Source organism: Choloepus didactylus, chromosome 9 (assembly GCF_015220235.1).
Source record: "Choloepus didactylus isolate mChoDid1 chromosome 9, mChoDid1.pri, whole genome shotgun sequence".
Classification (NCBI taxonomy): Eukaryota; Metazoa; Chordata; class Mammalia; order Pilosa; family Megalonychidae; genus Choloepus; species Choloepus didactylus.
In genome coordinates, this window is record NC_051315.1 from 131,348,679 (window position 1) to 131,485,610 (window position 136,932).

The 136,932-nt window shown below is 45.0% G+C and overlaps 2 protein-coding genes across 5 annotated transcripts; one reads left to right on the forward strand and one right to left on the reverse strand.

The window, feature by feature from the left end:
* Positions 1 to 21,945: 21,945 nt before the first annotated feature.
* TRAF3IP1 (TRAF3 interacting protein 1) lies at positions 21,946 to 96,851 on the forward strand. 4 transcript variants are annotated; one of them, XM_037850082.1, is made up of 17 exons: positions 21,946 to 22,114; positions 25,314 to 25,382; positions 25,723 to 25,884; positions 28,672 to 28,815; positions 28,917 to 29,369; positions 30,475 to 30,546; positions 36,519 to 36,594; positions 40,507 to 40,602; positions 44,891 to 44,992; positions 48,281 to 48,301; positions 50,864 to 50,948; positions 51,426 to 51,509; positions 54,493 to 54,616; positions 54,836 to 54,872; positions 57,849 to 57,925; positions 93,339 to 93,562; positions 95,052 to 96,851. In XM_037850082.1, the coding sequence occupies exons 1-17, from the start codon at positions 21,992 to 21,994 to the stop codon at positions 95,215 to 95,217; spliced, it is 2,115 nt and encodes a 704-aa protein (XP_037706010.1). In that variant the 5' UTR covers positions 21,946 to 21,991; the 3' UTR covers positions 95,218 to 96,851. The 4 variants fall into 4 exon arrangements, with proteins under 4 accessions (XP_037706010.1, XP_037706007.1, XP_037706008.1 ...); XM_037850079.1 differs by lacking the exon at positions 40,507 to 40,602; XM_037850080.1 differs by lacking the exon at positions 40,507 to 40,602 and having other exon boundaries at positions 44,930 to 44,992.
* A 3,915-nt stretch (positions 96,852 to 100,766) lies between these two features.
* On the reverse strand, positions 100,767 to 101,317 carry LOC119544837 (mitochondrial import inner membrane translocase subunit Tim8 A-like). The gene has a single exon (XM_037850379.1). The coding sequence runs from the start codon at positions 101,315 to 101,317 to the stop codon at positions 101,027 to 101,029; it is 291 nt and encodes a 96-aa protein (XP_037706307.1). The 3' UTR covers positions 100,767 to 101,026.
* Between the last annotated feature and the right edge of the window lie 35,615 nt (positions 101,318 to 136,932).

Genomic DNA, 136,932 nt, shown 5'->3' on the forward strand with positions numbered 1-136,932 from the left:
ACCGGCACAGATGCTAAAACAAGCAAATAAACCATAAAAGACAATTGGACTAAGGAAAAAAAAAAAAAAAAAAAAGACAATTGGACTGAAGGAGACCAAACAGCTAAAATCAGAGCCAGGAGCTCTCAGAAGAGATTGCACATAGCCAATGGTTGGGGCTTTTTAGAGTCATGCCAGGACAAAATGCTACAGAAAGGTAAAAATAAAACGATGGGTATGGGTATAAGTGTGAAAGAAAAAGAAAGAAGTAACTGTGTTGGTGAAAGTTTGTGTCTTATATTTACAACCACATTGAACATTCTAGCAATGTGGTTCATCTGGGTGGAGGGAAGGAGTGTTTTCCCCCTGGGGCCCCACTCTGTTTTGCTTGTACAAACCAACCAGGGCAGGGGCTTGCTAATTCCCGTGCTCTCTTCCTCACCCAGATTTTTTTCTTTCTTTTCCCCCCCTTTTTTTTTTTAAAAAAAAAAAAAGCCAGTTTTATTCACACACCATATAATCCATCCTAAGTGTACAATTGATGGCTTCTGGTATAATCACATAATGATGCATTCACCTCCACAATCAATATGAGAACATTCCCATTTCTTCTGGAAAAAAAAAAAAATCCCATACCCCTGCCTTATATTGCCCTGTTACTGACATTTAGTTTTGCTATAGTGCCTTTGTTACAATGAATGAAAGAATATTACAGTGTTACTGTTAACTGTAGACCTTAGTTTGCATTAATTGTTATTTTTCCCATACACCACCTGTGCCAGTTTGAATGTATTATGTCCCCCAAAATGCCATTATCTTTGATGCAATCTTGTGTGGGCAGGAAATATATTGGTGTTGATTGGGTTGGAGATTTTTGATTGAATGTTTCCATGGAGGTGTGATCACTCAACTGAGGGCGAGATCTTTCATTGGATAATTTCCATGGAGGTGTGGCCCCGCCCATTCAGCCTGGGCCTTGATTAGTTCACTGGAGCCCTATAAAAGCTCAGACAGAAGGAGCAAGCTTGCTACAGCCAAGAGGGACACTTTGAAGAATGCAAAGGAGCAGAAAGAGGAACTGCAGTTTACAGAGACATTTTGGAGATGGCCTTTTGCGGTCGCAGTTGATTTATTTGGGGGGGGGCGGCCGGTTGCTGAACCCTCGGCTCTCGGCGTTGCTCGGAGGGTACCGGCGGCGGGGGCTCTTTCCCGGAGGCGAGGGCGAGGCGGGGGACTGGGCCCGGTCCCCGGCGGAGGCGTGCAAGGTGTGGAGGGCGGCGAGAAGGAACAGGCAGGACACGGTTCTTTGAGGGTGAAGAAGCCAAGAGAGTGTATTAGGGGTGAGCACAGGTTATATAGGCTGGCATAGAGGGCGGGGGTTGTTACAAGTCAATGCTGAGGGGATAAAGGCTAGGATTGGTTCTGAGAGGGTGCGGAGGTTAGGATTGGTTTTAAGAGAGCACGGAGGTTGTTTGAAAAGGGGCGGGAGTTGCTCTGGCAACGGTGTCTGGCAACAATGTATGCGCACTGGTGGTGATGGGAGTTGCACTGGCAACGGGGAGTGTCCGGGCAAGATAAGGGGGTGGGGAAAAGGCGGTTCCCTCCGGCAAGCCTCCCCTAACGGTGGTATTTTGGGTGAGGAAATGGGGCCTGCCTCCGGCCTCACTTTCCCAGGCCTGGGGGGCTGTGGAGGGCGCTGTCACCCGTGCCCACCACCCTCCCCAGGGGCGGATCCGGTCCCCTGGCCCAGGCCCGCCAAGTTGAAGCACGTAATCAGTGTCCCGCAGCCTTTGAATGCAGACTTTTGCTCCAGAGAAGCTAAGAGAGGACATAAGCCCCAGGAGCAACTGAGAGTGACATTTTGAAGAGGAGCTGCGGCCTAGAGAGGAACATCCTGGGAGAAAGTCATTTTGAAACCAGAACTCCAGAGCAGACACCAGCCATGTGCCTTCCCAGCTAACAGGTTTCCCGGACACCATTGGCCATCCTCCAGTGAAGGTACCCGATTGCTGATGCCTTACCTTGGACACTTTATGGCCTTAAGACTGTAACCTTGTAACCAATTAAAACCCCTTTATAAAAGCTTTTCCATTTCTGGTATTTTGCATTCTGGCAGCAGTAGCAAAGTATTCATTATGAGAACATTCCCATTTCTTCTGGGAAAAAAAAAAGAATCCCATACCACTCCCTTATATCACCCTATTACTGATGTTTAACTTTGCTATAGTGCCTTTGTTACAATGAATAAAAGAATATTACAATGTTACTGTTAACGTTAGACCTTAGTTTGCATTGTTATTTTTCCCATACACCATCCCATTATTAACACCTTGTAATAGTGATGTACATTTGTTCTAGTGCATGTAAAATCTTTCTTATATTTGTACAAGTAACCGCCGTCATCATTTGCTCTAGGTTTCTCTAAGTTCACAGTCCCAGATTTAATCCTCAGCTTTCCATCTGGTGACATACACAACTCTAGCCTTCCTCTTTCAATCATACTCACACTCAGCTTTGTTACTTACACTTATGGTCTTGTGCTACCACCACACAGTACCGTGCTGTCCATTTATGAACCTTTACCATCAACCTTAGTAAACATTCTGTACTCCTTAAGCATCGATTGCCCAAACTCTACCCAATTTCTCTCTCCTGATAACCTATGCTCTCTAATTTAACTCTCGGAGTTTGCTCATTAATGTTAGTTCATATTAGTGAGACCATACAGTATTTGTCCTTTTGTTTCTGGCTTATTTCACTGAACGTAACGTCCTCATGGTTCATCCACATTTTTGCACGCATGGTGACTTCATTCCTTCCTACAGCTGCACAATGGCTTTTTTTTTTTTTTTTTTTTTTTTTTTAATTTAACTAAGGTGTTTGCTTAAAGGCCAGGGATTGGAGGGATTTCAGGCAGTTGAGGTGGAGATTTGGGGTTGGAGGCTCTCCCTGGGACATGGCAGCACGGCAGGGTGGCGGTTCCTTAGGGTGGGTGGGTGGGCTCAGGCCGGCCCTGCTTCCTGCTTGCTCCCGGTGACTGAGCCCCGGCCAGGCTTTGGGGCGTTCCGCTGGCCTAAGGCTCACTCAGGGCGCTTTGCAGCCCCTTCCGCCTCTGATGCCAGCTGGCACTTGGCTTTGGAAGCAGCCCACCCTTCTCCAAAGCTCATGCTCTTTCCCAGGATTAGGCGAGGTGAGGACCCTGGGGCCCCGAAACATTCAATGGCAGTTGGTGCTGGGTGTGACTGCTAGTGGAGTCTTGACAGTCCCCCAGTGCCAGCGTGTGCACACCTTCTCCAGCTCCCACTTCCTGTTGGTGCCTGACCCGGCCGCACGGGTCTCGTTGTGCCACTTTGGTTTGCTGACGTCCATTTCCACCCCTTCAGGACTCCGGAGCTCTTGTCTTAAACTCAGCTCTGACCTTTCAGGCAAGATGGGTCCACACCTGGGATGACGGGGGTATTTTATTCTTAAGCAACACAACCCAGGATGTTCCCTGCATCAGCTCTGGACGCACTCAGGATAAGATTACCTTCCCTAGTTTGCAATGATGGTCTTCACCTCATTGTGTCCAAGGCCTGCTCTTGACTCTCTTATCCCCATTTCTCCCTGCTCCCCCCAATACCCAGGTTGTCAGGACTTGAGGCCACATTGTGTAACAACAGAGACTAACTGTTGTTTAAGAAATTCTTTGCCTGCCAACAACATGTGGTAACTTTGGCTCTCTTGCAGGTGGAGGGACTCAGTGCAGGCTTGCAGGGGAAGCTCTTACTCCTGGGGGTCGTCCCCCAGGTCTTTGGCAGGTGCTCAGGCCACAACTGTGTGACCTGGGAGAGCTGAGTTCTGTCCTGGCAGCTCAGGGCCAGGGCTGCAGCTGGGTCCAGTGTGTGTGAGCATGTGCGTGCATGTGGTGCATGCATACGAAACTGCAGTGCCTGTGCACACACATTTGCACATATATGTGCATGGTGCATGTGCCCACATGTGTGCATGCATGTTTATAAGTACATGTATGCCTGTTGTGTGCATGTGCATACATGTGTGTGTGCATGTGTGTGCACCTGTCACCAGAGACCAGCATCTTCCACGACTTTAAAAGACTGACCCATTTTCAGAAACAACCTTTTACAGTCGATGAAGCCTTTGTTTGGCTTTGTATAGGAGACCTGAGGTGTGTCTCTGGTTGAACGGAGTGTTTTAGAGGCATGGTGGGGTCTTAGCAGGTGGGAAGGAAGCCTGGCCTTTGCCAATCTCACCTCCTTTCTTCCTGGAAAATTTTCAAGGCTGTGTTTTCCTTTTTCTCAGTCCCAGTGTGAACCTCTCTTAGACACAAAGTCTGGAGCAGACAATGGGAGGACCCTGAAAGCAGGGCTGCCTTTGGTACATGAGAGCCCCCGTCCCCAGGGCTGGGGGTGCCCTGCGAGCATCAGGTCTAGCTCTGGTGCTCTGCCATGCCCTGCATTTGCAGAGAGAGCTTCCAAGCCAAGAAGAAGGGGTGCACTCAGCATTTGTCGTGGGCCTACTAAGTCTCAGCAAGTGGAAGTCTTTGTTTTTGTTTGTAAAATTTCACTGCACTTACAATATAGACAATTGCTTCAGCTCTTAAAATAAGCCATTTCTCCTGCATGTGGATCCCCAAGGGTCTCAGGGTGGGCCTGGTCTTGTTCAGCGGCTCCAGCCCCGTGTTCTCCTAGATGCTGTGTGCTCATCTAGCAATGGCTGGGCACATCTGAAATCCATCTGTTGGGATTAAACAAAGAAAATGGACAAGCCTAAAGTCCAAAGTGTTTACCAAATATCTCCTTTCTGAAGAGATGCATCAAGCCTGGGCCTAGGTCTCGGTGAGGACCCAGAAGTGGGCATATTCTCCCTCCAGTGCGGGGCCATGGATGAGGAAACGTTAAATCTGTCCAGAGTCAGTATCTCCGAGGTAGGGTGGCCTGCTCACGGAGACTGCACCGCCCAGCTCCAAGGCAAGCTCTGCCGCCAAGCAGCTGCCTGGCGCTGACGGGCCGAGCCTCAGTGCTCTCCTCTGTAAAATGGGGTGGAGTGGAAGCCCCCCGGGATTATGTGAGGAGTAAATGAGAAAGTGCATGGAATGCACTTAGTGCGGCACCTCGGACCCAGCACCTCGGACACGGCTTGTGCTCGGTTCAAATTAGTCACTGCATTATTGAGGTGTGAAACCACGACTCCCAGCAACACTGCTTGGCCGACAAGTGGAAGGAGGATATTTCTCCCAGGCGCTCTGCCCTCCTCCTTCCTCCCCATCCCCTCCACCCCGCCATGACTCCTTGCGCCTCGCCGTCATTCCAGAAAGCTGGTGCCCAGGAAAGAGAGACCAAAGGCACTGCTGCTTTCATCACAGCCATTGTGCTGATGTTCCTGGGGGGTGCTCTCTTCCCAAGATCGGGGCTCAGGGAGGGGGCAATGCTGGACCGGTCAGGAGACCGCAGGGGTCTTTCTGTCCACCCAGCCATGGCCCAACACTCCAGGCCAGGGGGCTGCTCCAGCCTGGTGCTACCTCCCTGCTTTTCGTCCCTGTTTTCTTATCCTGCTGGAGATTGAGTTATTTAAACTGTTTTAGGTTTTGTTCTGGGCTACTGCAAAATAGGAGATCACATTGCTTCTAATGGCCTTTCCAGTGGAGCCATTTTGCCTAATTTTCTCTCTGTGGTGGTCTTCAGATAGGTTCACTGGAATTGGGCATCCAGGTGGAGGTTTGGGTGCAAGTAGAGGTATGGAGAGGCTCGGGGACAGCCCAAGGGAGGGAAGGGAACAGGAATGGGTGCAGGAGGGGCTGAACGGTGGCTCCTCGGGGAGCACGGGAGCTGAGTTGGCCCTTCAGGGATCTGAGGCCAGGGAGTCGGGGCTGTGTGTCCCCACCTGATCGGGCCCTAACGGTGGGCTGCCCAAGAGGACCTTAGCTGGAAGCCCACAGGAACCAATACTCCTGGCCACTGGGGGATGAGTGCTTTGGCCCTGAAGGGGGCTTCTGATATTGATCAAAAGTGAGGGGTTCTCTGCCTGATGGGCTCAAATGACCAGTTCTTGAGACACTGGAGCTTCAGAGAGAGAGAGAGTTTATTGCTGGGTGCAAAGCAGGAGAGCAGATAGCCTATTGGCCTAAAAACCTGTCTCCCTGAAATGCAGAAACTCTGATAGTTTTATAGTTTCAAGAGATGGGCAGGTTTTAGGATAATGGGCACAATGGCTGGAGATGACAAGGTTAGAGATGATCTAATTATTGAGCATGCATAGATTGATTGCATGCTTAGCCACAGAACATATGTGAGAAAATGGCAGCCTTAATATGACGGGCATGAGTTTTAGTATTATAATGAGGTAAAAGTCACTTATAGGTTAAAGTCTAAGCTACTGTGCATGTCAGTTGGGCCAATTTTGGTGGGATCCAACTCCATCTAGCAAGATAGCTTTGGAATTGGATGGGTTAGTTCTGGGATGACTCAAGGCCTTTCACTAATAAACATTCGGGGCTGTCTGTAGGGATCATAAGACCCTAAAGTTGAAAAACAGGATAAGGGGGTATATGTGGGGCCAGTCACAAGGTTTTTACAATCTCAGGATAAAGGCTAGATAGTTATAGGATCATTATCAGAGATCAAGGCAGCTGGATTACAGTTCAGAGATTTCACATATTTCCCTCTGGCTATTCCAATATATGAGAAAGTAAAAAGAAATAGCTATATAATAATTCAGTAGTCACAATCATTTTTAAATCCTAACTTCTCGGTTACGCTTCTGGGTGGCATCCCAGAGCCTCCATCACTGTGACCAGGGTCTCTCCCAGAGAGAGGCCACTCTGCCTGAGACTCACCTGCGCCAGGCTTTCAGGGGTTCCTTCAGCCCATCTCTACCCCATGCTCCGAGGAGATAAGAAAGCAGGTCCTACCTTTGTGAAGCTTGCCTTCTAGCTGGGGAAGGAGACTGTTAACCAGTTACGCAGCTCTCCTTTAAGTACAGCTGCTGTTTGGTGGTTGTTATTTTGCATTGCATTGTTTTTCTTTGGTGGCAGCATAGTAAAATGCACAATAGTTCCCATTTTCACCACTTTCAAGTATAAGCTCAGTGGTGTTATTTACACTCACGATGTAGGAGTGTGGCTGGTTCAGGCCGGGAGGGAGCCTGACAGGGGGGCCCACAAGGTCAGGTCAGGGAAGCGGCCCCAGAGGATGTGACCAAGGAGGTCCGTGGGAGTTCGACACAGGGTTGTGGGTCAGGCAGAACTCGGTTTTTATGGACAGGCTTACTTTGTTTTATTGAGCTTCGCTTTATTGTGCTTCACAGATATTGCATTTTTTACAAACTGAAGGTTTGTGGCCACCCTGCATAGAGCAAGTTTATCGGCACCATTTTTCCAACATGTGCTCACTTTTCTTCTGTCACATTTTAGTAATTATCATATTATTTCAAACTTTTTCATTATTATTCTATCTGTTATGGTGATCTATGATCAGTCACCTTTGATGTTACTATTGTAACTGTTTGGGGCACCACAAACTGTGCCCATTTGGATAGTGAAATTAATCGATAAATGTTGTGTTCTGACTGCTTCCCCAACTGGCTGTTCCCCCATCTTTCTCCCTCCCCTTGGGCCTCCCTTTTCCCTGAGACACAACAACATTGAAATTTGGCCAATTAATAACCCTCCAATGGCCTCTCAGTGTTCAAGTGAAAGGAAGAGTTGCACGTCTCTCACTTTAAATCAAAAGCTAGACATGAGTACACTTAGGCCTCTTGTGCCAAACAGCTAGCCAAGTTGTGGATGTAAAGGAAAAATTCTTGAAGGAAATTAAAGTGCTTCTCCAGTGAACACATGAATAAGAAAGTGAAACAGCCTATTGCTCATATGGAGAAAGCGGTAGGGGTCTGTAGAGAAGATCAAACCAGCTGCAGCATTCCCTTAAGCCAAAGACTAATCCAGAGCGAGAACCAAACTCTCTTCAGTTCTATGAGGGCTGAGAGAGGAGCACTAACAGGAGTTTGGAAGAAGTGGATCCCAACCCCAGTGGATGACTTTGAGGGGTTCAAGACTTCAGTTGAGGGAGTGACTGCAGATGTGGTGGAAAGAGCAAGAGAACTAGAATTAGAAGTGGAGCCTGAAGAAAGGACTGTGTGCTGGTTTGACTCTATTATGCCCCCCATAAAAGCATGTTCTTTAATGCAATCTTGTGGGGGCATTTTGATTAGGTTGTTTCCATGGAGATGTGACCCCCCCCCCCCACAAGATCTTGGTTAGATCTTTTCCATGGTGGTGTGACCCCGCCCACTCAGGGTTGGTCTTAATTAGATTACTGGAGTCCTTTAAGAGAGACATTTTAAAGAGAAACTAAGAGCCAACACAGACCCAGATACTTGGAGATATATACAGAAAGACGTTTGGAGATGCTAAGTTAAGAGATGAAGCCCAGAGTTTGCCCTGGAGAAGCTAAGAGAACACTCCCAGATGCTGAGAAGCCCAGAGACATTTTAGAGAAAGCCATTTTGAAACCAGAACCCGTGAGCAAAGGACCAGCAGATGCCAGCTACGTGCCTTCCCAGCTGACAGAGGTGTTCCGGATGCCATTGGCCTTTCTTCAGTGAAGGTGTCCTCTTGTTGATTCCTTAGTTTGGACACTTTTATGGCCTTAGAACTGTAAATCAGTCACCTAATAAACCTCCTTTATAAAAGCCAATCCATTTCTGTATTTTGCTGTTCTAGTTTGCTAATGCTGCGGAATGCAAAACACCAGCGATGGATTGGCTTTTATAAAAAGGGGGTTTATTTGGCTACACAGTTACAGTCTTAAGGCCATAAAGTGTCCAAGGTAACACGTAGTAATCAGGTGCCTTCGCTGGAGGATGGCCAATGGTGTCCGGAAAACCTCTGTTAGCTGGGAAGGCATGTGGCTGGTGTCTGCTCCAAAGTTCTGGTTTCAAAATGGCTTTCTCCCAGGCCGTTCCTCTCTAGCAAGCTTGCTTCTCTTCAGAAGGTCACTCCCAGCTGCACTCAGTTTTCTCCCCCCGAGTCAGCTCATTTATATGGCTCCACTGATCAAGGCCCACCCTGAATGGGCGGGGCCATGCCTCCATGGGAACATCTCATCAGAGTCATCACCCACAGCTGGGTGGGGCACATTCCAAGCAAATCTAATCAGCACCAAAATGTCTGCCCCCCAAGACTACATCAAAGATAACGGTGTTTGGGGGACACAATACATTCAAACTGGCACATTTGCATAACAGCAGCTTTAGCAAACCGGAACAGACTGAATTGCTGCAATCTCATGATGTAATTTTAACAGATGAGGAGTTGCTTTTTATGGATGCACAAAGAAAGTTGTTTCTTGAGATGAAATCGACTCCTGGTGAAGATGCTGTGAACATTGTTGAAATGACAACAAAGGATTTAGAATATTACACAAACTGAGTTGGTAAAGCAGAAGCAGGGTTTGAGAGGATTGACTCCAATTTTGAAAGAATTTCTACTGTGGATAAAATACTATCAAACAGCATCGCAGGCTACAGAGAAATCTTTCATGAAAGGAAGAGTTAATCAATGCGGCAAACTTCATTATTTTAAGGAATTGCCATAGCCACTCCAGCCTTTGGCAACCACCACCTTGATTGACATCAAGTGAAAACCCTCTAGGAGCAAAAAGATTATGACTCGCTGAAGGCTCAGCTTTTTTGTTTTGTTTTGTTTTGTTTTTTAGCAGTAAAGCTAACAGGCAGTAACTATTTGCCCTTTCCAAAAATAAATGAAGTCAAGGCACAGGAGATCAGCCTGGATACATATGTGAAATTAGAGATTGCTGCCCCCAAAAAAGGTGGCAAGTGGCAGCAGGCAGGCAGGTGAGAATGAAAAGACAGACATCCAGACAGACTCCAGTCCTCAGTCATGGCAAATAGTTACTGACTCTGGGCCCTGGCTAACCGCCTCTTCTGTTAGCACCTCCTCCGGCGCTCTGCTTAACAGCGGATGTTCTGGCCCTCTATATGGGAACCGGCCCCCTCTGTAAATAGGACGAGGGCTTTGGACCCTTGCTCTGGAAGTATGCCCTGACACAAAATACTCTGCACATATTTTCATGATTTAAGGCCCCACTATCCATCAGATCCCCCATCCTAGGAGCTTCCAGCTTAAGTGGACGGTGGTAGACTCTGTGCCTGTCCTACTTCTTCCCACTGGAGTTGTTTCCAAGGGCTTGCTGTCAGGAATGGTTGTTGGAAGGGGCTTTCAAGCTTCTTTAGTTCAAACCCTTTACTTTTCTGGTGAATAACTGAGGACTGAAAAGGCCAGAATTTCCTGAAGTCCCACAGGTAGTGTTCCAGTTTGCTAATGCTGCTGTTATGCAAAACACCAGAAATAGACTGGCTTTTATAAAGCAGGTTTATTTGCTTACAGTCATAAGGCCATAAAAGTGTCTAAACTAAGGTGTCAACAATAGGGTACCTTCACTGAAGGCTGGCTGATGTCATCCGGGAAACCTCTGTCAGCTGGGAAGGCACGTGGCTGGCATCTGTTGATCCCAGGTTGTGTTCCAGCTCCTCCCTCAGCTCCTGTGTGTTCTTGGTTCTTTTTCCCAGGACATTTCTAAGTGCCTGGGGGCCCTGTCTTTGCATATCCCAGGGCAAACTCTGGGCTTCATCTCTCTTAGCTTCTCTGGAGCAAATTCTGGGCTAGCAAAAGTCTGCTGTCAAAGACCATTTCCAAAATTTCTCTCTCAGCTGCTCTGAGGTCCTTTTATTTGTGAGCTCTCTTATAGGATTCCAGTGATTAAATCAAGACCCACCCTGAATGGGCAGTGTCCACACCTCCATGGAAATAATTCAATCAAACGTTTCACCCACAATTGATCGAGTCACATCTCCATGGAAACACTCAATCAAAGGATTCCAACCCAATCAACACTAATACGTCTTCCCCCACAAGATTGCATCAAAGAACACGGCATTTTGGGTGACATAATACATCCAAACTGGTATAGGTAGTTAAGGGTAAAGGCCACCGAAGATGAGAACTAACCTGCCTGCTAGTCCAGGATACTCTCCACAGCACTGGATGTGCCCCAGTCTCATAAATGACCCGATCGGAAGCCAGTGATATCTAAATGGTCATCTGTGACCGCTCAACAAGTAACCCCAATATCGTGTTTTCCCCTAAGAGGGTTTCTCCTGTGACAACTTATTTCTTTTAACTGTTATTTCTGCTTTTAAAAGTTATAATTTACTGAGAAATAAATATAAAAGAAAGGCTGAGGGTCACTAGGAAAATGGTGGTGGGAATACATTCTAGACAAAACGATAGGTTCTAGAGTCCATGACAAATACTGGCTTTGTAAGTTCAGGAATCTTCTGTAGTAGGATGTTTTAAGATCCAGGCATCTGCCCTGGGAAGGTGGCCGAGAGAGATGCAGGTCTCTGAGTGTTTGTGTAGAATGATGTCTTCCAACCTTTGTCTTCTTGGACCCCCCAAAAAAGCCATTGCCACCATGACTTCTCGCTGGGATCATTGCAGTAGCTTCCTCACTGGTTGTCCTATTTCTCGCCCTCTGAGAGTCTGCTCTCAACAATACATGCCCTGAAAATGTCAGTCAGATCACGCCACCTCCATTGCTGAGAACACTTCAGGGGTGCCCACTCCCTCGGGAAAAGCGGCAGTCCTTTCTGAGGTCTCCATGGCCCCAAGGACTGGCCATCACCACCTCTTAGAACATCTCCTGCCACAGGGACCTCCCCGCTTCTCTCCCATCCTGGCTTCTCAACCGTGCTTTGACCTGGTTTTAACATCTTATTGGTTTCCTTATTAATTAAATGAATACACTCTTTCACATGTGTTCATTTTATGTTTGCACGAGAGTCATGGTTTTACCTTTTTGAAAATTACAGTTTAGCAATTTTGGAGTCTCCACTGGGCTGACCAAGTGAATTCACCTGCCAGAGCTGAGTAAACTGCTTTGCTGGGGAAGTGCACCTCTTGGGCAGTTTAAACCCAAGCACATCTTTTCTTGGCTCCTGGAGAGAATAAAGGCAGCAAAATGACTTTAATTTTGCTGATTCTCTCTTTTTTCCTACTGATTTTGTGTTTTTGTTTTGTTTCTGGCTTGCTCGTGACAAATACATTATTCCTCAGTGGTGGTGGCAAGGGTGGGAATTTGGCTTTACGGTCTGGCCACTGGGTGACTTCTGTCAGATGGATGCTGGAGATCTGTTCTCTGTGGGTGAGAGACGGAGAATCCAGTTTGTTGGTCTTTTTGCGTGTTTGTCTGTTTGTCCATTTGTGAATCAGGTCAATTAAGAGTCCACGTTCTCTGGGAAGGAGAACAGTGCTTTGTAGTCTGGACTGGGGAGTCTTGGTGTGACTTTTGTCCTGCAGTTGAAGTTATGAGCCCTCGATGTGCTTGTGTGTCTGTGTCTGTTCAGCAAGGCTGTTTCCCCTCATTGTGTGAGGATAAAAGAAGATACAGTATCTCTCCCTCTCTCCAGAATACCAATAAATTAGATAAATACATCTCTTAAATTCAAGGAGCTGTGTTCAATTTGATTTTTAGAGATAAATTAGAGTTTACATAAAGAGAGAATTCTCAGAGTTCACCAGAAATAAGGAATCTGAACTCTGAAGGCATTAAATGTGCTTTTATTTTAGGGAGGAAAACCCTTCTTACATTCACAACTGCCCAAAGATGGAAGCAAACCAAGTGTCCATCAGCCAACGGATGGATAAACAAAATGTGGTATTACACATAATGGGATATTATTCCGCAGTAAACAGGAATGAAATCCTGAAGCATGTGAAAATATGGATGACCCTTGAAGACGTGATGTCGAGTGAAATAAACGAGACACAAAAGGACAAATTTTGTATGATATCACTGATATGAAATAAGTAGAATAAGCAAACTCACAGAGTCAGAATCTAGAATATCGCTCACCAGGGGATGAGGAGAGGGTAGGAAATGGGGAGTTAAGGCTTAAAATGTTCAGAGTTTCTGTTTAGGACCATGGGAGAGTTTTGGTAACGGATGATGGTGACGAAAGAAAAAAAATCCTTCTTACAGAAACAGTTGGCTCAAAAGGGAGGTATCTAAAGGTACAAAGGAATTGGCCATATTTCAGTAAAATAATGCATAGCTTTCTAAGCCGAATGTGTTTGGATATGCACAATTGACGAATACACTCTGTACCTCGTAGAGCACGCGAGGTGTGACGGGGAGGAAGTTGGGGGCAGCAGCTCAGCCCTGTAGCTCACCTTCTAAGTCCCTCAGCCCCCAGACTCCCGAACCATGTGGGCTCCTGCTGGCAAAAGTTCTGTCCCTTGACTGAGACATACCGAGGGAGCTGCCTGTGGATGGACCCATGTTCCTGGGAAGAGTGAATTGTTTGCTTCTACTGAGCTAGGTCTCCAGGCAGGCCATTTGCCTCCCATCGCCCTACTGGCTTCTACAATGAGCACGTGAACTGAAGCTGCCACTTCGGAACATCATCTGTAAAATGGAAAGAGCAGTCCTTGCTCTGCCAGGCTTGGTACCTCTTACAGATAAGGCAGATGTGCTGCCCAGCAGGCAGAAAGGGCTCAGTGAATAGCAACTATTTGTTATCATGCAGCATTCATTCACTCATTCACTCATTCAGCACCCAGCAGGTATTTTTTTGAGTCCCTCTGTAAGTGCATTGAGCTGTGCATCTCGCCCTAAGCCCCTAGTTATTTAAAGGTTGTTTTCTGGTGTCGAGACCTTCAGCTCTGCTTTCGATCACTGTCCTGTCCCCGTGTCCACACTGTGCCTTTGGAGCAGACTGTTCTGTTTTCCCTGGGAGCCCGCCCTTTCCACCTCCTGCCCAGTCCAGATTAGTCCCTCCAGCCAGCTGTGGCTACAGAGCCAGTCACGGGCCTTGGTTGCAAGTATCAGAAGCGATTCTGGTAGATTACACCAGAAAGGGATAATTTGTGAGATCCCCTGTAGAGCCGGGTTTGAGCAGACAGTGCCAGGAATGGGGCTCCAAATCACGCTGCACTGGAGGTGAGCTTGCACCATTGCCATGTCTATGTCAGAAGCCCACTCCGGCTCCTGCCCCATGTGTGGGTGCAAGAGTGGCTGGAGGGACTAATCTGGACTGGGTAGTGGGTGGGAAGGGTGGGCTCCTAGGGAAAACAGGAACAATCTGCTCCAAAGGCACAGTGTGGACATGGGGACAGTACAGTGACCAAAGGCAGAGCTGAAGGTCTCGACACCAGAAAATGACCTTTAAATAATTGGGGGCTTGGGGAGAGATGCACAGCCCAATGCACCAACATGAGGACTCTTTCTGATAACTTCTGATAACATCGGCTCCCAAGGCAAAGGCAGGTGCAGGTGTGTGTGTGATTGGTGGAGCCAGGTCACATGACCAGCCCCGGCGCCCGGCCTGCTGGGAACTCAGGACTTTTCCTTCTCGGCTCCCACGGTGGGAAGCAGTGTCACCCCCTCAAGACTCATAAGACAAGAGATTGCACAGGCGCAGACCGGGCTTGAGGTCCTGCCTCTCCTGAGGCCCCGAGAGCTGAAACGACAGGGAACATTTTTCAGGTACTAACGATCTTGTTCCTTTCTTACACGATCCTCATCGTGGTAAAATCTGTGTAACCGGGCTCCAAGTGGAGAGTGTTCAGCAGGAGTATGATCGGGAGCTCCCTCCATCATCCAAAAGCCTCCACCTGCCATGGCCCCTCTCACTCCACCTGCAGAGGTGGGCTGCTCCTTGGCTCACGCGGGACCTGTGCTTTCAGGCAAACGGGAGCAGGGTCTCCAGCACTGCGTTCCTGGTGGCATTCCTACCATCAGTGAGTGATGAAAACGATTGTTGGGGACAGTGACATGAGTAGCTCAGAAGCCTTTTGGGAGGGAGGGGACCCAGACCCTGAGCCCTTCTCTTAAGGTCCAACGTAGTGGAAATCTCCCTGCAGGGCCTGGTGAGGAGGCAACCCCCAGGAGGCTGTGTGGGGTTGAGCTCCAGGTAGTATTGTCTGTTCGCTGTGTCTGCCTCTCCCACTCCTTGTGGCATCCAGAGTCCCCTCACGCCCCAGGCTGCACAAGAATAAACGGAAATGTAGCGTGAACATTTGACCTGGATTTTAGCAGGGTGGAGACCTTATTTTATACCCCAAGCTGGTGAAGCGGGATGCAGCGGTCACATCTATGGGAGAAATCTGCTTCCACTGGGGCTCCTGGGCCCAGTCCACCCTCCTTCCACTCAGTGGACAGGTATTTGGTTCCACAGCAAGGGTTGCCAGATTTACCATAGAAAAATACAGGATGCCTAGTTCAATTAGAATTTTAGACAGACAACGAATATGGCTTTTTAGTATAAGTATATCCCAGATTTACATGGGCTCTATTTATACTAAAAATTATTCATTGTTTACCTGAAATTCTAATTGAACTGGGCATCCTGTAGTTTCCCTGGCAGCCCTAGCCACCATCCCCACTGCCCCTGTGAGCCCAGGGCTGCTAAGGCTGTCCCCAGGCTCTGCGTGACATCTTCTCCTGCCAGTGCCTGCCTCTTCCCCCCCTTCGCTCAGTCTGACCCACATCCTGGGCTTTCGGCAGATGTGGAACTCAGGGTTGGGCCCTGCCAGCCTCCCAGGCCTTTGTCTCCCAGAATATTTGCCTCCCAGGCGAGGGGAGGCAGAGGCTGTGAGCCCCCCTGCTTTGTTTTTCTCCCTTTCTGGGGTGAGTCATGGCCACGTTATCTGATTCATTCATTCAGAAACTACTTATTGCAAAAGCATTTCCTGCCAAGCTTTTATTTTTCAAACACTTGCTTTGAGATATTTTTCTATGGTTATTTATGCAGTTCTCTCTTTTTATGAATGACTCTTTTTTTATGTTCTCTGCCTTTTCCCAGCAGTGCTTTCATGGCTCTTTGAGGAGTTTGGAGTAATCTAGGCTAAGCGGCCCCTGCGTCCCAGCCAGGCCCCAGCACAGGAGGCTCCATCCTGGTTCTGGGCCTTGGAGACTGAGTTCTCAGCTGCATCTTTTTGGGCCTGCTTTCCGAGGGTCTGGGCCGCCTTCCCGCCTTCCAGTGGAGGCTGTGGGTTCACAAAGGGGCAGTGTTGACGCCCGAGGTACCCGTGGCAGCCAGCTGGGCCTGGGGGAGAATCTCAGTGTCCTATGAGGTATGTCCACTCCACGGCCAAGTCCTCTAGGCCAGCTCCCTGTGGGGCTGGGCAGCTTTGCTCCCGGATCCTCTCAGAGACCCTGACGCACGGTGAGGCCTAGGCCAGGGGTCTCTGTGGCCCTGAATGGGCAGTCAGATCCCGGACCCTTGGCACACGGCAGGAGTCCACGGGCTTCCCGGGCCTAGATGACTCGCTGCTCTCCACAGGCTGCGGGGGAACCCGGAATCTGGCTTTCCCCTCATGTGGTGCTGGCCTGGGGTCCTTGGTGGGATCCCAAAGGCTGGAGGGCTCTCCATGGCCGTATCCACCTTCCCGTGTGCAGGCCGGCCGCTCGTGCCCAAGCTGGCTGCTGGGGGGGCCCCGAGATAGAGTCCACCTGGCGTGAACCCTGGGGGTGGGGCTGGGCGCGTCTTGACTAAGGGCAGTGTCCAGGGCCTCCGGGTCAGAGGCCAGGGTCAGCAACTGCTCTGAGCTCCCCTCTGCCCCTGCTCAGGCCGGCCCCAGCCAGCGTTCAGAGCTTAGGGGTGGGTCTGTCCGGCACTTGGGTTCCCAGCGTGGCCATGGTGGGCAGATCAGGGAAGATGTCCCGGCCAGTCTCCTCCAGCGAGTGAGGACATAGCAGCCTGGCAAACTAAGACACGTTGTAAGAATATGTTTAATTTTACAAGATTCTAGCATACTGTTTTCAAAGTGGCTGTGCCATTTTTCATCCCCACCAGCAATGGATAGACTCTGCAGTTACTCCCCACCTATGCCAACACCTGGTGTTGCCCATCTTTTTAACTATAGTCATCGTAGTGGGTGTCTAACAGTGTTTTATTATGGTTTAAATATGCATTTTTCTGATGGTTAGTGATTTTGAGCATTTTTTCATGTGCTTTTTGGCCATTTATACACCTTTGGTGAGAGTATTCCATACAAAGCCATCGGGCATCTGTTGCATCATGGCTTGGAGCCGATTACTGTCCAGGTACCAGGGAGATCACCAGGAACACACCTCCTAGTGAGCAACATCCACTCTGTCCACTGCTGCCCACTGCTCCAGGGGCCACCCCTCTCCATGCCGCTAGTCACGTCCTGGACCGTATGAACTTTGATCATCTGGGCAGCAGTGAGTAATGGGCCAGGGCTCATCTCCCTCTGGTGGCATCAACCTTACTTCTCTCTGTATGTCACCATGCAGGTGGGCCAGTGAGAGAGAGACAGACAACCTGCAAGGGAAAGAAGTTAACACCCCACAGTGAGTGGAACTGTCCCAGGGGCCACGGGAAAAAGCCCCCGACACATTGCACCCTCAGCTGGCTTCCCTCCTGGGGGGCCCTCTGTTTTTATCCCTGCTCCCCAGCTGCCAGGTCCACCCCTTGACCAGGGCACTTCTGACCTCTGACCCATGCCTTGTTGAATCCTCCCGACTTTCTCTACTCCTGGGAGCCGTCCTACCCCTGCATCCACCCCCTTTCCCTCAGCACGACAGTCCCGTGTCCTTGTCCAGGGCCTCAGCAGGGCAGCCCCAGGGCATTTGGCAGTTTGATCTCTTGGAACAATCCAGGCTGATGATGGACACTGTGAATGAGGCCCCCTCCAGGGCTGCCCAAACCCCCTTCTCCTGATGGTCCACACGCTCATCAGCCCACACGCATCCCACTTCCCAGGGACAAACATCTATTTTCTGACACTTCTCACCTGGACCCCACCTCAGTCCTCCTAGAAAGTTTTCTAAAAGGGCGGGGGACCCGTGAGACGAACCTCTTCATGGCTGGATTTCCTGTTCACCAAGGCTGGTCCAGCGCTCGGAATCCACCAAGCCCTTTACTGGGAGGCTCTGTCCTCCTGCCCCTCTGGGGCTCAGGGGTGGGGGTGGGATGTCTGTTTTTCACAGAGTGGCCAGAGGAAGACCCTCGGGGATACCACACCAGAGGCAGGGAGAGCCACAGTGTCCTTAAATTACAAGCATATGACTTAAATTACAAGCATTTGTTGTCTCATGGTTTAGAGGCTAGAAGAATTCCAAAATAAAGACATTGGCAAGGCTTGCTTTTTTTCTGGAGCCTGTAGCATTCTTATAATGGTTGCTGGCAAATCTTGGGGTTCCTTGGCTTGTATCTCTGCCTCCCGTCACTTGACAATGTCCTTTCCTTTCTGGCTTCTGTGACTTCTGGGTTGTCTTTATAAGGCCTCATATGGTATGGATTAAGGCCCACCCTGATTCAGCTGGCCACACCTTAACTAAAAATAACACTTTTGAAAGGTCCTATTTGCAATGGATTCAAACCCACAGCAGTGCAGATTAAAATTAAGAACATGTGTTTGTTGAGGGACATAAATCTACTTACTCTACTACACAACCCAGCAATTCCACTCCTAGTATTTATCCAAGAGAAATGAAAACTTATATCCACACAAAGATTTGTATGTGAATGTTCATAGTGGCATTATTCATAAATAATAAAAAACTGAAAGCAACTCAAATGTCCATCAACTGGTGAATACATAATGGTGGTACATAATACTATGGCATATTTGTATGTCACAAAAAAATGACACTGATACATGTAATAACATGGGTGAATCTTAAAAACTTTATGATAAGAGAAAGAATCAAACACAAAAGCTACATACTGTATGATTCCATTTATATGAAATTCTAAAAAAGGCAAAATTATAATAATGAAAGAAACAAGATCAGTGGTTGCCTGGGACTTAGGGTGGGGAGAGGGGGATGAGCTGTAAACGTGCAGGAGGAAACTTTTTAGGGTACAAGAACTGTTCCATACCTTGATTTTGGTGGTAGTTCCTTGGCTGTAAATAATTACCAGAATTTATCAAAATTTATCACTTAAAGTAGGTGGATTTTATTGCACGCAAATAATACTCTGTTCTAGTTTGCTAATGCTGCAGAACGCAAAACACCAGAGATGGATAGGCTTTTATAAAACGGGGGTTTATTTCGCTACACAGTTACAGTCTTAAGGCCACAAAACGTCCAAGGTAACACCTCAGCAATCGGGTACCTTCACCGGAGGATGGCCAATGGCGTCTGGAAAACCTCTGCTAGCTAGGAAGGCAGCTGGCGTCTGCTCCAAAGCTCTGGCCTCAAAACGGCTTTCTCCCAGGACGTTCCTCTCCAGCAAGCTTGCTCCTCTTCAAAACATCACTCCCAGCTGCACTCCGTTTCCTCTCTTTGAGTCAGCTCATTTATATAGCTCCACTGATCAAGGCCCACCCCGAATGGGCGGGGCTACGCCTCCATGGGAACATCTCATCAGAATCATCTTCCACAGCTGGGTGGGGCACATTCCAAGCAAATCCAACCAGCACCAAAAATGTCTGTCCCACAAGACCACAAAGATAATGGCATTTGGGGGACACAATACATTCAAACCGGCACATACTCAAATACAGAATTTAAAATAAAACAACACATCTAGATGCATCATAGTCAAACTTCTGAAAACCAATGACGAAAAGAATATTTCGAAGGCAGCCAAAGGAAAAAAGAAACTTTATAGACTAAACAAAGTTAGAATTGCAGATTTCTTGCCAGAAGCTATGCAAACCAGAAGCCAGTGGAGTAACAGCTTCAAAGTACTGAAAAAAACAAAAAATCATGTCAAGCCAGAATTCTATACCCAGCAAAACTATCTGTTAAATGTGAAGGTGCAATAAAGACTTTGCCAGATGTGCCAGTTTGAATGCATTATGTCCCCCAAAACTCCGTTATCTTTGATGCAGTCTTGTGTGGGCAGGAAAGGTATTGGTGTTGATTGGCTTGGAGACTTTTGATTGGATGTTTCCGTGGAGATGTGATCACTCAACTGTGGGCAAGATCTTTCATTGGATAATTTCCATGAAGGTGAGTCCCTGCCCATTCAGCATGAGCCTTGATTAGTTCACTGGAGCCCTATAAAAGCTCAGACAGAAGGAGCAAGCTTGCTACAACCAAGAGGGACACTTTGAAGAATGCACAGGAGCTGAGGAGCTGAAGCTTACAGAGACATTTTGAAGATGGCCGTTGAAAGCACACTTTTGCTCCAGAGAAGCTAAGAGAGGAACAAACGCCCCAAGAGCAACTGAGAGTGACATTTTGGAGAGAAGCTGAAGCCTAGAGAGGAGCGTCCTGGGAGAAAGCCATTTTGAAACCAGAACTCTGGAGCAGATGCCAGCCACGTGCCTTCCCAGCTAACAGAGGTTTCCCGGACACCATTGGCCATCCTCCAGTGAAGGTACCCGATTGTTGATGCGTTACCTTGGACACTTTATGACCTTAAGACTGTAACTGTTTAACCAAATAAACCCCCTTTTACAAAAGCCAATCCATCTCTGGTGTTTTGCCTTCAGGCAGCATTAGCAAACCAGAACACCAGACAAACAAATGGTGAGAGCATTCATTGCCAGCAGCTGTGCTAAAAGAAATATAAAGAGAAGTTCTTCAGACAGGAGTATGGTACTGGATGGAAACTTGGATCTATACAAAAAATGAAGAACGTTCAAAATGGTAGAAGTGAAGGTAAATAAAAAAGTTACAGAGGTATCCATTAGAAGAACTAAAAACAGCTCATGAAGGTTTCAAAGCGCTAGAAGGATTTTGCAGCATGTGAATGAGGGACGGAAGACTGGTGGGACAGACTCACAGACACCCTCAGTAGGACAATGGTGTAAGAAAGGAATAAGTTTCGTTTTCACATAGAGACAGCATGGAATAAGGGAAATGGAGGCAAAACCAGTTTAAACAAGCCCCAGACAAAGAGAAGAGAGAATCTGCCTGATGTAAAGAGACATGAGGTAGTATCAGAGGCGGGAACTCATAGCAAAAAAATAAAAATTTGGGGGGGCATTGGCTAATCAGTTCAAAATCTCAATAATGAGCTAGTTGGCTCTCTGGGATTGGCTGTACAAATTAAAATCTCAAAAGATGAATTAGTTAGTGTTCTCGGATAGGCTGTAACCTCTGTAGTACCCAGTCAATGGGGAAACAGGGGAGGGACTTGCGAATTAGGAGTAGGGGATTTAAACATCGCCATTCTCTTCCTCTGGCGCGCCAGCCTCCCGCGTGTTTGGCTGGACGCCCCATCTTGCAAGATTGTAAATAAATTCTTTTCTCCTCCAGAACCGAGAGAGCGTTTATTCCCTTACAGGCACCGCTTTATTTCCGACAAATGGCATAGCTTCCGAGGGGTTACAAAGCCACCAGACATTGCGCTGGGCGATGACACAGCCTCACTTTCCTGGGATGTAGGTAGGCTGGGCAGGTGCACTATTATCCCTAATTCAAAGGAACAGAAATGGAGCCTCAGAGAAAATAAGTCAGTTACTTGCCCAGTAAGACACAGAAAGTAACAGATGGGATAGGCGTTTCCCGGTCCTTGTCTTTCCGGATAACACTCCCCCCCCCACCCCCATGAACCAACGCCGAGGAAAACCTCTGAAATCCGTGAAACTGGCAATCCGCATCTTGGCGCCGTCTCTGTTAACCAGCCCTCGGGCGTCCCCTGTAGCCCGGGGACTGTCTGCTTCCGGGGCTGTTCCCTGGCTCAGGTGAAACGGCGCGGCGGCCGCACCGAGGACCCCCCCAGCCCCGGGCGCGGCCCCCCACCCTCCCCCTCTGCTGGCGCGGGGCGGGGCGCTGTGGGCGGGGCGCCGCGGCGCGTCCGTTGCCAAGGCCGCGCCGCCCTAGCGACAGAACGCCCTGCGGCCGCCGCGCATGCGTCGTGGCGTCCGCCGGTGCACTGTGGGATGGGAACCCGAGGCGGCCGGACCGGGCGGCGGCGCTGGGCCGGGGGCGGCCGGGGAGCGGGGCTGGGGCTGGGCCGGGCCAGCTGAGGGGCGCGGGCGGGCGAGCCCGGGCGCGGCGCCGCCATGAACGCGGCGGTGGTGAGGCGGACGCAGGAGGCTCTGGGGAAGGTGATTCGGCGGCCGCCGCTGACGGAGAAGCTGCTGAACAAGCCCCCGTTCCGCTACCTGCACGACATCATCACGGAGGTGGGCGCCGGGGAGGGCCCGGGGCTGGGGTCGGGGCCGGGGCCCAGAGTGAGGTTTGGGGCCCGGTGTGAGGCCCGCGCCGGGACAGGAGCGGGGATGTGGCCCGGAGCCCGGGCCCGGGGGTCGGGGCTGGGGTCGTGCTGGGGTCGGGGCGGGCACTGTGCGGGCCTCGCGTTACCCTGCGCGGCCCTGACCTGCAGCCCGAGGGGCGGCCGCTGGGCCCGGCCTCTGCGCAGAATCCCTCGCGCTCTCCGCTGCTCTCCCCTTCTCGCCCATCCTCCTGCGCCGCCTCCTACAGGCAGACGCCCGGGCCCCTCCGGAGCATTCTTACTTCTTTCCCGGTTATCCGTGTGTCCGGCTGGCGCGCGCCTTCCGTTCTAATGGGCAGAGCTGTTTCTGTGACTTTTCCCTCCTCCAGCCGGGGAGGGGCCCTGGTGCACTCCCCTCGCTCACCCCTCAGGGCCTTGCACGTGGAAAGTGCCTGGGAAATCCCGGGAAAATGGAATCCTTTCTTTTTCTTTCCCTCCCAGTTGCACACCCCACTGCACCACATCGTGGTCACCACATTTTGGATGCTTGTTCAACACCTGTTGGTGAATTTATTGGAGGTAGTTGTAGGACGATTTGAATGTTAGTATTTGTTGATAAACTGTTCAGCCCAATTCAGGTTGAGATTGGATGCTTGTGTAACTTTCCCCCACTGGGTTGTGAATTCCTGGATGACAGGAACTGTGATTGATTTGTTGCTGTGTCTAGGGTGACCTGCCCTAGGTAAGGTACATAGAAGCTGCACCACAAACGTTCAGTTGTTGAATGGAATATGCCGGGGCTCCTAGTAACTCTCAGGAGCGTGTGGGCAGGGGGTGGCCGCACCCATTTCCGTGGTGCACCTGAGGGAACGTGGGGTGCTCTTTGGAAATGGGAATCAGGTTGCTTCAGAGCTATGTGATCTGGCCCGGTGTTGGTCCTGCACTTTATTTTTCTCACTCTTCACTAGGTTGGTTGCTTTACTCTTCCACGCACCTTGCGTCACCTGTCCTATCTTAGCATACAATCTGGGCACCCCTGGAATGCCTCGGTAGTGAAAATCCTGCTTCTGCTGACAAACTCTCAAAACCCACCTGAATCCCAAGTGCAGTCCCGCGTGGCCTGCTCCTCCTCCAGCTGGGGTGGTACTTCCAGCCCATCCTGGACAGTGTTTGGGAAAGGGACAGAGCTGCGTGGAGAGTCCGGGCTGGGCAGTGGGCCGTGCCCTCGTGGGCTGCACCGGGACCACCCTGTGGAGTGGGCAGGTGTCATCCTCTGACTGGGGGGAGCAAGGCAGCCTGGCCAGGACGTGAGCCTGGTGGCCTCCACACTGCAGCGGGTGCCTCCAGTCTTCTCCTTTTAACTTTTATTTTCTGCAGTAGTCCTGTCTCCCCCACCGAAATGCTGGGCGGAGAACTGGAGAACTGGAGAACCGGGGTGGAGGGAGTAGGCCTTGGACTTGTCCCGCTTCTGGGGTGCTCAGCCTCTTGCTGGGGGGGCGTCTGGATGAGAAAGAGAGGAGGAACACTCAAGCAGGAATGGGCTTTGCTGGTCCCGTAGACGGGTCGTGTGGAAGAGGTTATCATTGGGAATGAATAATAGGTAAAGAGCCTCTATGATAATTCTTCAGTGTCTCTGCATATTGTATTCAAATCGCTATATTAGTATTTTAGCTACAGCTAAACGAACTCTCCCTCTTTCGTAAAGCTGTGTGTTGATCCTTTGACATGCATGTTTCTCGTAGTTCACAATTATTGCTCCCATTTTTTACTCTCAGCAAACTGGGAAAACTTCAAAAGGGGCAAGACAAAAATGTCCTGGGAATATTAAATGCAGGATACTCTTAATCAATGCAGGATACTTCTTGTCTCTCAACAAAAGCAGTAACATAGCTCTTAAGTAGTTTGGTGTGGAATGAAACTTGTAGCTTCATTAATAGTTGACAATGCAAATTAAGTATTTGTAGCTTGATCCCAGAGAAGGAGCCCGGTGTTAGAGTGGGATTGTCCTTTTTTGATTTTTTAAACATTTCTTCAAGTAGTAACTACAGTGCATGGCTGACCCAGGACGCACACGTATGCACGTTCATCCTCGCTGCTTGTGATGCAGTCTGATGTTTTCTGTTCTGTAGGTGTAACTGCCGCCTGGTAGGGTCCTCCCCTGCTTTAGAACCTTTCTGGGGCTCCTCGGGGTCGTCGGGCTGAGTTCATGTTCCTGACCAGCTTGGGGGCCATCACGGCCAGGCCCCCCGAGAGCCGCACTGGCCTCGGCCCCTGCCATCCAGACTTGTTTTGATCCTTGGACAGGCTGCCCCTGGCCCCGCGCCTGCCGGGAATTGTTTCCTCCGAGCAGCCCCTGCTTCCTAAATACCTCCTCCCCCAGTTTCCCTTCCCGCCTCACGCCTTCTGGTCTCCCTGTAGCTGTGGGTCCCCGAGGCGCCTGCCTGCCCTTTGCTTGGTTTGGATTTGGTGCTGCTCCCGTGTGCTTCCTGAGCACCTCCTTAAAGTCCACGCCTCTCAGCAGAGCAGGTGTTTGCGATGTGTCCGTCTGTCCTCCAGGGAGACTTAAGTTCCGTGAGGACCAGGCTGGGTTCTGGCAGGTACAATGCCCAGCATGCATGGACCCCAAATGCTTGTTGATTAAGTGGACGACTTAGAGTCCTGGGCAGGGGGAGTCTTGGAGCCCCGAATTGCGGGCTCCAGTGGACAAGGCTGAGGAAGAGGCCATCCCGTGGCGTGTTTGCGGTGGATCTTTTTGTGTCTGTTTCCATTTTTTTAAATTATCATGGTAACATGTATATAACATAAAATTTCCATTTTAACCACTTCCAAGCATACAGTTCAGTACCATTGATCACATTTTCAATGTTGTGCTACGATCACCACCAACCATTACCACAGCTTCTTCATCGCCCCAAATAGAAACCTTGTATCCGGTGAGCATTAACTCACTGTTTTCCCTTTCCTGCCCCCGGTAACCTGTGCTCTGCTTCCTGTCTCTATGAATTTGCATATTCTAGGCAGTTTATGTAAGCCAAGTTGCATAATATTTATCCTTTTAACATGATGTCTTCCACGTCATAGCATGTATCTCTTTATCTTTTTTTAATGGTTCCCCTCCCACTCAATTATGTTTCTTTTTATCCTTTTGTGTGATTCTTTATCTCCTGAAGGTGATTAGAATGACTGGCTTCATGAAGGGCCTCTACACGGACGCCGAGATGAAGTCCGACAACGTAAAGGTAGGCTTGAGCTGGGTTCCTCCTTCCCCAGTCCTTGTTTTACCGACTGGGAGTTTTTACTGGCTCAGAACCGCAGTGTGTATCATTTTTATGCTGATATGGTTGTAGTATGAGATTGAATTTATCAACTGACACATACCCTTTCTCACTTCATTTTCTCATTTGCTGCAACTGCATGTCACCCTAATTTTATCTGCTGAAAAATGAAATTTGCTTTAATGAATTTGTTTTGTTATAAGAAGTCAGTGTTTCTGACTTATAGCCCCAGATAACTTGTTAATATGAGCAGGAACTTTTTTGAAGTATTTTAATATTTGTGTTTTAAATTGAAACATTTCAGGATAAAGATGCAAAAATTGGCTTTCTTCAGAAGGCCATCGACGTGGTCATGATGGTTTCAGGAGAGCCACTCTCTGCAAAACCAGCCCGGATTGTGGCTGGACATGAGCCGGAAAGAACAAATGAGCTGCTGCAGCTCATTGGAAAATGCTGCATCAACAAGGTAATGACGCAGTTCGGGAATCTTAAACCGGCCAGTGCCAGGCCGAGTGACTTACTGCAGCCAGGAGTGTTTGGTGGTGTCTCTCAAACCCTGCCCTTGAATCTGACCCAGGGAAAGGTGTGCCAGAGCTGCAGGAGAGGCGATCTTAATGCTGTGTAGCAAAACAGACGTGCATACACTCTGCACCACACACGCACCTTTAGACATGAACTGGGGCTGCCTGGGGCCATCGCTCTTGGGGAAGGGGGTCCCAGATGTGCACCCCGGCCTCTAGGCCCTGCCCTCCTCCACCTCAGGGGGCTGGGGGCTGCCTCCAGCCGAGCAGGGGGCTGCAGACGCTGCTTCTCTTCTTCCCTGGGGCTCGTGGGATGTCCCGGTGTCCCTCCTGCCCCCCCACTCCTCCCTTCCTCCTCCCCTCCTCCTCCTCCCTCCTCCTTCCCCGCTCTTCCCCCCCTCCTCCTCTCCTCCTCCTTCCTTCCTCCTTTTCCTGGTTGTAGTTATGTTGCCTTCAAAGAAATATAGTTTCAACTGTACAGGGACTGGGTTTGTTACTTTCTGAGATCTTCATCTTGAGCCTGGGTCTGGGTTGCCAGGCCTCTGCCTCTCTGTAGGTCCAGCCTTGGGCCTCTCTGTAGGCCCCGCCTCAGCCGCTCTCTAGGTCCAGCCTCAGCCTCTCTGTAGGCCCGGCCTCGGCTTCTCTGTAGGTCCCGCCTCGGCCTCTCTGTAGGTCCAGCCTCAGCCTCTCTGTAGGCCCAGCCTTGGCCTCTCTCTAGGTCTGGCCTCGGCCTCTCTTTAGGTCCGGCCTCCGTCTCTCTGTAGGCCCAGCCTCAGCCTTTCTGTAGATCTGGCCTTGGCCTCTCGTTGCAGCCTCAGCCTCTCTGTAGGTCCAGCCTTGGCCACTCTGTAGGCCCAACCTCGGCCTCTCTTTAGGTCCAGCCTCGGCCTCTCTGTAGGCCCAACCTCGGCCTCTCTGTAGGTCCAGCCTCGGCCTCTCTGTAGGCCCAGCCTCGGCCTCTCTGTAGGTCCAGCCTCGGCCTCTCTGTAGGCCCAACCTCGCCCTCTCTGTAGGTCCAGCCTCGGCCTCTCTGTAGGCTCAACCTTGGCCTTTCTGTATATCTAGCCTTGGCCTCTCTGTTGTTCCAGCCTCAGCCTCTCTCTAGGTCCGGCCTCAGCCTCTCTATACTTCTGGCCTTGGGCCTCTCTGTAGGCCTGACCTCGGCCTCTTTGTAGGCCCGGCCTTAGCTTCTCTGTAGGTCCAGCCTTGGGCCTCTCTGTAGGTCCGGCCTCGGCCTCTCTGTAGGCCCGGCCTCAGCTTCTCTGTAGGTCCAGCCTTGGGCCTCTCTGTAGGTCCGGCCTCGGCCTCTCTGTAGGCCCGGCCTCAGCTTCTCTGTAGGTCCAGCCTTGGGCCTCTCTGTAGGTCCGACCTCAGCTTCTCTGTAGGTCCAGCCTTGGGCCTCTCTTTAGGCCCGGCCTCAGCTTCTCTGTAGGCCTGGCCATGGCCTCTCTGTAGGTGCAGCCTCAGCTCTCTCTAGGTCCAGGTCAGCATTGTTTGCTGGGAAGCTGAAGGAGATAATTCCCCAAACCTTCCTTCTTCATGGAAGCTGAGTATCTCCCCACCGCCACCCCTTTAGGGGAGCAGATTGGATCTTTACGGAGAGGATGGTTAATACAGTGCTTTCTGTACTTAATGGGGGTGGGGTGGACTGGGGGACTAACCTGAGCTGTGACCACGAAGAGAAAGGCCATTTTCAGCCTGCATGGCTGTGGGGAGTGGGCTGGGGAGTGGGGTCACTGCTCTACCCGGGTCCAGCTCTCAGGCTTAGGGACACGAAGCTGGTGTTGCCAGTTTGCTGGCCCTTGACCCCAGCCTCCCCATCTCCTGCCTCCTTTATGTTGCCCATCTTTTTAAAATGGAGACCTGACTGTCTTCCCTGCTGAATCCTTTGCCAGCTTCCTGATGCCTCAGTGCCCAGCTCCGAGGCAGGCCCAGAAGGCCCTGTGATTTGCGGCTACTTCTTGCCACTCCAGGTTCTTCTCTCCCGTCTGTCGCCCCATTGCCCCACTTAAGTCCCTTTACCCAGTCACCTCCTCCGCTTCGTGCCTAATGCCTTGTTGCCCCCTCGTTTCTCATGCCCGAACTGCCTCCTCCCAGCTTCATCTGGCGCCAGCGGCTTGTCGGTGTACCCTTCCCTGAGTCCTGGCCCTTTGGTCCTGCCCAGCTGGCATAGAGCCTCCAGTGCACCCACGGCCCACCATGTGTCCCCCAGTGCACCCCTGCCCTCGGCGTAGCGCCTGTTCCGAAAGTCACTCAGTGCCCGTGTGCGGAGCAGCGTGATTCCTGCCTGCAGGTGGCTGTTGGGGATGCCAGAGGAGGAATTTTTTCATTTGGTTGACCTTGAGTTAGCGCGTCTCCTAAGGCCCTCTCGGTGCCATGATTCTGTAACTGTTAGAAGTACGAAGTATTCTTAGAGCTGGATGGGTCCGCGAACCTGTCCTTGAGCAACGCACGTGTCCACACTTGAAAGTTTGGGTGGAGTTGAACCGTGATTCGTTTAGCTTGGGTGGATTCTACTGTCAGTGACCCTTGAAGTGCTGGCAAGTGATAGTTATCAGGAGATGCTGTACTTTGTGATAATAAAATTTTCTCTTAATATTTTATCCTTTGAATGTAATCAGTAGACAAGACAAAATGTAATGAACTATGTTTGAAAGTTGACTTTCTTATTTGTTACATTTGCCAATCTCATTTTCCCCCTGCATTTTATCTTGCTCCGTTTTGACAATCAGCTCTCCAGTGATGACGCAGTGAAGAGAGTTTTAGCTGGAGAGAGGGGAGGTGCTAAAGGAAGATCCTCACTGATGCCGAAATCTCAAGAGCTGGATAATAAGAATGCTAAAGAAGAAGAGTCCAGAAGTCATAGGGAAAAAGAGGTGACTTTCAAGTTGTACCTCTCAAATGAAATATGTTGTCTTTTTATAGTTCAGATAAAAATATTTATCAGTGATACTACTACTTGATTTTTTTAATTTAGGATAGAAGAAACTCTGAAATAAAAGAGAGAAGTACAAGCAGAGATCGAAAACAGAAAGAAGAATTGCAAGAAGAAAGCAAACCAAGAGAAAAGGAACGAGACAAAGAAAAGGAAAAGACCAAGGAAAATGACAGAGATAGACATAAAGATCCCGAACGAGACAAACACAGAGAAGGGGAGCGAGAGAAGAGCAAGACCAGGGCCAAGCAGGAGCGCGAGCGCGACAGAGACAGGGTCACCCGCGAGCGGGAGAAGGACCCTGAGCGCGACAAGGAGAGGGAGAGGAAGAACGAGGGAGGGAAGGACAAAGAGAAATGGAAAGACCGAGACAGGGAGCGAGGCCACGACAAGGGAAGGGACCGAGAGCGGGACAGACGGAGAGGGAAAAACGGGGAGCACTCGCGAGACCCCGACAGGGAGAAGAGCCGGGAGCACGAGAGGCTCGAGAAAAAGGTAACAGCCTCTCTGGAAAGCCTCTGCCCCTGACCAACAACGGGTTGGTGTTGCTTCTCTGAAATGATTTAGTCTTCACGATAATAGGATTAGGAAACTGTTGTTTTGTTTTTGTTTTTGTTTTTAATGCCAATTAAAAATTATGACAGTCTTGGATTCCCAGTAGAAACCCAACTTTCTTGCTGAGAGCTTTAAGATGTCTTGCTTTGCACCTCTGTGTTTGTGTCCAGGTGTTATTGTGAGGACTTTGGAGGAGTTTATATCTTAGCGTTGTAAGCAGTATTTAAAAATCAGTCCCTGGTGCATGCTGGGTCTCCTTTGGAAGGAGGAAATCACATGAGGGTGGAGATGGGAAGCTCGCGTAAAGTGCCCGACAGGCAGTGATTTGTAATTACTGCTAATACAATCTGATACTTTCATAATTAAGTTATGAGAGTATTTATCTGTTGAAATATTGAAAAGATGTTCTTTGCTTTTCAGTCATCAGAGGAGAAGATCTCTCAATGATTGTTATCTATTCTGCCCCTTAGATTGAGATATGTCTTTTAGAGAGTTGATTTAAGGCATGAGGTGGTGTTTCGCGTTGTCCTGTGATTTATGTTACACGCGTCCCTTCCCGACTTAGAGTCCGAAGCCTTTGCTTCAGGAGCCCCGCTGCACTGACGGTCACCCCACGGGCAGGGGAGCCCACCAGGAGCCCCTTCCCTGGGAGCTGGAGGTTCCTGCTGTCCCTGCTTCACTCCCGAGCCCCCAGGTTTGTTTCCTGGGGATATGTTTCCAGGAGCTTTGGCCTGGCCTAGGGATTTCACGTCGTGTCCGGAGAGGCACACGGCTTCTGACGTCCTTGTCCCCTTAGTCTGTCCTTCACGGGGAAGAGGTCTGCCTGCCACTCGCTTTGAAGACTCTGGAAATCCAAGCAGCAAGAGCAACAACGAATCGAACCCGTGGTGCTGATGTGTTGTTCTCAGGGGAATAGTGACCTTGCTGCTGGGCAGTGGTGTATAAAAGGTCTTGATGTATTTTTTGGATGCTGTAATTTTTTAGATGTTACAGATTTGAATATTCTAGAGTTTGAAGTAATTTCTTTTTTTTTTTTTTTTTGTAGTCTGCCGGCTCAGGGGAAGTATCTAAAAAGCTGTCAGATGGATCTTTTAAAGACTCCAAAGCTGAAACAGAGGTAAATGTAAAAAATAATTTTAAGAGCCATAAACAGATACCTGAGTTGAAGTGGTAAACACTGTGCTTCTTGACCTTTCCTTGTCCACTGAGATTAGGAGGAGAGCACGGGCAGGTTTACACCTAGTAGCTCCATGCTTATTTTGTTGCAAAAGTAATGATTTAAATGGTTTACCACCTGGTGAAAGAGATGGGTTGTGTTTCTTCTCCAGTTTTTGGTGGAGAATGTTGGATTTATCACACCTTTATTTGACACATATGATGTATGGTGTGCAAGCGGTCGAGCAGTCATCTGGGGAGAGGGTGGAGGGGAAAGGACCGAGTACCCAGGCAGACAAGGAGGGGAAGGACCCCTCCAAGCTCTTGTGGCCAGGAGCGGGGCTGATTCGGGACACCCCACAACGTTTCCCGTGGGTGTGTTGGACACTGGGCCCCTGTATATTCGCATGGGATGGTCGGTGGAGGTTAGACTCCCCCAGGCAGTTGGGAGCCACTGGACAGTTTACACCAACTGCCATAAATCCGGATTTCACCTCTGGAGGAGTGTCCAGGCAGCTGTGGGGAAGTGGACTCAGAACTGGGAGTAGAGGCTGGAGACCAGTTAGAGACCTCGGGGCAGCCCAAGTGGGGTCCTGGGACCAGAGCTGTGCCAGTGGCCGGAGGGATGGGATGGCCATGTGCTCCGATCTGTGTTCTGTTTAAACGCTGTGTAATTTTTCACATTCATTTAGTAATTGAATATTTAGCAAAAGAGGCTGAGTTCTCACAGGCTCGTGGTCAGACATGCTTCTCACAGTGAGGTCAGTGGGTTGCTGTGGGGTCCCCGAGATCTTTGCAGGATGCTTGTGAAGCCAAAGCCATTTCCCTGACACTGAGTGGTCCCTTGCCTTTTTCATGTGTGCCCACGTGCCCTGATAGCGGGTGTGAATCGAGGAAGCACCTTCAAACCGCTCTTGTCATATCCTTTTCATCAGCACACACGCGCAGTGAAAAACAAGGCACACCAGTTTCACTTAAGAATGTCCCTGACGGTGTAGTAAAAAGTTTTCCTTTTATTAAATCCTGACCCTTTTTACCTCTCTGTGTGGTGAAATGGGCCGTCTGCACCTGTGCTGCTGTGTCCCCAGGTGTGCTGCCTGTTGAAGGAGACGTGCTGGGGACGGAGCTGCTAGGCGAATGGGCTGCTTTTCTCACGGCACACCATTTTTATTTGAAAGAAAGAACAGCAAACTGGTTATTCAGCCTTGTGTGTTTGCCAGGTATTTTCTCAAAATCAATGAAGTGGACCTATTCACTTGAAGGAAAACACCTCACAGCATTTGTCACCAGGGATAAAATTTGAGCTTTCAAGCAAAAATTAGAAATTTGGAAAACTTGAATCTGCCACGCTGTGAGCTTGACAGTTTTCTAATACTAAAGACAGTTTTTGCTGTGGCGGTGGTGGTGGTGATGAATGGGAAGGTTTGTATGAGGCAGTGCACCTCTACTACCAGGTAGCCAAGGCATGATGCAAAATCCTGCGTGAGCAAAACAGCCTTCAGAATGCCAGACCAGATCCAAGGATTTGAATGGAACAGAGAAGGAAAATTTCATTAATACAGTTATAGATTCCACATTGTACCACCTAACCTTTAAGAATCTACCATTTGTTGAGTTTTAGTATAGTGTCTAAGAAGAACATCCGGGATTATCTGAAAGCCATTAAAATACTCCTCCCTTTATAGTTACATATCTGTGTGAAGCTAGATTTTCTTCATGTACATCAGTGAGAACAGTGTTAATACAACAGACAGATTGAATGCAGAAACAAATGTGAGAACACAGCTGTCTTCTATTTAGGCAGCCATGAAAAGGATCTACAAAAATGTAAAACAGTTCCACACATCTCACTTATTTTATTATTATTGTTTTAAATCAATTAATATTTTCAGATTTTATCAAAGAATAGATTTCACTCTGATTGCTCAGGGATGGAGATGAATTCACATTGTGATTATAGCTGTGTTGGGAGGACACAGCCTATTCCAGATGGCAGCTGGTTTTTGAATATTTAAAGAATAATAAACAAAAATTGTTTATATCTCATAGCCAGAGCTCAAAGATTCTGCCTTCCTATCTCTTAGCCCAGGCTGTTCTATTTTTATAGTTGAAAACAAGTATTTTTGCTATAGAGAATAGTTCAAAATTATTATTTTTTGTAATAAATGCTATGTGTTTTTGTTAGAGCAGTTGTAGGTTTACAGAATAATCCTGCAGGAAGTTCAGAGTTTCCTTGTGACCTTCATCCCTCTAACCCCACCATAGAGTTTTCCTTTTTATTAACATTTTACGTGAGTTTGTTACAAACGGTGGAACAATATCATTATAAGTATACTATTAATTATAGTCTGTATTTTACATTCTTTGTGTTGTACAGTTCTACAGGTTTTTTTTTAATCCTTGTAACATATATACAACCTAAAACTTCCCATTTTAACCACTTTCAAATGTACAATGAAGTGGTGTTAATTACATTCACAATGTTGTGCTGCCATCACCGTCATCCATTACCAAAATTTTCCATCACCCCAAGCAGAAAGCCTACCAATTAAGCATTAGCTCCCCATTCTCCAGCCCAACCCCAGCCCCTGGTAACCCTTATTCTTGTTTCTGACTTGGAATTTGCGTATTCTAGTTATTTCGTTTCAGTGAGATCATACAATAACTGTCCTTTGGGTCTGGCTTACTTCACTCAACATGCCTTCAGGGTTCATCCACGCCGTCACATGTATCAGAACTTCATTCCTTTATGTGGCTGAAGAATATTCCATTGTCTGTATGTACCACATTCTGTTTACCCATTTTTAGTAGAACTATTTTTTAAGTTCAACAGTATAAGAAAACATTTGGCCGCCCCTTTTCTCCTAACTATATAAGAAGACATTTGGCCGCCCCTCTTCTCCTAACTATATAAGAAGACATTTGGCCGCCCCTCTTCTCCTAACTATATAAGAAGACATTTGGCCGCCCCTCTTCTCCTCGGCGTGTCCTGCTCTGCCTGGTGAATGACACAGTCATGCTGGGAGGGCGTCTGGGGCCCGTGGCCGCTGCGAGCCCCTCTGGGCGCGGACCCTGGGGCCCGGCTGCGCCCCGCCTGCCCTCGGGTCCTCTGCTGCCTTGAAGACAGTCCCCGGGCTGCCGCTGCCGGCCGGCCCTGTCCCGAGAGGCGCTGCGGAGGCGCGAATCCGTTGCTGTCCGTGGGAAGTGTGGGCCGGTGCCCCCGGGGCTGTGCGGCCGGTCATCCGAGGACGGGAGGGGAGTGGGAGGAGTGCGCGGGGAGAAGCAGGGGGGAGAGTCCCTGGACAACCCTGCCCTGAAAACTTTGGAAAAAAAGCGTTTTGAAGGAGAGAGCCTGAGGGCAAAATCGAAGAAAATCATCAGCCCTGGCAGCGCATTGCTGACTCTTGCTGGCCATTTGCAAGCTGAGAGTGGAAGGGTTAAAAGAGTAAGGGAAATTCACCATTGCCCTCATAAGCCTTTTGATTTACTGGAAGATCCTGCTCCACGAATCGTGCCTGACCCCGGTGTGTGCTCCACCTCGGGGAGCTGGAAGGTGCCATTTCACAGAGCGGGTGGCGGGTCCCAGGGTTCTTCAGGGCCCCCCGTTCTCACGATCTGTGTGTCTCAGGAGTGGAGGCTCGGGGCAGCCGGGTTACGATTCCTTCCCCGCAGGTCTTCGTGCGGCTTTGAACCCGTCTCGTGTCCTTTCCTTTCCGTCTGAAGAGCCCCCTTTAGCACTGCTGATAGGGCGGGTGACGAACTCCCCCAACTTCTGCTCGTCTGTGAATATCTTTTTTTTTTTTTAAAGCAACTTTATTGCTGTATATTCACATACCAGATAATCATCCAAAGTGTATAATCAGTGGTTCACGGTATCATCACATAGTTACACATTCATCACCACAATCAATTTTAGAACATTCTCATTACTCCAAAAAATAACAAAGAACCCCGAACATCCCGTACCCTCCCCCCCCCATTGTTTATTTATTGTCTTACTCATCTGTCCATACACTGGATAAAGGGAGTGTCGGTCACAAAGTTTTCACAGTTACAATCTGTGAGTGTCTTAATTTCTCCCTCATTTTTGAAAGAGAGCCTCTCCAGACATGAAATTCTTGGCTGGCAGTTGTTTTCCTTTAGCATTTCAACCCACTGCCTTCTTGCCTCCGTGGTTTCTGATGAGAAACAGGCATTCAATGTAACTGAGACTGTCTTGTGTATAACACGTTGCTTTTCTCTGGCAGCTTTCAGAACTGTCTCTTTGTCCTCTGCATTTGATAGTGTAATCAGTATATGGCGGGCTGTATTTTCCTTCATGTTTATCCTGTTTGGTGTCCTCTGAGCTTCTTGGATGTGCATATTCACACCTTTGGCTAAGCTTGGGAGGTTCTCTGTCACTGTTTCTTTGGCTGTTCCTTCTGCCCTTTTCTTTCCTTCTTGTCCTTCTGGGACTCCCATAATGGAGATGTTGTGCTTGACGGTGCCCCACAGCTGGCTTTACCTTTACCAGCCTCTTCCTCTGCTCTTCCTTGGATGCTGTACCTTGTTCTTTCTGCCTCTGGAGTTTCCAAATAGTTGTTTCCGACAGTTCCAGCTGTTTTGGTGGGAGGACTGAGTCTTGGAGCTCCCCACTCTGCCATCTTCCCCGAAGTCCCTAAAAGTCTTTTTTTAAATCCTGTGAACTCTATGACTCTTATCCATGTATATCCCACATTTGAAATTTATAATAATTTTTATAGCTGGAGAAAAATAAAATTTATTTAATATTCTTGAACTTTAAAAAACTTTAAAGGTGGTTATATTAAGTATGTTTCAAATTTTGCTGAAATTTTTTAAGAGTTTCTGGCAGATAATCTGGTAACATTTGTTTAATTTTTTTTTCTGTGTTTTAAAGGTATACATGTTCATTGTAGAAAACTTTTATAGTTCTTGCACCAAAATGTGCCTCCAGCCCATTTCTGTTTAATTACAGGCATATATTATTTCATTTTAAAAAGGTGGTCCGTTCTATTTTATAATCTGCTCTTTAATCACTTGATAGAGCATATACCTTTTTTATATGTATGCATTTACACGTATTTTTAGCTTGAATTTTAATGGTTGTAGTATATTCAAGAATATGGACGTAACATAAATTATTTAATCTGGTAAATTTTGATTCTTTAGGAGATTAAATGGGAACATTTATCATTAGTAGATAAAATTTTATTGTGGATTTTTTGATGTATTACAAGATACTTTTTGGTAGTGGTTGCACAATGTTTATAATTTATTTGTTTACTATACTAAATACTGCAGCCTCCAAATTGCCAATGATAATGGCAAGAATAATGTGAATGGCTAAAAATGTATTTTATGTATTTCTCTTTGCATAAAAGAGCTTTTTACAATGTTTCTCTTTGCTATTCTTTAAGAAATTTTAAAAATCAAGATTAGAATTGTACAATACGATTTTTAACTGCACAACACAGTAAGCCCTAAGTTAAACCATGGAATGTAGTTAATAGTAGAATTATAAAAATGTGCTTTCATCAGTTGTAGTAAATGTACTACACCAATGCAAGGTGTTAGTAATAGGATGGTGTGTGGGAAGCCTGTATTTTATGCATGACTGTTTATGAACCTGCAACTTCTCTAAAATTAAAAAAATAAATAAATAAAAAACTTTAAAAAGATTGCTGAGCAGAAAGTTCCCATTATAGGTTTAGGGTAAAAGGTTTCTGCTTCCTTCTGATTCACACTCTGGGTCGGGAGTGTGTAGTTGCGTTGAGCTGGCATCAGATCCGCTGCGAAAGCGTGTGGAGGCAGTCGTTCTTCCTGCTTGTTCTTCCTCATGAGGGACTGAGGGACTGGGGCAGGTTTATTAATCTGCTAATGGTTTTGCTGTTTAATACGTATGTTAACTTTTTTTTAAATTCTCTTTTCTTGAAGACTGAGATTTCCACAAAAGCATCCAGGTCAGTGACGACAAAAGCATCAAAACGGCGATCTAAGAATTCACTGGAAGGTACTGCAAAGCTTATTATCTCTGTAGCTGAAAGAACTGATGTTAGTTTCTTTGCCACTAATCACGATATCTAGTAGGGAACAGATCTGCCGTGGGGTGGGACGTACACAGACTGTAACCCCCACCCCACTCACACCGGGGGCAGGGTAGTTACACCCTGTGTGCTGGAGAGCTGAGTTGGAATCTAGAGTCTCTTAGAAGCTGTGATTGGATTTTAATTTTCCAGAAATTTCCGTATATCTTTGGCTCTTGTCTTTCAGCATTGGTAGGCTAAATTTAACCCTGAGGTGGAATGAACATAAAGAGCATACAGGCGGCCGATATTTACACATTTAAAAAGTCAAATAAGTTATCATTGGGAATTGAGGGTAGGACTAAAACTAACTGACATGGCCTGGGGGGTTGCCTCATTTTTTAACAGTCCAGTAAACAGGGAGAGGATGTCAGGCCAGTGCAGGGAAGTGCTGTTGGAGGCCAGGGGTGCTGGAGGCTCACTCATGTTTGAACTATTAAAGTTACTTTGAATGAGCAGTAGTAGTGTCTGAAAAATCTTCCTTTTCCTAAATTGTGTAAGTTAAAGAAGTGTAGTGAGAATGTAATAGTATGACTGTTTCATTTAGCAACTAAACTTAGATGGTAAGTTCTGCCTTTTCACAGTGATAAGTAATGCTTGAATGAACTTCTTTGTGCCAGAAGCTGTTTCTTCTGTTTCGGATGGTCTCCGTGGGTCGATTTCCAGCAGTTTAATTACTGGCACAGAGGGTGTGGCGCTGTACGATTTTAGCTGCCCTGTGCCACTAGCTGTCCCCTGTCCCCCATGCCTTCTCCAGTTTGTTTAATAGTTTTGATTTTGATAGGTGACAATGGAAAAAGTTTTCTCTTTTGACTGCCAGTGAGATTGAACATTTTTCCGTGTTTGGCAGTCTTTTGCATTTACGTGTGCGCCTTGGCTTTGCTGCTGTTTGCTTGTCTCCTTCCCACCTCTGTCAGGAGTTTCAGTAGCGATCGTTTTAATTTGCATGAGTTCCCTGCATGTGAAGGACATCTGCCAATAAAAAAAAAATCCTGTGTTTTTTTCAGTTTTATTTCTTTTAATAATGTTTGGTTTTGTTTTTGACTTGCATGAGTGTTTAATTTTTATGTACTAGAAACTGCCAGTCTTTTGTTTGTTTTGTTTTGGTGTGTGTAATTTGTTCAGAGATTTGAGAAATAAAGATTTGTGTTTTATCATGGATTTTTAAATTTAATCTTTTTAGTTATCTCTGTTTTCTTCATGGTGTGTGGCAAGGCTCTCGTTTTATTTTTCAGAATAACTCCTCAGTTGTTCAGTCCCCTTCCCTCCTTGTCAGAGAGACTCCCATACGCCTTGGTAGGCAGGAGTCTGTTTTTTTTCACTTTGCTGTCTTCTGGTTTTCTATTAGTTTCATATCATTGTTCTTTTCAGAAAGTTTTAAGCCATTTTACGTATTTATTCCTTCAGATGAATTTTAAAATCACTTCATGGTTTAAAAAATCTTCACTGCACAAAACAAAGAAACAAAATAACTCATCAGGATTCATCTGGACTAGTGTTGAATGAAGCTTTCATTCTTTGGGAAGACGGGCCACCCCTAATTTCACGTCCGTGAGGGCCTTTCCCCCTTCCCTGGGCAGATGCGGTGTGTGTTTGTGTTTGTGGCTTGACCAAGGCGATTGCTGGGTTGGTTGGTTTGTTTTGGAGTTTTCTTGGAAATGGTGTTTTTTACCCCTCATTTTTAAAACAGCTCTTGTTGGCATAGAGGTGCCTTACTGATTTTTGTAAATGTATCTTAAATCCAGCCTTGTGGCTGACTCTTAATCCAGTAATTCTTCAGTGAGGCTCTTGGGTTTTCTAGACCATCCCTTCATCTGCTTTTCTTTTCCAATAACTCTGGGTGTTTGGCACCTCTGTTTACCAGTGAGCTTGTGCTATAGGTTTTTTTTTGGACAGCCATTGAGAGGTTTTATTATCAGAGTTCAGTAAGCTTTGTGCATTAAGCTTCACTGAGTGCTCAAAAACCTGGGGACAGTCTGGTTTTCCCTGCCTGCTGGCCGAGGCACTGACTTCACTGTGGGCTCTCACACAGCCAGTTTGTCCTTTGGCTTCATACCTGGCCTCGCTGAAATGGGCAGGCATGTGGGCAAATGCCCAGGATCCAGGAGGCGCCTGAAACATAGGACCTCAGCATTGTCCTCGAGGAGTTACCCCACACTTCCTGCAGAGTGTGAGCACTCCGTCATTATCGGACTGTTTATGAGAGTCTCTGTAGAATCCACATGCACTCTGTGTGAGAATATGGTCTCCTTAAGCAGAGCATTATAGCAGAGCAGAGAGTCCTTGAGTGCATTTAAAATTTCATTTATTGGTAATTATGCAGCATTAGACGTTAATTTTAATACATATTTTCATTGTACAATTTCATGTCAGGAAGAAGGGACTCTAGAACCAATGAAAATAGTCTTTCCCTTGAAAAAGAACATAACTCTTCCTACAGTAAAGCTAAAAAGGAACATACCATGAAACAGCTCGGTAAGACCAAGTGGACCCCGGGCAGTGGCTGTGAATGAGTGCTTGAGAGTTGAAACCTTCAGCTGCTAGGCGCAGAGCTCTAGGGGTACCGCAGCAGAGCTGTGGCCCTGCTGGAGATGGGGTGTGAGCCCTGAGCACTGCCCGCTGTACCCTCCCCTGCCAAGGCCCCGGGGCTGACTCCCCCCCTGCCCCGACTGGTCCCAGCTGGGCTGTTCCTACCCTGGTTGAAATGGTCGGTTTGTGCCTTCCTTTTTATTCTGCAGACATTCATGGGACTTATAATCTAGAAGACAGATAGTAAAGAGAAAACAGGATAGATAGTGTTAGTTAGTGAGGGATCTTTTGAAGGAAAATGAAGTGGAGAGAAGTGGAGGGGGCATCTGAGCAGAGAGCTGCCTGGGAGGGATGGGGATGTGCAGAGAGCAGAGGCCCTGGGCAGGCACAGGCCTGCCGATTGGGGCCAGGAGGCCAGGCTGGCGAGGCTGGAGCAGAGGGGCAGCGGGAAGGAGACAGGGCCAGGGGGCCATGTGTTTCATGGTGAGTGTGAGCAGAAGCCCTCAGAGGGTCTCCAGTGGGACAGAGTTGTGATTCGACTTGCCTTTGGGAAGGACCATGTTGGCCGCAGTGCAGGGCAGAGGTGGAGGCCAGGGCCCGTCGAGGCCACTGTAGCATCCGAGACGACTCAGCCCTGCATCAGTGGTGAGGACACCCGGGGCTTAGATCTGTTTGACAGTAGAGATGACAGATGCGGGTGGACTGGATGTTGGTTATAGAAAGAAGAAGGATCAAAGGTCAGGTCAGCTGGGGAGGTGCCATTCATTGAGTCGGGAAGGCCTTGGGAGAAACCGGTTGGTGGGATGGGGACAGCATTGGGAGTTCTGTTTTGGACCCGTTAAATTTGAAAGGCCTGTCCCGGTAAACGACTGAGGTGAGACTAGACAGATGTGCAGGTCTGGGTTTCAGGGGAGAGTTGGGGAAACTGGAGGTGAAACCAGGGACCTGGGAGCCCTCAGCACACAGGTGATCTCTGCAGCCGTGGGCCCTGGCGTGGTAACCTGGGGGGCTCTAGGTAAAGAAGGGGGTTGGGGTGCTCCAGAGCCTGCTGAGGTTCCCAGGTTAGGAGGGGAGCAAGTTTAGAGGACAGCCTGGGGAAAGCCAGGAGGAGGATGTTTCCGGAAGGAGGGCGGTGTCTTGCCGAGGGCTTCAGGGAGGGTGAGTTGGTGAGGCTGAGATTGACCGTTGAGTCTGACAGGACAGCTTGTTGTTGGCGACTCTGACTTAAAGCCCTTAAAGAACCTAACTAAAGCAACCAAACACAAAAGCCCTTACAATATTTTAATCTGTTGTTAACTATTTTGTGTCAGGAAGAAAGGAGGATAATATTTCAGCTAAAATTTTAGACCCCGTAGTGTCTGGATTAAATAATGAACCAGATCAGGAATCTACAACTTCAGAAATAGGTAAGAAAAATACATTCTCTAGTTTAAATTCCTCATCACTTTGATATGAAATACTTACATTTCAGTGTAGTTCTACATTATTTTTTATTCTAATTAATGTTCATCAGATATTTTTACAATCAGATGACTTGATGTTTTGTTTGCTTCAATTTGCTGTTATATAATAAAAAGTAACTCAGCCGTATGTTAAACTTTACTTTTTATGTATAACTAATTTATTTTTACATCTAAACAAAATGCTTTCTTCATCACACCATTGGAATGTTATAAAATGATGTGATGATGAAATGGAGAAATTATTTTTTTTAATACCCAGCCTCTTCTGCTTTATTATATGAAGGAAATGTTCCTCATTAATGGTTTTTAAAGTGCTTATGGCACTTTGGGGAAATTGATTCCATCTTTTGCCGATTTAGATTTAAGGCTGGCAATGTTGCCTGGTGCCAAGTCCTCGCCTCTGCTAAAATGGAAGAATTAGACAAATGATTGTGGGATTTCAAAAGGGTTAATTTGTGAATACGTATCTGTAAGCTTAGTCTTCTGTGATTTCGACTAAATTCTTCAGAAACATCAGAATCCTTGAGTGATGTTTGCATCGCTCAAGGTTGAACTTATCTTGTATCTCTCTGATTTTTGTGTGTTTTTTGGTAGTTGTAGCTAGAATCTTGATGAGCATGTCTTCGTGCATTTTCCCCTTTAGAACTCTGTTTCTAAGGGGGAGCATAAGTGTAAACATCCCGCTCCATCACTGGGATAGCAGGTGGTACACAGTTATTTATTCCAAATGGGCCACAAACGTGATTCATCTAGATCTCCAGCAGTGTGGGACGATGAATAAAAGGTTACTAGACCAGAGCAGACGGAAACACTTCTCCCTGTGGACATGCACGTTGGGGCCAAACCACGTCTGTGATAGTGTGTTTTATTTTTGCCAGAGCTGGCGTGGGTGGGAAACTCCCAGGCAGTCCCTCGACTGCAGGGGAGGGAAGGGGGCAGGGCTGACAGCCTGAGGGGAGACAGTCTCCTAGAGGGCCACTGGGTGGCCGTGGTGTCCAGACAACCCGCAGATGAGACCAGCGGGCAGAATGGGGCAACCAGCCTCGAATCCCAGCCCCTCTGCTTCCCGGCTCCGGGGCCTTGAGCGGGCAGGTAGGTTTGCTGAGCCAGTTTCCTCTTTCCTATAATGGGTGTAAAATGCCTCCTGGAGGGTACATGCGGTGCCGTGTGTAATGGGGCTGGCTTGTCCCAGGCTCCCATCCAGCATCTGCTCAGGTGAACTGGGAAACAGCCCCAAATCAGGACAGGCAGAGCTCCATCTCATACAGTACAAGTGGAGTTAAAATAAATGGAAATACTTATTTAGAAATATATTGAGCTCTTTTTAGATATTATCTATAAGTCCAAAAACAATATAAGCCCAGTTGTTGAGATGCACAAAATGTAGCCAAGATGGCTTCTCACCTGAGCTTTCTGCAGTGGCTGGGCTGAAGCCTTTTGCCCCCGGCCATGAGCAGAGTCCCTGCACAGGTGTGGCCCCGGGAGGCGGGGTGGTGGGAAGCCCCCCCAGCTCCCCACCAGACCCCTCTCCCGACACGGTCCGGTCATCACAGCCAGGCCATTCGCAGATGCTGTCTTGAGCCGGCCGTCATTTTTTTGCCTCATGGACCTCAGAGTTCATCAGCAGTCGTTCCTCTCCTTAATTTCTGTCATTGAGTACGATCTCCAGACTCGGTGCTGCCAGGTCTGGGTCGTGAGCCTTTCACCCCGGGGACCCTTCACTCCTCGAGCTTCTGGGGAGACTCGTGCCCAGGCAGAGCCGACTGACCAGGCCTGGCACCCCTGCGCCCACAGCTGCTGGCTTGGCCAGCATGCCTCTGCCAGCTCGGCTTGAGGGCCTTGGTGGGTTTTGTCAGTGTTTTGCTTTTTCAGCAGGGAACTTAACCCACTTCTCTTTCAAGACATGAACTGTTTCTTCCCCTACTCTGTAACACAAGCTGTATAACGTGCTTGTTCGCTTTACAGTTGTTTAACAGTGTCAAGTTTTTCTGGAATGTAAAGCCAGATCTTTATTTTGCTTGAGTTCCCTTATTACATTTTGTTTTACTGTTTAAACTTTTTTATTATGAAAAATACAGAAAAGTACAAAGAATGGTACAATTATTCTTATATACCTCTTACCTAGATTTAGTAGTTCTAATATTTTGCCATGGTGTTTCATGTAGAGCTGTATATTTTAATGAACGATTTCAAAGTATATTAAAGATATCTTGACACTTTACCTCTACATACTTAAGCACGTAGCTCAAAAAACAAAACAAAACTAAACAAAAAGACATTTTCCTACATAGCCATAAAACCATGGTCACGCTTAACAGAAGTATTATTCTTCAAAAGCATGTAAAATCCAGACTGCATTCAAATTGTCTCAAAAATGATTTCCATGATTGTTTTTTTTTTAAACTAGGATCCAATTAAGGTGAACATTCTGTATTTTTAAAATTATTTTTCTCTCCTTGACTTCCCCCCTCTCTCACCCCTTTTTCCTGAGTACATTGACTTTTTGGAGAGATCTGCTTGCTTGTCCTGTGTAATGATCCCCTTTCTGGATCTGTCTGATCGTTGGCTTGTGGTGTCATTTAACTTGCCTCCAAGGCCCCCCACCCTGCTTTGAGCTGCAGGCCCCCCATCGGCTCAGCCTCCGCCTGCTTGCTTAGGTGCTCTGCACCTTGTGTGTGCTGAGCGCAGACCCTTGTTTTAAACGCCTGGTGTTTGATCAAATTCAGACATGCGCATATCCAGCGCCTCTGCGCAGCTGACGGCTGCCCAGCCACAGTGCGTGGCCCCAGGTGGCAGGGTGAGGCTTTCCAGCTTGGGGAGACCTAACCCCGAGGCCCAGCCTCACCCCCGGAGACCACTGGGCACCACGTAATTCCACACGGCAGATTCTGCCACTGTCTGGGGTTTTATGCTGAGTCACGGTCACTTTAATTTTTTAAATAAGTGTATTATTTATTTTTTTAAAGCTGCTGTTGGCAAACTGGTTAATCTGCCTCCATGATTAAGAGTGTTTATAGTATGATTAGTGGATGTACAGTCTGTCTGGGGGCTTTTCTGTTTGCAGAAATTTGGGGTTTAGTAAAGCTTCCCTAAGAACACTGCTAGAACTGTGAAAAGATAGAAGTGGGCAAATTGTCCTTGGTTTCCCTGAATTACGGAAACAAGATGATGCACATGTGCTCTACTTATTGTGCCAGTGGGTTTCGTCGAGTATAGAAAATGTTTGGCACTTTCAAATAAATTATAACAATTAAAAATAATTAGAGTATTTTCTTCTAAAATTGATGGTGATCAAAACCAAGTCCATATTTTTACAATTGTGTTTTAGACTCTTTGGCTGCCCTCTATAAAATATCATAAATAATAAACTATGTTATTTAACAGACTATTTAAATCAGTATCATTTTTACAGCTTGAAAAAAATTTCCTTAGAAAATTATATGTCATCCACTATGTATTTTGTAAATAAGTAAAGGAGTTCTGATAGTCAATGACAGGTTGATTCTGATGTAAACTATTTATTTGGCTAGTTTTAAGAAATTATAAAACTGTGTTTCAGGTAAGGGAACATGCTACCGATTTTATATTTGTCTTTTGGTTTCCTCGTAGTGAGTGCTGGGCCCTTTATGAATGGGTTAATTTTCCAGTTGTGGATTCGACCGTGGTGCAAAACCTGCTTCTCTGACACCCCCCACCACCTCCCACCCACAGTTTTTGCTTTTAGTAGGAAGAATATTTTATTTCTTGGGGACCTGATTTTTTTTCCTGTTTTCATAACGAGAACATCAGCTGTAACCAGTACCAAGTATTTGACAGTTCTAAACATGTCTGCACTGTGTCCAAGATGTTTTTCTTTTCTTCCTCCTTTCCCGATTCAGCCACCGCTTTGCAGCATCTCAGCCCCTGGGCCTGGGAGGCGAGCGTGGGCTGGTGGTGGTCAGACGGTTCTAGAAACAGGGAGTGGAGGGGGAGTCTGCTCCGGCTGCCGAGGGCCCTGGGCTTTCACATGGTCTGCTCACAGTCTGGGACTCCCCTCCCCCTTCTGATCCCATAGCCACAGCAGGGGGGTAAGGTTCTAGGGGGTGTCTCAGAAGCTGCCTGTGGTCAGTCCTTTGCAAACTCACAGCGCAGGGAGACGTAGATCAGCAAGCGTCCCATGAGTTAACAAAGCTTGACCACTGGCCTCCAGGTGCACGGCCTGAATGTCCAATTTTAAACTGTTCTGTGTCAGGGACAAAAGAAGCCAGTGCTAATTCAGCCAGTGTTTCAGATGATAATTCCGCTAGTCTGTGGCGTGAGACTGTTGAGGCAGACCCCGCGGTGAAACGGAAAGGTAAGACTCCCGGCTCAGACCTTTCCCAGCTGGGGGGTGGGGGCTGGAGGAGACGGCGCCCCAGAGGGAGGCCACTGTGCAGGCCCTCCTCCGAGGGTTGAGCCCTGCAGGCTTCTGGGGGCACTGAGTGTGGGCGGTGAGGCACCGAGGATTTTTAAACGCGCTGGAATCAAACGGAGGTTCTTGCCGTGCGACAGCAGACTCGTGTGTCCCACACGTGCTTCTGGGGCTGTGCGACGTGGCAGGGTCCTGTGAGCGCCACGGATGCTGCCTGGGAAGCTGTGAGGATTGCTGCCTGGAGAGGCAAGCAGGGCACACCCAGATTTCACGCTCGGAGAGCACTTTCCAAAAGTGCTTTTGAAATAACGTCAAACTTGCAGGACAGTTGCAAAAATAATTACAAAATCCATTCAGAGAACTCCAACATACCCCCCACCCAGATACCCAGATCCACCAACTTTTAATATTTTTCCACATTTGCTTCCTTCCTTCCTTCCCTCCCTCCCCCCCGTTTCTTTCATCCATCCACCCATTTATCTGTTTTCTGTACATTTGAGAGTAGGTTGTGTACACCATTAAAGAGCATTTTAAAACCCAAACACCATTGCTAGCAGCATTTTTCTCTCTGTAGTGTTCCTTCAGTGTCTTAAGTTGTCTAACGATGAAATTCTGTGCTCTGCGTAATTTTTTCTCAGCATTTGTTTTTTGGTAACCTAGAGCTCCTGCTGGGCTTGTTGGGGTGCCATGGCCTGTGCTATGGCCTGTGCTGTGGCATGCTGCAGTGGGGAACCTGGGCCTGTGCAGGCAGCGGTGGCCAGGGTGCTGTGGATGGCTGGACTGAGGGACTGTGCTTTAGGTGTGTGTCTGTATAAACAGTACATGCTGAAGTTCATGGGCCACGATCTCAGGCAGTAGGTGCTTCAGTGAGCTGAGTCGGGCTGGCTTCCAGCCTTCCTGGCATTTGCACGCGAGTGGAGTTGAGGCCGTGGAGAGAAAACGAGACCCTGGCTGGGAGAGGGAGGCTCTCTGAGGAAGGGGCCAGGGGTGTGGTGGGGAGAGCGTTTTGCAGCCGGCTGAGGGGACAGAGCTCCTGAGTGAGCAGTGTTCAGTGTGGCATCAAGTGTGGAGATGAAGGGTGTGGGGAGCTGGGGCTGCTGGGGCCAGGTCTGGGGTCCCCCTGGGTGGTCAGCGTTTGTTGCAAGAGCAGTGGGAAGCCAATGGTGTTTTTGGAGGAGTGACATATACATACTTTAGATTATGAGAAGAGCATTCGTGCTTCATTTGGGAGGCTTAGCAACTCCTCCAGAGAAGAAGTGGGCATGGCTTAGAGGTACTGGAATGATGGGTGGTGGTGGGGTAAATGATGGACAGTGGGGGTGAAATGATGGATGGTGGGGGGTGGAATGATGATGGGGTGGGGGGTGAATGATGGTGAGGGGTGGAATGATGGATGGTGGGGGGTGAAATGATGGACGGGGTGGGGGCAGGGACAGACTCGAGGGCCGTGTGAGAGGCAGAGTCGTCTGGACCTGGGCGTGGCTTGGAGGATCTGCCTCTGAGCCCCCTGATGGAGAGGCCAGGCTGGGCGCCTAGAGGAGAGGTTGGAGCTGGAGCGAGGGCTCCGGGGGCTGCTGCACAGGCTGCAGGGATGGATCATGGTGAGGGACAGGGAGGCCGGGAGAGGGCCTGCCATGCCTGCCCTGGGCGTTGGCCTGTGGGGAGGAGGCACCTGAGGGGCAGGGGCGAGCAGGAGAGGAGGAGGGGTGTCAGCGTGTGGGGGCTGCCGGGGGTCCAGGAGGATGCGCCTGCGGGTGCCTGTTGGGTCAGGGACCCAGGATCTCTGTTCATTTGCCATCTGTGTGTCTGGTCTCCCACCTCTTGACTCTCTGTGAGCTCACAGTCTGTCCCCAGCACCCCGAAGGCCCGAGCTTTGCATTAGGAGGTGGGTGTTTGGAGTCAGGGGTGCGGGCTCTGTTTCTCAGCCCAAGGCCACACGGTAATAACCGACCTGGCCTCTCCAGAGCATGCCCTCTCCTGCACCCCCCTCACCCCAAAGCATCAGCCTTGGGGACCCCAACGCTGCTTGTTTTCACACAGCCCTTCTGGGGGTGTAGTCTGGAACCCATGTTCTCTGCGCCCTCCTAACTGGCTCCTTGCCTCCGTTGGGCCTGGTAGGGGGCTCTGTGGGTCCCAGGCCTGTCCTCTGTCTGTCTGATTTGTGTGGGCATCTCTCCCTCTGGGGTGTTCCCAGCCCTCTCCTGGGGTTCCCCTGGCCGCCTTCTCCTTTGTGCCACACGCTGGTGTCCAGCTCCCACGGCCCCTGAGCTTGGCCTCCTCCCTGAGAGCACCGTCTTCAGGCCGAGGGGCTGGCGGCCTGGCTCTCCGTGGGCGACGGGAAGCTGCTAGACCCTCCTGTAGCACAAACGAGGGGTGTCTGGGCAGTTGGCTGGCTGACCCTTGGAAGGACTTGGGGCGGCTTCTCATGAGCACACGAGGCAGCACTCTCGAGGGGAGCCCTCTGAAATGAGGCGGGGGCTGCCTCTAGAAAAGGCAGGCGTGTCCTTGGCTCTTATGAATACGTGTAGTTTGGGCTCTTCCACAGATGTGCTCGTGTATTTCGAGTGTAACATGAAGATTATCCCCCTACGGGACTGAACCCACCCCTGCGGTCCTACCGCTCGTTTCATTTGTGACCTCAGGAGCTTGAGCTCCTTGTGTGACAGCTTAGCCTTGGTCGCATTTGTCCCCCAAAAGCAGCGCAGGAGGAAGGGGGTCCTGGGCGGAAGGGGGAGGAAGGCATTTTGAGCTGGAGCAATTTTCTTCTCTTGATTTTGAAGCTGCTGGGAAGGTGCTCCCTGAGCAGTTCTGCAGGATGAGCTGATGTTTGCTTTCACCCAGAGTCTCCAGATTGGTTCGATGATTTGGTTTTGGCAGGTTCAGCACCGTCCTGTCCCCTCACACCCGGGATTCGACCTGCTCTTGGCTTCCTGGTGTTATCAGTGTTGTCTAATATATTTGGTTGATGTTATTTCTGTGTTACTCTTTCCTCATTACATTTTCATGTAATTTCATTTTATGAGTCATAGCTTTGTTTGCTCTTTTTTCTATCTTTGAAAGTAAAATGACGGCAATAGGAACTAGAAAATCAGCTAAGAGGAAAAGGTCACTTTTTTCCTAGTACATATTCACAATTACTTATGATGTGTTTTTCTCTAATTCTGTGATGCTCATTTAATATTTCAAGATTTACTGACACAAATATTAATTTTCTGATATGCTTTTTTTTAGGTGACTCTACCAGTGACGTAGGTAAGAAATGGCCTTAAATAAATATATTTTAGTATAAATTGTGTACATGTTAATAGAAGTATGTAATTGCAGATTTTTTTTATGAGTTATGGTACCATAGTTTCAGTTGTTTCCTTATTATGAAATATAATGTATATACAGAAAGATGATAGTTTTCAAATTATAATTTAACAAATAACTATAGAACAAATTTCAAAGGATGCTATGGATTACAGTTCCACCATTTCAATTCTTTCCTTTTAGCTATTCTAATACCCTAGCAACCAAGAAAAAGAAAATTATATAGAGATTCAGTATTTATAATCTTTTATTAAATTCCATCTTGTCTGTTACTACGCCTTCCTCTAATTTAATCACTTTTCCGATCTTTGGGAATGTCTAGGCAGTGACCACCCTAACCTGTTCATGTTGAAAAGGGGTGTTGACTTCATGAGAAAAGGGGACACATCTGGTTGATGTTCTTGAAGAGGCTGTTGCCTCTGGGTTTTGGAACTTAGCTGGCGTAGGAGTTCTCTGAAGGGTTTAAGTTTCTGAAGAATAAACTTAATGAGTAAAACTTTTATAGAGTCTCAGACAGGGATCTGGGTATTCTTTAAGGTTTTCGGGACTGTTGACTTGTGCTTATCATACTGTGGCCATTTGGCATATCTAGATGAAGCTTACATAGGAGTAACCTCCAGGACAGCCTCTTTGAATTCTCTTAGTCTTATTTTGAAATCTTATTTTGTTGCCTTTCTTTTCCCCCTTTTGGCCAAAAAGGCATTTCAATCCCTTGATGCCAGGGTCAGGCTCATTCTCAGAATCCATGTCCCATGTTGCCAGGAAAGCTCATTCACCTGGGGGTTCCTGTCCCACGTCAGGGGGAGGGTGATGGATTTATTTGCAGAGTTGGGCTTAGAGAAAGTCCACATTTGAGCAACAAAAAAGGTTTTCTGGAGGTGACTCTTAGGCATAATTATAGGTGGGCTTAGCCCTCCCTTTACAACCATAAGTTTCACCTGAGCAAGCTTAAGATCGAGGGCTTGGCTTATAGAGTAGGGGGTTCCTAAGTTCACATAGCGTATGTTATGTCCATGATAATCCATCCATATCATCACTTAGTTGTACAATCCTCGGATTTATATTTTGCATAATTAAATTGCATTAGCAAAAGTAATTTAAGGAAACATCTTTTTTTTTTTGAATTAGAGGAGTTGTAGGTATACAGAAAAATCATGCAGAAAGTACAGAGTTCCTATATATCCCCTCCCCCCAACACTTTTCCCTGTTAATAACACTTCCCCTGTTAGTAACACTTTGGCACCTTTGTTACAACTGATAAGATGATGATATAATTATACTATTAATTATAGTCCATAGTTTACATTAGGGTTCACTGTGTTGTATAGTCCTATGGTTGTTTAGGATTTTTGTTCTGGTGACATATATAGAACCCAAAACATTCAGCTACCATCACCAACCATCCACTGCCAAAACATTTCCATCACCCCAAACCAAAACTCAGTACCAATTAAACATTAACCCCCCATTCCCTACCCCCACCTTGGCCCCTGGTAACCTGTCCTCTAGTTTCTGACTATGAATTTGCATATCCTACTTATTTCATATAAGTAAGATCATACATATTTGTCCTTTTGCATCTGGCTTATTTCACTCAACCTGATATCTTAGGAAACATAACTATACCAATTTAAGATTTAATTTACGTGTTTTAAGTTTCAAAATAATGCTTTTCAGGATTTTTTTCCTAGAGTATAACTTATATTTGCATTGCTCAAGTTCTGATTTATTTTTACTACTCTGTAAAGCATAAATCTCTTTTACTTTAAATAGTGAAGCAGATGTAATTGCCTTAATAGTTTGGCTTGTTATTTATTGATTAGATTCTTTTTATCAAAATGAGGAAAACTTTTATCAGATTATAAGAAGAATATGGTAAATACCCAAAGTAAATGCAGAAAAACACGAAGAAGAAAATAAAAAAGCGCTGGCAGTTCCGCTGCTCCCTCTTTAGTGACTGTCCTTCTAGCCCCATGCGTGTGTGCGTAATGACCAGCCGTGTGGCCGTGCTGCCCTGCTCGGAAGGCGCTTGCTGAGGCCGCAGTGGGCACGCTCTTCCCGGGCCAGTGACTGTCCCCCTCGTCATTTCTCACGGCTCGTGAGCCAGAGGGTGGTCGTTGCGTCCTCACCTGACGGTTGCCTTCTGTTTGTCAGTGGTCACGACGGCAGGGTGGACACCTTGACACGGGTGCAGCTGCATTTATGTCCACTTCTTGTAGGCTGCATTTCCTCCCATTTAAATTGCTGAATTAATTGACCTGCCTTTTGAATTTTGACTTTTTGAAAATTGAACCAGTTTGCATTTCCAGGGCTTGAGGGTGCCCTTTCTTTAAATCCTCACCAAATTTAGACATCAAAAGTCTGTTTTATCTTTATCAAAGTGATAGGTGAAAAACATAGCTCCTTTATCTTTACAATTACAGATTGCTGTGTTTTCAAATATTTATTGGTTGTTTGTGTTTCTGCCTTTGTGAACTGCTGAATTAATTGTCCTGTGTTCAGAAGGAGAAGTTGGACCTGCTGGCCAAGATAAGTCAGAGGTGTCAGAGAATTCAGAAATCCCCAATGAGCTTTCATCCAGTGGCAGGTGAGTGTGTCTTTTGCTTCCCTCACTTTGGAAGAGAATCCACCTGGGACACAGCTGTAACACTTTTTTCCTTTTTCTATACCTTTTGCTGTTTAATGCTTGAGCTTAATTATGAGGCAGTATTTGTACAAAGAAAGAAAAAACCGTTTATGTAATTTTTCTGTAGTTGATGTATGAATGACTATATATAGAACATTCTAGAGATTTAGGGACATCCATAATTTATGGCTTAATCACATCATGTTTTTTTACTGATAGTTATGCTAAATAAGATTATTTTTTGTACCTGAGATCACCAAAAATATAAGATTAAAAAATGGCCATTTTTTTAACCTGTCGGTTTGGTGAAATGTTCTGAATATTCTGTAGACTATAGATGCTGGCTGAAGGTCAGTGTTGGCGTTAACCTGGGTTTTCTTTTGTCTCCTTTGACATGTGTGACTGTCTCCTCTCTGGTGTCTGCACCTGCGGCTTTAGACGAATACCCCGGCCTGGTAGCGCCAGACCAGCCCCTCCGCGGGTCAAGCGCCAGGAAAGCGCAGAGTCGCTGGCTGTGGACCGGTGAGGTGGGGGGCTCGGAGCCGCGCTGCCGGGTGGGGGTGGCGGAGGCAGGGGCCTCCCAGGTGCGCGGGGATGTGGGGCCGACAGACGGGGCGGAGAGCGCAGAGGAAAAGGAAAAGCAGGTCTGCTGTCGTCTCACACCGCATGCCACAGTCCACACAGATGAACAGATAACATTAAATCATTAAAACATGCCAGGAAGAGTTGGGTGCATTTCTCTGATGTCTAGACATAAAAACATGGAGAGAAAACAGAGGAAAAGGATTTACAGACTTAATTGCACAAAAATGAAAAAACTAAAGGTTGTCAGAAAGTCATCAACAATAGAAAGACAAGCCTCAGAGAGGGCTGGCTGTGGAGACAATGTGATCGTCAGTGTAAATTATAAAAAACCAAGACAAAATAGTAAAAAAATAAAACCTGGGAGCAGATTTCCGGTAGAAGGGGCAGCGAGGAACTGGAAAGTGCAGGGACAGGCGCGTCTTTCAGGGGGTTTTGCTGCAAGGGAAGCGAAAGTGTAAGGTGGTAGCTGGTGGGGAAGGTGGCACCGCGGGAAGTTGCTTTGTTTTGTTTTGTTAAGATGGAGAAATGGCAACATGTTTCCAGTAGTGGAGTGACCCAGGGGAGGGGCATTGGTGGCGGGTCAGGGCGGCCGCTGGGGCTAAGTCTGTGAGCAGTGGGGGGCGGGGGTGCGGCTTTAGAGGAGACCCTGGAGGGTGGCGGGGGGCGCCAGCTCGGAAGGTGCGTCGATGGCAGGGGCTGTGGACATGCCCTCTGGAGCTTCGTTTTTCTCATGAGCAAGAGCGGGAGAAGAGCAGGGTCTGAGTGGAGAGAAGGATGGACTGGTTCTCCGGAAGAGTGGGCTAGTGACTGGAGAGCAGAATTTTTCTCCCAGGAAAGGGGCGCCTTAGTCTCCCAGCTGCAAAAACAAATACCACACAAGGGGTCGGCTTAAACCAAGGGAACGCACTGGCCCGCTGTTCTGAGGCTGGAAGGCCCAAACCGAGGTGTCCTCGGGGCGATGCTGCCCCCTGAAGACTGGCGATCTGGGGCGGCTGCCGGCGACCCTTTGTCCTTGGCTTTTCTGTCACTTGGTGACGCACGTGGCGGCCTCTTCTCCTTTCTCTTCCGGGCCTGTTGACTTCCAGCTTCTGCTGCTCGTTGGCTTTCCTCTGAGGCCTTCTCTAGAAGGGTTAAGACCCATCCTGACTGGGTCAGGCCACACCTTAGGCTTAACCCAACTCCATCAAAACGTCCCATTGACAAGGGCTCACACCCACAGGACTGGGTTAAGTTTAAGAACCTGTTTTTCTGGGGTTCACGGCTCCAAGCCACCCAAGGGGACCCTGGGCCACATTTTGGGACATTTTTATTGTGACAGGGGAGGGGGTGGAGGAATAAAGGGTCTTGGCATCTAGTAAGCAGAGGCCGGGGATGCAGCCAGGCCCCACCCCAAAGAATGCTCTGGCCCAGATGCCCCTGATGCCGGGCTGCACTGGGGACTTCCCTTGAGTTCGGGCTGGGGTAGGGCTCAGCAGATGTGCGGCGACAGGGGCACATTCAGTGTCCAGTGCACTGCGGGTTGGGCATGGAGCACCCACAAGTGCAACAGGGTGAGGGCCCAAGGTGCATGCAGTGGAGAGATGGTAATTGCTGGTCATGGACCGTGAGCTGGCTCGGGGGGGAGGGGAAGCACCAAAGGTGAAGGACAAGGACAATGGTGGGATGGAGAGCTGGAGGTCCTGGTGGCCTGGGGTGCTGGGGGGCGTGCTGGTGGCCAGGAGTGGGGTCCCTGGCTTTGAGGATTGGGGCTTTCGTGGAGGTAACCTGTGTTGGCATGGGTGTTGGAGTGCGGGATCTCAGGGCGCTGAGGCCTGAGGGGCCAGGGTGAGGGAGTGGTTGTTTCTCAGTCCTTTGAGATCACAGGATTGAGGCAGGGGTTGCGGAGGAGGACAAGGCTCAGAGCCAGGACCTGTGGGGGGTGCAGGGCAGGGCGGGGCAGAGGATGCTGGCGATGGAGTGGGGCCATACAGCCTGCCCGCACAAGGCTCAGGGTTGGCCGTCCACGGGAGGAGGATCTGGAAGCAACAATAAGTGCAAGGAAACCCCTGACCGCCCCTTAGGCTGGTGAAGGAGGGCCATGGGGGGAAAGGCAGTGGAGACCCCAGGGAGAGCTGGCGTCCGTTCAGAGGGGTGAGGTGGAGGGGCAGCCGAGGATGGAGAGGGGTCCAGCGGGACACGGCGCGGTGTCAGCGTGGCGTGCAGCATGTACGGGGATGTGTGTGAAGGGGCCGGGCCCCAGGCCTTCCTGTGGTTACAGCGTGGATGGGGACGGAGGCTGTGGTGCCGGAGGTGCAAGGGGACCCTGCTGATGGAGCTGAGGCATTTGGGGAAGAGGGCGCTCCTCCAGGAACTCACAGCCAAGTGCAGGGGCTCCCTCTTGACCCCCATGCCTCAGGTGGGAGCAGGGGACAGGTTTGGGGTATGTGTGTGTGTGTGGTTGTGTGTGTCTGTGTGTGCACGTGTGTATGTGTGTGTGGGGGGGTGGTGGGAGGAGGGAGGCTGGTGAGGACAGGGAGGGGGTTACGGGAGGCCGGTGTGGATGGAGACGGGTTTATGGGAGGCTGGTGTAGACGGGGAGAGGGTTACAAAGGCCGGTGTGGACGGGGAGGGGGTTATGAAGGCCGGTGTGGGTGGGGAGGCTGTTATGGGAGGCCAGTGTGGACGGGGAGGGGCAGCACAGCAGGGAGGCCTGGCCAGAGCAGCGGGGGTCCTGGCGGAGTTTGAGACCCCCCCGGGGACCGGCCGAGGTCTCTGCCGAGTGTCCCCAGAGAAGGCATCCGGGCCGCGCTTTCCCTCGGTGTTGTCCTGGAGGGGCCACGTCGCGTCCCTTCAGACACCTCGACAGTTCCCGATGCCTGCGATTCGTGGAAACTCACGGCTGATGTGCACTTCCTAATTTACTTTGCTTTCTTTTGTTTAGGTTGGGGAGCGGTAAAACCGTCTCAAATGTGATTGTAGAGTCACAGAATTCCGGCAGCGAGGAGGATGACCAGTTTGTGGTGGAAGCCGCCCCTCAGATCTCTGAAATGTCAGAAATTGAAATGGTCAGTTAACCCAAGTGTAGGGTTTTGGGTGATTGTATTTAAACCACATTGGAATTAATAGTCTAGCTTTTAAAATTATGTAGACTAAGTGTTCCTCTGATTTTTTGGTTAGTTATTTACCCTCTTTAATTTTGTCATTCACTTTTGAAATCCACAAAAACATGATTTTCAGAATTCCACAAACCGGAATCTTCTTTTCCTCCTTCCTCTCCTGCTCAGGTGCCAGCAGTGGAAGTGGAAGATGGCGAGAAGCACGGTGGGTCCTGGGTGTGAGCACACGCGTGTGTTTGTGTGTGTAGCGTGTCTGTGTGTGCATTTTGAAAGGATCTGGTGCAAACGCATTTTGTATCTGTTCTGTCCGTTTTCTGGTCAGGGATCGGGGTAGCAGTAGATAGGAGACCTGCGTCCCTCCTGTGTTGATGGTTTGTGTTCTAGGCAGTTGTGGGTGCTGTAAGCCTACCCTGGGGGACAGGGACAGCCGCCCCAGGACCCCGGCATGTAGCTGGGAGCTCCTGCTGGGCGGCTCTTCTCCATCCCAAAGACTGGATGGTAGAAGTGGACGAGCTACGGTCCTGTGAGGCCACTCGTTCTCTTCTCTCGTTCTTTTCCTGAGCATGGTCGCTTCTGTAGCCTTCACCCCTCTTCAACAGGGGGCACCTCGAGGCAGCCAGTGGTACCTGCACCTCCACACTCACCCCCAGCCCCCAGCCCCTCGCCCCTCAGGTGGTTTTGAAATCCCAGGTAACATCCCTGTATCGGAAGACGTGTTGTGTGTATCTCTAATAGATAAGGACACTTAAAAAAACCCAAAAGACCAAACCACAATTCCATTGGTGCATATAAAACAAATTTAATGGTCATTCTTTAATATCACCAAACACCCAGTTTTTCCAGTTGTCTCATATTTTTTTTTATAGTTTGAGTGAGGATCCAAATAAGGCCCTGACGCAGTTGAAGGCTCTAACTTTAATCTGCAGGTTCCGCCTCCTGCCCTCCTTCCCCCTCATAATTAATTTGCTGAAGGAGCCAGGTTTGTCCTTTAGAGTTTCTTGTGGTCAGATATTGCTCATTATACCCCCGTAGTATGTTATAGTTTAGTCTTTGATTTCCCGTATGTCCTGTAAATTGATTCTAGAGGTTTGATGGGATGCAGGTTTGATAACTGGGCAAGAATGTTTGGTAGGTGGTGCTCATTCTTCATAATGTCTGGGTGTTTCTGCTTGGGATAGACTTTTTTTTTTTTAAATTCAGTTTTATTGAGATATATTCACATACCATACAGTCATCCATGGTGTGCAATCAGTTGTTCACGGTACCATCATATAGTTCTGCATTCATCACTCCAGCCTATTTTTTGAACATTTTCGTTGTACCAGAAAAAGTGAAAATAAGAATGAAAAATAAAAAAGAACACCCAAATCATCCCCCCGCTCCCACCCTATTTTTCACTTAGTTTTTTGTCCCTATTTTTCTACTCATCCATCCATACACTGGATAAAGGGAGTGCAATCCACAAGGTTTTCACAATCACACTGTCACCCCTTGTAAGCTACATTGTTATACAATCATCTTCAAGAGTCAAGGCTACTGGGTTGGAGTTTGATAGTTTCAGGTATTTATTTCTAGCTATTCCAATACACTAAAACTTAAGAGGTGTTATCTATATAGTGCATGAGAATGTTCACCAGAGTGATCTCTCGACTCCATTTGGAATCTCTCAGCCACTGAAACTTTATTTCGTTTCATTTTGCATCTCCCTTTTGGTCAAGAAGATGTTCTCAATCCCATGATGTCAGGTTCAGATTCATCCCTGGGAGTCACATCCTGCATTGCCAGGGAGATTTACACCCCTGGGGGTCAGTCCCACGTAGGGGGAGGGCAGTGAGTTCACCTGCCGAGTTGGCTTAGCTAGAGGGAGAGAGAGGGCCACATCTGAGCAACAAAGAGGTACTCTCCCAGAGGGAGACTGGGATAAGCCTTTTATTTCAACATTCAGGATTGCAAAATGGTGATTTTTCTTGAACTATTATTCTTTCCTCATTTTTTGGCTGGAGGTCTCTGTGGTGCAAAGATTTCCCTCTCTGGCCGTGTCCGATTACCCTCCGATTCCATCCCTGGAAGAGGCAGGCTGAATGCTCCATACTTGCCTTTTATTCACCAGTTGTCATAATAGTGAGTTTGTTTCCTGCCATCCATAAAAGGTGACTAATGAAGGTTTGGGTTTTTTTTTGTTTTTTTTTGGTGTTTATGTGAAATCAAGGAATTTTAACATACTTAATATGCTTCAATCTGGCTCGGTTTTCTTAGTGAAGTTCAAGTTGCCCAGTCTTTGGCCAGTGGGACCTTCTGACACCATCAGGAGATGTTGATTGCTTCTTTATTTTATGATATGACGACAGGTTTCAGGCTCATTTTGTGTATCTCTGGCCCCATATCTGGAACCTGCTGTTTCTGCAAGGAACCTGGGGGCGGTGGCTTCTGGGCTGGTTGTGGTTTTTTAGGTGTTTTCACTGGACAGAGTAGAGCATTTTTAAAATAAGAAAATCTATCCTGAGTTCATGCTGTTATTTCCAATCCAAATTTAGGGTTGCTGGGTTGAACCCAAGTTCTTTGATTTCATGCATCTCTCTGTCTCGGGTCCCCAGTCAGGCCCCAGCATCACCGCCTGCTTGTTTTGCCTGATCCTGTGATTTGCACATTGCGATTTTAGATCAGCAGCGTCAGTGTCAGTTTACAACTGTGTGATGACCGAAAACACTTTGGGATTTTATTTTGTATAGGTTTGTCTTTTTGTCCTTAAAGTATGTCCCATTAGGGTTTACAGTCAGTTCCTGTTTTTTAAAGTTGTGAAATAATTCTTCTCCATTAGTTTAGGTTGCTAATTTGATATGGTAAATTCATTGGTTTCATTTTGCTTTCAGTTTGTAGGCATTGAAAATTTTGTTTTTTTTCTTTGTGTAAAATATTCAGATGGTTCCAAGGTTATTGTACAAAACCAGGTCTATTCAGAGACACGGGGCCCCCTTGGAACTCCCTGACATTTTAGTTAATTTCAACTGCCAGCTGTTGAATTAATCTAGCGACTTTTATCAAATGAAGTTTATTTGAGGCTCTTTTCAGTGTGGAGTAGGAAGTAAGAACAACTCTGTATTCCCGTTATCCCTCTATCCATTCGGAATAGTTTCTTGAGGTGGAGAATAAATGTTAACATAAAACCGTGGCTTTTCAACAGGTGGACTGGTGAAAAAGATTCTGGAGACCAAGAAAGATTATGAGAAGCTGCAGCAGTCACCGAAATCTGGAGAGAAGGTAATGGAACGGCTGATGTAAACACTGAGATTTTAGCTGTTTCACACACTCGTATTTAAAAGTCAGAGGCATATCAGTGGCTTTTATGATCCCCAGTGATGTCTCCTCACGTCTTTGAACATCATTCCCCTGCCCGCCTCATTGTGGGGATAGCCGATGTGGGGTTCTTTCTGCGTGGGTTGTTTCCCGGGCCCAGCTCTGTTGGGGTCAGGAGCCCCAGGCTTGTCCTACCCCGACCCTGGGCTCTCTGTAGGAGGCGGACCCCTTCCCCTTCCCGCCTGGCCCACCCCACTGTGCTCTGCTTGCAGGGAGAGGCTGGCCGCCTGGCCCTGACTGCAAAATCAGGCTGGTGCAGGCCAGAGTTCCAGCCGGGCTTTTAAACATGCGTGTGACTGTGTCTGGCTCCCCAGTGGTCCTCACAGACCTCACTTTCCCTGGGCCTGCGGTGTTGGGGTGAACACCTGTGGGGTCAGATGATGTACCTCAGGTGCCACGGACAGGTTTCTGCTGCAGTCATTTTAAAATGTCGCAATAAATATTCACTTTTTTTTTTTTTTTTTTTTAAAAGCAGAAGGCACTTTGGTAGTTACCTTTATCAACCAACAATGTTGTAAGTTATATATTTCTTTTTTCGCAGCTGAATTAATGGTTCTTTTAGATAATCCCACTTAAAATGTCTGGTTTGTTGTGAAGATACAGCCTGAAATGGCAGTGGGGACTGCTGTGCAGCCGAGGCTGGCAGCTGTCATCTTGAGTGTGCAGGGTGGAGTCCTTTGGGGCGTTGGAGTGAACCTCTTTAAAATAACACTTGGGGAGCCGTGCCCCTGAGGCTTTCCTGGCAGCCCCACCGTTTGTCCATTTGAAAGGAAAGTACCTTTCTGCATCTGTTGTCTCTTGCCGTGGAATGTTAGCGTGTCATGGTCCTTTTCGTACCCATGAGGGCTTGTCCTGGTGTTCCTGGCGACACTCCTGAGACTGGCTCCCCCAAAACCTTGAGCGGAGCCCTCCAGGCTGTGCACGTGGGGAAGCTTGGAGCCTCAAGTCGGTTTAAATTTTACAGCTGTGCTTTTTTATGCAGTGCGCACCAGGCTTGTGTTTCAAAGTTTCCTCTGAAGAGTAAATTTCAGATTCATAAACCTTTTGACTTCAGAAGATAAAGGGGGAAAAAAGGGTCCTTGTTTATTAGTGAACATTTACTGCTCTGGAAAAGCACAGCTAGTAAGTGTTTCAGCGTCAGGGGTGACGGGCACTGTAATTTGGTGGGGAAGAGTCAGCGAGCCTGTACTCTGCTTTCATTAGGATGTTGATGAACATCAGATTTGTTCTGCTTGTTGGTCTTCCAAATACTTTTAATTAGATTTCCGTAGTTAAAAGAAATACCAATATACAGGTAAAGGTGAAGGCCCATTTGTCCCTGCCCCCTCCATTCTTTCGAGGACAACCCCTAAGGTGAATTTGGTATGTATCCTCCTAAATTTTTATATTCCTGTCACCAGTATTCTTATATGTTTACTATTATATGTATATAGTATTGTTCTTTGAGTTTTTAATGCTCTCCTGTTGTTGAGATTGTTAAGCAGCTTGTTTTCTTTCTTCAGGCAGCAAATTTCTGAGCCCCTCCACGTTCTGATACCTGTAGGTCTAGTTTATTCATTTTAATTGATGATTAAGTATTCCATCATTTGTTCATCCCTTCCCTTGCTAATGGACATTTAGGTTTTCCCAGCTTTTTGCTGTTAGTCCCTCTTGCAACTGCTGGGCTCTGCCTTGTTGCACAAGGGCAGTATGTAAACAAACAGCGGGGTCGTGTTCCAGTGACACTTCATTTACAAAAGCAGGACTGGCGTGCTGGCTGTGGATTGCTGACCCAGACTCAGAATGGCTGTGCCGTAGCATATGCAGGCCCCTCACCCTTACCAGAAATTGCCAGGTTACTCCTCTAAGTCCCCATCCCAAGTTGCTGTCCCGCTGGAACGGAAGTCTGCCTGCACACATCTGTGCCAGCCATTGGCAAGGCCACGACCATCTCCGTCATCCCTAGATGTTTCCTGGAGCCCCTGGCAGTCCCTTCTTCTGGCCCCTCCCTGCCCCCCCCCCCCCAATGACTGATGAGGTTGAACCTCTTTTCATGTGCTTATTTGCCATCCTTGTGTCTTCTTTGGTAAAGTGTCCAGAGTTTTTGTCCATTTTTTAAACTTGGTTGCTCTTTTTCTTATTCTATATATTCTGGATACAAGTCCTTTATCAAAAATGATTTAAAAATATTTTCTTCTGGTTTCTGGCTTGTCTGAAGTTTTAAATTTTGATGAAGTCCAATTTTATCAGTTTGTTCTTTGACAGATGATGCTTTTGATGTCATAGCTAAGAAATATTTGCCTAAACTACAGTCACAAATGTCGTCTTGTATGTTTTCTTCTAGAACTTCTAGAGTTTTACCTTTTGAGTTAATTTTTTTATGGAGTGGAGGTATGGGTCCAAGTTTGCTTGTTTGTTTGCATGTGGTATCTGTGATGTCAGATGTATAGGCATTGTTTGTTGAATTGTCATACTTAAAAAATTTTTTGCCAACCTGATGGATATGAAGTTGCATATTTCTGGTTTTCTTCATGTTAATGATAACTCACATTTGTTACCTGCTTCTCTCTGCTTTGTGTTTATTATCTCAGTTTGCATGAAGTCCTCATAAGACAGGCGCAGGTTCACAGTCCTTTATGCAGAGCCCTTGTGCTGCAGATGGCTTGGAGTTTAGAAATGTAATGAGATGTGCATTCCATACAGCATCTAATGCCCCAGTGAGCTCAGGTGATCAGACACTTTGTAGTTCTCCAGCAGAGAGGGTGAGCAGTCACACTAAGTGGGAGGACAAAATGCAAAAAATAGCCTCAAATGAGTTTTGGTGTCAAGTTTATGAAAAGTCTTTACGTTTTCAGAGCTCCTAGGAGTTTGGAATTGGCCATTGTTGTTTCCTCTAGTGTATTGCTTGCTCGCGTCTTAGCCCATGTTTCTTTGGTGGTGTTTGTCATTTTGTTCTTGGGTTGTAGGCATTCTTTATATATTATAGAATCAAACCTCTCATTTCTCATACACTGTAAATAGCTTCTCAATCTGTTTGTCTAACTTTGTCTTCTTATGTATAAATATTTTAAATTTTGATATAAAATTTTATCATTCAATTCTCTGAAAGTTGTTTTTGCTCTTGTTGTAAAAATTCTGTGCTATTCTGATTATAAAGGTAGTCTCAATACTTCCTAATTCCTTTGGTTTCCCTTTTCACATTAGGTCTCTAATCTGCCGGGGGTGCTTGGCTGGGAGGTAGCCATCTGCTGTCCCCCTGTGAGCTCCGGCTCTCTGGGAGGGGTCCGGCCCTTGTCCCTTCTAGGGTGTGCCTGGGGCCCCCTCTCGTGCTCCTCCTGGTTTAGAGCACTATGTTTTGAGTTAGGGAGAGACTTTCTAATTGTTCCTCTCTTTTCACCGCAGGGTCTTGGCTATTGTTCTTAGCTCTTGATTTTTCACCTTTATTTTACAATCAGCCCATCTGATTCCTTCAAAAGTCCTGTTGTGATTTTGCCTGGAATTGGATTAATCTCCCCTTGCCATTGCCCTGCCCCTCTCTGTAGCTGCCTCCTTGGAAGGATCCCCCCACTCACCACCCACGCTGCCCCCTGCCCCTTCTCTCCTGACATCCCAGTGAGGCCTTTGGCCCCAGTTCTCGCCGGCATTGCGCTTGTCCAGGCCCCATGACCTCCTTGTTGCTGATGCCTGTGTTTGAGTCTCCATCCTCCCCTTACTGAAACGATCGGCAGCACTGGGCACGGTGGGCCGCTCCCTCCTTCCGGTGCTCCTCCTCCATCGGGCTCCCAGGACGTCGCGTCCTGGGCTTCTCCTGCCCACGGGCTGCTCTTTCTCCATCCCCCTGCTGGACCCTCCTCTTTTCATTCTGCTCTTGGCATTTGAGTCTTAATGCTGGCAGCTCTTCTGTTCTCACAAACAGACCCTCCCCTCTTCCTCTTCCTCTTCCCCTCCCCCCTCCTCCTCTCCCCCTCTTCCTCCTCCTCCTTTTTGCCAATTCAGTTTCTTTAATGATACTTTCAGTTTTTCTGTTTCTTCTTGAGTTTGTTTTGGTAATTAACGTTTCAATCAGGATTAGGTTCATCTGCAAGTGAAGGGAACTCTAAAATAGTAGTGACCTAAATGAAATATAAGTCTTTTCTCTCACGAGCTCAGGTCTGGAGGTGGCAGTCCAGTGCCAGTGAGCCACATACCTTCTGCCTCTTTCCTCCGTTCCTCAGATCTCCTCCTGGGACAAGGTGGCTGCCCCAGCTCCAGCCTTCATGACTGCTTTCCAGCCAGCAGGAATGAGGAAAGGGGAGGAAGGAGATGGGCATGTCCTTATTTTTAAGGATATTTATTGGAAGCTGAGGATGCCTCTTCTACATTGGCCAGAACCTTATCACAAAGGAGACCACAAAGTGACATCTTTATTCCAGGCATCCATTTGTTTAGGTTTTGTTGCTGTAGACTAGAATTTGCCAGATTTTCTCACTGCATCACACATGTGGAAAATGATATTTGCAAGGCACATGGGTAGGTGGAGGAGGCTGCCTGTCTGGCAGGGGCCTGAGGGTTTCTGGAATCAGCATATCTGTTACTTGGGGGCTGCATGGTGGCCGGAAGCTTTGCTGTGAGAAAGGGAGGTCAGAAACCGGGGTCAACGAGCACACTCATCTATAGCGAATCTCTAAAAAATTATTTCATTTATCTTTTCCAGCATAATGGCATAAAGACATCTGAAGTATACTTTTATGATTAAAAAATTTTTATCAGTTATTATAGTTTCTCCTCTCTTCCTAAAATTTGTCTTCTTTTTTTTCTCTTGATGAGACTTTGGAAAAATTATTAAAATTGACATCCTCTAGCTACAAATCAACTTTTGGTTTTATAGATATTCCCCTTTGTTTTGTTTTCATTTCATTAATTTATACTCTGGTTTTTTCTTTTAGTTCGTTTGGGTGTTTGCTTTTTCTAGCCTCTGTAGCAAAATACTCATTTATTTATTTATTTAAATTTTATTTTGAAATAAATTCAGACTTACAGGAACAGATGCAAAAACAATACAAACCCCATACACAGAACTCCAGCATACCCCTCCCCCCTCCACCGATACTGCAATCCACCATCTTTAACATCCTGTCACACCACCATTTCTTTCTTTCCCTCCCTCCCTCCCTCCCTCCCTATCATCCATCATCTATTGCTCTGTCTTCTGAACATATGAGAGCAAGCTGCACACATCCTTGAACAAACAATATAATTCACATATACATTTCCCATGAATAAGAACATTCTTTTATGCAATCCCATTAAGCGCAGCTAAGTTCAAGAAATTCAACATTGATACAAAGCTTAGATTCTATATTTCCTTTTTTTTTTTCCTTATGTCCCAACTGTATCCCTTTGAGCCTCCTCTCGTCCATCCTCAGATCCCATCCAGGATAATCCTTGGCATTTAATTGTCATTATCTGTTTAGACTGTCTTTTTTTTTTTTTTTTTTTTAATCCATTGTGGAAACATATGTACAGCCTAAATCTTCCCATTCCAACCCCTCCCTAGCATTCCATTAGTGGAATTAATCACATTTAGAATGTTGTAATGCTATCACCTTCCCACCATCCATTACTAGAAATTTCTCTTCACCCCAACAGAAACCCTACAGTCATTTCTTAACTCCCCATTGCCCCTTCTCCCACTTCTTGGAACCCATACTCTACTTTTCATCTCTATGGTCATATTCTCTGATACTTTCTTTGTGTTTACTGTGGGGCTTAAATTGAACCTCTTAAATCTTTAACAATCTTATTTTTCTTTGATACCAACTTAACTTCAGTAAGACATGTAAACTATGTTCCTATACACCTCCATTCCCCCATCTTTATGTAGTTCTTGACAAAAATTACATATTTTACATTGAGTCCAAAACCACTGATTTATCATTATAGTTTATGTATTTTAGATCCTGTAGAAAGTAAATAGTGGAGTTACAAATAAAAAATACAGTAGTATTGGTATTTATATTTACCATGTGATCTTTACTGGAAATCTTTATTTCTTCATGTGGTTTCAGTCAGTTGTTTAGTGTCCCTTCCTTTCAGCCTGCTCAATTCCCTTTAGCATTTCTTATAGGACTGATCTACTGGTGATGAAGTCCCTCAGCTTTTGATTATCCGGGAGTGTTTTCATCTCCCCTTCATTTTTACCCTCCAGTTGTTTGTGAATTTTCTAAGTCTCTGATGGATATTGACTTCTATTTGTATTCCACTGTGGTCAGAGAATGTGCTTTAAATATATTCAAATTTTTTTTTTTTTTTTTTATTGAGGCTTGTTTTATGTCCCGACATATGGTCTATTCTGGAGAAAGATCCGTGATCACTAGAGAAGAATGTGTGTCCTGGTGATTTGGGATGTAATGTTCTATATATGTCTGTTAAATTTCTCTCTATCTCTCTCTCCTTTCTTTGTTTCTCTGTTGGTAGGGCTCCCTTTAGTATCTGAAGTAGGGCAGGTCTTTTATTAGCAAAATCTCTCAGCATTTGTTTGTCTGTGAAAAATTTAAGCTCTCCCTCAAATTTGAAGGAGAGTTTTGCTGGATAAAGTATTCTTGGTTGGAAATTTTTCTCTCTCAGAATTTTAAATATGTCGTGCCACTGCCTTCTCGCCTCCATGGTGGCCGCTGAGTAGTCACTGCTTAGTCTTATGTTGTTTGCTTTGTATGTGGTGAATTGCTTTTCTCTTGCCGCTTTCAGAACTTGCTCCTTCTCTTCAGTATTTGTCAGTCTGCTCAGAATATGTGTTGGAGTGGGTTTATTTGGATTTATTCTATTTGGAGTTCACTGGACATTTATGCTTTGTGTATTTATATTGTGTAGAAGGTTTGGGAAGTTTTCCCCAACAATTTCTTTGAATACTCTTTCTAGACCTTTACCCTTCTCTTCCCCTTCTGGGACACCAATGAGTCTTAAATTTGGACATTTTATTTTATCTATCATATCCCCGAGTTCCATTTCGGTTTTTTCAATTTTTTTCCCCATTCTTTCTTTTGTTCTTTCATTTTCTGTTCTGTGGTCCTCAAGGACACTGAGTTGTTGTTCAGCTTCCTCTAATCTTGTATTATGAGTATCCAGAGTTTTTTTAATTTGGCCTACAGTTTCTTTTATTTCCATAAGATCTTCTATTTTTTTATTTACTCTTGCAATTTCTTCTTTATGCTCTTCTAGGGTCTTCTTCATGTCCTTTATATCCTGTGCCATGCTCTCATTGTTTGACTTTAGTTCTTTGATTAATTGCACCCAGTACTGTGTGTCTTCTGATCTTTTGATTTGGGTGTTTGGGTTTGGGTTCTCCATATCATCTGGTTTTATCATGTGCTTTAAAATTTTCTGTTGTTTTTGGCCTCTTGGCATTTGCTTTACTTGATGGGGTTCTTTCTGGATATAAAAAATACTGATCTCTAATTTGTCAGATCTACAGCTTGGTGGCATACACTTTCTTTAACTAGCCAGCAGATGGTGTCCATGAGTCACCTATTCCCCTAAAGTCAGTTCTCCCCAACTTTGTCTTTGTGGTGTGTGGGGATCTGATTCTTGTGGGGTTCAATTGGTGCACTAAGTTTGGGTGTGTTGTTGGTTCTGTTGCCCTGAATGTGGGACGTGTGTCTGGGTGGTTAGGGAGGCAGGGCAGCTTTAATAATCAAACCTCCCAGGTGTTCCTGGAGATTTAAGGCTGTTGCAAGAGTCTAAACCTTCATTTCAGTCTCGCCACGGATTGTCTCTGCTGCTGACCCAGAAGTCCTTGGTATTGGCGTAGGATCCCTGGGATTTCCGAGCGGGTTCCTCTTCTCAGCCGTGCTCTTCCAGGACCTCTGCTGAGGGAAGGCTGCGTCACGTCACAAGTGCGTGCCGGCCCTCCAGGGAAGCCCTGGGCTGTCGGGCCATGCAGGGGCGCTTCCAGCCTGCTGTAAAGATGGCTGAATGGGGCTTGTTAATTTCTCCCTTTTTGCACAGCTCCACCTTCCCAGCTCCAGGACAGTTAGCTGTGGGTGCACTAAAGGCCACTGTCCATGGCCGATATTGTGGTGTGTGCACAGTGCTGTGGGAAACACTCCTTGTCACAGTGGGTTTCTTGGCACGGCTCTGGGCTATAGCTCTGGCCCCAGGCAGGAGCATTCCCAGCCTGCCAGGGAGATGGCTGCAAGGGGCACGGTTTCTTTCTCCTTTTGGCTCCCCTCTGCCCCCCTGGCCCTGAGACAATCAGCAGCAGGCTATCCTCCACGCCAGACACCGAGAAGTTGGCACAGCCCACTCCTGCCATGCTTCACTGCGTGGTTCTCACTGTTGTAACCACAGCTGCTCCCAGGTTTGTTTGTTTTTTTAAAAGAACTAGTCAATCTCCAAACGCCAACCCACAGTTTCCCTGCACTGCAGTGTGGCCGCCAGACTTTCAGCCGGCTCACTCAGTCGTTTCAGAATGCAGACTCCTGGTTTCACCAAATGCACGGTCCCTGTGGATTTAGCAGTTTTTATAAGTGTTCCGAAGAGCTTGCGAGTATGTCTGCTTTCTGTTTTTTAGGTCGAGGCTTCAGTGTTGATTTCAGGGAGAGGCGATTGTAGGAATGTTCTCAAAGCGTCTAGACCTTTTCTACCTGTCATCATTATTGATTTGTAAATGTTGGTCACAGTATTAATCGGTTATCTTCTCTCTGCCTCATTTAGAAGTTCAAATCGTAGATGTTTTCTCTGCTTTTCATATAAATTGCAGTGTGCCCTTAGTCTCTGTACTCTTTAATTTTTTGGAGGGAGCATTTATTTCAGTGCTAAGGAAATACACATATGTGATCTGGGCATCTCTCCAGCCCTTCTTTGAAGTTGCATCAGAAGAAAAACCATTTCTTATTGTCCTAATGCACTTGAACAATACATTATAGAATAAATATGTGAATCACATTGCTTTGGGCATTTTCTTCATTATCTGGACTTATTTGCTCTCTTTTCAAGAGGAAATATAAACTTTATTAATAATAAAATGTTAGCTCATGCCAGCATTTTTTCTTTCTTCAGGTTTATGAAGTTTTTTTTAAAAAACAACCAAAAAAGCAGTTATATTATAATGATTCTTGTGCTTTCTAAAGCTTTATAAATGGAAATGCTTTAGAGTAATGGCCAGCAATTTCAAAAACTTTTCATTTACTTTACAGTACCGTTTAAATGTCTCGTTCTTAGTTTTTCATCCTCCTCTTACATTATTTTCCCTCAGTTTTCATTTTCTTTTTATATTTGTTCTAATTGAATGTGGCAGATGCTTTTTTTTTTGGTTTTAAATTCTTTATTTTGCAGTAGGTGCTTTTGTAGTGTTTCTCTTTGTAGATTTCTTTCTCCTTTAGTTCATTTAAAGTTTTTGTGATTTTTCTCTCTTCCCCACTTCCTGGTCTGTGAAGCCTTGTTCTGGGGGCACGGGAGGGGATGCCACATCTTCTGCAGATGGGGACTTGGTGTGGGTTGACTTTGACTCACATTCTGAGAGGAAGCTGTACTGAGGGCCTGACGGAGCAGCCATGCAGTAGAGATTATGGACAACCACCTTAAGGAAGCATTTTTTTGGGGAATATAAGAAGCTGTTGTGTCTTGATATGCTTCTTGAATGGATGAAGTGACCGTGTCAGGAACATGTTGTATCTTATTTACAATAACTAAATATATTATAGTGACTATGTACAGGTGAATTCTTATATGAAAGTCAGGGATTTCAGTCTTCATCTATTTTCCTTTGGTGGTCTGAGTAGATCTTAAAATTATTTCCTGTTGTGTAGCCAGGTGGTATGGTTTCCTCACAAATACTTTAGCCCTGTTAGAAAATACTATCCCAAACCCCTCAACTGGGGGTCTGTTCCTGATAGAAGTATTTTTACTTTGGATGTTTTTGGTTCTGGTATTATTGGATGTTTTCTTTTGTTAGGTATAGTGTTTCCTTTGGAATGGCTGTGAAATAAATAAAAGGGGACATATGATATCATCTTTCTTCACTGATGGGACTTTTTTTTTTTTTTAAGTTAATTTTATTGAGATTGTTCACATACCATACAATTATCCAAAGATCCAAAGTGCACAATCAGTTGCCCACAGCACCATCATACAGCTGTGCATCCATCACCACAATTATTTTTTTTCAATTTTTAGAACATTTTCATTACTCCAGAAAAGATATGAAGACAAAAAAAGAAGACTCAAATCCTCCCATATCCCTAACCACCTCTGCCCCATTATTGACTCAAAGCATTGGTATAGTACATTTGTTGCTATTGATGAAAGAATGTTAAAATTCTACTAACTGTAGTACATAATTTGCAATAGGCATATATTTTTTCACTATATACCCCTCTATTATTAACTTCCAGTTATAGTGTCATACATTTGTTCTAGTTCATGAAGGAGATTTCTAATATTTGTACAGTTAATCACAGAGATTGTCCACCACAAGATTCACTGTTTTGTACATTCCCATCTTTTAACCTCCAACTTTCCTTCTGGTGACATACATGACTCTAAGCTTCCCCTTTCCACCACATTCACACACCATTCAGCACTGTTAGTTCTTCTCACAATAACATGCTACTATCACCTCTGTCAATCTCCAAACACTTAAGTTCACCCTAGTTGAACATCCTGCTCATAATAAGCAACTGCTCCCCATTCTTTAGCCTCGTTCTATGTCCTGGTAACTTATATTTCATGTCTATGAGTTTACATATTATAATTAGTTCATATCAGTGAGACCATGCAATATTTGTCCTTATGTGTCTGATTTATTTCACTCAATGTAGTGCCCTCAAGATTTCTTCATCAATCCATTTTTTTTAAGATGGTTTTGTCTACCCACCATGCTTTCCATCCTAAGTAAACAATTGATGGTTCCCTGTATAGTCATGTATTTATGTATTCACCACCATCACCACTATCTATATAAGGACATCTCCATTTCTTCCACAAAGAAGGAGGAAGAGTCAAAGAAGGTAGAAAGACAAAAGAGAAAGAAAAAGAAAGAAAAAAAAACATGACAGCTAAAAAGCATCACAAGGAAAGATAGAGTTAACTTAAAGTAGAGTAAAAGAGTCGGACAACATCACCAATGCCAAGAGTCCCATACCCCTTCCTGTTTGTTTTCAGGCCTCCCCTTAAAGGCATTTAGCCTTGGTATATTGCCCTTGTCACACTAAAGGAAGCATAATACAATGTTTCTGTTAACTGTAGTCTCTAGTTTGATTGTATTTTTTCCCCAATATCACCCCATCTTTAGCACCCTGCAAGGTTGACATTCATCTGTTCTCCCTCATGTAAAAACATATTTGTACATTTTATCACAATTGTTGTGCACTCTAGTAGGTTTCACTGAGTTATACAGTCATGGTTGTCTCCCAGCAGTTATTTCAAATTATTTACTAGTTGTTCCTGGTTGTTCATTAGTTGTTCCAGGGGACTAAATTCACTCCTCTCTATGCCACCATATTGCCCACCCCTCCATTTGTTTTAAACTACATCCTTTATACTGGCAATTCTGAATTCCTTATCTCCAACCTCTAGAATTGTATGTCCAAGCGTCTGTTGGACATCTCCACTTGTATATCCCACAAACACCTCAAAATTATTGTATAAAATTGAAACTCAGCATATCTCTCCCAACTCATTCTAAATACTGTTTCTACTCCTGAGTTCCTTATTTCATTTAATGGCCTGGTGACCAAGCCACAAACTTGGAATTATTCTAGATTCTTCATCCTTTCTTTCTCATTCAATTACCAAGTCCTATAGATTTTACTTCCTGTATATTCGTTGAATCTGTTACTCTCATTCCTTCTACCATTGCCCTAGTTGAGTCCCTGAAATATCTCTAGTTTGAACCATTGCAAGAGCTTTCTAACTTTCATCTAGCTTCCTTCTACGATACCTACAGTCATCTTTCTAAAATGCAAAACCTGTTATCACTTCCTGGCTTAAAACCCTCCAGTGCCTTATTTCTGACTTCACCATAAAGTCCATGTTCCTTCCCATGACATGGCCTGTGACTGTTTTCCCATCTTCATCTTCTTTTGCTTTCTGCTCCACGATTCGTATTCCATTTCCCTCCTACAAGCTGTTGCAAATTCTATTTATCTCCTTTGCCTGGTTACTCTTCTACTATCTTTGCTTTAAATTCTTCAAGACTCATCTCCATCACTACACTGATATCTCCTTTATTTTTTAACTGCTTTATTGAGATATAATTCATATACCATGCAATTCACCCATTTAAAATGTACAAGTCAATGGCTTTAAGTATATTCACAATGTTGTGTAACCATCACCACAATTTTAGAACATATTCCCTCACTGCCTTCATATCTGACCACCCTGTATAAAAAAGAACTCTCCATCTTCCAGATTCCTCTTATTCAGCTTTATTTTTTATATAGCATTTACTACCACCTCGCTTATAATACATTTATTGTCTGATTCTCTCCTTCAGTGTTCAAGGGCAGAAACTGTTTGGATGACTGTTTGGTCATCAGTACCAAGAACCATGCTTGGCACGCAGCATGCACTTGAAACTCTGAATGACCACTGTATCTTTGATTAGCTTAAAATGGGAGGAGGGGTCAAATTATAGGATTTTTTTTTTTTAACTGAAAGTTACAGCTCTGTCCCACTTTTCTCTAGGCCCCAGCTTTAGGCTAATAGGTAATGGCTTGGATATAGAGGAATGAAAAGCTTTCTTCTTATGGAAGCCCCAAATTAAGAATGAAACCCTGTACATTCTCAAGTTATCAATTGTTTAATCACTTTAAAAAATTATACAAGTAATTCACATTCATTGTGGAGGAAAAAAAATAGCAAAAAGGAAAGTCACCCTATGTCATTCCTTAGATAATCACTGTTAAGTTCTTCAGAACTTATATTTACATGTACCACATATTTTGTATTGTAACCTGTCATTAGATATTATTACCCATGAGTCATAGTTTAATCTTCTAAGTTCAAGCAAGATAAATGACTTCATGACCAATGGACAGGTATGGGTGCTAAAGAATCAAGTGTTTCAGATCAAGGAACCACAGTGAAAACCATTTCAGCCAGCACTGGCTATTTCATATCTGTAGATGAAATGAAGATAAGCCAGTTCTCTGGGAGAATTCTACATCCACAGAGAGGCCTGAAATAGGACATCTCTTCCTATATGCCATCTATATGTATTATCATAGTGAACTATCATTCCTTTTGATTTCTAACTTACACTTCCCTTTTTTGTTGGATTGCTTAATATAAGGTATACATACTTTTTTTTTTTTTTCATTTTTATTGAGATTGTTCAGATACCATACAATTATCCAAAGATCCAAAGTGTACAATCACTTGCCCCTGGGTACCCTCATACAGCTGTGCGTCCATCACACTTAATTTTTGTTCAATTTTTAGAAACTTTTCATTACTCCAGACAAGAAATAAAGTGAAAGATGAAAAAAGAAAAAAAGAAAAGGAAACTCTTAATCCTCCCCTATCCCTAACCAACCCCCCTCAATTGTTGACTGGTAGTATTGATATAGTATATTTGTTACTATTTATGAAAAAATGTTGAAATACTAACTGTAGTATATATTTTGTAATAGGTATATAGTTCTTCCCTATATGTCCCTCTCTAATTAACTTCTAATTGTATTGTCATACATTTGTTCTGATTCATGGAAGAGATTTCTAATATTTGTACAGTTAATCATGGACATTTGTCACCATAGGATTCAGTTTCATACATTCCCATCTTTTGACCTCCAGCTTTCCTTCTGGTGACATATATGACTCTGAGCTTCCCCTTTCCACCTCATTCACACACCATTCGGCGCTGTTAGTTATTCTCACATCTTGCTACCAACACCCCTGTTCATTTTCAAACATTTAAGTTCATCCTAATTGAAGATTCTGCTCATACTAAGCAACCACTCGCCATTCTTAAGCCTCGTCCTATATCTTGGGACCTTATATTTCATGTCTATGAGTTTACATATTATAATTAGTTCCTGTCAGTGAGAGCCTGCAATAATTGTGCTAATGTGTCTGGCTTATTTCACTCAGTATATTGCCCTTGAGGTTTTGTCATCAACCCATTTTTTTTTAATATGGTTTTGTTCACTCACCATACATTCCATCCCAAGTAAATAATCGATGGTTTTCTGCATGGTCATACATTTATGTGTTCACCACCTTCACCATTATCTATATAAGAGCATTTACATTTCTTCCGCAAAGCAGGAGGGAGAGTCAAAGAAGGTAGAGAGGCAAAAGAAAGAGGAAAAAAAAATGACAGCTAGGAAGCAGCAAAAGGAAAAATAACCTTAAATCAAAGTAGAATAAAGAATCAGACAATACCACCAATGTCAAGTGTCTAACATGCCTCCCCTATCCCCCCCTCTTATCTGCATTCACCTTGGTATATCACCTTTGTTACATTAAAGGAAGCATAATACAATGATTCTATTAGTTACAGTCTCTAGTTTATGCTGATTGCATCCCTCCCCCAGTGCCTCCCCATTTTTAACACCTTGCAAGGTTGACATTTGCTTGTTCTCCCTCGTAAAAGAACATATTTGTACATTTTATCACAATTGTTGAATACTCTAAATTACACCAAGTTACACAGTCCCAGTCTTTATCTTTCCTCCTTTCTTGTAGTGTCTCACATGCTCCCCACCTTCCTCTCTCAACCGTATTCATAGTTACCTTTGTTCAGTGTACTTACATTGTTGTGCTACCATCTCCCAAAATTGTGTTCCAAACCACACACTCCTGACTTCTATCACCCTGTAGTGCTCCCTTTAGTATTTCCTGTAGGACAGGTGTCTTGTTCACAAAGTCTCTCATTGTCTGTTTGTCAGAAAATATTTTGAGCTCTCCCTCATATTTGAAGGACAGCTTTGCTGGATACAGGATTCTTGGTTGGCGGATTTTCTCTTTCAGTATCTTAAATATATCACACCACTTCCTTCTTGCCTCCATGGTTTCTGCTGAGAGATCTGCACATAGTCTTATTAAGCTTCCTTTGTATGTAATGGATTGCTTTTCTCTTGCTGCTTTTTGGATTCTCTCTTTGTCTTTGACATTTGATAATCTGATTATTAAGTGTCTTGGTGTAGGCCTATTCATATCTCTTCTGTTTGGAGTACGCTGCGCTTCTTGGATCTGTAATTTTATGTCGAGAGATGGGAAATTTTCATTAATTATTTCCTCTATTATTGCTTATGCCCCCTTTCCCTTCTCTTCTCCTTCTGGGACACCAGTGATATGTACATTATTGTACTTTGTTTCATCCTTGAGTTCCCAGAGACATTGCTCATATTTTTTCATTCTTTTCTCCATCTGCTCCTTTGCGTGTAGGCTCTCAGGTGTTTTGTTCTCCAGTTCCTGAGTGTTTTCTTCTGCCTCTTGAGATCTGCTGTTGTATGTTTCCATTGTGTCTTTCATCTCTTGTGTTGTGCCTTTCATTTCCATAGATTCTACTAGTAGGTTTTTTGAACTTTTGATTTCTGCCGTATACATGTCCAGTGCTTCCTTTACAGCCTCTATCTCTTTTGCAATATCTTCTCTAAAGTTTTTTATTTGATTTAGCATTAGTACAAATTCCTGTATCTCAGTTGAAGTGTAGATTTGTTCCTTTGACTGGGCTATAACTTTGTTTTTCTTAGTGTAGGCTGTAATTTTCTGTTGTCTAGGCATGGTTTCCTTGGTTATCCAAATCAGGTTTTCCCAGACCAGAACAGGCTCAGGTCCCAGAGGGAAGAAATATTCAGTATCTGGTTTCCCTGCGGGTATGTCTTAGAAAATTGCTCCACCCTGTGATGCCTCAGGTCACTGTGCTTTTCTGCCCAGCAGGTGATCCTGTTAGCCTATAATTCTTGACTGGTGTGAGGAGGTATGGCCGTGTTCCCCCAGGCTCTGGGGTCTGGTTCCGAATGGAAAGGGCCCCACCCCTTTCCTCCTAGAGAAGACAGGCCCCCCAGGTGGAGGTCATTAGCATTTTAGTGGTCTCTCTCTCTGCTTGTGCTGTCTCCATCCTTCCCCGAGTCACAGCCCTGGAAACTGAAAATGACTGGGGCTTTCTCCACTGAGCCAAAAAAGAAACAGATAGTCCCCTTCAGACGCAGTCCAAGGCGACCCTCCAGCTCTCCCAGGTCAGTCGTCACCCAAAGCCTCTGTCTGTTTTTTGGGGCTGCGTACCTGTAGTGAGCAGTTCACACTCGCTAATTAAAACCCCAGTTGGAGCTCAGCTGAGCTGTATTCGCTTGCTGGGAGAGAGCTTCTCTCTGGCACCACGCGGCTCTGCAGCTCGGGCTATGGGGGAGGGGGTCTCATGACTTGGTTCCGCAGGTTTTACTTACAGATTTTATGCTGTGTTCTTGGGCATTCCTCCCAATTCAGGTTGGTGTATGATGAGTGGATGGTCTCGTTTGTCCCCCCGCAGTTTTTCTGGATTATTTACTAGTTGTTTCTGGTTTTTTGTAGTTGTTCCAGGGGGACTACTTAGCTTCCACTCCTCTCTATGCTGCCATCTTGCCCGAGTCACTAATGGAACTTTAGTTGCTAAACTGGAGAAGCACTCAAATTGATTTTTATCATGTCTGTTATGTACTGTCTTTTTTTCTTTTTTTTTTTTTTAAAGAAATAAGATGATAGTTTTAGCCTTCCAAGTCTAAAGTCCAAATGCAATGTCTTCCAATATACAGGCTGGGCATTTTAGGTTTTGAATATAAAATCAAATTGTCACCACCAAATTGTCTTATAAAATTTAAAAAATCTACAGGTAAGTGCTGTGGATATTACATACCACAGAAATGGTCCATAAACCATCAAATTATTGCATGTAGATGAAACTTTTGGAGATAATTATGAGGAAATAGCCTTCTCTGTATAGTCAATTAAGGATCAGTGATTTGGATAAGACATCAGAGGGTATTTTACCTGAAATATGTATGACTTAAGAAAACTGGATTATAAAAACGTAAGTAACTATAGTCCCACAAACCTTTCCCAGTTGAATGCTCAGTATCTTTTGTGTATTATGTTTACTCAGCGAATAATAATGTGATGGTTAAATATTTTATTTGTACTCAGAACATTAATTTAAAATTCATATCAGGTCATATCCATCACTTTTCTAGAAATTAGCCGGTTGTGGCCTGGTAGGATCTTTCTGGCCTTGTTTCCAGACTGTTCTGGGCTTTGCATGAGAAGTATGTTTAGTTTGATTTAGTTTTGATTTAGATCTGTGGGTTTAATTTCAGTTAGTAAGCAGTGTGCACTCACTGTAAGGAATGCACGAGGAAATACTGTCATGTAAGCCAGGCGATGGAAACCAGTTGCAAGGACTGGATTCAGATTGCACTTCAGCAGACTGTAAAGAAAAACTGGATGAAGCTCAGTGGAGAGCAGTAAGTAAGCAGGGAGATAAAAAAGGCTTTGGTACAAGTTAGAGATTCTTCTGCGAGTCTGGGGTCCACTGATAGGAAGAGACTGATGACTAAAGACTGGTTCTAACTCTTTGAAGAGGTATGAAGATTTTAGAAAGTATCCAGGAAGACATCATGAAATTGTTTTTTAAAAATAATGTAGAAATTAGGCCTTAAAGGGAGTGGCTTAGTGAACAGTTTGGCAGTTCTTCAAAAGGTTAAACATAGAATCACCAGCAGCACATCTCCCAGGTGTGCACCCAGGAGAACTGAAAGTGGGGGCTCACACAGATACCTGTACCCAGTGCTCATCACAGCATTGTTCTCAGCAACTGAAGTGGGAACAGGCCGAGTGTCCGTCGAGAGGTGAATGGACAAACAGAAGGTCGTATGCTCATACAATGCAGTATCACTCAGCCCTAGGAAAGAATGAAATTCTGATAAGTTCAACGACGTTAATGAACCTGGAAGACATTATACCAAGTGAAATAAGCCAAACACAAAAGGACAAATATTGTATAGTTCCACTCAGATGAAATATCTAAAATAGGCAAACTCCTGGAGAGAGGAAGTAGATGAGAGGCCACCAGGGGCCTGGGCGGGGGGTTATTACTTTAGGTACAGTTTCTTTGGGGGTGACAAAAAGGTTGTGGTGAGGCAGCAAGGTGATGGTAGCAGAACATTGTGAATGAACTGTACACTTAGAAATGGCTAAAATGACAATTTCATGTTATATATAGTTTACCATGATAAAAATTGAAAACAAGACCCAAACCAAAAAGGAATGGCTCAGAAGCGCTGTACCTGAGCCACCGGCCTCCCAGCTGGCCCTGCGGCTTTGGACTTTGCTGGTCTTTGTTCTCCTGGCCTGGTTCGGCCGTCGCTGGACACAGCCCATGTTTCTCTGCACAATTGACCTTTTCCAGGCAGCTTGTAATGGGGTGGTGGGAGCGGATGGCCAGCGTCCCCATGCGCTTTCTCGTGCTGCCTTCCATGGGCTGCTCTCTCTTCTTTAGTCCTCAGCGCAGCTCTCTGAGGTCCACCCCGGTCACCACGGATGGCGGAGGACATTGAGGCTTAGGGGATCTTCTGGCCTGGCCCCGGCTCTCTCCCTCCACGAGGAGCTGATGGAGCCTGGGTCCAAACCCTGGTCTGGCTCCGAGTACAGGGTCTTAATCGCAGGGGGTGTGGGTCACCTGGAGCAGCAGGCACGGTGGCAACACCCCCAGACCCCAGTGCGTTTACATGAGCAGGTGCACTGGGGACACCTTTGGCTTGGGGAACAGCGGCTTGTTGCCAGAATCCTGAAGTTCTGTCATCCTTTGGCTCCACTATCTTGAGTGAGAAAGACTTATTTTGTTTTCCTAGTTCCCATCTCTTATTATTCCTGTATGTCTGTGTCTGACTTGGAAAGCAGATTCCAGTGGTGAGCTATTGCAGGAAGAAAGGGACTTGACTGAATAAATGAGGTTTTTATTGAGTTTTTAATTTAATATGGGTAAAACAGGTCCAGGAGAAACTGAGGTGGACACAACAATGGCACAACTTTATTACTTTTCTCTGGGGTGGGGATTATAAGGCATATTTTATTAGAGTAAAGAAAAACCAAAATGCTTGGCATAAAATACTTTGATTTCCTATTTGTAGCAGCAATGCACATGTAGCTTTTCATAGTGGAACATTGCCAAGATTTTCTGATCGAAATCTCCAAACCGTTCCTTCTGGCTCCTTCCCAGAAGACCCTGCCCCTGGCGGCCCTTAAATGACCACTCTCGCTGGAGGCCAGGACGGACCCCCACTCCATGAGGGTCTTGTGTATTACCACAGCTTTACTCCATGTGAACATTCCCAAATCCCTTAAAGGAAACAACAACAATAAAAAAGTAGAAAATGTTAACATGAAGTCAAAATGTGTTTCTTTTAGACATTGTTATTTATGAATAAAATATATTGTATCTTAATACTCTTCTTACATGTATCCTTAATGTTGCACGGAAAGAAGGTGTATTCTAAAAGGTCTACTTGTTAGTTTTTGAAACTACAGTCATTTCCCTATTTTAATATTTTTGGTACTGATTAAGTTTCTAGGTAGATTAGAAAGCTTTATTTAATGTACTATAAATGCAGGCCATTTATAATGAAAAATGATAGAAAATGATTCTGCAATCTTAACAAAGCAAATAAAGTGAATACTTTCCAAAAATTTTAAAATCTACTTCTTAAGAAAAGCAGATTTAGAAGCAGGTAAACCATTTAGAGGTGTGAAGGGCCCTTTTGGGAACTTTCAGACACTTCAGAGATTAATGATACTGATGTAAAATGTCCAATTTAACCTGAAGATGCAGAGTTTCTCGTGATCCTCAATACAGGGTTTTCCTGCTCTGCTCCTGTGTGGTCTTGATCAGGATGAGCGTCCAGCACTGAGCGGGTAAAGGCGGCTCGGGTCCCAGGAGAGGAAAGCCTTCGCAGATGACCCCGGGGCTCCGTGGCAGCCCCGAGTGAGCAGGCCCCGTGCTGCACACTTGGTGTGTCACTGTGGTGGCTTCTTACATAATCTTGGATGGGCAGAGCGGCTGCAAGCACAGTACAAAGAATCCCCTTCCTCCAAACTATCTGAGAACAAGTTGCTGACGTCACTCCTTAATATTTTTACTGAGGGATTCCTACAAACCAGGACATTCTACGTAACCACAACCCGAAGACCCAGATTAGGAAATGCATGTGGATACATTGTTACCGTCCCATCCTCAGGCCCCAGTTTAAGCTTTGCCAGTCCCAGGGCACGTCCGTTACAGCAGAAAGATCTGGTCCGGAGTCACGCCTGGCCACGCTGCCTCTCCTTCAGTCTGAAACAGTTTGCCAGTCTTTCTGTAACTTCCACCACCTTGACAATTTTGAAGATTGTTACAAGCTAGTTACTTTGTAGGCTGTCCCCCATCTTGTTTCCTCCAGGTGAGACTTGGGTAATCAGGAATCTCAAGAGCCACTCACGACATCCTCTCCCGTGGCACGTGGTTGGGTTTGCCCCCGGCTGCTGGCACTGGCTGACACCGTCCCTGGGCCAGGCGGCGTCGGCCCGGCTTCTGCACTGGCCAGTCGCTCTGCTCCCCTTGTGGGTGCTAGGTATTCGGGGGAAGGATCGGAGACAATGTAAGTAGCCTGTCACTAGCTTCCGCCTAGCTCACTTGTTTATATCAGAATGAGCCCCGTTTTCCCGTTTTATCCAGTGGGTTATAATATCCCACTGTTACTGTTTTCTGCTCAGATTCCCTCAGATTTGGCCCTGGGGCTGCCTGGAGCTGGCTGCTTCAGCAACTTTCAAACAAGGCCTCTGAAAACAAGTTTAAGCAAGTTTATTCACAAAATGCATTGGGGGGCCGGTAGTTGAGCTCATTAGTAAGGTGCGGGTTCATTAACGTGGAGCTCAGGCTGACAGGGCTGTGAACGGACGCGGCTGCTCCCACACCCGCGCTTTCCCCCAAGGCCCCGCAGCCCTCTTGTGCTTGAGAGCATGTGGCAGCACTGCAGGGCCACTTCAGACAGCGAAGCCGCCGCCGAAAGCACCGCCGTGTGGAAAACGTGGCACTAGTAGACCGTGACGAGCACGGGAGTGCCGTGTGAGAGGCACGGGCGAGGCGGGCACTGCCGGCTCCACCACACCTGGTGCGTGGGGCGCGTGCGTACCGGTGACCCCAGCGTCCCCACTGTGCAGGTCCCCCAAGGCTGGTGAGAGCACTGGCTCTGAGTGGATTTGGGGTTACAGATAAGTGTTAGGGAGTAGGCGATTTGCACACATGGAATCCATGACCAGTGAGGCTCGACTGCATGTGTGTGTGTGTATGTGTGTAACACGCACAGACACACGTACATCTGTGTTTCTGTATCCGTGTGTTAACGTGAGCTCACAGTATGTGCCTCCAGGGGCAGTGAGCGCCACAGGGCTGGTCCTCGTTCTCCCCCTTCCTGTGTTTGTAACCCGGCTTGCGTTCTTGCTGTCTTTCCTGATTTGATGACCCCCTGTGCCTGGTCTGACCCCCGCCCTGGGCTCTGCGCCCCCACGGGGTCTGTAGGAGGAGCCCCTGCCTCTCGTGGCCCTCTCTGGCTGCCCTGCCTGTGCCACCGTAGCTGTCGAGAGGGTGGGTTTCATAGAAAGGGGAGAGTGGAAGGCGATGAATGACGAAATACGAGGACACAGTGGCCGGAGAGGAAATAAAGGGGGTGACGGAGGAGAGGGGGCGTTGGCGGCGGTGCGGTGGCCGCGCTGGCCTCCAGGTGGCGCCCCAGGCCCACGGACGCGGCGCTGCTGGCTGCGGGCGGGACCTGCAGGGGCCGGGGGCGGGCACGCTCTCTCCACCTGGTTTTCTGCGGCGATTTGGACCTCTGTAGCCTGGACAGCAAGCCGGATTTCCACGGAAATTGTGGTTCATTTCAGTAGCTCTCCTGACAACGATAATGTTACAGCAAACGTAAAAGTGGGCTTGTTTAGACGTACTTTGATACTTCTAATGAAGAGCAAGCTCACCCTGCTGTGAGTTGGCACTTAGGAAGGGTAAGTCCTTGAAAGGACTCATGGCGAGCTATCCTGGTAAATAGTATTGAGGTCCAGGGTCACAAAACCAACAGGTATACTGTAAGGTGAGAAAAAAAATCAGTTCTTCTCAGAGGAACTCAAGTTGGATTTGCTTCCGTCTTCTCCGTAACGCTGACTGCCAGGAGCAAGTGGAGCCGAGCTGCAGCTTTTGGAAAGACACTTCTGACCAGGGATACTTTCTGTTTAAGTAGGTTGTCATTTCACACTCAAAAGCAATAGGAAAACATGCCCAGATATTTCAGAGGCTCAAAAAATATATTGCTCTTGAGTTCTTGAGAAAAATTGCTTGAAAAATGTAGTCTATCTAGATAACTAAGAAACCAAAAATCAAACATCAGAAAAGTGCCCCAGCCCCATCTGTGAATGCAAAGTCCAGGCCTGAGCTGGGCAGCACAGTGAAACGAGACCAGTCCGAAACGCAGTGCATCGTGAGTGTGAAACACGCACTGGATTCGAAGACTTGGCATGAAAAAAAAAAGAATGTAGAATATCTCCTTAATGTTATTTGTACTGATTATATGTTGAAATGATATTTTGGATATATTGGCTTAAATACAATTTATTGATGAATTTCACCATTTCTTTTTAATTTTCTAATGCACCTAGTAGAAAATGTTAAATTACTTATGTGGCTCATGTAAATGGATTACAATTGGTTAAACATAGAATTAAGTATAAATATCCTTTACAGCACTGAGTGCAAAAGCTCTAAATCAGCTGTTGAAAAATTAGTTTTATGGAAAAACAGCAGGCTAATAGTGGATGGGGGTGTATGGGTAGGGGAAGTAAAATCACATTAGAATCATTTATTCAGCATTTTTCTCTTCACTTTATGGTGTCTTTTGTGTTTTATTTTGTTTCTTTGTTATACAGTATCTTTTGATGACTGAAGTTCTTAATTTTGATTTGGCCAACATTTCTCATGCTTTTTTCTTTTTATGGTTAGTGCTTTCTGTCTTAGTTAAGAAATCCTTCTCTACTCCAAGTCAGAATGATGTTTATTTTTCTTTAAAGTTAAAGCTTTGCTTTTGACATTTAAATCTCAGCACCCCCCGAGTTGATTTTCCCATCTTCTGTGAGCAGAGGTCCGCTTTCCCTCGTCCGGACGGACACCCGTGTTTCCCCCTTTTGCTCCAGCCGTGTTTGAAAGCTGCGTGTGTGGGCCTCTTTCTGGTGGCAAAGTTTCTGCAAGGGCTCAGAGAGTGAATGTTTTCCGCTGTGAGAGCTGTGGGGCCCCTGTCGTACATACTCAGCCTTGCCCTCGTGCACAAGCTGCCACAGACACCAAGGAAATAAATGAACCTGGCTGGGTTCCGATAAAACGTCATTCATGGACACAGAAGTGTGAACTTCATGTGTCACAAAATATTATTCTTTAAACCCTTGTTTCAGCTACTTAAAAATGTCACAACCTATTTTAGCTTGTAGGCCACAGAAAAAGCAGGCTGGAGCCGGTCAGCCCCTGCACTGCCATTTCCGTGGCCCTCTCCCGGGCCACCCACCTTAGTGACCGCAGCGCCCGAGAGGCCCTGTGTCTGTCTGGTAGTCCCCCCACTCCCCGGCTTTCAGCTTTGTTTTGGCTGTTCTTGGTCCTTTCAAGTTCCATGTAAATATCACAGCCAGCTTATTGAGAGCCATGAAAAACCCTCTTGGGATTTTGGTTGGTGGATTCAGGAATAAGAGCTCTTTCTCCACATATTTAAACCTTCTTCAATGTTTTTCGGTAAACTATTACAATAGTTTCTGTAGAGGTTATGCACATCTTTTCCTAGATTTCTGTCTGGGTGGTACTCTGTAGATTATCCTATTCTTGCAAATGCTGTCTGCTTTTTAACTGTTTTCTAATTGTTTGTAACTGGTAGGTAGAAATGCATTTTAACTTACAACCAACTTCCTTGCTAAACTCAGGTGGTTTTTAAAAAAGCGGTTTCTTGATTCCCTTGTGTTTTCCAAGTGCATTAGCTGCAGACACTTCTGTAGCACCGTGCGCCAGGCCCTGATCTAAGAGCTTGCATGGGTGGTGACATAGGCAGTGGTGCGGGGTCCCCGTTGTGAAGCCGGGGCGTCAGGAGGCTGAGGCCCTCGTCGAGGACATCGTGGCCCCTGCGGCGCTGGGACTGTCCTCGCCCTGCACTGCGGCGTCGGCGCGTCTGTGAGGCCTGAGGGCTCCCAGGGCCGGTGCTTCCCACTTCCCCCCGCCGGCGCCTTGCTCTGGGCAGGCCTCTGGGACCGCAGGGAGGGCACGTGCTAGAGGGCCCCCTTGACTCGGCCTGCGCTTTAGTGGGAGTGTTTCTAGAATTTACTCTTTTGTGATGACGTATGTTAGTTAGCCTTTATTGTTAGCCTTTGCTAATGCAACAGTTGAGAAAGTTCCATTTTTCCCCCAGTGTAGGGCTTTATCATGAACAGGAATTGAATTTTATTGAGTGCTTTTTTTGCATTGATTGTGGTGATTCTATCATATTTCTTTTTTAAACCATCAAATCCCATTTGTGGCTTTTCTAATATTAAACTGTCTTTACTTTCCTGGGATAACCCAGCATCACTATGGTGTATTATTTTTTAAATCCATTGTTAGATTCTAGATGCTAATTAGTATTTTTCCATTATATTCATGAATGAAAGGGGCCTGTGATTTTATTTTCTTCATGTGGTCCTTGTCTTGTTTCTTACCAAAGTTAAGAGTGAATTGGGGAATATTCTCTTTCTCTTTTCTGGAAGCGATTATCTACAATCAGAATGATATGTTTCTTGACAGTTTGGTGAGACTCACCTGTAAATCATCTGAACTTGGCGTTCCCTGTGTGGGGAAAATTTAAACTACTGCTTTTGTTTCTATATTAATTATGGGAGTGTTCAGGCTTTTTATTTCTTTGTGAGTCAGTTTTTATAAATTTCTTTTAAATTTTCAAAATTATTAGAAAAAGTTCTTGTCTTAGTTTGCTAATGCTGGAGAATGCAAAACACCAGAGATGGATAGGCTTTTATAAAACGGGGGTTTATTTCACTAAACAATTACAGTCTTAAGGCCACAAAGCATCCAAGGTAACACCTCAGCAATCGGGTACCTTCACGAGAGGACGGCCAGTGGTGTCCGGAAAACCTCTGTTAGCTAGGAAGGCAGCTGGCATCTGCTCCAAAGCTCCGGCCTCAAAACGGCTTTCTCCCAGGACGTTCCTTTCTAGCAAGCTTGCTTCTCTTCAAAACATCACTCCCAGTTGCACTCTCTTTCTTCCCCCCGAATCAGCTCATTTATATAGCTCCACCGATAAGGGCCCACCCTGAATGGGCGGGGCCACGCCTCCATGAGAACATCTCATCAGAATCATTGCCCACAGCTGGGTGGGGCACACCCCAAGCAAATCTAACCATCACCAAAACGCCTGCCCCACACAAAACCACAAAGATAATGGCATTTGGGGGACACAATACACTCAAACCGGCACAGTTCTTTTTCCTTTTTTCTTATCAGTTTTTCTAGAAATTTGTCTATTAATCTTTTAAAACCATCAGCTTTTGACTATGGTGATCCTCTGTATCTTTGTTTTTCTTTTTATAGATGTCTCTTTTTCTTTATTTTCTTTCTGCTACTCTCTGTGCTTATTCTGTTGTTCTTTTTTTAACTTCTTAAGTTGGACACTAAGCTTACTAGTTTTTATTTATCCTTTTTTTTACTTCTATAAATATAAAGTTGTTTTATGACTATATTATTGTGTTTTATAATTCCATATTCATTCATTCATCGCCTGTCACCTACCATGTGCTAGGCACTGTTCTAGGCATTTAATCAGAGATGGAGGATAAATGTTGTCAAATATCTTATTTGGCATCTGTTGAGGTTATCATTATGTTAATAGAATTCTTAATGTTGTGCAATTCTCACATTCCTAAAATAACCTTGACTTGGTCACAGTCTATCATTTATCTAATGCAAAACTGCGTTCAATATGTTAATATTTTTAAATAGACATTTATGTCTATATTCAAGTGAACTTGGCCTGGAGTTTGTATGTGTGTGTGTGTTTTGTTAAGTTTTAGAATCAAGGCTATGTAAGTTTTGTAAAATTAATTTAGGTCTGTGGTGGTTTGAAGCTATATTTACCCCAGAGAAACATATTCTTAAATTGAATCCATTCCTGTGGTGTAAAACCATTGTAACTAGGACCTTTTGATGAGATTACTTCACTTCAGGTTGGCCCACCTCATTCAGGATGGGTCTGAATCCTATTATTGGAGTCCTTTATAAATGGAACGAATACAGAGAGAGAGAGAGAGAAAGCCACGGAAGCAAGAAGCTGACTGGCATTGAAACCCGAGAGATGGAGGAAACAAGCAGATGCCGCCATGTGGCAGAGGAGCCCAGGATCTCCAGCAGCCAGTCTTCAGGAAGAAAGCGTCACCTTGATGATGCCTTGACTGGGACATTTTCCTGGTCTCTAACCGTGAACAAATAAATTCCTTGTTTAAGCTGAATTATTTCACGGTGTTTGCTTAAGCAGCCTAGGAAACTAAAGCAGATTTTGGCATTGGGGGAGTGGGGTGTTGCTACTGCAAATACCAAAAATGTGGAAATGGCTTTGGAATTGGGAAATGGATAGAAGCTAGAAGAACCATGAGGAGCTTGATAGAAAAGGCCTAGATGGCTTTGAAGAGCCTGTTAGTGGAAATACGGACACTAAAGGTACTTCCGATGAGGCTTTGTATGGGAATGATGAATGTGCTATTGTGAACTGGAGGAAAGCTGACCCTTGTTTTAAAGTGGCAGAGAACTTGGTGAAATTGAGTCCTGATGTTGGATGGAAGGCAGAATTTGAAAGTGACAAACTCGGACATCCAGCTGAGGAGATATCCAAACTAAATGTGGAAAGTGCAGTCTGGCTTCTCCTTGTAGCTTATAGTAAAAACAAGAGGAAAGGGATAAACCGAGAACTGAACTCCTGCATAAAAAGAAACCTGAAATTGATGGTTCAGAAAATTCTGAGTTTCTGGAAAGAGAGTCTCCAGAGAATAGAGCCCTGCGTGAGGGTTTAACTGAACGTGGAACCAGTCGGCCGTTTCAGTGCAAGCCAGGATTGGAGATGCAGTTATCCGGGAAGGATCTGTGGGAAGGGACCCCTGCGTGCTGCAAGCCAAACCAACATATCCTTTGAGAGATCTGTATGAACAGAACCACTGCCAACCTGGACAAAAGAGACAGAAAAAGGACAGACTGAAGGAAAAATCACTTCAAAGGCAGAACCGTGGAAGCTGAGGTCTGGACTGAAGCATCTTCCTGGGCCGGGAGAGTGGACCCCCCGACACATGTGCTTGGAGAGGGCAGGTCTTCCTCCCCACTGTTCAGGGAGAGGGCTGCTGCCCCGGGTTCTCGGAGGCTGGAGTCCGAGCCCTGGGGATTGCGGAGAGCCTGGCCGCCATCCCGATGCCAGGGTGGGTGGAGCCTTCACCCCAGTGCTCGGGGAGAGCGAGGCTGCTGCAGCAGCACTTGGAAGGGGTGAGGCTGCCGCTCCACCAGGCCCCGAGGACAAAACTTCACTCCCTGGGTGACTCTCAGACCTTGAAATCTGATGGGGTCTGCCCTGCAGGGTTTTGGAATTGTTTGGCACCCGTGACCTCTGTTTTCCTTCCAGTTTCTCTCTCTGGGAATGGGAATGTTTATCCTATGCCTGTCCCTCCCTTGTATGTGGGAAGCAGATATTTGTTCTCTAGGTTTCACAGGTTCACGGACAGAGGGGAGTTACGCCCCAGGACCAACCACGCCCATAACTGATTTTGATGAGACTTTGTACTTAGTATTGTTTCTGAAATGACATAAGTCTTTTGAGATATTGTGATGAAATGAATATATTTTTTATCTAGAAAGAACATGTCTTTTTGGGGGTCCAGAGGGTGGTGGGTGGGGGTTTGAAGCTGTATGTACCCCAGAAACACATGCTCTTGAATCGAGCCCATTCCTGTGAGTGTCGACCCATTGTAATAGACCCTTTTGATGAGGCCACTTCAGTTAACTTGTAGCCCACCCCAATTTGATGGGTCTTAAACCTATTACTGGAGTCCTTTATATGAGAATGAAATTCAGACAAGAGGAGAGAAAACCACAGAAGGAGGAAGCTGAAATCAACGAAACCTAAAAGAGAAGGGAAAGCCCAGCAGACACCGCCATGTGCCTTGTCCTGTGGCAGAGGAGCCCAGGATTGCCGGCAGCCGGTCTTTGGGAAGAAAGCATCGCCTCGATGATGCCTTGATTTGGACGTTTTCGCGGCCTCAGAATTGTGAGCGAATACATTCCCATTGTTTAAGCCAACCCATTTCATGGTGTTTGCTCGGAGCAGCTGAGGAAACTGAAATAGGGTCCTTTGGTTTTTTCCTTTGCCTTAGCACAGTTTCAGTCAGAAGAATTATCTGGTTCTCTAAGGTCTCATGGAACCTTCTGGAACCCTGAGGCAAAGTGCCTTTCCCTCCCCGTCAGTCAGAAGCAGATCTCCTCCAGTTGCTCTCTTCCTGAGAACTGCTGCATCTGAGCAGGAACTCGCTTCTTATTTGCCCAGCAGCGTGTGAGCATAGCAGCCCATGGAGCACGCATGTTCTTGTGGTCAGCACCTGCTGACCGGAGCCTTCAGGGCACATGGTCAGGAGTCGAGGGGCCTGGAAGAGCCTGTGTGGCTCAGCAGGCCGCCCCCACCTCCCCACTGGGGACGAATGCTGGGACCAGCTGCCCGGCACGGGGGGTCAGTGGGATCCCAGTCTTCTTCCGTTTGTCCTGTCCACTCACGCTGTGGCTGTCCATAGGAAGTAGGGAGGGGAGGTTGTCTGCACACAATTAGGGCCTTATCTCCTCGCAGTGCCAAGTCTCTTTCATCCTAAAGTTATCTGGAGGCTGGCTGCCCGTCTCTCTGGCTCGACAGACCCCGTCAACTACCGGTCCTAGAAACTCCCCCGTCTTGCTTAGTCAGCAGCCCTCCTTGTCACATTCAGTCCCTGCTCACCTGCCACCTCTTTTGAGAGGCCTTCCGGGCCCATTCAGCTGGCCCAGCCTTCCCTCCAGCTGCCTCCCTCTTTCTGGGCTGACCTGCACACTCTCTTTGCAGTTGGCTGCCAGACTCACAGTGGCAGTGGCTGTTTCCCTCTGGTCCTTGCCGTGTCCCCAGCCCTGGGGCGGTGCCCATCATGGGTACCCGGTGTAGTGGGTGCTGTGGGAGTCACTGGATGAGCGGAGAGGCTGGGGTGAGGGTGGCACCGTCCAGTCTACGTGGGGGGCCACAGCCCACATCCCTGCAGTTGCCCACAGCTGCCCTCATGCCAGCCCTGCCCGCCACACAACACACTTGGAATTCCCTCTGTCTTCTCACGATGTATGCAGCAGGTGCTCAGCAGACACTGAATAAACCTGTGTTTGGGGGTGTGTGTCTGCATGGATGGTGCATCCAGACGTGCTGTTTTGAAAGCTGATGCCCGACAGGCTGGGTTTTGGTCCATGATGTTTCAGGGCTGGCCACTCCTTGTCTCACTGCATGTGTGTGACGTGGTCTCTGGCCTGCCGAAGGGCACTGATGTGGCTGCCAGGCCCAGATCGGGCATCGGCCCAGCGTGTAGCTGTGAGCGGCTGGAGCGATTGCCACCAAATAGGACCCAGGTGTGTCCTGAAGCCCAGGTGATCCGTTTGGAGGCTGTAGCCAAGGCAAAAAGGGATGAGACTTACCTCTGGAAAGGTGGAGACAGGGTCATCATTCTTCGAAGATGACAACTACCAAGAAAATAAAAAAATTAGCCATTAGAAAAAGAAATCGATAAGAGGGCCAATGACAAAATAAATGTACAAAAGTCAGTGCGTTTCTTGTATGTCAGCAATAACCAGTTGGAATTATACTTGGATAGTGTTCCATTCGCAATTGGAAACTGAAATGCCTCTTAGCAAGGCATGAACATAGCCAGAAGTTTACAGTAACTGTATTAAGAAGCCACAGAAGTTTTTAAAGGTCTGGAAGAAGTCAAGAGAGATACTGTGTTTCCAGGTGGGAAAGTCAATATTATAGAGATGTCATTTTCCTGAAAATAATTTATAAATTTAATGCAATTCCAATAAATATCCAGTGGATTTTTGGAACTTGGCAAAGAATATTCTAAAAGTTCATCTAAAAGAATAAATATATGAGAAGAGCCTTTCATGAACATGCTTGAAAGGACCAGGTTTAGGCCAGTAATGTCATATTTTTCCTTTTGTTGCTTCAAGTGGAGAAGTGATGATTTTAGCTGAGATTTGATTCTCTGTGTGATAAAATGACCCTTTATATATGCCCATTGTACAGGCCCGGCAGAAAGGCCAGGCTGAAGATATATTTTCTCTGTTTTGTGCGCTGACCTTTTGCTGGGTCTCGTGTCGAGCCACTTACTTTCTACGCCATTCTAAGAGGGTTCCTCGTTCATTTTTCAGGGACACTGACGTTTATAAAAGTAGCTCATGTTTACTGATTTTTGCTCTGAACCAGGTGCCAAGTAGGTGCCTTAAATGCATTTCTTTTCCTATAGAAGCTTACCGGCTAATTTTTCTTGGTTGTGGACAGTATAGCATTCATAGCAATAGCACCTCCTGTGGCTGAGGAATCTCATGCACCACTCGATTTACTCCTCGCCGTGTCCCCGAGATGGGTGTTCTCCCCATTTTCCAGGTTGACCATTAGCCCTCACCTGTCCAGAGTCTTGTGCAGAGCTGCCGCTAGCTCCCTGCCCACAGGTAGCTGCAGCGAGCAGACTCTGTCATCCGGAAGGTTCCTGACATGGAGAGTCTGTGTTTTGCCTCCTGCCCATGAAATCATTGCAGTTGTCAGCTGGTGGAAGTGACAGAGGAGAGCTGACGTTTCCTTTCTAGTCCAGAAACAAAATCTTGGTTCACAACAAAACTTTTGAAGGGCATTGGCACAACTGGTTTGGTGCATGTCCGTGCCTTGGCGTTGAAGGGACACGTGCCCTTGGCCCAGCCAGGCTGCGTCTCATTGCAGCCCTGGGTTGACCGGGAGGTGATTCTGACTGCACCATGTGTGACAGCCTCAGACCCAAAACCACCCAGATGCGGGCAGTTGGATAAACCACGGTGTGTCCAGAGGACGGAATGCTGTGCAGCAGGAAAAGTGAGCAAGACGCATGTGTGTGTGCCACGTGGCCGATGCCAGAGGCCACGCAGCAAAGGCTCCTTGTGTCCGGCGCGGCCGCCCTGCATGTGGGCTGAGCGGGGTTAATGGTCGCAGATCCACTTCCTGATTTTGCTGAGCTGCATTTTGCGTGTTCACTGTTTCTCTGTATGTGCTCTGGCGTTTGATTTCAGGCTGTTTTGCTGTGCGCGACAAGGGATCCCATTTGACCCGTGTCGAAGATGACAGTGTGGTTACTGAGGAGGGTGGGGTGGGCTGTTTCTGGGGGACAGGACCCACAGAATAGTAGTAGGTATTGCACTGGTGTCTCCTTTTGACGTTGAATACAGGTGTTCCTCAGTTTATGAGAAAAGGAACTTTCGGCAAGTTGTGTGTTATTCAATTCCTGAGGCCATGGGAGAGGATGTTACTTAAAGCAAATAATCACTCCCCTCCCCATTAACCAGGCTTTTGTTTACTGAGTTTGCTGGAAGCAGGGGAAGGCTCTGTTCAGGGCGTTTTTATGTCCAGTGCATGCGGTGTTGGGGTGGGGGCCAGTTGGCAGACACCCCCAGTGGCAGCTCCCCACCTCCCCCCCCCTCCGCAATGTGCACCCCAAATCCTGCTTCTGAGACCTCTGGTAGTATCTGAGGGTCAGGCTTTTAAGACATTATTTTAAGAACAGTGCTTTCTTCTCCTTGGAGCATTGCAACTGTGAAATTTCAAGAAACAGATAAAATTTTAAGGCCAATAATTTTTATGTGTATACCCTATATGTAATAAGTACTTGTAAATTTAAAAATCACTTTAAACCCAAACACCCACGTTTCTGGGGATAGTGTGTGTGGTAAAATGTCAGTAACATTAAGTCCCCAAAGCAAGTAACTGTTCACCTGCAAAATCTTGGAAACCTTTTCTAAGTCGTGTGCCCCCGCGGGCATGTGGGACACAGCGAGCCAAACGCTGAAAACCGCTGAGTAAGAGGTCCCAGCCTGCGGGGTGGGGGCAGCCGGGCGGGAGGGGACAGTGGGGGACAGGAGGGTCGGCCCACGCCCCATGACACACATGCGGGTTGCCACCTCCCCATTGGTGGGACCTTCAAAACTGCCTTCAGCTACTGACCTCATGGCCAGGGTGTCTGGGCTCAGAATCTCCAGTCTTTGAGCAGAGGAAGAATTTGCAGTCATGGCTGTGGGGACAGGGAGTGTGTCAAGAAGAAAGATAAATTTTTTTTTGACGAGAGAACTTGACTACCCGGAGCTGGACATAACAGCTTGTTAGTCGTCGGTGGCAACGTGTAGACATGTTTTTCAGTAAGCGCTAGAGTACTCAGACCATGAAGACATCTGGTAAACTGCATGGCACACAAGGTGGGCAGACCAGGTGAGTGGAGGTGAGCCGGCTGCCTCAGCAGCCTGAGGACGTGCCCTTGCTGGCCGTTCTCCTCCTGAGGGGGCTGCGGTTACAATCACGGTTAACGTCCATGGGGTCTGCTCTGTGCTGGGCACCGAGCTGCTCATTTTGTTTTATGATCCCATCCGATCTTACCTGCGGGAGGAACAGCCACTCTGTGGTCAGAGGCAGGCCGGGCTCGCGCGGCCCTCCCACGTTCCAGGTTGTTTTAGGTGCTGTTTCTTGTATTGATATATTTTAAATTTTTTTCTTCTGTTTCCAGCAACTAAGCCGGTTTCATACAACTAGTTCCTGTATGCTGTGTGTGGTAGTAGATTCTCAAATTTTACTATACATATGAAAAGTCTATAAAATGAGGGCTTTATAATGGTTGTGTTTCTCTGGAAAGTTGCTGATGTAGTTACGTGAGCTATGTATAAATCAGCCTGTCAACCCAGGGGTGTGCTTTTTAAAGCAAATAATCACTCTTCGACTTACCCCATCCCCATCTCTTGCCCTGTTAATTTAAATGAAAGTTTTGGGAATGCCAAAATTGAAATGTTTTGCAGCGGTGCGTTACGGGGCCTTTAGTGAAAGAATGAAAGTTTCTCCTGATTGTCATCATCCCAACTAATTGTTTTAAATTCGTAATCTCTTAAAAATAAACTTACCATCTTAAGATGAATGTTCCAAATTCTGCTACATTTTGCGATAAAGCAATAGGAAGGAGTTTCAACATAATCAGAAATACGAGGGAGTTAAGCCAGATGGCCTCTTATTGTTTCCACATTGTAACTCACCATTTGTGCATATTAGGCTCCTACTCTAAGTTCTGTGCCCTAAACGGGTTAATTTGAGAGCCAGCACAGCAACGCCAGATGCAGAGCAATTGCTCAGTAATCCTTATGAAAGGGGTTTTAATAGAATTTTAAATCCTCAGTGAGAGATTTACTACTCTGTGTATAACTACAGACAACACAGTTCTTCTTGGGAAGTAGTTTATTGTTATATTGAAATTCATTTTAGTCATTTGGCATTTTAACTTAAAAGCATTTATATAGCCATTACCTGTTCGGTTTGCTAATGCTGCTGTTTTGCAAAGCACCAGAAATGGATTGGTTTTTATGAAGGGGGTTTATTTGGTTACAAAGTTACAGTCTTAAGGCCATAAAATGTCCAAGGTAAGGCATCAACAATCGGGTACTTTCTCTGAAGGATGTCCATTGGTGTCCAGAAAATCTCTGCTAGCTGGGAAGGCACGTGGCCGGCGTCTGCTTGCTCCCAGACTGTGTTTCAAAATGGCATTCTTCAGATGTTGCTCTTGGGGCGTTTTGTCCTCACTTAGCTGCAGCTCCTCTCCAAAATGTCACTCTCATTTGCTCTCCAAAATGACACTCATAGCTGCACTGAGTTCCTTTTGTTGGTCAGCTCATTTATATGGCTCTAGCGATTTAATTCAGACCCACCCTGAATGGGTGGGGTAATATCTCCATGGAAATTATCTAGTCAAAGTCTTGCCCACAGTTGACTGAGTCACATCTCCATGGAAACACTCAATCAATAGATTCCAACCTAATCAAACACTAATACATCTGCCCCTACAAGATTGCCTCAAAGATAATGGCTTTTTGGGGGACAAAATACATCGAAACTGACACACTGTTTTTTAAATTAAACTTTTTATTTTGAATAATTGTAGATTCATGTGCATTTGTGAGAAATAATACAAAGAAGTCTTAAGTTTCACCCTGTATTTTTAGCCCCACTTAGTTAGCATTTTCCCTGCACCAGGCATTGTGCTAAGGCTTTCCATGTAGTCATTGCCAAAGCCAGCAGAGCCTGGAAGTGGTGGAGCTGGTCTTTGACAGGTAATCCATTGTTCCTTTGACAAATATTTAAGGAGAGCATGTGGGGACCCCCAAGGACCCGCCCTCCTGGAGCCTCCAGTCTGCTCTGTAGCTTACTGTGCTCAAACTATATGGCCATAGCAAGTTCAAAAACATGGAACACATCAGTTAATAACAACTTGATACATGCAGCTTGCCAGTGGGTAAATCACGGGCACTCAGCTCGTCTAGAGTGGGGTGGGGGTTTCCAGAGAAGGCCTTCCCAAGCCCAACTGCTCATTCTTACCAACTTCCACCAATTTTTGAAATTCAGAGATGTTTGTGAGGAAAGCTCATAGGAAAAGGATTCTAGCATTGCTTGTCAGAGTCCAGAAACTCTTGACCAAAACTGAGTTAAGTTCTCCAGCTGGCTCTGGGTCTTGCCCTCCAGTTCTCCCCACTTGCTGCCTCCTGAGTCCCACCCACCCCCTACCCCCACCGCCATCCCATCCTGCCCTCCAGTCCTGTCAGCTCTGCCTCTGCTGCTTCCCCTCACCAGCTGTCCTCTCCTCTTCCTGAGCTGCCTGTTTTCCTCCCCTGGAGCCCGGATTTGGTTATTTGCCATTCTGGAAAGGTGATTGATCCATTCAAGTGGCGGGATAAGAGGCAGCTCCCTGCTCCCCGCCCATTTGGGCATAAATCCTTTGTAACAATAATAATAACAATAACCACAATAAGTTTCTGGGCAGTGGGAAATTTGAACTCACTGTTTGAAAGCAGACAGCTTTGCAGGTGCAGACTTGTCCCCTCCAAGCAGGGAAGGACACACACGTGCTCACACTGTCCAGGAGTGGACACGGTCATGCAGCCCAGTCCTGAACCTCCTGCCCAGCCCTGGGCCATGTCCAGTGGTCCCCTGCCTTGCCTTAGGACTGAGGATATTTCTGTTTTCCCCACTGGTTCTAGGAGAGATTGCTTGTCTTTGAGTCAGCCTGGAAGAAGGAGAAGGACATTGTTTCCAAGGAGATAGAGAAGCTCCGCGTGTCCATCCAGACCCTGTGCAAGAGCGCGCTGCCCCTGGGGAAGATCATGGACTACATCCAGGAGGACGTGGACGCCATGCAGAATGAGCTGCAGCGGTGGCACTGCGAGAACAAGCAGCATGCTGAGGCCTTGCAGGAGGAGCAGAGGTGGGGGCCAGGGGTGGGGCCTGCAGAAGGAGTGGGGGTGGGGCGGGGCCAGGGGCCTTAGGGGTGGGTCCAGGGGTGGGGCTCTGGGCGGGGCTCTGGGCGGGCCTGCAGGGGGGGGCAGTAGTCACCTGGAGCCCCCCCCCCCGCCCCCGTCCAGCTCAGGAGCCTGGAGACCGTCCCCAAGGAGCATTCCCTTTCAACCCTCCTCTTCTTATCACCTACACCAGAGAAAAGATGTCATCTTCATTTATAGTGCACGTTTATATTGCATGTGTCTTTGTAGAAATTAGAGAAGACTTTGAGTTAATGTTCATATGAAAATAGATTTTGACATTAAAAAGTACAGACAACTTTGAAGTTTGGATATCACTTTCTCATATACATTATCAAAACCCCCAATTGTAATGGTTTACAATTTGAAAGTATTAAACTTTTTTTTTCCAAAAGAAATGCTGGTGAAGCCATTTGAAATTGTTACTGTAAAAAAAAATAGCCACTAAAAAGTGAGATTTATTTGAGGGTAATGTTTTGATATTCTATATTTTAATTATTACCGAATCTGGCATGAGTGTAATTATATCAACTGTGTTTTTTTTCCCCAGAAAATATGATTTTACCCAATTGTATATCTAAGTCCATATAATAAAAAGCTGCATCATAATGAGATTCTGCTCCTTATTATTCCTCTGCTTAGTTTTTTAAAAGTCCTTTAAAATTTAAAATGTACAACATGAAAGAAATTAGAAAATCATCAAGAGCTTTTTGAGGCCTGTTCTGGTGTGTTAATTGATTAGCACTTCTTACATTCTGATTTAAGACATTAATCAGTATCATCCCAGGAATGTCTTCCTTACGAAACCTGATTTTACCTTTTGGCAGGATGGTTTGAAAACATTACTTTTCTTTGTTTTGTATTTTATATGCTCACAAACCTACTGGGAAAGGTTGATTTTTTCTTCAGCTGTCCCAAGTATATTCTGGACGTTTTCCAGTATCCGGCCAATAGCTGAAAGGCCTCCTGTCCCTCACGGCCTTGAACGGAGGAGGCGGCGGGCGAGGAGGCGGCGGGCGAGGGGGCCCTCCTGCTTGGCGGCCTTTCCTTTGTGACCCCCAGAGCGGGAGAGGAGGACAGCTGGGGGTCTGCTTTCCTGGTCCAGGGGGAGAGTCTCTCAGAGTAGATGGGTCCTCACTGCTCCCTCCAGCCGTCCCAGAGGCTCTTGGTTTTAGGCATATAATTTAAGCACTTAGAGCCCATCAGTTGAGAAATATTAGTCTTCTTTTTATAAACTTCACGCTTGCCTTCACTTTCAGTTATGGCAGGGCTGTGGAAAAAGAGTTTGCCCAGGCTTGAGGATTTGGGCCTTTATATCAGAACCGTGGTACATTTACAGTTCACTCTTTCTCCTGTGTGGTCTCGCAGTGTCTTGATTAAGAAGCAGGTGTGAAATGAGACAGGACATTGATGAGCCCCCGGTTTTGTCTCCCTCAGCATCACAGACCGCGCCGTGGAGCCCTTACAGGCCGAGCTGGCCGAACTGGGGCAGCTGATCACGGAGCAGCAAGACAAGATCTGTGCCGTGAAGGCCAACATCCTGAAGAACGAAGAAAAGATTCAGAGAATGGTGTATGGTATCAATCTGAGTTCAAGAAGGTGAAAACTCGAAAGCTTCAAAGACTGAAAGTCATCCTCAGATTCGAAATAAAAAGGAAGATAGAAAATCATTCTGCTTTAAGTTTCAGTTTGCTAAGAAAATGAACAGTTTGCAGTGTCATTATCTAATTAATTTTCAGAGCTTTAGGCATATGAAGTATATAAAGAGGCCAAGCTTTCTTCCTTTCCCCTAGCTTGAGTACTTTTTAGTTGCAAATGGTCCTTCAGAACGCCTTCATGAGATTTTTGCAAGACTCTTCTTGTTCTTTGTGTTTCTGTAGTAGCCTGTTTTGTTTATTTCTGTTCCAGAATCCTCTAGCAGGTAAGTGATGTTGCCACACCAAGGGAAAGAGTAGTCCTTTAATTCACTATAAATCTAGTGAAATAACTTCTGGAGGTCGACTACTTATTGGACAATGATTATATTTTTTTAATAGGGACTTTATAAATAGAATAAGGCCTGAAAATGAATAAACTCTTGTTTTTAGTTTGTATTTGAAAAGGGTTAATTCATCCCATTTTCTTATAAGGTGCATGTGAACCATTTCTTTTTTTAACCTCTTTGTAATTGCAGATACTTCTTCACGTAATTTTGTTTTGGGCCCCTATTATCTTTTGTTTGTGTGTCTACCTTTTAAAGTTATTTAAAAAGAAGATTTCAGTGTGGCTTTAATGGACATTGTCTGGACATGAAATTGTCGTAGGCTATGTCCTCACTTTGACAATTTGTCCCTGGGTTTTCCCCAAGTAGATACTGGTGTGATCTCCAACATGTTGGCATTGTTCCTTTTTCTTTGCACAGGTGTATGCTACAATATGAGAGAGATGGGTAGCTTTGGAAAAACTGCATGAGGATGGCTTTAAAGGATGTACCAATTGCAAGACATTGTTTGATGCTACTAATTTTTTTTTTTTTTTTGAAATTGTTTTTTAAAGCAAGGGTTTTTTTAATACATGGGTTATATTTAGTTTTTCTACTTACATATAACATTGTAAATATTTATTAAAGTCTTTGGTTAATGTGTAAGGGGTTTCACTGTATTTGGAGACATACTTGCAGGTCTTAAGGTCTCAGTCCTGATACTTAATGTTTCTAGACATTGTATTTATCATGCAAGCTAAGGTGTGCCATTTTAAGGGTTAGAATTGCCTGACAAAGTTTTGCTTCTTTCATGATTATCAAAATGACACAATTTAGTTTTACTCAGTGCAATTTCCAAAATAAATCCTTTGCTGAGGTAGTTACGTGATTTTCTAAGCTGAGTAAGTTCAAGAACAGATGATTAAAATCTGCCATTTTTAAGCATTGACCTTTTCCCCTTTACTATAGTATACTGTAAAATTCTTTTTAACCAGATTATACTAAATACATTTTTTGGAGAAAGCAAGGGATCAGTGCTTTTTTTTTTTTTTTTCACTGAACTGAATGACTTACCCACAACTCTGAATGGACCCTGTCTTGCTTTGTTAAGATGTCTGCCTTTTATGAACTTGTATATATGAATAGAATTTTTGTGTAGCACAAAATGGCACAGATTGTATGTGAGTAGAATTTTGTATGAAGTAGTCTATCAAATTGTATCATAAAATTTATTTTTATTTTTTGCACAAATCATTAAAAATAATCACATTTTTAAATAAGTGTATGGATTGTACAGTTCAGTACACGTCTGTGAAAAAACATTTATAAGCATGTGGACTTTTTATTTTCAAATATACACATTTTGTTTTTCTTGTGAAGGAAGTTCAGGGAAATTTATCTTCTCATTCACCTTGTGGCACATCCCTTTTCTGTATGAGATGATGTTTTATGAGACAGGCATGCACTGATCAGGAATTTTCAGATCATTCATGAAGTGTTAGAGGGTCTCTGCATGTGATTGTTATTGTATCTTATCATAAACTAATTAAATCCTGATCTTATTTATTGTTTTGAAAAAATACACACATGGGATTATTAAAAGTTTTCCTCTACTTTGCTTTATTAGTTTTTAGGGAGTATTGGAGTCAGGCTTCAGGAATTTGAATTTAAAAGTTGAACTGATACTAGTTTGTAGAAAAAGGAAATGTGTAAATCTCCAGAAAAAAATAGCTCAAGAATAAAAATCAACCTCTCTACTGTGGTATTCATACTATTTTTCTTTTCAATAAGCAGCTGTAAAACTGGCAGCTGAAATCCGTGGTGAGAGAGGATGCCATTTAGTGACCCATGGGCTTTGGGTCCATAGAACGCTGTTCCGTGTGTGGATAGGATCCCTGTGACGGGCTGGTTGCTTTTCTAGACCGCCTTGAGCTGACGGGGGGGTTGCCTTCTGTTCAGCGCTGGGTGTCACTCCCGTGATGGTAAACGGTGAGGACCCGGCTCCATCTTCTGAATGCAGCAGCTGGTGCAGGTGGTGATGGAGCCAGGGTGAGACGTTTGCTTGAGTTTGCCTGAGCATCTGCTCCAGTGTAAGCCATGCTCGGACAGGATCATGGGGTCAGGGGCGCCCCCCACAGACCTGGACTTGGGCCCAGCTCCGTGCTGTCTGCCCAGTCGCCCCGTCTGTCACCTCATCTCAGGAGGCCACTGCGGCCTCCTTCAGGTAGTGTCCGTGGAAAAACCTAATGTCCTAAAGCAGAGCCGTTAACGATACAAGTAGAACACGGGCCCGCTAATGCAGGAGAGGAAGCCAGAGCTCTGACCAGGCTCCTGAGGTGAGCTGCTTTTGCGGTCAGGCTCTCTGTTTTACGCTATCCTAGGAGGCACTTTATTAATAAAAAGGTTTTTCATTTTTCTAAAAGATGTTTTGATGAGCGTGGTTTGTACAGGCTTTTAACCGGGGCAGAAGGAAGCCCCCCTAGTCAGAAGCCCTTTGCTTGCTCTGGGTGTCTTCATAAAGGGAGAGTGAGAAGGATTTCTTTTTAAAATTCAACAAGAGGAAAGAAACGTAAAACGACTTTCTGAACTATAAAACTTGGTTTTTAAGTCCATATTTAGAACTGAGTTCCAAGTTGATCACCAGTTTCTTCCACCAAGCAAACTGGTCTTCCTGGTGGAAAAGAAAATTAAAGTGCATATATTACCAGGCAGTCATGCTCTGGCCAGCCAGGGAGGAAGTTCGGCTTTGTAAACCAGCGTGTCCAGTGTGGTCACTGTTCCCAGGCTCTGCGACATTCTGCTCAGACAGCACGGACAGCGCAGGCCGTGAGAGCCACCCGCTCCGTGGCCTGCTTGGCCGCCAAGTTCCACCCAGCCCTGCATGCCATTTCCAGTCACGTATTCTAAAGGAAACCCTCAGCACCTGTTTTATTCTGTATTGCACTCTCGAATTTTCCTATTCTGTTCTCAGAAAAAGCTTTTTAAAATCGCCATCACCATGACATAACAAATCACAAAGGACTTAAGTTAGCCATTTGAAGTCCTAAAGCCAATATTCTGTTACAGATGCTGTGCTGGTTTGGATCTGTTATGAACCTCTCAAAAGACTGTTCTTTTAATCCAGTCTTGTGGGGGCAGACCTATTGTGGGTGGGAACTTTCGGTTAGCTTCTTTCAATTGAGATGCAACTCCACCCACTCAAGCTGGGTCTTGATGCATTAGTGGAGTCCTTTAAGAGAGCTCACAGAGAGAGAGAGCTTGGAGAAGCTGAGAGAAGCTAAGATACGTAATCCAGAGTTTGCCCCTGGGAGAAGCTGAGAGAAGCTAAGACAGAATCCCAGAGACATTTTGGATAAAGCCACTGAAACCAGAAGCTACACCCAGGAGAGAAGATTCAGTAGAGCCAGCCATGTGCCTTCCCATGTGACATTGGCCCTTCCTCAGAGAAGGTATCTACCTCTTGATGCCTTAATCTGGACATTTTCATGGCCTTAGAACTGTCACTTTGCAACCTCAAAAGTCCCCATTGAGAAAGCAATCCATTTTTGGAATACTGCATTTCGGAAGCTTTAGCAAACCAGATAGAAGCCAACGGTTAATGTATGTGGGGGCTCAGTTCTGGCCTGACGCCGGTGTGACCCCCGCATGTGTGTTGCTTACTGTTTCCTGCAGTTTTTGCAGGAGGTGTTGCCATTGTCCCCCTCGGTGGGGTGACCACTGTCCTAATTTGCTCAGGATATCGCAGTTGGGTAATGATTAGTAGTACCCCCCCACCCCTTCCAGCAGTGTCCTGCTTTGGATGGTGCGGCCCCTCTGCCTCGCTGAAACTTTTCCTGAGTGGTGGCCCCTGGCCCTGGCAGGGATAAGCGGAGGTGCCCCCGAGAGCCAGGGTGGGCTCTGTGGTCGAGACGGGGCCGCCAGCCTCGTGTTCTTTTCCAGAAGTCCACGGGGCGTCGGACATAATGCGTCAGGACTTCAGATGTGTGACAGGCTGCGTGATTCCCTGTGGAGAACGTGTGCAAATGTGTCTTGGAATCACAGTGGTGGAAGGACCTTACCACAAAAGCTCCTGTTGATGAAAAAGGTCGTACTGAGGGAATTTGCTAGATGGACGCTCCCTTGGACCTTTCTGCTGGTGATTTGGCTGCAGCTGTAGGAAGCAAGTCTATATAGTTTGCAAATGATGTGAACATTGCCAGGCAGGACAAATACACTGAAAATGACTGACTCCAGCTCAGCGAAAAGCAATGGAAGGAGCTGAAGGCTGCCCTTCAGGCTGGCGCTGTGGTGAGGACAAGAAAGTGGATGCCCCATTCGGTCAAAGCACCACGGAAACCCTCAGGGACCCTCTGGGTGTTCTCTGTTGCAGTGTTGGTGTCAGCTGAGGAAGCCATGTCACCGTAGGGGTGCTCTCCGGACCCCAGGAGGGGCTGAGCTTCCCTGCTCTGCTCTGGGGGCTAGGGGAGAGGGCGGGTGGGGGGTAGTGGTGGGTGGGAGCTCCCCCAGCAGCCCCAGGCGGGATGCACCTGATGACCTTATGTGCAAAAAACAGGTTTTTTTTTGTTTTTTTTGTTTTTTTTTTTTTTAAATCTTGTAGAAGCTTTTATTTCGGTGATGGAAAGAATGCAGTAAATGGAATCTATACTGATGAACATTAGGCATGCACCGCTACCTGAAACCACTGTTAAGTTTTTGACTGGCCTAAATCTTCACAACTAATTTAGGCACATCTTTGAATTTTTTGTACCCTGAAGTACAGGGTAAGTTAACTTCTTCTTGTGGCAGTCTAGTAATGAGAATTGTGTTTATTGTTTAGATCCCTTATTAACTAAAGGCCTCTAGACTCACAGGTGGCCTGTACTGCCTCCAGAGACCATACTTTACATAGGTTTTTAAGTAAATCATAGTATAGGAGAGGGAGATAAACTAGAAGGCTGAGGTGTACAGTTTGAACACTCCATAGATTTTTTTCCAGCACTGATAGTCAAACACTAGATAATGAGGCCTATAATTACAGTACCAAATTACTCTCCCGCCACCACTGCCCTTTGTGACACACACAAAGATGTGTACCAATCTCCCCTGAAACTGGAAATGAATCCACACAAATGGCAGCTGTTACCTGTGTAGTCCCATTGTCAAATTACAGGAGGCAGCTAATGGGACTTAGAGAAAAGCACAGTCCAACATACAGTAATATGCACCTAATAGTTTTCCATTCATCTGTCAATTATTTTTCACAAGATTAGCATTAAAAAACACAACCAAATGCATATATGACCCTCTAACCCCACACAAAAATAATTGGTCTCTGTTCATGCTCAGATGACAGGATGTCCGAAGAATGATAAAAGGTAGGAACCAATCTCCCTGTAGCCTTTTCTTCAACCATCCCATCAACAGCTCTTCATTTCTTTAACTACCTTCCTTTTCCAACGAGGTAATGCCAAAATCAATCAGAAAGGCTTTCTGAGAAGACTGGCTTGGATTTCTGGGTCTGTTCCAGTCGATTCAAGATGAACTGGCTTGTATCAATGAAGTGCTCAACGCAGTTCACAAAACAGGCCTCAGCCCGACTGTCCAACTTTGGCCCAGGCTTGTCCATGCACTTCTCCCAACAAAGTTCAGTCATCTGGTGCACCAGCTGCTGAAAGCGCTGCTTCTGTGTCTCCACCTCGATAAAATGCAACTGCGGATCCACGGAGCCCAGACCCGCCGCGGAGGAAGACGAGGAGGAATCCATCCAGGCGCGACCACGCGGGCCGAGACCGACCCGGCATCAACTCGCCCACCTTCGCGTGGCAAACAGGGTTTTAAAAGAAAGTTACCCATCCCCTTATCATTTACCACTGTCCTCATCCTCCTTCATTCCAGATTGTTGTGTGTGTGTATGGTCACACTGATCATTTTTAAAATACAGCTTATCTCGTCATTTCTTTGTTTTTTATTTAACGTACTTTTAAAAAAAAATAGGCAATATATTAACAGTTCATTAATCAAAGTGACATTGAAGGGCACACACTGGGAGGTCTCCCTCCCTCCCACCTGCCCTGGGCCCCTTGCTTCTCCTTGCCCTAGGGGCTGCCATTTTAATTAGATCCTTGTTTACCTTTCTAATGTTTCTTTTAGGAAATAGAAGCAAAGCTGATGTGTATTTCATACCCCGCCTACACAGTATCAGAAAAAGTAGCATGCTACACACACACTGTTCTGCACTTGCTTTTTAAATGTAGCCACCACCCGGGGTCTCGCCCTGTCAGTCCCCACTGATGGTCCCCCTTCCCTTGGGATGTGCGGGGCTTATCTGGCCACCTCCCTCCTGCTGGGCCTGGAGCTTCCAATCCTGCCGGCCCCGACAGCACCACCCTGACCAGCCTTTGTTCGTCCATCATTTCATCTGTGTCAGGGGGACCTGCGGGCAGGCCACCCAGCACTGAGATCGTGGGGTCTACAGGTAAACGCACCCGACATGCTGCAAGGTGTTGCTCTGACACTGGTTCGTGTGGTTGAACCGTTTCTTCCTTCCAGCAGCAAATGCCTGGGCATGCCTGGCCCCTGCCCCTCCCGGCTGCCCACCAGCCTGTCGCCGGACGTTCGGATGGTTGCCACCCCCAGAGGTGAGAGAGCGCAGCAACGTGTGGCTTGAATTTTCTCATCCCTTATTTTGAGTGAGTTCCAGGGATGTTTGTTTATTGGTAGGTTTGCTGTGAACTGGCTGTTTTATCTGACTGTTGGTCTTTTTCTTCTGAAAGCTCTTGCCTGTGTTTTGAATTGCAGATATTATTTTCCAGTTTACCTTTTGACTTTTCTTATGGTTCCTTTGCCACAATGTTGGTATCCTTGAAGCACTGAATACTTAAATAAACAAATAAACCATTGAAAAAAAAAGATTAAAGCTATCCTTAGCCATTTAACATTTCAGGAATGTTTTTTGATCATTTATTTAAAATTGGAGCCAACTGAGTAATTAGTCGAGAAATAGTTTAACTTTAAAAATGTTTTCTTTACCGTGCAGGAAAATGATACATCTCTCATTAGTTGAAGTCTTCCTTTAGGCCTCAGAATTTTTTTTTCTTTTTTTTAATATTGGTGCCACATGTTTAGCCTGTGAAGGTTATTTTTTCAGTATTTAAAAATATGTTGTTATGGATAAAATCACATATGCTTTTATTTCCTAACTGGTTTTTATATCTTAATAAACACTTTTATCAGTAATTTTAACAGTGATTTTTAGTTCCCTTTTATTTTCTAGGCAGATGGTCATTTTCAGTGCTGATTTTGCCCCTTTTGTTCCAATAGTTTTGCTTCTTTCTTCTTCATGTCTTGCTGCATTAGCTAGAAATTTGTGTTGCTTAAAAATAGTCATGATAATCACTATTTTATAACTGATATAATCTATGATGTCCTAAGGGTTCTGCTGAAAACGCGTTGACTGCTGTTTCAAGATGCGTATTTCGTGGTGTTGAAAACACGCTGGTACTGGTTTACAAGGGACAGGGGGGCTGCTGGCGGCCACGTGGTTTTGCTCCTCTGGCCCAGCAGATTGTTACTGATGTGGCCTCACACGGGACATTAGCCCCTGTGTGGTGGTGGGGGTGGCTTATTCTTTGACATGCTGGTTGATTCTCCTGCATGTGCGTGACCCGCTGTCTGTGGCTGCCTGAAGCCTGCCAGCCTGGCGGTGGGGGTGGGGGCCGCTGCGCTGTCTGGCCTAGCGCAGTCTTGGGTGGGCCCCGTGTCGCTGTGACCCCAGGGCAGAGCATCCTGCATTTCCTAGGATTCCATAGGTTCTCCCCAGTGCTCCAAGACTGACAGTGCTGGGAGCTCCTTCTGCAGCGGCGGCAGGTCCCCTTTCCACACCAGCGCTGCAAGGGATGCTTTGCTAAAAGTTTCTCCAGGATTTCCTGAGTGGTCGGGTGAGCTTGGTGGAGGAAATCCCCAGAAGGGTGTAGACTCCCTCCACTCGCGGCCCCCAGCATCCACAGTCATCGTGGGTGCAGTCTCAGCCCCCACCTAGGTGCCCCCCCAGGGCTTGAGCCAGCCCTCACTCTCCCAGTAGCCACCAGCACCTGACACCTCGGCCCTCTGACGGTTCTGGAAAAGGCCCAAGTCTGTCCTGAGGTTTTTCACTGCCAGAGTGGGTGTGATGCGCCTTCCAGCTCCCCAGGTGGCAGGGGAAGTCTCCAGCGGCTCTGAAGTGGACTTGGGTCTTCATCCTAACTGTAGGTTGAAAGACCCTTGATAGGCTTGGAAATCAACGGCTGGACCAGAGATTGGACTGCTCTCTCCACCATGTCCGCGGTTCATGGTTCATTTTGGAAGTGCAGATGGTTTACTCTCCAGAACAAGCTGGAGATCTGTGCGGCTTTCCAGCTCCCCGAAGCTGGCGGGAGGCCGAGGGCAGGGGCCCGGGGCCGGGCGGGCTCTGCTCCCACCTCCTGCCTTCTCGGGGTTGTGGGGGCCGCCCTCTCCGTGGGGATCCCCCAGCCCTCTGGGAGCCCCAGGGACCTTCCTTCTCCCCGCCCCACTGGGCTGCTCCAGGATGCAATCTGTCCCCTGCGCCTTGCGAAGGGTCTCCCTTGCGGACAGGGGCCTTGCATTTCCCCCGAGAGAGCCCACGGGCAGGGGCGCGAGCTGGGGGCACAGGCTGTGGGGTCTGGAGGCGGAAGGCCTTCCGCTCCCTCCGCCCTGCACCTTCTGTGAGCCTGTCTCCTCGTCCGTGCGCGGGGACCATCGCGGGCGCGGGGGGCGTGTGGGAAGGCGGCCTCGGGGTGCCCCGCAAGGTGGGCTCCAGGGGGCCGAGGCCGCCCCCGCCGTGGCCGCGTCCACCCCCGTTCCGTGTTCGTGGAGGGGAGCAGCGTGGGGAACCTGCCCCAGGCGCCCAGGGGGGTCGGAAGGCGGCGTTTCCCCTGCGCGTTCAGAACATTGTGCATTTATAATTCTTATACATTTAATTATATTACTATAAATAGATTAATATTATTTAGTCATTTGTGATATTTATAATAGTTTTGTTTTGTGAGAGGCAACCTAATGAATAGGATCAACGCACTTTGAAGAAAGTGTAGTAAATGGTAAGAATATCTGGGCATGAAGAACTGCCAAAGAAAGACATGATTTCCAGAAGACATGGCTGAAAACAAAATTGCCTCGACTCCATGTGTTCCAATCTGCTAATGCTGCCTTTTTGCAAAGCACCAGAGATGGAGCGGCTTTTTTTTTTTTTTTTTTTTTTTTTTTTTTTTGGTGTATGTTTAATTTGATTAGCCACTATATACAGTTCATGGTACCATTTTACACTTCTCTCAAATAAGAGTCCCAGTTCTTCCCAATTCTTGCCAATACTTTAATCTTTTAAATGTTAGCTGTTTTGATGGTTGTATAGTGGTATCTCATAATGGTTTAAATTTGTATTTCCCTAATGACTAATGTCTGATTCCACAATATCTTAAAATTAAAAAAAAAGAAAAGATTTTCTTTTAAAGTGGTTAATCCATTTTTTCCTTTTTAATATGTATATGTATATATATATATATATATATATATATATTTATGAGATTGTTCACACACCAACTATCCAAAGATCCAAAGTGTGCAATCAATTGCCCATGGTACCATCATACAGCTGTGCATCCATCACCACATTTATTTTTATTTTTTTATTTTTTTATTTTTCTCTTTAATGAGCCTTTCTTTTTAACACTCACTACGGAAGTTAACCATGTTCACATTCTTTAAATTATCCACCTAAATGCCAGCACAGATTTTGCACATACTTAGTCAGAAAACTGAATAAAAGTCAAATGCAACATGCTTAGTTTCTGTTAAAAATTTTCTCACAAGACCACCGTCATAAAGAAAATACATCCATTGCATTTTGGAGAAACTATTGTTCAGATTCTTATCAAATTGATGAAAGACAAAGAACATTGTCGCCACTGAGAAAACATAAAAAGAAGTTAATCATTGGCAATAATTCTAGATATATATGAGGAAAAGGTTTTGTTAAGGTAAAAAAATAAGGCACCATATATACATATAATCTTGAAGTTATATTTATAAATATATTTATGATACAAAGTACAAAATAGTAAATATATAAAAGGTAATTGAAAGTAATAAATCTTAAAGTTATATTTATAAATATATTAATATATTTATAAATATATTTATGATACAAAGTACAAAATAGTAAATATATAAAAGGTAATTGAAAGTAATAAATTGAGTGGCCATCACCACATTTAATGTTTTTTTCAGTTTTTAGAACATTTCATTACTCCAGAAAAGAAATAAAGACAAAAAAAGAAACTCAAGTCCTCCCATGCCCCTAACAACCCTCCCCCTCCGTTATTGATTCATAGTTTTGGTACAGTACATTTGTTACTGTTGATGAAAGAATGTTAAAATATCACTAACTGTAGTATATAATTTGCAATAAGTATATATTTTTTTCCTATATGCCTCTCTATTATTAACTTCTAGTTATAGTGTCATACATTTGTTCTGGTTCGTGTGAGAGATTTCTAGTATTTGAACAGTTAATCATGGACATTGTCCATCACAAGATTCACTGTTTTATACATTTCCATCTTGTAGCCTCCAACTTTCCTTCTCGTGACATGCGTGACTCTGAGCTTCCCCTTTCCCCCACCTTCACACACCTTTCAGCACTGTTAGTTATTCTCACAATGTGCCACCATCACCCCTGTCCATTATCAAATGTTTAAGTTCACCCTAGTTGAACATTCTGCTTATAATAGGCAACCGCTCCCCATATCCTTTAGCCTCATTCTATATCCTGGTAACTTATATTTCATGGTCTATGAGTTTAATATAATTAGTTCATATCAGTGAGACCCTGCAATATTTTGCCTTTATGTGTCATCTTATTTTCACTCAATATAGTGCCCTCAAGTTTTCTTCATCAACCCATTTCTTTTAAGATGGGTTTTGTTCAAACACTATACATTTCCATCCTAAGTAAACAATCATTGGTTCCCCATATAGTCATGTACTTATGTATTGAGCACCATCACCACTCTCCATATAAGGACATTTCTTCCACAAAGATGGAGGAAAAAGTCAAGAAGGCAGAGAGGCAAAAGAAAAATGCAAAAGAGAGAGAAAAACAGACAAACAAAAAACTTGATAGCTAGAAGGTGACAAAAGGAAAGATAGCATTAACCTAAAGCAGAATAAAGAGTCAAACAACATCACCAATGCCTGGAGTCCCATACCCTACCCCGATTCCCCACCCCCCCATATGCGTTTAGCTTTGGTATATTGCCTTTGTTATATTAAAGGAAGCATAATACAATGTTTCCGTTAATTATAGTCTCTAGTTTGCATTGATTGTAGTTTCCCCCAATCCTACCCTATTTTTAACACCTTGTAATGTTGACATTTATTTGTTCTACCTCATGTAAAAACATATTTCTACCTTTTATTACAATCGTTGAGCACCCTAGGTTTCCCTGAGTTACACAGTCCCAGTCTTTATCCTTTGTCTTTTGTTCTGTTGTCCCAAATGGTCACAACCTTCCTCTTTCAACCATACTCACAGTCATCTTTGTTCAGTGTACTTACATTGCTGTGCTATTTCCCAAAATTGTTTTCCAAACATCTCACTCCTGTTTTTTCCTTTCTGTCTGCAGTGCTTCCTTTAGTGTTTCCTGTAGAGCAGGTATCTTGTTTTACAAACTCTCTCATTGTCTGTTTGCAGAAAATATTTTAAGCTCTCCCTCATATTTGAAGAATAGTTTTGCTGGATATAGGATTTTTGGTGGCAGTTTTTCTCTCTCAAGTGATCTTAATATATCACCCCTTTCCTTCTTGCCTCATGGTTTCTATTGAGAAACCACACATAGTCTTATCAAGCTTCCTTTGTATGCGGTATGGATAGCTTTTGCTCTGCTGCTTCAGGATTCTCTCTTTATCTTTGATGTTTAATAATCTGATTATTAAGTGGCTTGGAGTAGGCCTATCAGATCTATGTTCTGTTTGGGTATGCTGTGCTTCTTGTATCCATTAATTTATGTACTTCATAAGAGATGGGACATTTTCATTGATTATTTTTCTCTATTATTACTTCTGCCCCTTTTCCCTTCTCTTCTCCTTATGGACAACAATGACAAGTACATTCTTGCTTTTTGTTTTGTCCTTAAGTTCCCAGAGACATTGCTCATATTTTTCCATTCTTTTCTATATCTGTTCTTTTGTTTGTAGGCTTTCAGTGCCTTGTTCTCTCCAGTTCCTGAGTGTTTTCTCTGCCTTGAGATCTGCTGTTGTATGTTCCATTGTGGCTTTCATCTGTTGTGTGTGTGCCTTTTCATTCCATAGATTCTGCAGTTGGTTTTTTGGAACTTTTGATTTCTACCTTGTGTAGCCAGTGTTTCAATATACAGTTCAGCTCTTTTGCCATATCTTCCCTAAACTTTTTGAATTGACTTAGGTATTAGTTGTTTCAATTGCTGTATCTCAGTTGAAGTGTAAGTTTTTTCCTTCGACTGGGCCATAACTTCATTTTTCTTAGTGTAGTTGTAGTTTTCTGTTGTCATAGGCATGGTTTCCTTGGTTACCCCAATCAGGTTTTCCCATACCACAAACGGGCTCCCAGTCCTAGAAGGAAGAACTATCAGTATACGGTTTCCTGAGGGGTGTCTTAGAAAATTGGTACACCCTGTGAGGCCTCAGGTCACTGTGCTTTTCTGCCCAGCAGGTGGTGCCTGTCATCCTGTAATTCCAGACTGGTGTAAGGAGGTATGGCCTGTGGGTGTTTTCCCCAAGGCTCTGGAGTTTGGTTCTGAATGGGAGGCAGGTAGGAGAGTTGGGCCCCACTTCTTTCTTCTTAGGGAAGATATACTCCCTGGGGAGAGGTCATTAGCATTTGAATGATCTCTCTCTGCCTGTGCTATCTCCACCCTTGTCTGGGTCAGAGCACTGGAACTGAAAATGGCTCAGGCTTTCTCCACTGAGCCAAAACAGGGACAGAAAGCCCCCTTCAGGGCCAGTTTGCGGCCACCCTCCAGCTCTCCAAGGTCAGTTGTCGCACAAAACCTCCGTTGCTTGTTGGGGATTCATAGCTTGTATCAAGCAGTCCATGTTTGGAGCTCAGCTGAGCTGTATTCACTTTCTGGGAGAGTGCTGCTCTCTAGCACCATGAGGCTTTGCAGCTATGGCCGTGGGGGGAGGGGACTCCTGGCTTGGATCCACAGTTTTTACTTACAGATTTCTTGCTGCGATCTTGGGCATTCCTCCCAATTCAGGTTGGTGTATGATGAGTGGACAGTCACGTTTGTCCCCCTGCAGTTATTCCAGATTATTTACTGGTTGTTCCTGGTTGTTTATTAGTTGTTCCAAGGGGATGAACTAGCTCCCACTCCTCTCTATGCTGCCATCTTAGATCTCTCCCCTGGATCAACTTTTATAAAGGGGGTTTATTTGGTTACAAAGTTACAGTCTTAAGGCCATAAAGTGTCCAAGGTAATGCATCAACAATTGGGTGCCATCACTGAAGAAAGGCCAATGGCATCTGGAAAATCTCTGTTAGCTGGGAAGGCACGTGGCTGGCATCTGCTCTGTATTTATGGTTTCAAAATGCCTTTCTCCCAGGCTGTTCCTCCCTAGGCTTCAGCTCCTCAAAAATGTCACTCTTAGTTGCTCTTGGGTGCTTGTCCTCTCTTAGCTTCTCTGGAGCAAAAGTCTGCTTTCAAAGGCCGTCTCCAAAATGTTGCCCTGTAAGCTTCAGCTCTTCTCTCAGCTCCTTTGCATTCTTCAAAGTGTTCCTCTTGGCTGTAGCAAGCTCGTTCCTTCTGTCTGAGCTTATATAGTGCTCCAGTGAACTAATCACGGCCCACACTGAATGGGCAGGGCCACACCTCCATGGAAGTTATCTAATCAGAACTGTCACCTACAGTTGGGTGGGTTGCATCTCCATGGAAACACTCAATCAAATAATTGTAATCTAATCAACACTAATATGTCTGCCCACACAAGATTGCATCAAAGATAATGGCATTTTGGGGGGACATAATACATTCCAGTTGGCACACCATGAAAATTAAAAATTTCTGTATGGCCAAGCAAAAGTAAAAAACTAAATGATGCTCAACATAATACTAGCAAACTGAATTCAACAGCACATTAAAAGAATTTTATATAATGATCAAGTGGGGTTTATACCAAGAATGCAAGGGTGGTTCAATATAGGAAAATTCATCACATTAATAAAATAAAGGAAGAAAAAAAAACACGTGATCACCTCAATTGACACAGAAAAGGCATTTGACAAAATCCAGCACCCTTTCTTGATAAAAACACTTAGACACTAGGATTAGAAGGAAACTTCCTCAATCTGATAAAGAGCATACAGGAAAAAACCCACTACTAATATCATACTCAATGGTGAAAGCTTGAAAGCTTTCTCTGTAAGATCAAGACAGGACACCCACTTTCATCACTGTTGTTCAACATTGTACTGGAAAAACTTGCCAGAGCAATTAGGGAAGAAAAAGAAATAAAAGGCATACAAATTGGAAAGAAAGAAGTAAAACTTTCCCTATTTTCAGATGACATGATCCAAATATAGAAAATCCTGGAAAAGTCCACAACAAATCTATTAATAGATTTAATAAACAGATTCTGCAAAGTGACAGGGTGTAAGATTAACTTGCAAAAATCAGGGTGTTTCTAGACACTAGTAGTGAACAGTCTGGAGAAGAAATCAAGAAAAATATTCATTTATAGTAGTGTTTCAGTTTGCTAAAGCTGCCAAAATGCAATGTACCAGAAATGGGTTGGCTTTTACAATGGGGATTTATTAGCCATGAAAATGTACAAATTAAGGCATTAACAGGCTGACACCTTCTCTGAAGAAACGCCAACAGCATCTGGGACTCCTCTGTCAAATGGGAAGGAACATGACTGGTGTCTGCTGGTCCTTCTCTCCTGGGTTTTGTTGCTTTCAGCTTTTGGCTTCATTATCTTCTTTTCTTAGCTACTCTGGGGCTTTTTCTCTAAACTCTCTCAGCTTTTTCTGTCCTTTATCCTCTCATATAGGGCTCCAGTAAAAGGATTAAGACCCACCTTGAATGGGCTGGGTCACATCTCAATTGAAATAACCTGACCAAAATGTCCCACTTGCAATAGGTCTGCACCTGCAGGAATAGATTAAAAGAACGTGGCCTTTTCTGGGGTGCGTAACAGCTCCAAACCACCACAAGTAGCAATTGAAAGAATCAGATATCTAGGAATCAATCTAATGGAGCATGTAAAGAACTTGTAAACAGAAAACTAAGAAACATTGCTGAAAGAAATTAAAGAATACCTAGATAAATGGAAGGGTATTCTGTATTCATTGATTGGAAAACTGTTGTTAAGATGTCAGTTCTACCCAAAGCAATTTACAGATTCAATGCAATCCCAACCAAAATCCATCAGCCCTCTTTTCAGAAATGGACAAGCCAATCAAATTCATATGGAAGGGCATGGCAGCCTGAATAGCCAAAACCATGTTGAAAGAGAAGAACAAGGTTGGGAGACTCACACTTCCCAATTTAAAAACTTATTACAAAACTCCAGTAACCAAAACAGCATGGTACTGGCACAAGGACAGATGTATAGACCAATGGAATCCAACTGAGAGCTCAGGAACAAACCCTCACATCTATGACCAATTGATTTTTGACAAGGGTATCAAGTCCTTTTGACAAGGGTATCAAGTGGGGAAAGAATAGTATTTCAACAAATGTGCTGGGAACAACTGATTGTCCATATGGAAAAGAATGAAAGTGGACCCTTATCTCACACCATATACAAAAATTAACTCTAAATGGATCAAGGAGCTAAATATAAGAACTAAAACTATAAAACACACAGGAGAAAACACAGGCAAACATCTTCTGGACCTTGTGTTGGGCAATGATTTCTTACTTTACACCTAAAGCACAAACAACAAAAGAAAAAATAATAAATAGAACTTCATCAAAATTAAAAACTTTTGTGCAAAAAAGGACATTATCAGTAAGGTGAGAAGACAACCTACAGAATGGGAGAAAATATTTGGAAACCATATATCTGATAAGGGTTTAATATTCAGAATATGTAAAGAATTCTAACCACTCAACAATAAAAAGGCAAAGAACCTAATTGAAAAATGGGCAAAAGACTTGACTAGACATTTCTCCAAAGAAGACGTACAAATGGCCAATGAGCACATGGGAAGATGCTCAATATCATTAGCTGTTAGGGAAATGCAAAAAGAAATTACAGGATACCATTTCATATGCATTAAAGTGGTGCTATAAAGAAAGAACCCAGAAAATTACAAGAGGATGTGGAGAAATAGGATCCCTAATACATCGCTGGTGGGATTGTGAAATGGTGCAGCTGCTGAGGAAAATAGTTTGGTGGTTTGCTCAAAAAGTTAAGTATACAGTTACCATATGACCCAACAATCCCGCTTCTAGGTATATACACAAAAGAATTGAAAGCAGGATCTTGAACAGATATTTGCATGTAAATGTTCATAGTGGCATTATTCACAATTGCCAAAAGATGGAAGCAGCCCAAGTGTCCATCAGCTGACGAGTAGATAAATAAAATGTAGTGTATGCACACAGTGGAATATTATTCAGCCATAAAAAGGAATGAAGTCCTGATACTTGTGACAACTTGGATGGACTGTGAAGGCATTATGTTGAGTGAAATAAGCCAGACACAAAAGGACACATATTGTACGATCTCACTGATTTGAAATAATTAGAATAAGCAAACTCATAGGGTTAGAATCTAGAATATAGGTTACCAGGGGCTGGGGTGGGGATAGGGAACAGGAAAGTAAAGCCTTAAATGTACAGGGTTCCTACTTGGTATGATGGAAATGTTTTGGTAATGACTGGTGGTGAATGGTAGAGCACAACATTGTGGTTGTAATTAACACCACTGAATTGTGTGGTTAAAGTGGGAAATTTTAGGTAGCATATATGTTACCAGAATAAAAATGAAAAAAAAAAACAAAAAACCCACAAAAAGTGAACCCTAATGTCAAGTATGGACCTTAGTTACTCATATAATTATAAAAACATTGTTTCATCAGTTGTAACAAAGTTACCACACTAATGCAACATGTCAATAATCGGGATAACTGTGTGTGCATTGTGTGTGTGTGTGTGTGTGTGTGTGTGTGTGCGTGCGCGCAGTATATGGGAGCTCTGTACTTCCTGCAGGATTTTTCTGTAAAGCTACAATGGCTTTAATAAAAAAATGAATGATCAAAACAAAACAAAACAAAACCCAATGACACATGGGGAGAAATATTCACAATATCTCTAAACAAGAGTCAATGTTCCTAACATATAAAGATTTCCTCTTAGTAAGAAGAATACATACAGTCCAATAGAACATGGACAGAGGATATAAACAGGCAATCAATGCACAGAAGACTCCAGTGATCAAGAAATAGATGAAACCTCTGTTTAACCTTATAAGCGAGGGACACTGCCGCGGGGAGCCTGAGAGTCCAGCCCGGAGAGGGTGGGCCTGGGTTCAAATCTGCTGGAACAGCCCTGGTCTCCCCGGACTGCTGGGAGCTCCCCGCAGGCAGACCCCCCCATGCCCACCGCGTCCGTGGTGAGGACACTCGGGGTGCAGAATTCGGCAGGTGTTCCTGATGGGCTGCATGGACACCCCGGCCCGCCCCAAGCTGCGGCCCCGAGCCCAGACCCTGGTGCTGGGGACTGTCCTGTCCTGAGGGCTGCAGCAGGGCCAGCACCAGGGCCCACATATGTTTAGGGACCTGTGAAAGTGTTTTAATTTCTTTTATAATCAAAGACAAATAATGGACTTTTAGGTCAAAGAAAACATTTAACTCTGTTTTATTAATATAGGCATCTTTACATCAGCACTGCCATGAAATACAATTTTTAGTATTTTTTTTATGGGGGAAGGAGCCCATAAAGGCAAGTGCCTCGTGCCCCCGAATTTCAGGAAGGGGCTCCCCGCGTGTCCCTCGGTCACCTGGACTCTCGCCTGTCCCCCGGGGGCCTGGCTCTGCCCTGCAGTCCCGGGAAGTGCCCGGGAGCCGAGCGGGGCTGCATTCTGGGTTCCCCATTTCCAGGGATTATGGCTCCTAAGTGCCCTTGGGGCGCTTTCAAGACAAACATTGGGCTGCTTCCAAATAGAACTTTCACATAAAAACTCTTAAACTGTGGGTTGTAAGCCCTCAACTCTTCCAGGTAGCTGCAGCCTCGAAACCACCCGTCAGCACGTTGACTTGGCTCTCGCAGCCCGAGGGGCCGCGGCAGAAAACTGTCCTCTTAGACCCCCGGCTGGCAGCTCTGCCCCACTGCCTGCAAAATGCACTCCCGTTTCTGTGCCCTACCCCCATTTTTACACCTGCCCAAACATCCATTTATGGTGTTAAAATAAAATAGTTGGACTCTTTAGCAATGGAACGAAAAAGGTGACAATTTATAAAGTGCGAAGTGGTCTCCGTTCTGTGTTTTTGGAGTGCGCCTAGCTAACCCCCAAGAAGCGCCTGAGCAGGGCCCAGCCTGTGGGCACCTCCCCTGGCTGCCACTCCCCAACCTCGAAAGCCCTCAGCGCCCCATCTGCCGGGGACCTGGGCCGGGGCTCGGGGAGCTGGCCCAGGGGCAGCAGTGGGCCTGGCTGGCTTGTCCCAGCTCCTGAGAGCCATTATTCAACTTTCAGTAATTTTGAGAGCCATTATATTTCAAAACAAAAGTTATAAATAGGTGAAACTCATTTCTTCCTAATTATTTACTACACTTAACGCTTATCCCGGAGGTCTCGTGTCTACATGATGGACGCACTCTCGGGTGGCTCCCTGGTGAGTTCACCCGCGGTCCAGGAGGAGTGTTGACAGCACAGAAACCAGCAAATGCTTAAACCAGGGCTTGACTTACTGGTTTGCCGATGGCCTCGATTTAAGAAATTGTTAAAGCAAAAGTGATGGAATGAATGAAAGTGGTGTGCATCATGCAGATTAAGCTTAAAAGTGCGTTGCGTTTGTAGCCATTACACTGTGAAGAGCACAAAAAAACGGAGGAAATTGTCTTCCCGGATTCAAACACTGTCCTCCAGGTCAGGAAGGTTGGTCACGTAATTGACAAGGGAGTGAAGTTCCACGTATGTCTTTGTGGTTTCACTTTCCTCTTACTTGTTAAAATAAATGAACATATCAACAAACATTCATGAAAGAAAGACTGTTCTCTGTTAGATGCAACCACAGGTTGGCTGTGGAGACAAGAGTTCAGCAAAATTCATCTAGAATGACCTGTTAAATTGTACTTTGAGAGTTATCACCTTTCTGTACATATGCTGTATTTCACAATAAGGAAATTACTGAAATTGTGGAACTGTAACCCATAGCATTCTTTAAAACTTGTTCTCTACTTGTTAAATCATATTTGAAAGTTATCTCTTTTCTGTGTATGTGTTGTATTTTACAAGAAAAAATATTCAGCAAATTTCAGCAAAAGCATTCTGTGGGGATGAATTGGCTGTATGGGGTTTCTATAAAAGGATCGCATACTTGATTAGTATTTGTAAATTGTGTGCTACACATCTTACCTCAGCGGCACACAGCAGACGTGGGCGGAGACTGGCTGCAGGTTTGGGCCTCTCTGTCCCCGCTGGGGAAGGGCGCAGCCCCTGGAAAAGCACAGCCTGATCCCGGTCGGGAGCGGCCCCTGGGGATCCCAGATCGGTAACTGGGGATTTTTGCCCACTCAAGGCCGTTTTTTCCATAACAGGTCCTCGAGTTTTGTTTCTGCCGAGTCCCCAGGGCAGGGGCGGGACCCCGAGTGCCCGGCGGGGAGAGTCGCCTCTCAGGACTCAGACCCAGGACCCCCGGGGCCACCGCTGTGTCAGGCGTCGTCGTTGTGCACAGGCACATCGTGGGGCTGTGCATGGGGTTTCCCCCCAGCCCTTGATTTGGTGGGCCCCAGGGTGTTGGGGCTCTACCTGCCTGGAGCAGTCCTGGCTTGCAGGGCTGTGGGCGCGGGGTCCTGGCTGAGCCAGAGAGGGGTGCGTGGGAGCAGCTGGGGGCCTTGCACCCGGGTCAGGCCATCCGTCACCTGGGAAGGTGTGTGTTGGGGCCTCTGGGGCCTGTGGTTGGCCCAGCTCCCCTGAGCCCACAGCAGGAGGAGAGCACCCAGAGGTGAGGGCCCCTTCTCAGGTTCCCATAGCCCTGCTCACACAGTGACTGCTTCCTTTATCTTAATTACCCTTATCATTTTAGCTTTCCTGATTAAGTAATGTTTATTCGTTTGGATAAAAAGCACGGAGAAGTCAGTGAGCATCCCTTGCAATTCCACCTTCAGAGTGAATCAGCAGCTTACATGCTGGCAGCTGGTGTGTGTCCGTTTTCTCTCTTGTATCTTTCTTACACTCTCATCTACTTTTGTATATACTCTTTTGTATATACAATGCACACGTACAAGAGTGCACTATTTATACCATTGGGATTATGCTGCTCATGTTGTTATGTAATGTCGACTTTTTATTATCAGTATGCAATTTACCATATTTTCCCCATGTCACTAAGTATTCTCTTAACCATGATTTTAATAGCTGCATACTTGTGCGTTGAATGGATACCTTCTTTTGGTTTAGTTACAAATATTTTCTCATTTCTGTAGTGATTTCTTCTTTGGCCCATTGTATTTCTGGTTATCTTTTTGCTGTTGATTTCTGATTTAATTGGCTCATGGTGAGACAGCGTGATTTAAGACCAATCTGTGGAAATGTGTCGAGGGTACCTTTGTAGCCTAGTGCATACACAATTATCACAAATGTTCCATGTAATTTTGAAAAGAATCTGCACTTCCAAGTTGTTGGCTACAGTCTTACATCTATATGCCCATCCAAACAGGCTTGTTAATTGTGTTCAAATCTATATCCTTACAGGCATTTTTCCCACTTGATTCATCATGTACCCAGAGAGGTGTGCTTTATTTTTAAACAGTTATGTATTTATTTATTTATTTTTATTTCCATAGTGTTAAAATTTTTTTCTTATTATTTTTAAAACAGTTTTATTCACACACCATACAATCCATCTGAAGCATATAATCAATGCCTTCCGGTATAATCACATAGCTATGCCTTCATCTCTACAGTTGTTCTGGTTTGCTAATGCTGCTGTTATGCAAAACACCAGAGACGGATTGGCTTTTATAAAGGGTGTTTGTTTGGTTACACAGTTACAGTCTTAAGGCCATAAAGCGTCCAAGGTAAGTCATCAATTGGTTACCTTCACTGAAGGATGGCCATTGGCGTCCAGAAAAGCTGTTAGCTCAGAAGGCACATGGCTGGTGTCTGCTCCGGAGTTCTGGTTTCAACATGGCTTTCTCCGAAATGTCAGTGTCAGTTTCCAATGGCCATCTTCAAAATGTGTCTCTCAGCTGCAGCTGGCATCTGGGCCTGTGTGGCTCTTATTAAAGCACTCCAGTAAATCAATCAAGACCCACACTGAATGGGTGGGGCCACACCTCCATGGAAATAATCTAATCAGAGTTATCACCTACAGTTGGGTGGGTCACATCTCCATGGAAACAGCCTAATCCAAAAGTTCCAACTTAATTGACACTAATACATCTGCCCCCACAAGATTTCATTAAAGAATATGGCTTTTGGTGAGGCATAATATATCCAAACTAGCACAATATGAGAACATTCTCATTTCTTCCAAAAAAAAAAAAAAATCACATACTCCTGTATCCCCCTATTATTAACATTTAGTTTCGGTATAGTGCCTTTGTTACCGTTAATGAAAGAATATTACAATGTCACTGTTAACTATAGACCTTAATTTGCATTAATTTTGTTTTTTCCCATATACCACCCTATTATTAACACCTCGTAATAGTGACGTATGTTTGATCTAGTTCATGTAAGAATATTCTTTTATTTGTGCAATTAACCACCATCACTGTCCACTCCAGTTTTCACTAAGTTATACAGTCCCAGTTTTTATCCTTTAGCTTTCTTCTGGTGACATACACGACCCTAGCCTTCCTCTTTCAACCACACTCACACTCAGCTTTATTAAAATTTATTTTTTATTGGGAAGATTAATACAAATAAAGAAAAGTGCACATGTAAATGGACAACTCAATGAATTATCACAAAGCAAACCCCTCCCCAGGTAAAGAATTGAAATATTCACCAGCTCTCCAGAAGCTCCTCTTAGAGCCCCTGCCAATGACCACTCTCCTCCCCCAAATTAACCACAATCCTGACTTCTGATAAAAGTATAGTTTACTTTATTTTAACTTCATATGAGGAAACATATAGTATGTATTCTTTTTGCTCAAACTCACCTTTGTAAAATTCATATATGTTGCAGGTAGCTATTTTGGGGAATACATAAGGTAGGGGCCAAATTCATTTTTTTCCACAAGAATATCTACTTGACCAAATGCAACTGGGTGGAAGTCTCTCCTTCACCCACTGCTCTGGGGCATAGCTTCTGTCACGGACCATGTGTCCCCACGGACTCAGAACTCCTTATGGACACTCTAATCTGTCCCCTTGGTTTATTGTCTTTCTGCCAACACCAAGCTGCCTCGCTCACAGTAGTTTTATCGTAAATCTTCATATTCACTAGCACAAGCTCTCTTGTTGTTTTTCTTCAACAGGTTCTTAACTGTTCTTGATTTTCTGTGTCCATATAAATTTTAGAATCAGTTTGTCAGTTTCTGCAAACTGAGATTTCGTTTGGAATTGTATTGAATCTATACATAACTTTGGAAAGATTTGACATATTTGCAACATCCAGTCTTCCAATTCATGAACATGGCATATTCTTTCATTTATTTAGATCTTCTTTAATTTCTCTCAGTAAGATTTTATAGCTTCCTGCCTAGAGATCTTACATATATTTTGTTAGATTGATTTCAAGCCATTTGATTTTTTTAAGCTATTGTAAGTTGTATCTTTTTTAAACATTTAATTTCCTCTTTGTTGCTGTTATATTGTAATAAAATTAATTTGTATATTGACCTTGTATGTATCAAATTTGCTAGGCTTTATTATTAATTCTCACAGTATGTGGGTTATTTAGGGTTTTCTACATAGACACAATTATATCATCTGTGAATAATGACAGCTTTATTTATTTCTTTCCAATTGTTATGGCTTCTATTTATTTTTTTTTGACTTATTGCACTGGTTATGACCTGCAGTATAAAAGAAGTGGCAATAGTGGGAGTCCTAACCTATTCATCTGTGGCCAATTGATTTTTTTAATGCAGTTTTATTGAGATATATTCACACAACCTGGAAACCATCTGAGGTATACAATCACTGGCTGACAGTATCATCACATAGCTGTGCATGCATCCCCAAGATCAAATTTAGAACATTTTCATTACTCCAGAAAAGAAATAAAAAAAAAGAAAACCCTAATCCTCCCACACTCGTTATCCCCACCCTATTATTGACCCATAGTCTTGGTGTGGTACATTTTACTGTTGATGAAGGAGTATTAAAATATTACTGTTAATTATAGTCCATAGTATGCAACAAGTATATTTTTCCCATATACCCCTATATTAGTCAGGGATCTCTAGGGAAACAGAATGAACAGGAGATATCTGTAAATATGAGATTTATAGAAATGTCTCACACAACTGTGTAGATGCATGAGTCCAAATTCTGTAGGGGAGGATGCATGAGTCCAAATTCAAGGCAGGCAGTGAGCTGGTAATTCTGATGAAGGTCTTTGATGAACTCCCCAGGAGAGGCTGGCTATCTGAAGAAGTGAAAGTTCTCTCTCTTCTCCCTTAAAACTCTGCAGCTGATTGTATTAAATCCAGCTGACTGAATTCTCTCATTGTGGGAGACACACCTTTCATTGATGTAATCAGCCACAGGTACAGTCAATTGACTGATGATTTAATAAACCAGCCTTCTGGCTTATTAACCAGCCACAAATGTCCTTGCAGTAAGGGTTAGGCGAGTGCTTGCTTGACCAGACACCTGGGCATCATCACCTGGCCAAGTTGACACATGAACCTAACCATCACAACTCCTCTATTATTAACTCCTTGTAATAGTGTTGTACATTTGCTCTAGATCATGAAAGAATTTTTTTTTATATTTGTATAGTTAATCATAGTCATTGTCCACTACAAGATTTCCTGTGTTATACATTCCCATGTTTTAACCTCCAACTTTCCTTCTGGTGACAAACATGATTCTAAACTTCCCCCTTCCATCACACTCACCATTCAACACTGTTAATTATTCTCACAATAACATGTTACTGGCACCTCTGTCCATTTCCAAATGTTTAAGTTCAACCTTATTCTGCACATATTAAGCAACTGCTCCCCATTCTTTAGCCTCATTCTTTACCCTGGTAACCTATAGTCCACATTTGATGCCTGTAAGTTTACATATGATAATTAGTTCATATCCATGAGATCATACAATATTTGTCCTTTTATGTGTGACTTATTTCACTCAGCATAATGTCTTCAAGTTTCATTCATGTTGTTGCGTGCTTCAGGACTTCTTTCCTTCTTACTGCTGAATGATATTCCATCGTATGTGTATACCACATTTTGTTTATCCATTCATTGGTTGTGCTTTTTAGCCATCTATATTTCTTCTTTGAAAAATGTCTATTCATGTCTTTTGCCCATTTTTAAATTGGGTTGTCTTTTTATTGTCAAGTTGTAGGATTTCTTTATATATTCTGCATATCAAACCCATGTGATTTCCAAATATTTTCGCCCATTGAGTTGGTTACCTTTTCATTCTTTTCACTCTTTTGAAGCACTAAAGTATTCAATTTTGAGGAGTTCCCATTTATCTGTTTTTTTCCTTTCGTTGCTTAAGCTTTGGGAGTAAAGTCTAAGAAACTACCACCTATCACTAGATCTTGGAGATATTTCCCTACATATTCTTCTAGGAGTTTTACAGTACTGGTTCTTATATTTAGGTCTTCAATCCATTTTGAGATAATTTTTGAATAGGGTTTGAGATAGGGGTCATCTGTCATTCCTTTGGTTATGGATATCCAGTTCTCCCAACACAATTTATTGAAGAGACTGATCTGGTCCAGTTGAGTGGACTGAGGAGCCTTATCAAAAATCAGTTGACCATTATATGAATATTTCTCAATAAAACTGAATTTAAAAAAAAGAAAAATCAATTGACCATAGATATGAGGGTCTATTTCTGAACTCTTAATTCAATTCCATTGATCAATATGCTTTAAAGTCAGGAAGCATGATACATTCCACTTCATTCTTCTTTTACAAGATGATTTTGGCTATTTGAGACCCCTTACCCTTCCAAGTAAAACTGATAATTAGCTTTTCCATTCTGCGAACTAATCTGTGGGAATTTTGACTGGTATTGCATTGAATCTGTGATCAATTTGGGTAGAATTGACATCTTAATGACATTTAGCCTTCCAATCCATGAACACAGAATGTCTTTCTGTTTATTCAGGTCTTTGATTTCTTTTAGCAGTGTTTTATAGTTTTCTGTGTACAAGTCCTTTACATCCACGCTTAGGTTTATTCCTAGATATTTGATTATCTTAGGTGCTATTGTAAATGTTTTTTTTTTTTTTTTTCTTGATTACCTCCTCAGATATCTCATTACTAATGTGTAGAAATGCCATTAATTTTTGCAGGTTGATCTTGTATCCTGCCACTTTGCTGAACTTGCTTATTAGCTCAAGTAGCTTTGCCCTCCTTTTGTCTGGATTTTCTAAATAAAGGATTATGTCATCTGTAAATAGTGACAGTTTCACGTCTTCCTTTCCAATTTGGATTTATTTCTTTTTTCTTACCTAATGGCTCTAGCTAGTACTTCTACCACAATGTTGAATAGCAGTGGTGACAGTGGGCATCCTTATCATTTTCCTGATCTTACAGGGGAAGCTTTCAGTCTCTCACCATTGAGTATGATGTTAGTTGTGGGTTTTTCATATATGCCCTTTATCATGTTGAGGTAGTTTCCTTCAATTCCTACCATTTGAAGTATTTTTATCATGAAAGGATGCTGAATTTTGTCAGATGCCTTTTCTGCATCAATCGAGATGATCGTGTAGTTTTTCCCTTTTAATTTGTTAGTATGGTGTATTACATTAATTGATATTTTTGTATTGAACCACTCTTGCATACCTGGAGTAAAACCCATTTGGTCGTTGTGCCAGTTTGAATATATTGTGTCCCCCAAATGCCATGATCTTTGATGTAATCTTGTGTGGGCAGACGTTATCAGTGTTGATTAGATTGTAACTCTTTAAGTGTTTCTTCGGAATGTACCCCACCCACCTGTGGGTGATGACTCTAATTGGATAATTTCCATGGAGTGTTGGCCCCCCCATTGGGTGGGCCTTCATCAGTGGAGCCATATAAATGAGCTGACAGGCAGAGGGACCTCAGTGCAGCTGTGAGTGACATTTTGAAGAGGAGCTACAGCCAAGAGGGACACTTTGAAGAAAGTACAGGAGCTGGAGATGAGAGACATTTTGAAGATGGCCATTGAAAGCAGCTCTTGCTCCAGAGAAGCTGAGAGAGGACAAATATCCCAAGTGCAACTAAGAGTGACATTTTTGAGGAACTGCAGCCTAGAGAGGAACGTCCTGGGAGAAAGCCATTTTGAAACCAGAACTTTGGAGCAGACGCCAGCCACGTGCCTTCCCAGCTAACAGAGGTTTTCCAGACACCATTGGCCATCCTCCAGTGAAGGTACTCGATTGTTGATGTGTTACCTTGGACACTTTATGGCCTTAAGACTATAACTGTGTAACAAATAAACCCCTTTTATAAAAGTCAATCCATTTCTGGTGTTTTGCATTCCAGCAGCATTAGCAAACTAAAACAGTCGTGATGTATAATTCTTTTAATATGCTCTTGGGTTCTATTTGCAAGTATTTTGTTGAGGTTTTTTGCATCTATATTAATTAGAGAGAGTGGGCTGAAGTTTTCTTGTAGTATCTTTATACGGCTTTGGTAGTAGGGTGATGTTGGCATCATAGAATGAGTTAGGTAGTGTTCTCTCCTCTTCAATTTTTTGGAAGAGTTTGAGCAGGAATGGTATTAAGTTTTCTTGGAATACTTTGTAAAACTTTCCTGTGAAGCCATTGGTCCTGGGCTTTTTTCATTTGTAGGTTTTTGTTGACTGATTCAATCTCTTGAGATCTTCTATTTCTTCTCAAGTCAGTGGAGGTTGTTCCTGTGTTTCTAGGAAGTTGTCCATTTCATCTAAGTTGTCTAGCTTGTTTGCATAGAGTTGTTCATAATCTCCTCTTATGATCTTTTTTATTTCTTTGTGGTCCATGGTAATGCCCCCCACCCCCATTTCTGATTTTATTTATTTGCAGCTTCCCTCTTTTTGTCTTTGTTGGTCTAGCTAAGGGTTTGTTGATTGTATTGATCTTCTCAAAGAAAACTTTCGTTTTATTGATTCTGTTTTTTTATTCTCCATTTCATTAATTTCTGCTCTAATCTTTGTTATTTCTTTCCTTCTGCTTGCTTGGGTTTAGTTTGCTGTTCTTTCTCCAGTTTCCCCAGTTGTTCAGTTAGGTCATTGATTTTAGCTCTTTCTTCCTTTTTAATGCAGGCATTTAAGGCAATAAATTTCCCTCACAGCACTGCCTTAACTGCATCTCATAAGTTTTGATACATTGTGTTCTTATTTAAATTCATCTCAAGATATTTACTGATTTCTCTTGCAATTTCTTCTTTAATCCACTGATTGTTTAAGAGCGTGTGGTTTTTCCTCCATATATTTGTGTATTTTCTGGTTCTCCATTTGTTATTGATTTCCAGCTTCACTCTATTATGATCTGAGAAAGTGCTTTGTATAATTTCAATCTTTTAAAATTTATTAGGATCTATTCTGCGCCCCAGTGTATGGTCTATCCTGGAGAATGTTCCATGAGCACTTGAGAAGAATTTCTATCTTGCTATTTGGGGGTGCAGTGTTCTATATTTGTCTGTTAGGTCTAGTAATTTATCATATTATTTATGTTCTCTGTTTCTTTATTGATCCTCTGTTTAGATGTTCTATCTGTTGGAGAGAGTGGTGTATTGAAGTCTCCCACTATCATGGTAGAGTCATCTACTACTCCTTTCAGTTTTGCTGGTGTTTGCCTCACGGGCACCTGGACTAGGAGTGTAGGTATCTATGATTGTTATTTCTTCTTGGTGAATTGCCACTCTTATTAATATATGGTGTCCTTCTTTATCTCTTATAACATTTTTGCATTTGAAGTCTATTTTGCCTGATATTAGCATAGGTACCTCAGCTTTCTTTTGGTTACTACTTGCTGGAATATCTTTTTCCATCCTTTCACTTTCAACCTATTTGTATCTTTGAGTCTAAGATCAGTCTCTTGTAAACAGCCTATAGATGGATCATATTTTTTAATCCATTCTGCTGATCTGTGTCTTTTGATTGGGGAATTTAATCTATTAACATTCAAAGTTATTACTGTAAAGGCAGTTCTTGATTCAACCATCATATCCATTGGTTTTTATTTGTCAGATCTATTTCTTTCTCTCTTTTACAGTTTAAGTTACTCTTACTAATACTCTTCAGTTCTGTATCCTCCTTCAGACCTCTCTCTCCTGTTTTTTCTTTTCAGCCAAAAGAACTCCCTTTAGTAGTTATCATAGGGCCAGTCTCTTATTAACAAACTCTCTCAGCTTCTGTTTATCTGTGAATATTTAAAACTCTCCTTCATTTTTGAAGGACAGCTTTGCTGGATAGAGAATTCTTGACTAGTAATTTTTTTCTTTCAGTATCTTTAATATATGGTACCAATCCCCTTCTTGCTTCCAGGGTGTCTGATGAGAAATCAGCACTTAGTCCTATTTGACTTTTCTTGTATGTGGTGAATAGCTTTTCTCTTGCTGCTTTCAGAATTTTCTCCTTCCCTTTGGCATTTGACAGTCTTATTACTCTGTGTCATGGAGTGGGTCTATTCAGATCTATTCTGTTGGGAGTATGTTGGGCTTCTTGGATTTGCATATTGATGTCTTTTATAAGAGTTGGGAAATTTTCAGCCATTATTTCATTGATATTCTTCCTGGCTCTTTTCCCTTCTCTTCTCCTTCTGGGACACCCATGATGCAAATATTTTGTGTTTTGTGTTGTCATCCATTTCCCTGAGACCCTGCTCAAATTTCTCCATTTTTTTCTCCATTTGTTCTTTTGTCTGTTCAAATTTGGTTGGTCTGTTTTCTAGCTCATTGGTTCTTTCTTCTGCCTCTTCAAATCTGCTGTTGTATGTCTCCAGTATGTTTTTAATTTCATCTGCGGTGTCTTTTATTTTCACGTCTGCTATTTTTCTATACATTCTTTAGATTTCTTCTTTATGCTCTTCTATTGTCTTCTTAATATCCTTTATCTCTTTATACACATTTTCCTTCCTTACTTTGAATTGATTCAGGATATTTTTTTGAACATCTTTGATTAGTTATTCCAGATTCTGTGTCTCCTCCGACTATTTGATTTGTTCCTTTGATTGGGCCATTTCAACTTGAGTTTTAGTGTGCCTTGTCCTTTTTTTGCTGATATCTGGTCATCTGATCATCTTGATGGATCTATTCTGAAGGTTGGTTTATCTCTCTTGTCTAGGGCACTGCTCTGACAGTTGGGCTGTCCATATTTGTCAGCCAGAACAGGGCTGGGTATCTGTGCAGGAGTGTAGACCAGCTCCCGTAGGCCTGGGACAGGGTCTGGAGAGTCTGTTAAAAGCCCTGCCGTCTCCCTGCACTTTCTGGCCTGCCCAGCAGGTGGTGCTGTTTGGTGACTTAATTGTCCTCAGAAGCTGTTCATCTCCTGAAGCCCAGGCAGCATCTGACTGGGCGGGGCTGAGTTACCTCCTGGAGCCCAGGCAGTGTCTGACCTGGCGGGGCTGAAACTGGGGTCCCTGTGTCCTCACTTCGCCGGCCAAGATCTGGCTCAGTGTGGGGCTGTGTCCCCCACTTTACCTGGGGAGAGGACTCCTCCAGCTGCCCCAGTCCACAGCCATCCCTCAGGCAAGGATTGGGCTGCCTGCTGCTGCTTCCCTCAAGGGTGGGGGGTGGGCACCAGGACCCAGGGCTGGGAACACAGTCTCTGTCCACATTTTCTCAGACTCTTTGTCCCTCACTGACCTGTGCCTTGAGATGTCCTCCCCTGTCCCCCAGGTCCCCAAACAGTTGATTAGAGCACTTTCTGCCTGGCTACTTCCTGCTTTTGGGGAAGATTCTGCCATTTGGGGAAGATTCTCCCTGATCTTTTGGAGACTCCTCCTTGTTATCCTTTTGCATTCTGCCCTCCCCAGTGGCTTGAGTCCTGCCATGAGTCCCTGCGGGCTTGGGTCTCTGTGTCTGGATATAGGTGAGTGCTTTTGCAGCCTGTGTCCCGGTGGCAGGGGGAGGGATCCCAGCTGCTGCCTCTGGGCACTTCCAAAGCTGCATGGGACCAAGTGAGGGGAAGGGGAGAGGACTGGCTGGTCCAGGATGGAGGTTTCCAACCTGATATTTTTCTCTTTCTTCAATTCAGTGTTTGTGGGCGCCTTCTCCAGTCTTTGCCTTCCTCCAGAGTTATACACAAGTGAGAATTGCCCCCCCCCTTTTTTGTTCCCTGAATCTTTGGAGAAAGGTTTCCAGTGGCTATCTTATGTTGCCATGTTGATGACGTCCCCAGCACCCTTTTTCACACACTTAGCCTTGTTCATTTTAATGTTGTGCTGCCATCACACGGTATTGTGCTATCCATCTCTGAACCTTTACAATCAACCTTATTAAACATTCTCTACTTCTTAAGCACTAATTGCCCAATCTCTACCTTCTTTCTATCTCCTGGCAACCTGTGCTCTCAAATTTAACTCTCAGAATTTGCTCATTGTAGTTAGTTCATATTAGTGAGACCATACAGTATTTGTCCTTTTGTTTCTGGCTTATTTTGCTCAACATAATGTCCTGTCCATAAAGTTTACCCACATTGTTGCATGCATCATGACTTTGTTCCACATTACAGCTGCATAATATTCCATCATATGTGTATACCCGTTTGTTTATCCACTCATCCATTGATGGACATTTAGGCTGTTTCCATCTATTGGCAATCATGAATATTGTCTCCATAAACATCAGTGTGCAATGTCTGTTTATGTCCCTGCTTTCAGTTCTTCTGAGCATATTCCTAGTAACAGGATTGCCAGATCATATGGCAATTCTACACTTAGCTTCAGGAAGGTGTTTAAAGTCTCCCAGCCCTGCAATGATCAATTGATTGCTCCTTGTAGTTTTGTGTGGCATGTATTTTTTCATCCTTTGTCTTTAAATCTTTCTGAATCCTTGTATTTTAAGTATTTCTCTTGAAAACATTGAGCCAGGTGGTTTTTGTTTTTACCTGGAGAGTTTATTCCATTTACATTTACTATTAGGATTTATTATACCATCTTACCAAGTGCACTTTATTTTTTCCCACTTTTTTGGTTCTTTTCAACCTCCCTTTGTGTCTTGTTTTGGAAAAAGGAAAGTGCTTGCCCTCCTTTTCTTATCCAATTTTCCTAGATCTGTCTAGCTCAGAAGTTATGCATTATTATACGGTTGTTATTTTAATGGCTACCCTAGCTATTTAACACTGATATTGTACAAAGTCTCAGTTTAATAAATGTGTTTGACTTCTAAAAATACAAGGGCACCTGCAACTTATTTACTATCATCCAGTGTTTTAATTCTTTCCTGCTTTTAACTCCCAAATTAAACATTTGTTTGTTGTTCGTAAACCAGTTTGTCAAAACTTATCTACATGTTTACCAATATAATCATGCCTTCTTTAATCTCAGAATTTCCATTTGAAACCGTTTTCCTTCTTTCCAAGGCTGGTCCTTTAGAATTTCCTTTAATGGGTACATGATGCGGCAAGCAGAAATATCTTAAAGTAACCCAGGAAGCTCTCTAAGGGCAGCCTGGATAACGAGTCCTTGAAGCAACTCTATCCCCACCAACTGCCTTCTAGTGGGAGGGTCTGCATGCAAGTGAAGCACCACATGGGCTCCACGTGGGAGGGTCTGCATGCAAGTGCAGCACCCCCTGCATCCTAGGTGCTGGGCAGTTGGCATTCTCAGCAACCCAAAACAGCCGGTGCCCCTGATCCAAACTGCCTGCCACCAAGCAGAGGTCATTTTCTCCTGACAAGGTCACTTCCTGTTCACCTGATAAGGAGAGCAGCAGGGGATGGTGCCTGTCCTCCAGAACAGGACCTATGGGTCCTGTGGGTGAGCAGGGTGCCTGGTCCCAACTCGCCTGTCCATGGGAACAAGGGGGCGGTTGAGGTTGGGGGACTCCTGCTTTTGCTTCTCTTGCTACCGCTTCCCCAATAAAGCCTGCTCCTTAACTCATACCATGTGGCATTGGGGAAATTGCCCCAAGCCCTGCTGCCTGGCCAGAGGTGACCAACATGGGAGCCACATTTTATTTTTACAGTGCTTTTTAGTGGTAAACTATTGTCTTGTCTGAAAATGTTCATTTTGTCCTTATTCTTGAAAGATAGTTTTGCTGGGTATAAGCTTCTAGAGTGATAACTGTTTTCTTTAAGCTCATCTGAAAAAGTGTCACCGTGATGTGCTTGAGTGTGCATGTCTTTAAATATAACCTGCTAAGGGGTGCCTGAGATACCTGCATTCGCAGCCCTGGAAAGTTTTCATTTCTCCCTCCTTTGGACCCCCTTCTTGAATTGGGATTAAATTCCTGTTAGACCCTCTTACCCCAGCTTCCCTCTCTTAACTTCTCTTTCATATTTTCCTGGTCTGTCTCTTTGCACTGCAGCTGGGTTGATTTCTTGAGTGCTGTCTTTCAGTCCACCAATTCTATCTTCAGATACAGGTGTACCCTGGAGATATTGCGGGTTTGGTTGCAGACTACTACAATAAAGCGCATATTGCAATAAAGCGAGTCATATGCATTTTTTTGTTTTTCTCAGTGCATATAAAAGTTATGTTTACACTAGACTGTAGTCTATTAAGAGTGCAATAGCATTATGTCTATAAAAACAATGTACATACCTTAATTAAAAAATACTTTATTGCTAAAAAAGTGCTAACCATCATCTGAGCCTTCAGTGAGGCATAATCTTTTTGCTGCTGGAGGGTCTTGCCTCAGTGCTGATGGCTGCTGACTGATCAGGGTGGTGGTTGCTGTAGGTAGGTGCGGCTGCGGCAATTTCTTAAAATAAGACAGTGGGGTTTGCCGCATCGATTGACTCTTCCTTTCACAAATGATTTCTCTGTCGCATGTGAAGCTGTTTGATAGCATTTTACACATAGTAGAACTTCTTTCAAAATTGGAGTCAATCTTCTCCAATCCTGCTTCTTCTCTAGCAACTAAGTTTATAGACTATTCTGACTCCTTTGTTGTCATTTCAACAATGTTCACAGCATCTTCACCAGCAGTAGATTCCATCTCAAGAAACCACTTTTTTTTTTTTTTTTTTTTTTGGTACATCCATAAGAAGGTCCCTTATGGATAGATAGATAATCTACTCACCTGTGTTCTATAAATGGAATAACAAAGCCTGGATGATGACCCCTAGGATTTTCGGAATGGTAAATGAGCATTGGCTTCAACTTCAAGTCACCAGCTGCATTAGCCCCCAACGGGAGAGTCAGTCTGTCCTGGGAAGCTTTGAGCCAGGCATTGCCTTCTCCTCTCTAGCTAGGAAAGCCCTGGATGGCATCTTCTCCCGATAGAAGGCTGTTTGGTCTATGTTGAGAATCTGCTGCTTAGGGTAGCCACCCTCATCGATGATCTTCGCTAGACCTTCTGGGTAACTTGCTGCAGCTTCTCCATCATCACTTGCTGCTTCACCTTATACTTCTATTTTATGGAGATGGCTTCTTTCATTAAACCTTGTGAACCAAGCTCTGCTAGCTTCAAACTTTTCTTTATAACTTCCTCACTTCTCTCATCCTTCAAAGAACTAAAGTTAGGGCCTTGCTCTGGATTAGGCTTTGACTTAAGGGAATGTTATGGCTGGTTTGATCTTCTATCCAGACCACTAACCCTTTCTCCGTATTAGCAATAAGGCTGTTTTGCTGTATCATCCATGTGTTCACTAGAACTGTTAACTTCCTTCCAGAACTTTTCCTTTGCATTCACAACTTGGCCGACTGTGCAAGGCACCTAGCTTTCAGCCTGTCTTGGCTTTCAATGTGCCTTCCCCACTAAGCTTAGTCATTTCTGTTGTTTGATTTAAAGTGAGGGACGTGTGACTTTTCCTGTCACTTGAACACTTAGAGGCCATTGGAGGGTTATTAATTGGTCTAATTTCCATATAGTTGTGTCTCAGGGAATAGGAGGCCTGAGGAGGGGGAGAGGGATGGGGAACGGCCGGTTGGTGGAGCAGTCACAACTCACAACATTTATTAAGTTCACTGTCTTGTATGGGTGTGGTTTGTGGTGCCCCCAAAACAATTACAATAGTAACATCAAAGATCACTGGTCACAGATCACCAGAACAGATGCAATAATAATGAAGAAATTTGAAATATTCCAAGAATTGCTAAAATGTGACACAGAGACATGGCATGAGCACATGCTATTGGGAAAATGGTGCCGACAGGCCTGCCTAACGCGGGGTTGCTACAAACCTTCAGTTTGTGAAAAACGCAATGTCTACAAAGTACAATAAAGTGAGACATGCTGTGTATCTAATCAGCTTTTCACTCCATCCTTTCTGGGTTTCTTCCCAGCCACTGTACATTTGTTCTTCTTTTCCTTATTTTTCTTTACACTCTGTACCTGCCAAATAACAACTCCCTGTCCCTGCAGCCCCTGGTAACCTCTAATCTCTGTCTCTACAAATTTAATATTTCTAGATATTTCATATAACTAGAATCATGCAGTGGTTGTCCTTGTGTACTTTGCTTATTTCAGTCAGCATAGTATCTTGTACTATTTTAATGTTCATCCATGTTGTAGCTTGCATCAGAACTTATTCCTTTTTTATAGCTGAATAATATTCCATTGCGTGTATGTACCACGTTTTGTTTATCCCATCATCTGTTGGTAGACACTTGGGTTGTTTCTACATTTTGGCTGTGGTGAAAAATGCTGCTATGAATTTTGGTTTACAAGTTTCAGCCTGAGTCTCTGTTTTCAATTCCTTTGGGTATATACCTAGGAATGAAATCAGTAGGTTATATGGCAATTCTATTTTGAGGAACTACCATTCTGCTTTCCAAAGTGGAAGCATCATTTTACATTCCAACTAACAATGCATTAGGATTCCAATTTCTCCACATTCTCTCCACTATGTTATTTCCCATTTTTTTACATATTAGCCATCCTAGTGGGTGTGAAGTGGTATCTCATTGTAGTTTTGGTTTGCATTGCCCTAATGGCTAATGATGTTGAGCATCTTTTCATGTGTTTACTGGCCATTTGTATATATTCTTTGAAAAAGTGTCTGTTCCATCCTTTGCCCATTTTAAACTAATCACTGTGCTTTTAATTTCAATTATTATATTTTTCATTTCTGGAAGTTCTGTTTGATTCTTTTTCAAGTATACCAGTTCCTTCTGTGGAGTTTCCTGGTCCTTTTTCATATTTTCAAGCTTCTCTTTTCTTAAAAATTAAGCAATTTAAAATTGCGTCTTCTCCAACTCCCTGTGCCCGTCTCAGCTTTATTTGTCTCCAAGGCACTAGCGTGTTAACTCCACTGAGGCAGGGACTTTTGTCTGTTTGTCTCAATTTGTTACAGTTCTTTGAATAGTGCCAAGCATAGAAATGCTCATTAAGTTTTGAATAATCACTGAGTAAACAGTGACTTTGTGTTCTTTTCTTGATAAGTCTCTGAAGTCTTTGAGGGCTCCATCTCCTGGCTCTCACACAGTTTCCTGTGTGCTTGGTACTTTTGCCTGTGAGTTCTTTTTCCTGGAACTTGATCTGTGGGAATTTTTCCTACCCCTAACCCCCTCTCCAAGTTTCTTTTTTTTTTTTTTAAACTTTTTATCTTGAAATACTTTCAAACTTACAGGACAGTTGCAGTAGTAATATGAACCCCACACATGGAACTTCAAATACAACTATCCAACCCCCCCCACCAGATACCCAGATCCACCAATTCTAACATTTTGCTACATTTGCTGTATCATTCCATCTATCTGTCTATCTGTCTGTCCATCCATCCATCCATCCCTCCGTTTTATGAACATTTGAGTGTAGGTTGTATACATCATGCTCCTTGAACGCTTAATACTGCCATGTGCATTTCCTAAGAATAAGGATATTCACTTACGTAATCACCTTAAGTGCAGTTATCATGTTGAAGAAATTTAACATTGATATCAAGCTTATAGTCTATATTCCAGTTTTTGTTCATATGTCCCAATAATGTCATTTTGTGCCTTTTCTACTCCTTTATTAGATCCTGCCCAGGATCATGTATTACATTTAGTTGTCAGTGTCCCTTTAGTTGCTCTTCCTTCCTCCCTCCCTCCCTCCTTTCCTTCCTTCCTTCCTTCCTTCCTTTCTCTGTAGTTGTGAGAACATATATACAACACAAACCTTCCATCTCAACCCCTCCCAAGCACACCATCCAATAGGACTAATCACATTCACCATTTGCGCCGCCCTAACCTCCTTCCATCACTGAAACTTTCCCACCTCCCCAAACCGAAACCTGACACCCACTGTGCGTGAACTCTCCACCCCCCCCCACAACCTGTACTCTCCTTTCTGTCTCCATGAGCTTGCATATTCTCCAATGTGTTCCTTGTAGTTACAACAGGGCTTAAATTTCAATCCTAAATCCATAAAAATCTAGTTTGCCTTGAAAGCAATTCAACTTCAACAGTATACCCAAAGTATGTTCCAATACCCCTCTGTCCCTCACCTTTGTGTAGTTCTTCTCACACATTACATGTTTATACATAATGAGTCCCAAACCACTGATCTGTCAGCACATTTCATGCATTTTCCTTTTGGATCTTGTGGGAAGTAAAAAGTGGAGGTACAAGCTAAAAATACAATAGGACTGGCATTTTTATTTACTCATATTATTACCCTTATTGGAGAGCGGTCTAGTGGTGATGAACTCCCTCAGCTTTTGTTTGTCTGGGAATGTCTTAATCTCTCTATTCTAGTTTGCTAATGCTGCCAGAGTGCAAAACACCAGAAATGGATTGGCTTTTATAAAAGGGGGTTTATTTGGTTACACAGTTACAGTCTTAAGGCCATAAAGTGTCCAAGGTAACACATCAGCAATCAGGTACCTTCACTGGAGGATGGCCAATGGTGTCCGGAAAACCTCTGTTAGCTGGGAAGGCACATGGCTGGCGTCTGCTCCAAAGTTCTGGTTTCAAAATGGCTTTCTCCTGGGTTGTTCCTCTCTAGGCTGCAGTTCCTCAAAAATGTCACTCTTACTTGCACTTGGGGTATTTGTCCTCTCTTAGCTTCTCCAGAGCAAGAGTCTGCTTTCAATGGCCATCTTCAAACTGTCTCTCATCTGCAGCTCCTGTGCTTTCTTCAAAATGTCCCTCTTGGCTGTAGCAGCTTGCTTCTTCTGTCTGATCTTATATAGTGCTCCAATAATTTAATTCAGACCCACCCTGAATGGGCGGGCCAATACCTCCATGGAAATTATCCAGGGTCATCACCCACAGTTGGGTGGGGCTCATTTCCATGGAAACACTCAAAGAATTACAATCTAATTAACACTGATAGGTCTGCCCACACAGGATTGCATCAAAGATAATGGTGTTTGGGGGGGGACATAATACATTCAAACTGGCACACTCTCCTTCATTGTTGAAAGACAGTTTTGCCAGACATAGAATTCTTGCTTGGCAGTATTTTGCTTTCAGCACTTTAAATATGTCTTCCCACTGCCTTCTTGCCTCCATGGTGTCCGATGAGAAACTAGCACTTAGTCTTATTGAGGCTCTCATGTACGTGATCCATTGTTTCTCTCTCATAGCTTTCAAATTCTCTCTTTTATATTTGGCATTTGACAGTTTGACTATAATATGTTATGCTATGGGTCTGTCTGGGTTTAGCATTTTTGGAGTTTGTTGAGTGTCTTGGGTGTGTATATTCATGTCTTTTTAGATTTGGCAAGTTTTCAGCCATTTTAAAAAATACTCTCTCTGCCCCTTTCTCTCTGTCTTCTGCTTCTGGGATCCCCTCAGTGTGTGTACTGGCATGCTTGATGGTGTCCCATAGGTTCCTCAGTTTCTGTCCACTTTTCTTCTTTCTTCTCTCTGCTCCTCAGATGGGATGATTTCAATTTCTTATCTTCAAATTCACTGATTCTTCTGCCAACTTCAATCTGCTGTTGAACCCCTCTAAGGAATTTTAAATTCCTGTTACCTCGGTCTTCTGCTCTGTTTGGTTCCTTTTCATAATTTCCACCTTTATATTGATACTTTCTTTGTGTTCATTTATTGTTTTCCTGATTTCCTTTAGCTTTTTGTCCATGTTTTCCTTTAGCTCTTTGAGCATATTTAGGACCTTTTTTTAAGTCTTTGTCTGGAATGTCTCAGGCCTGGCCCTCCTCACCAATGGTTTCTAACGATTAAATCTTCTCCTTCGCCTGGGCCATTGCTTCCGGGTTCTTTGTATGCTTTGTAATCTTTCACTGAAATCTGGGCATGTTGATATTTTAATGTGCCACTGAAATTTAGACTCTGAGGCATCTGTACCTTAAGCTTGAATCCAGCTGTTGTTATAACAGAGCTGTCCTTCAATGCCAGGAGCAAACACTTTTCCAGTCTTTGCAGACTCTCCCTCAGGGCTTATCCATATGATGAGTTTTGAGAATAGCTCGAGGGACATCCCTCATCCTCTTTTACCAGGAATCTTGTCTTGGACATGCTCACAGAGCCGTAGGAATTCCCCCATTTACCCAAAAGTGAATGTCCCCTCTTTTGTGGGGCTTCTTTGAGGTCCAGGTTTAGTGGTCCCCAGGAAGGAGTTGTATTTCCTTAGGCCAGTTTCTTGGGCTGCTATCAGACCTAGAATTGCTTTCCCTTAGTCCCTCCACTTGATGGTTTTCAGAACACTGAAGTGTTTGTGAATTTTTAGTGTGAACTTGACTAAAACTTTGTGGGTGGCCCAGCCTGTGGTAATGAATTCTCAGGGGAGTTTTTGCCCTTCTATGCCTGTGCCAAGGTTGTGACAAGCAGGCTTTCTTTCTGTGCCAATATCTTAGTTCTCATTACTTCTTACACTGAGGCATGGCCCTTTGGAGTGCCATCTCCATGCAGGGATTTCTTATTAGAAACAATCCTAAACCTGTCCCTGTACCTCGTGCAGCCATCAAAGCAGAAATTCCAGCTGTTGGCAGAGGTCTGGAGACACCCAGGCTGGGGACTGGTCAGAGCTGCTCCCCTGCCAGGGTCCCTGCTTCTTTTTGCCCCTGGGTTCTGTGGACACCTGATGCTTGGTACAGCCTGGGGAGGCTTTTAATAAGAGGATTTTTGCATTTTATCCAGAACTTTGTTTCCATCAGCAGGGCTGTTCATGTATCTAATCTTCCATGCTCAAGAAGTCATTGTTCCTGGCCCTTTATTTTCTTACCATGTCTTGATTTTGTCAGTGCCGTAAGAGATAGTTGGTTATGCCTGAGACCGTAAGAGAAATTTCCTAAGAGGTTAAATGTAGCATTCAGCTCATGACATATGGTTAAAGGGAAACGCAGGAGTGTAAATGCTTATCAACACCATGATCACAATTTTATAATAATGTTTTCTGCCTGTGAACAAGGATATGAATGGGATATAGAAAAAAGGAAATAGGTAATTTCGCAGATGGGTATAATAGTGGACAATTTGATTTCCCTTTACAAATTCATTTCCTTCTTCCTTCAGCCACACAGTAAATAAATCCAGATCGAGCCCTTCACTCCTGGTCCTGCCTGGAAGCGGGAGCTGCAAAGATGCATTGGGATTGGCAAGAATCCGCTCAATAGTCAATGTGGTTAGGATGCTGACGATGTAAAAAATGAGAAGGAACATAAAAATAAAGTTCATAATCATGATATTCATAGAGGGGTTATAGGCCCTAAAATTAAAAGAGCAAGTTAAGGAAAACCACAGCAATTTGAGCGGGCCGTGGGGGTGGGGTGGGGGACTGGTTCTGAAACAAATGCTCAGTTGACAACAGGACTCACTGGGAAAGATTTTGAAGTCGTGGCTTTCCTTAGACTGGTGAAAACAGGATTCTACTGTCAAAAATGTCGTTTTCTGGCCAGAGCGCAGAAGGAACCTCGGCCAGGGGAGATGCCAAAAAGTATCTAGTGTTTAAAGACGGCAAAGCCCAGCTCCTTCCCGCTTCTGAGAACAATTCAGAATTCCTGGAAAGCAGAGAGAGGCAGTTCCAGTGGACAAGGGACAGGGCAGCTCTGGAGACTTGCCCCCGGGAGCATAATCCAGGAACTCTGTCTTTGTAAAACTGGGACTTAAACTAAACAGATTTCCTATAGGAAACACACACAATCGCATGGCTGCTAAACTTGCTTTTATGGACATTTCCCCAAGAAATATTTCTCCCTGGAAAAATAAATTTGCAGGATGTAATTAGAGCCATTATATGTGTGTGTTGGCCTGAACCTCCTTAAGTGCTTCACCAAATGGGCCACCAAATAAAGAAGTGAAGGCCGGCTTTGTTCATATCTATTAACAATGATATTTATTAATTGTAGCGCAGGGCTTTCTGGTTTCAGAATTAGCCTTTTGTTGGGCCGTTGCTGGAGGCCAGGGCTGCCAGTCCTGACCCCGGGTGATGGCTGCAGGGAAAAGCAGTGAGGGTGGCCCTGCATCCGCGGAGAAAGGCTACAGTTTCCACTTCTGCGAACAGGTTCTGTTTAGATGTGTGTTTTCTGGCTTATGAGCTATGAGAAAATAAAATAAAATCCATTCTTGATTTCAAACATAGACAAACTAATTTCCGGAAAAAAAAAAGTGTGACCCCCAAAATACAGAGGGCGAAGAGTTTTTGAGTAATAATGCAAGAGGAGTTGTTTGGTTTTCTTTGAACACCCTCTTGTTCTCCTTTTCTGGCTCTTTCCAGGGATTTCTCCTTCATGCCATGGGCCCTGGTGGAGGATCTGGCTATGGGGCTTGCCCCCACCTTGTGGAGTGGCCGGAGTAACCCACCCCTCCGACCACTGAGACTGGTTTAGGGAGGGCACGTGACAGCAAGGGCAATTGGAGCGTTCCCCGGGGTTAGTATGTGGACGTCCGGCGAGAAGTTGTTTCTCCTGCAGCTGCTGAGCTAGGAGCTTGAAGGCCTGTGGCTGCCACCCCACAGAAGAAACGGGCTCAGTGGAGGCCGCACAAGGCAGAGAGCAAGTCTCGAGATGGCGTGA

What these genes read in the sequence shown, in the direction of transcription:
- TRAF3IP1 (XM_037850082.1), top strand. Translation starts at nt 21,992, where the DNA reads ATGAACGCGGCGGTGGTGAGGCGGACGCAGGAGGCTCTGGGGAAGGTG. An exon ending in GAAAATGCTGCATCAACAAG is followed by an intron (nt 25,885 to 28,671) that starts GTAATGACGCAG and finishes TTTGACAATCAG; the next exon opens with CTCTCCAGTGATGACGCAGT. An exon ending in AAATGTCAGAAATTGAAATG is followed by an intron (nt 54,617 to 54,835) that starts GTCAGTTAACCC and finishes TCTCCTGCTCAG; the next exon opens with GTGCCAGCAGTGGAAGTGGA.
- LOC119544837 (XM_037850379.1), bottom strand. Translation starts at nt 101,317, where the DNA reads ATGGATTCCTCCTCGTCTTCCTCCGCGGCGGGTCTGGGCTCCGTGGAT.